General features: G+C 43.9%; 1 protein-coding gene and 1 pseudogene across 1 annotated transcript; both read right to left on the bottom strand.

Annotated features, from left to right (window-relative positions):
* Positions 1 to 8,416: 8,416 nt before the first annotated feature.
* On the bottom strand, positions 8,417 to 52,221 carry LOC137522174 (sulfotransferase 2B1-like; annotated as a pseudogene).
* A 27,704-nt stretch (positions 52,222 to 79,925) lies between these two features.
* LOC137521617 (sulfotransferase 2B1-like) lies at positions 79,926 to 136,880 on the bottom strand. The gene is made up of 7 exons (XM_068241097.1): positions 136,796 to 136,880; positions 107,984 to 108,125; positions 104,189 to 104,397; positions 95,555 to 95,681; positions 90,388 to 90,482; positions 86,628 to 86,808; positions 79,926 to 80,085 (listed from the first exon to the last, which is right to left on the bottom strand). Exons 2-7 carry the CDS (start codon positions 108,117 to 108,119, stop codon positions 79,970 to 79,972), a joined length of 864 nt encoding a protein of 287 aa, XP_068097198.1. The 5' UTR covers positions 108,120 to 108,125; positions 136,796 to 136,880; the 3' UTR covers positions 79,926 to 79,969.
* Between the last annotated feature and the right edge of the window lie 7,299 nt (positions 136,881 to 144,179).

Here is a 144,179-nt window from a genome sequence, read left to right as displayed (position 1 = left end):
TTTGATAAAGGGTTACTTTTTTGATCTAGGCGACTTCTCTTCTCAGTGACAATGCCTCCAGCTGCGCTGAAGGTCCTTTTTGACAGGATGCTTGAGGCAGGGCAAGACAGAAGTTGGATGGCAAATTGTGCCAGCTTTGGCCACAGGTCAAGCCTGCGCACCCAGTAGTCCAGGGGTTCACCGCTGCTCATAGTGTCTACATCCACACTTAAAGCCAGGTAGTCGGCTACCTGCTGGTCGAGGCGTTGGTGGAGGGTGCATTCGGAAGGGCTACGGCAAGGCATTGGACTAAAGAATGTCCGCATGTCCGACATCACCATGAGATTGCTGGAGCGTACTGTCCTTGCCTGCATGGACATGGCAGAAGGATTACTGGCAGTGGTACCTTTATTCCATTGTGCTATGACATCACCCTTAAACGCACTGTAAAGCATACTTGCCAGCTTGTTCTTCAAGTCCTGCATCCTTTCTGCCTTCAGGTGATTTGGTAACATCTCCACCACTTTGTGCTTATACCGAGGGTCTAGTAGCGTGGCCACCCAGTACAGGTCATTCCCCATGAGTTTTTTTATACGGGGGTCCCTCGACAGGCTGGACAGCATGAAAGACGCCATCTGCACAAACTTGGATGCAGACGTACTATCCATCTCCTCTTGCTCTTCCTCAGTGATGTCAGGTAAGTTCTCCTCCTCCCTCCAGTCACAAAGAATACCATGGGAAAAGTTGAGCAGCACAAGTCCCCTGCGATGCCTGCTGCAGTTGTACTTCCGCCTCCTCCTCAAAAAAACCCCCACATTCCTCATCATCTGACTCCTCTTCCCCACACGACTCTTCCTCCTCCTCCCCCCTCTGTGCTGCCGCAGATGTTGAGGAAACACCTGGTTCTGCTGAGAATTGATCCCACAACTCTTCCTCCTGTTCCTGTTCACGCTCCTCCACAGCTTGATCCACCATTCTACGCACGGCACGCTCCAGGAAGAAAGCATATGGGATCAAGTCGCTGATGGCGCCTTCACTGCGACTCATCATGTTTGTCACCTCCTCAAATGGCCGCATGAGCCTGCAGGCATTTCGCATGAGTGTCCAGTACTTCGGCCAGAACATCCCCATCTCCCCAGAGCATGTCCTTCTACTGTAGTTGTAGAGATACTGGTTGATGGCTTTCTCCTGTTGTAGCAGGCTGTTAAACATCAGGAGTGTTAAATTCCAGCGAGTCAGGCTATTTCAAATCAAGCTCCTCACAGGCAAGTTGTTTCTCCGCTGAATATCGGCCAAGCATGCCATGGCCATGTAAGACCGCCTGAAATGCCCACACACCTTCCTGAACTGCTTCAGGAGGTCCTGTAAGCCTGGGTACTTACACACAAATCTCTGAATTATTAGATTCAGCATATGTGCCATGCAGGGTACATGTGTCAACTTTCCCAAATTCAAAGCCAAAATGAGATTGCTGCCGTTGTCACACACAATGTTGCCGATCTCCAGTTGGTGCAGGGTCAGCCACTGATCCATCTGTTTGTTAAGAGTAGCCAGGAGTGCTGCTCCAGTGTGACTCTCGGCTTTGAGGCAAGACATGTCTAAGATGGCGTGACAGTGTCGTACCTGGCATGCAGCATAGGCCCTTGGGAGCTGGGGCTGTGTAGCTGGAGAGGAGATCGCAGCACCAGTAGAGTAGAACTGCCACTCAGCCGAGGAGGAGGAGGACGACAGCAAAGTGGATGTAGCAGGAGGTGTAGGAGGAGAAGGAGAGGAGGCCTGCCTGCAAGCCGTGGATGTGTCACAACTAGGTCCGCTGCACAGCAACGTACTCCCTGCTTGCCAGCGGTCACCAGGCTGACCCAATGGGTATGTGTAAGTAATGTACTTGCCCTGACCAGGCTTGGCAGACCAGGCATCCGTGGTCAGATGGACCCTTGACCCAACGCTGTGTGCACTGCCAAAGATGACACCACTTGCCTTTCAACTTCATGGTACAGTTTGGGTATCGCCTTTTTTGAGAAATAATTGTGGCCTGGTATCTTCCACTGTGGTGTCCCAATGGCCACAAATTTTTGGAAGGCCTCAGAGTTTACCAGCTGGTATGGTAACAGCTGGCGAGCTAACAGTTTCGCCAAGCCAGCTGTCAGACGCCAGGCAAGGGGGTGACTGGCTTCTTCCACTCAAAGATTTCCATCATGGACACCTGGCTGCTGCTGTGGGCAGAGGAGCAGGAACCGTTAAAGGTGAGAGGCGGAGTGGAGGAGGGTGGCTGTGAAGGTGCAAGGGAGAAAGCGGCTGAAGATGATGCACCTGAAGGAGGAAGAGGAGAAGGAGGGTGGCTTTGCTTTTGTGTGCTGCTTTTCCTCAGGTGGTCTTCTCATTGCAGTTTGTGCCTTTTCTCCATGTGCCTTTGTAAGGCAGTTGTCCCTACGCGGGTGTTGGCCTTTCCATGGCTCAATTTTTGGTGGCAGAGAGTACAGATGGCATTGCTCATTGCTGAGGAAGACACACTAAAAATTTCCAAACCGCTGAGCCCCCCTGGGGTGATGGAAATAGGGTGGCCTCAGCAGCTGACATTAAAGGGCATGTTGGCTGGCTGTCCATAGGTGGCGATACATGGCGCCGGACACTGCCACCAGCTGTTTCTGATGACGAGCTCCCCCTGCTTCTTTCAGGAACTCGTCTCCTCCTACTCCTCTCTGACTTCCCCTCTGAACTGTCCCCTTGGTCATCTTGTCTATTAGGATCCCACGTGGCATCCATGGCAATATCATCATCATCATCATAATCAATCTCCCCAGCTTTGCTTGTATCATACACCTCCAAAACTGCACCAACAGCATGTACTTCATCATCCTCCTCCTCCTTACGTCCATAGTGTCGCCTAACTTAGACATATGAGGTGGTGTAACTTGCTTAGCGCCTTCATCTTGTAACAATAATGGCTGTGAATCAGTGAATTCCCCACCAAATAACTCCTGCAAGTGTCAAATGTAGCGGATGTTGTGCTTGGAGTAGCGCTGGTGGCTGAGGAAGATGAGGTGTTCTGTGTTAAATATTCAACCACGTCCTGACAATCTTGGGAGTTGATGGGGCATGCCTTCTTCTGAGCACTGTCCTTTGGTCCAGGGCCGCACAAAATCACGTCAGCATGACCTCAAACAGACCTGCTGGGTGGCCTGCCTCTGCCTGTTTTATCCATATCGGGGGTGGGGGGCGGAGTAAAAGGTATGCACTGCCACTGACTTGACTAATACATTGTACAGCCAAACAGGTGCAGTGAAAGGTATGCAGTGTCTGGTATTACAATACAATGTGCAGCTGTCACACAGGTGCAGTTAACAGGTATGCACGGACTGGTATATAAAACAGCGTGCGGTCACACAGGTACCGTGAACAGGTATGCAGTGACTGGAATTACAAATGTGCAGCTGTCACACACACACAAAGGTACCATGAACAGGTATGCAGTGACTGGTATCCTACTAATATAATAAATGGGAAAGTTCGGATGTTTGGATGTTTGGATGTTTAGATGTTTGGATGTTTGGATGTTTGTTACTCGATCACGCAAAAATGGCTGAACGGATTTGAATGAAATTTGGCACACACATAGTACATTACCTGGAATAAAGTATAGGATACTTTTTTTTCCCCATAACCAAAAAGGGGGCGGAGACAAATACAAATTTCACTGGAAAATGTAAACTGCAGCCATTCTTACACTGTTAATGGTAGGGTTCTCAAACTTTGCACAGCTGGTTACTGGGTGACTGGGATTAATATTCAGAAAGGTGGGTGGAGTCTATAAAAGCCAATCAAAATTAACCTATTGATTTTCAAGGGGAATATTTACATTTTTGACATTGCACTGTTAATGGCACAAGCCTCAAACCTGGTACAGTTAATCATTGGGTGACTAGGGTTCAATTTCAGAAAGGGGGTGGAGCCACAAACATCCAATTAGATTTGTTGCATTCCAATGCAAACTATTGATGCCAAACACTGCAAAGCTCACAAACTTGGTAATTGAGTAATTGATTCATTGTGTGTGAGGGTTAGAAAAGTGGGCACAGCCAACACCAGCCAAATACATAAGCGGGCAACGTCGGGTCATAAGTGGTCGGAGACAAATACAAATTTTACTGGGAAAATGTAAACAGCAGCCATTCTTACACTGTTAATGGTAGAGTTCTCAAACTTTGCACAGTTGGTTACTGGGTGACTGGGGTTAATATTCAGAAAAGTGGGTGGAGCCTACAAAAGGCAATAAAAAATTACCTATTGATTTTTCAGGGGAATATTTCATTGCTACCATTCTTGCACTGTTAATGGCACAAGCCTCAAACCGGGTACAGTTGATCATTGGGTGACTGGGGTTTAAATTTATAAAAGGGGGTGGAGCCACAAACAGCCAATATGATTTGTTTCATTTTAATGCAGGTTATTGATGCCAAAGACCGCAAAGCTCACAAACTTGGTCATTGAGTAATTGATTAATTGTGTGTTAGGGTTAGGAAAAGTGGGCGCAGCCAGCACCTGCAAAATACATAATCGGGCAATGCCGGGTCATCAGTAGGTGGAGACAAATGCAAATTTCACTGAGAAAATGTAAACTGCAGCAATTCTTACACTTTTAATGTTAGGGTTCTCAAACTTTGCACAATTGGTCACTGGTTAACTGGGATTAATATTCAGAGAAGTGGGTGGAGCCTACAAAAGCCAATCAAAATTCACGTATTGATTTTCAAGGGGAATATGTAATTGCTACCATTCTTGCACTGTTAATGGCACAAGTCTTAAACCTGGTACAGTTGGTCATTGGGTGACTGGGTTTCAAATTCAGACAAAGTGGTGGAGCCACAAACAGCCAATCAGATTTGTTTAATCTCAATGTAAATTATTGATGCCAAAGACCGAAAGGTCACAAACTTGGTTATTGAGTAATTGTGTGTTAGGGTTAGAAATAGTAGGCGGAGCCAACACCAGCCAAATACATACCTGAACAATGTTAGGAAATAAGTGGGTGGAGAAAAATACAAATTTCATTGCGCAAATGTAAACTGCAGCCATTCTTACACTGTTAATGGTAGGGTTCTCAAACTTTGCACAGTTGGTCACTGGGTGACTGGGATTAATATTCAGAAAAGTGGGTGGAGCCTATAAAAGCCAATCAAAATCCACCTATTGATTTTTAAGGGGAATATTTAATTGCTGCCATTCTTGCACTGTTAATCACCTGTACCTGGTACAGTTGGCCATTGGGTGATTGAGGTTCAAATTCAGAAAAGGGGTGGAGCCACATCCAATCAGATTAATTTTATTTCATTGCAAATTATTGATGCCAAAGACCGCAAAGCTCACATACTTGGTCATTAAGTAATTGTGTGTTAGGGTTAGGAAAAGTGGGCAGAGCCAACACTAGCCAAATACATACCCGGGCAACGCCGGGCGTCCAGCTAGTAAATAAAATAAAATACACTAAAATAAACAGTATCTGGATAGGTGTAGTCATAATAAATATCCAAAAGTAACATGACCAATACAAATGAGGAGAGGGGAAATAAATGGTGTTGTAAAAATGACAATAAAATATAATAAACAGTAAACTCATGACAGAATTAAATGACAAGCATAAAATTGAGCAAGGTAAATTTGATAAAATTAAATAAAAATAATACAAGAATAAAAAAAGAGGATTAGATAAAATGCTTATTGAGATGGTTGTTTTAATAGATTTTGTTTCCAGCAGTTCATTTAGACCACCTGGAACCAGTGTTTTGAGTGCCTGAATCCTGTACAGCTCATCTTTGTTTAATTTTTCGAAAGCGTCCGGTAGGGTGGAATTGATTTTTTTCAATGAAGGGGATATGGAGTGAATTTGGATTACTGTTATGGGTGGTGTGAAACTGACACACTGTGCAAGGGGTATTTTTTCAGGATATTATGTTTGTGCTGGCCAATTCTGCTCTGTGCCAGCTGAGTAGCGCATCCAACAAATTGTAGATTGCATAGACATGATATTAGGTACATAATGAATCTTGAAGTGCAGGAAATATGTTCTTTGATTGAATAATTGATATGAGTGAGAGAAGATAAAAAGGAGGTGGTATGGTTTACAAATGTGCAGGCCAAACACCTTGGTTTGAGGCATGGGTGTGAGCCTGGTTGGGGGCATTGGGCTGTGGGATTGCTGGGTATCACAGGGTTACATAGCCTACTGGGTGCCAGGATATTGCGTAGATTAGGTGCTCATCTGAAGGTAAGGGAGGGAACCAGGGGCAGTAATGTGTGGAGATAGAAGTCTTGTAGCAGGATTTCCCATCTTTCTTTAAGAATTTTTCATATTTTCTTGTGTTGGGCGCTGTATCTGGTGATGAAATGAGGGGGAGGGTTGGGGGCTGTGTGGGGATCTGGTGAAGGAGTGTGGTGTGTAGTGGTAATTTTTACTTTTCTATTAACATCTTTTATCAGTTTTTTTGGGTATTTGCGGTCTAAAAATTTTTGTATCAGGGTTGCTGCTTGGGTATTGTAATCCTGTATGTCAGTTTGTTGATGGTACAGCCGCTATGAACTATAGCAGTGAATTAGCCACTATTCCAATGGTACAATCGCTAGATAGAATTATTGAACCCAATTTTTTAAAGTGGACCTGAACTCTTGCACAGAACGGGAAAGAAAAACTGAGCAATGCGCCCTGTATGTATTTAGAGAGTTTAGCCTGTTTAATTTCCCCTCATTTGTGTCTAATACCAAGTTGTAATTTGATCTCTCCCCTGTGTCACATGACTGCCATGGCAGAGATGGCATATAAGCTCATTTGAAAGCACAGGATGTTAACAATATGTCTGCTTCCATGAAAGCAGGAAGTAAAAAAACTGCAGATTTATTGAAGGATTTGTATCAGCTGTAGCAAAGAAATGTTTTTCTTTAAAGAGAACCAGAGATGAAGCACCCTCATGTATTTTATTACATTTATCAGTGGGAACATGACAGTAAACACCTACCCTGCTTTTAGTTTCATTGTTATATGCTTAATTAGTCTATTAGCAACTGTGATAAGAATCCACCGACTATTCAGTCGAGGATTGACCTGGAATCATTATAGCTGAGTCACTCTTCTGTGGAGTCCTTTCAAGCCCAAGCCTGCCCCCTTCTGGCTTAGATCTTCTGCTTTGCATACTGAGAGCTGTGATGACTGGGAGGGGCTGCTCTGCTGAGAGAGAAGCTCTATGGCTGTAATATGATCCCTGTGTGCTCTGTGTGCACTAGATTCTCATAGGAATGAAACTGCAGTTATAATCAGTGACACTTCCTACAGGCAGATCATACCAAAATGAAAGCACATAGATGAAAGGCTGCATAAGCCTAGATAGCAGCATAGTCTCATATAGCCTAGACAGCACATCCAGAACAACTCATATAACCCGGAAGGAGAAGGGATATGAGCCGGCGGCCATATTTGATTTTTACTGGAGCAATAATGGATAAAAAACACTAAAAAAGGCACACCAGAGCGGCAAAATTATCAGGTAGAGCATTTATTCTTTACAAGCTATCAACTGATATGTTTATTTTGTGTGAAACGTTCATCTCTGGTTCCCTTTAAAGGTTTTTATGCTGTTGCGTATCTTTTAGAGCAGAGAGGACGTCCTAAGTTCAGGCCCACTTTAACAATATGTCTGCTTCCACAAATCAGGAAGTAGAAACAGTGTAGATTTATTGCAGGATTTGTATCAACTGTAACAAAGATGTTTTTTGGTTATTATACTGTTGCATATCTTTTAGAGCAGACAGGAAGTTCTGAGTTTGCTGCTACAGCTAAAGCAAATACACTTTTGTGATGCATCAAAAGGGAAATAAAAACTCGGGATGCTAACATAGTACTGCCCTTGTTAACTCTCTAGTAAGGCCGCATCTGGAGTATGGAATTCAGTTCTGGGCACTGTATTACAGGAACGATATTGCAGTTTTATGCTGGGAATACACAATGAGATTTTTTAGCAGATTTACTGTCCGATCGGCTAGTGAAGGCTAGTGTTGTACCTTATTTATTGGTTGAACTTGATGGATGTATGTCTTTTTTTTCAACTCAAATAACTATGTAACTATGTAAGGAACACAGAAATTCTTCTGGAATGAAATGTTTTATTATGGTAGTTTTTACAACATAACAGCTTTTTGTTCTTCAAAAGTTTGCAGTAATTGCTGTACATGTAGCCTGCCTCTGTTTTAGGCACAGTCTTTTCCACATACGATCAACCTTTTTCTAGTTCCTTTTAAAGAGCTGAGAGGTGTGTATGAGTTTAGGTAAACTTTAAGACTACGATAATAAAAATTTTTAAAAAAATCAATTTCTTTTTGTAGCTAGTAATTTTGCAGGTGAGCAAAAAAAGTGGCTTATGCATGTTTGTTGTGACATTTATAGTAATGTGAATCACTTTTGTTCCCATTAAAAAGGCAAGTTGAGGTCTTTCATTCTCTCTTGATAAATCTTGTCAAAGTATTCACTCTGGGCCACAGTAAAATGGTTCTTCCAGTCTCCAGAGACTCCTGTAAAAAAAAAGCAGAACATTATATGACCGAGCAGAAAACATAAATAACCCTAAAACTGTGGGCAGAATGGTGGCATAGTGGTTAGCGCTCTCGCCTTGCAGTGCTGGGTCCCCGGTTCAAATTCCAGCCAGGTCAACATCTGCAAGGAGTTTGCATGTTCTCCCCATGTCTGTGTGGGTTTCCTCCAGGAACTCCAGTTTCCTCCCACATCCCAAAATCATACAGATAACTAAATTGGACCTAGACTATGATACGTGCACTACATGATACATACATAGACATATAACTATATTTTGAGACACAGTTAGTGAAAATATGTGAAAATATGTGCAAACATATACAAATAAGTACATTTTTCCCAGAGTAAAATGAGCCATAAGTTACTTTTCTCCTATGTTGCTGTCACTTACAGTAGGCAGTAGAAATCTGACAGAAGTGACAGGTTTTGGACTAGTCCATCTCTTCATAGGGCATTCTCAGCAAGGCTTTTATTCTTTTTAAAGATATTCCCTAAGGCTGCTTACACACCAAGACGTTACAGGCGCACGTTAGTGCGCCTGTAACGCTCCCCCAACGCACAGCAATGTAACACAAGTGGGCTGTTCACACAGCCCACGTTGCGTTACATGTAACGCTGCACGTTCTGTGCAAAGTGCAGCATGCTACGGCGTTGGAGCGGCTATAGCCGCGTTAGACTGTTTGCACATGCGCAGTGGGGGGCGGAGAGGAGGCGGGGAGAGCCAGCTACAGTAGCCGCGCACATGGCTACTTAATATTCACTGCACTGGCGGGCGCTGATTGGCCGGCGGGACCACGTGATGCGGAGTGTCTCGCTCCGCATCACGTGGTCCCGCTGGCCAATCAGCGCCACTCTGGGAGACATTATAGGACTCGAGCTGCCTAACGCGGCTCACTCTACCGTCGGCTCTTGCAGCACCATACGTTGTGTTAGGTGCACGTTATGCGACCTTAACGTGCCACCTAATGCAACGTCTTGGTGTGCAAAAAGCCTAAAAAGGATTTAAACAATGATGCTGGCCAGCTTACCTGCTCGCTACACAGTTTTTGGGCAGTTGGACAGAGCAATTGCCATTCACTAAGTGCTTTTGAAAATAAATATATCCCTGAAAATCCCCTATAAAGAGATGGACTAGTCCAAAACCTGTCACTTCTGTCAGATTTCTACTACCTACTGTAAGTGACAGCAACACAGGAGAAAAGTAATTTATGGCTCATTTTACTCTGAAAAAAAAAATCACTTCTTATTTGTATAGGTTTGCACATATTTTAAAGTTTACAGTTTTTCGCTGAGGTGCCCCTTTAAATAAATAAATAAAGCTCACTAGATTTTAAAGACCTTGATTTATCTTCCCATTGTTTTAATGCATACAACAGTAATTTTGCAGTGCACAAGTATTGTATGTGGCTGACTGGGTCCTGTAGTCCCTTTTCCTGATGAGCTGTCAATGTCGGACCTTCTTTTTGGTCACTGTCTAGACTCTTTCCTCTATCTAATCACTCCCCACATGAGGTAGTTAGAAGGAAGAAAGTGAAAGAGAGCACCAGCCAGTGTTTCTGTGAGCACAGATCCTACCACTCACCTTTTCCTCTCCCTGCTAAGAGTTACTCTTTGTGGTCAGCACAGCAGCAGCACACATCAGCAGTTTTTTCTGTTCCTATCTAGTGTGTCAAAAGTATTTACCGGTAACTTTTTCCAGATCCTACTCAGTGTCTGTAGAAAGGGGTTAAATAAAAGAGCAGTGAAAAATGTTTTTTAATTCAAACAGGATGGTGAGAGGTATACATTTATTTTATAAACACACTAGGGAGGGTCACATACTGAGCAGGGAGGAACTGGGTAGGAAGGTGATGAGAATGCTGAGTTGCAGTGCTGGCCACAAAAAGTTAAACAGTAGCGGGAGGAAATAGATGTGGTCAGGTGATGGCTGATAAGCTGCTTGGTGAGAGCTGTTGCTCACTAGCTAGGTGCACCTCCTTGACAGCAACTGCTTTTTTTTTTTAATGGAAGCCTGGGTCATGTTCCAGAGGCTATTTCACTTGAATATCTGCATCAAAGTTGAAAATTGCATGAAAAGGGTGTAGTTCCCTATTCATTCTTAACAAAATCTGAGAGGGTGACCTATGGCTTTAAAGTGTTTACATTTATTGATTTATACAGTATGGTTATCTACATTCTACATCTATCTATCTATCTATAGATATGGCCCGAACGGTTCGCATTCGAACGCAAAAACGCAAACATTGGTGGTTCGCGTTCGCGGTGAACCGTGAACTATATGCGAGTTCGACCCGCCCCCTATACTACATCATTAGGGTCAACTTTGACCATCTACATCACAGTTAGCAGACACAGGGTAGTTAATCAGGCTACACTCCCTCCTGGAGCCCCCCTCCCCTTATAAAAGGCAGACAGCATTGGCCATTTCCCTCACTCCTCTGACTGCAGTAATTAGAGAAGGGAGAGGAACCTGCTGTAGACATAGGGAAAGCTTAGTTAGGCTCTTGTTAGGCTTGTTAGCTTGCTCCTGCTGATACTTATTGCTAAAAATAACCCCTTAACAGCTCTTTTGAGAGCTAATGTTGTTCTTGTGATCTATTTTTTTTGTGTGTGTGTCCCACTGACACTTTCATATACAGCCCTGTCAGTCAGTCGCAGCTGGCCCTTGGCCCCTTGCTAATTCCTACTGTGCCACTGCCAGGCCCAGCACATTCAGTGCCTACCTTTTCAGTGCACGTGTGAGACAGCTGCACATTTGTAATACCAATCACTGCATACCTGTTCATGTTTACTGCACCTGTGTGACAGAACGAAGCACGCAGTGTTATATACCAGTCACTGCACCTGTTCACGGTACCTGTGTTTGTGACAGCTGCACATTTGTAATACCAATCACTGCATACCTGTTCATGTTTACTGCACCTGTGTGACAGAAGCACGCAGTGTTATATACCAGTCACTGCACCTGTTCACGGTACCTGTGTGTGTGACAGCTGCACATTGTATTGATACTAGTCACTGATTACCTGTTCAGTGCACCTACGTGACAGCACGCAGTGTTATATTATATACCAGTCACTGCATACCTGTTTACGGTACCTGTGTGTGTGACAGCTGCACATTTGTAATACTAGTCACTGCATACCTGTTCACGGTACCTGTGTGTGTGACAGCTGCACATTTGTAATACCAGTCACTGCATACCTGTTCACTGCACCCGTGTGACCGCACACTGTTTTATATGCCAGTCCGTGCATACCTGTTAACTGCATCTGTGTAACCGCATATTGTTGTACCAGCAGTCACTGCAACCTGTTCACTGCACCTGTGTAAATGCACATTGTTGTACCAGCAGTCACTGCAACCTTTTCACTACACCTGTGTAACCGCACATTGTATTAGTTAAGTCAGTGCATACCTTTCACTTAATCCCCCCCAATATGGACAAAACGAGAGGCAGAGCCAGAGGCAGGCCACCTGGCAGGTCTGTTTGAGGTCGCGCTGTCGTGATTTCGTGTGGCCCTCGACCAAAGTACAGTGTTCAGAAGAAGGCACGTGCCATCAACCCCCAATATTGTCAGGATGTAGTTGACTAACACAGAACACCTCATCTTCCTCAGCTTCCGCATGGAAGCGTGAAATATCTTCACTCTTCAGCCTCCTGCTCTGACTCTGGCACCCCACTTAACATTCTGTCAGCAGCCATCACCAAAGTGCCCAGGGCTCAGCAGTGTGGACATTTTTTTGTGTGTCTGCCTCAGATGAGAGCAATGCCATCTGTACTCTCTGCCACCCAAAATTGAGCCGTGGAAAGACCAATACCCGCGTAGGGACAACTACCTTACAAAGGCACATGATTACAAAACACAAACTGCAATGGGATGACCACCTGAGGAGAAGCAGCACACAAAAGCAAAGCCACACACTGCAGTGTAAGATACCATCACGCAATTATTTCTCAAAAATGGCGATACCCAAACTGTACCGTGATGTTGAAAGGCAAGTGGTGTCATCTCTGGCACACAGCGTTGGGTCAAGGGTCCATCTGACCACGGATGCCTGATCTGCAAACCACACAGCATCTCTGCCTGCAGGCCGCTTGACTGCCTTCTCCGCCACCACCAACAGGGTCCAGGACTCCAGGCGGATTCCTGAATTTTTAAGGCCGCTGCTAGCAGCGGCCGCTATAATATTTTTTCTGGTGCGTGTACATGCCTGCCTAATTTTTCTGGCTGTACTGCGGCTGCAACAACAAAACAAAAGGCATGTACATGTGTCAATTTCCCGTCGTGATCGGTACCTTGCCGCGGTGAAGGGGCTTGCGTATCACAATGAAGCAATGACCGGCTAAATTAGTGTGTTGGGGTTGAGGGGCACACTTGACCCAAGAAGATAAATAATAAGGTCGTTGCTTCATCGTGGACAGACCAAATTCGATCAGCTGGACACTCAGTCACTGTTGTTCTTTCATTCAGCTACCTCAGCCCAACCATGTGGGCTTGAAAACCGCCATCACCTGCACTCTGGCCATGGTGCGCACCAGTCCAGCACGGCCAACACTACACAAACAGCTGTGTGCTGTGCGTTACACAGTGAGTTTGGTCTGTCAGTGTGAAGCAGTACACTAATTACACTCCCTGATAGATGTATACACATGTAAGATGTTTTAAAGCACTTTAGGCTTCCAATTTAGCGTGTAATGTGATTGCTGCCCTTAAAACGCTGCTGTGCGTCAAATCCAGATTTGTCCCCGGGACTTTTGGCGTCCATCCCACTCCGCCATGCCCCCCTCCAGTTGTTAGACCCCTTGAAACATCTTTTCCATCACTTTTGTGGCCAGCATAAATGTTTCTAGTTTTCAAAGTTCGCCTCCCCATTGAAGTCTATTACGGTTCGCGAAGGTTCGCACGAACTGAACTTTTGTGAAAGTTATCATTTGAGGTTCACGAACCTAAAATTGGAGGTTCGAGCCATCTCTATCTATCTATCTATCTATCTATCTATCTATCTATCTATCTATCTATCTATCTATCTATCTATCTACCTATCTATCTTTTTTTTTAAACCATGTCTGATAAATTCATTAATAAAAGCTGAGCTTGAACTACAGCTTTAAAGCAAACCTGACAGCAGTCATTGTTTCAGTGGTGCTCTAATAATTTCTGTGATCACGGAATAGCCATGATTCACGAGCACTTTTTCACTATTCGACTTCCGAATCCGTGATTGATTCTGGATCACAGAAATCGGCCACGGAAATTCCGTGATTACAAATATTCGGAATGCGGTTACGGCCTTGATTGTAGTGGAAATCCGTGATTAGGTCGTGATTGGGCGGAAATGGGCAGAATTGCCACCCCAGGGCCAATCAGAGGCCCCCAGACAGGCCCTAGCAACCAATCATAGGAGGGGGGGCTCTGCCCTCCCCTCCTGTATATAAAGTGGGGGCCATTTCCAGAGCTCTGTCCTTGCTAGACTCTGTGGCACTGAGAGGATTATCTCCAGGCCATATTGTACATCAGCAAGGGGTGATATTTTATGTTCTATTTGACTGTATTCAGTATTTTTTTTTTCTTTTCTGAAAAATCAATAAAAGCTCCCTGTTATATTCTGTCTGTCCCCAGGCCCACACACACGTATTGACTGTAAAAAGCAGCACACTTTCTCCACTTCTAAATTTTGTGCATAGTATACAACATGTCTGGCAGGGGTAGTGGGTGTGGCAGGAGAGGGAGTGCCATTGGCCTCAATTCACTAAGCTTATTTCCAGTCTTTAATAATGTTTCTAGAGTTATCACCATGGTGATAAGGCATGTAGTATTGTAACTCCTCTGATATGCTTGAACTGTAAACAACTCTTACGGACACCAATCAAGTTCTTTTGATAAATATTTGTATTAAATAGTAAGAATAAAGTTCAGTAACAAAGCACATGAATTAACTTATTTTTCAGTAAAGACAAATTCCTCTCTATCTAACTAAATGTTGCTGGTAACACCTTACTGAGCACTTCTCCGCACTATACAGTCTCAGTGCCTTGCTAAAGTTCATCTAAGTGCTCTATTTTAGATATATCTTGAAGTGGTTAGATCAAAGCAGATGTATTCATTTTTCTTCACTTTAACTCAAAAGACAACTCTCATCACTCCATCCTTTCTGGACTAAAGTCTCTGTTTTCTTGTAGTCGATCAAAAATTGTAATCCACAACAAGACAGTATCAAACCAAAAGAACTCCATGTAAACAATTGTTTCTATTAATTCTCTCACAGATTCACATGGCCTGATGTCAGCCGTTCAATGAATTTACTTTTCAGATAGACGATCTTTGAAATTCTTTATAACTTTCTCTCGGCTTGAATTAGGAACAGTTCATACACAATTTGTCAGACATATTTCACAGGCCTTCTTGTGTAAATCTGCTATTGTTTCTTTCAGTGACAGGTTTATATTTTTCTGTATGCTCCATTCTCATATATGCTGTATTGCTGTACACAGTCCATCATCTCTCCATTCTCATATATGCTGTATTGCTGTATACAGTCCATCATCTCTCCATTCTCATATATGCTGTATTGCTGTACATAACACAGTCCATCATCTCTCCATTGCTGTACACAGTCCATCATCTCTTCAGCTTTGCTATCTGTCTCTCCGTCTCTTTTTCCAGGCTCCTGTCAGCTCTATCACTGTGTGATCTCCAGGATTCTCTCTGCTTTCCTTACTGCTTTACTTTTCTTTCTGCCTGTTTATCTCTTTTCCTGTCAGCTGCCACTGCTTCCATCTTCTGTCCGCCTCTCACACAGTGCCTCATACCTCACAGCTTCAGCATCTTAACAGCCATAAAAAAACTGTGACACCACAGCTCTAGCCGCCTCAGACTGGTTTCTTCCACTCCCACTCTGCACTGAGCATGCTCAAAAACAAACTGAGTCATCCACAGGCTCTCCGTGTCCTCCCCCTGGGGGCGGGTTCTCTTCCCTTCACAGCTCTGGTTCTGCATCTTCTGCAGCTAGTGACCATTTTGGATCCTGGCTGTCCACTCTCTCTTGCCAGCAGCATTTTCCAGGCTGCAGCTTCTGGCCAGGCACAATTGCCTGTGTGTGTCTGAGCAGGGACACACACACAGGCTACAGTATTCAGGAAACATTTTACTTCAGGCAAACCTAAAGTTAACTCTTCTGTCTTTAAGTTAAGGTGGGATCTCTAAAGATAACTCTTCATCTTTAAAATAACTCCAGAATTCTAAAGTTAAAGACAGGTTGCATGTGAAAATAACTACAGAGGAGGTAACTTATCTACAGAGTAGATAACTTAACTACAGAGGAGGTAACTTAAGGAATGAAGAGATAAGATAACTCTCTGACTGTGTGGTGTCAAGTTTTCTCTTGCCTTATTATCTCCAGCATGATCTTAGTGAATTGAGGCCATTGTCTCCGCCACTTCTGGGATTGGTCCATGGCCAGGGAGAGGGCGCCCAGCTGTAGGGGGTGCAGCAGAGAGGCGTCCATCAGCAGCACAGTCTGTGCCGAGTCAGCCGACACTGGTGTTGCCATTTTCAGCACCTTGGGTCGCCGTGTGGTCATTCAGGAGATTCACAGGCATTGATGGACATGATGACGGAGGAGCAGACTATCATTACTTTATCCCAGACCTCCTCTGTGAGCAGCACTCCAAGCAGCAGCAGCCCCACGCTTGCTGTGGCATCCACCCATGGATGGGAGCCATGGATGCATGTAATTTTTTGGGCAGCATTATCATGCTGTGGTACCACCAGTGAGGTGGTCGTTATGTGCTTTAGTCCTCATCCTGCTGACGCTGATGTTCTATTTCACTACTACAGTTTGTGTTCCCACCTCCAGCGGCCACGGACAACTCTGCTGCCATGTTATTGCTATTGCTGCAAGGGAAAATAAAAACATTTACAAAAACCCCTCTGGGTGTTTTTGTGGTGTCGGCCACTTATCCTCCTCCAGTGGTACCATCACCGCCAGGTGCCATTGGGACTCACCTTCACCTCTGTGATAGCTTAATGTGTATTTCCCTGTTTAAAACCCACTTATTACCAATTAATAGCTGCATTTAAAGTGTTGATTTAACTTTAAAATCCATTTTCTCAAAAACTAAAAGTTCTTTTTGGATTTTTTTTGTTTAAGTTGTAGCCCCTTATCACCTTTATAATCCATGCAATTTGGGGGATTGTAGCATGGGGGCCTTGCTATTAGCTAAAACGCTTTTGTATTTCTGTGATTGCCTCACTCACAGAAAAAAATCCGGGTCAAATTTGTGAGTCCGTTTCAAATCCAGAAATGAATCACATAATTTCCGGATTTTTTTCAATCACTGCCAAATAGTTGAATCCGTGATTGTGGGGTATCCGAGCATTACTGCATTGTTGTGAGGAAAACGTGTTAGTTCCTGCAGTTATTATTATTATTATTATTATTATTATTATTTAGTATTTATATAGCACGGTACAGAGTGTATTGTTTTGTCACTTAACTATTCCTCAAAAGGGCTCACAATCTAATCTCTACCATAGTCATAGTCTATGACTCTATGTATGTATTATATAGTGTATGTATCGTAGTTTAGGGCCAGTTTTAGGGGGAAGCCTGACTGTATGCCTGGTAGTGCAGATAACCCTCCTCCCCCCCTTCCCTATGCCCTGTAGATATAGCTGCTGGTACCTCTAAAACATACATGGTTATATACCTTTACGCATAAATGAGCCTTTTGTTTGATCCAGGATCTCAGTTGGTATTTGAGACCAGTTGGACATCTTATTGTCCTTCATGGAACTGAATGTTGAATGATGTACAACTGAGTCAATCTGAGCATCAGTCAAATCCTTTCCTAAGAACTCACAGAGCCTGACCACACTTCCGCGATGATCCTGAAAAATAATAAAAAAGATTGTTGCAGAGGAACCCAAAAAGATTAGGAGATCATTGCAGACTGTATTTAAAAATACTGTAGATGGAGATTTCCAGTGGCCAGGATGAAGGATGACTCTCCTATCCATCATACGAGAGCCCAATAAAAATATTTCAGAAATTAAAGACTGGAGGTTTGGTGGCATTGTTGGTGGGGCCAGTGGTGCTGATGATATCAATAAGTAAACAATTCAAGTGCAAAGAGATGACAAGGAACATAGGCTTACTTGAGTCAATCATTTTTCAAGGTAATATTTGGGGGTCGGCTTATACTGGAGTATATATGGTAGATATTTTTAGCAATTAAAAAAAAAAAAAGTCAAAATGAGAAATTTTCTACTCCACGTCCGAGGCTTTTCTACTCCATGCCCTAGGCTAAGTTTTAGGCCCGGTTCACATTAGCGGTTGTTTGCCAAACGGACCGGATGACCTGACCGGATCCGGACCGGATCCGGATCGGAACCGTACGGTTCTGATCCGGATCCGATCCGGATCCGGTCAGGTTGCATCAGGTGGTAATCAGGATGCGATCCGGATCCGTTTGGCAAAGTAACGTAAAAAAAAAAAAAAATGTTGGGGTCTGGGAGGTCAGCAGAAGGGGGACCTGTGGAATCAGGCCCTCTGCTGTTTAGCACTCACCTCCAGAGCAGGGACAAGGTCCTCCAGCACCCAAGGCTGAGACACCAAAGTGCGCCCCCCATCCCTCCCACCCCAGCCGTCACACACTGATTGCTATTAGACTAAGAGGCACCACCACAGGGCCCACAACCTCCCCAACACCTTAATATCTAGTTATCTGGCGTACAGTCACTGCCAAGTATCCTCTTTTCTTATTTCTTTCTGCTTCATACACAATTAGGAATGACAGCTGAATGAATTGTGCGTCCTCTCCTACACTGCGCCCTGAGGCTGGAGCCTCTCCAGCCTATGCCTCGGCCCGGCCCTGCTCACCTCCACCTCCGACATGCTGCCAACATCCTGCCAACACCTCCAGCTCGTGCTGCTCCACTCCAAAATGCTTGCCCATGTGTCCCCAGCCAATATCGCCGCAAAAATCCGCATAGGAAGTGGGGTAGAACATCCGGATTTCTCAGCCAGTGTGTTGTGCGGCCTCCGGTTCCCATTTGTTTGTATTGGCCGGATGGTGCAGTCCGGCTCCGCCCCGGATACGGCTGCCGGAGGGGCCGGATGAAAAAATAGCGCATGTTGGAACGGAGGCCGGAGTCCGGATCCGGCCCGGATCCGGTCCGGCTCCGGTTCTGCAGAACGGACCCATGTGAACGGACGCATAGGCTTTAATTGCTATGCCGTGCGTCCGTTCCGTCCGTTCTGCAGGCGGTGCGGCTCCGGCACGGCGATTCCGGAGGGCCACCGCAAGTGTGAACCGGGCCTTAGAGCTATGAGTTTTCCATGTTTGAGAAAGGGTTCACATATGAGATCATATTTTTATACAGTGTATGTCTACCTTAGTCCAGATTTTTAGTGCTACTTTTTGAAATTTAAAATCAGAGTCATCTTATATATTTGTAGTACTACTTTATGGTAAGGACTGAAACTCTTTTGTCTCTGGTTCCAAAACCTTTCCAAAAGCCCACCTGGTAAATTCCAACAAGAGCATTCAAACACTAATCTACAGTATTTATCTGAGCAGAAAGGACAAGCTGGCCATCCTTAGGAAGTAAACTGGAATCTGTAACCTCTTTACTTGTTTATGCAACTTTTGTATGAATCTAGTGGGATGATGAAACTTTTCTCTTTTTCATAAATCTTTAGTTGGTGCATCTATATTACATTGTTGATTATAATATAATAAAATTCACCGATTATAGGAAGTAGAAAGAGTTATTTTTTCTGTTAACTTTTTTATTTATTTTTTGACCCAGTTGTCTTTTGTTTTTCGTTGTTTCTTCTTTTGTTTTTCATCTATTCTAGCTGGAATCTTTCTGTTCTGTCAGACTCCAACTGTTTCTGATTTTAAGGGCTTGATTCAGAAAAGTGTGCTAAGTGTTAGCACGCCAGTGAAAAGCCACTTTGCATGTGCTAACATGCTTTGCACGTGCTAAGTAGTTAGCACATGCAAACTACTTAGCACCGTAGTTAGCACATGTAAACTACTAAGCACCGTAGTTAGCACATGTAAACTACTAAGCACCGTAGTTAGCACATGTAAACTACTTAGCACCCTAGTTTTTTTTTTTAAATCAGTGTTTATTCAACAAAGAAAAGGAACATATGACAGAATATGCAGTGTAGCAGTTGGCCTCGTAACTTTTCCAACAGTAGCTTCAGCATCAATTATCACTGTGGAAGATGAGAGGTATTGTTAACAATAATATAATGATCATCACATAATATATAGAGCTCAGATTGAATTTAAATTTCCAAATATTCTATCTTTTACAAGATCATAATTAGCAAGACCAGGGATATCTAACCATTGAGCTTAGCACCCTAGTTAGCATGGTGCTAAGTAGTAGTTTGCATGTCCTAACTACGGTGCTAAGTAGTTTGCATGTGCTAACTACGGTGCTAAGTTTGCATGTGCTAACTACGGTGCTAAGTAGTTTGTATGTGCTAACTACTTAGCACCCTAGTTTGCACGCCCAAAGCCTTTAGGCGTGCTAACTGAGTTAGCACCGTTTACTGAATCGAGCCCTAAGCCTTAAAACTATACATTTTTTTTTAATATAAGGTGTTTTAGCTTCATCTTTGTCTTTTTAACCAAATAACAGTTTCTAGAGATGTATTATATATTTTTTTTTTCTTTTTTTCCATTTACTAGACATCTGATAGCATTCTTTTCAATTTTGTATCCTTTTAGATGTAACTGCCCTAATAATAAGATATCAGGATACACATTATTGCTTCCCCCTGAGTAATTTCAGTGGTTCCTAAATGTGGATTAAGCTCTGAATTCTTTATTAGTTGGTCTGGTTTCTTGTTTTATTTTTATTTTTATTTAATGAATAAGTTATATAGCTTCCATTTTCTAACATTAAGTTGGACAGGATTGGATGTCAGTCCCATTTTTCTGGAATATAGCCGGAGATTAAACAGCTAACATGAGTAATTCTGGCCAAAGTCTGTTGTTGCAGAAATAAGAAGTTGATATAAGAGAATGATTCACAGACTCTAATAAAAACTATAATTCTTGTGGAGAAATCTTATGCTAATGCAGATGAACTGCCGAGGTTGAATGAAACCATGTCTTGGTAACGTGGTTTAGTTTGAATTATTTTCCATGCCTAAAAAATTATAGCTGGTTGCATAATGAAATGTAATGGTCATTCTTAAATTAAATCAAGATTATATTAATAAAGGTGGAAATCAACCTGATGGCTAGAAAATGCAGGTATTTTTGCTAAAATAATATTACTATTTAGATTGGCATATTTCAAAAAGTGACAGTGTATTGAAAAAATATCACTATTTTTTTGCCTGATCAAAATTTTATTTGATCAATCAATTAAAATCTATAATGGCAATATTTATATAAGGCAAATTTTAATTGATCAATCAAATAAAAGTGAATGGCTTGATCTCTACTTTGGAAACCTCCAGGCAGTGTTCACCACATTGAAAAACATCAGAACCCCATTGAGTGAGTACACTGTACAATAGAGAACAGTATTATTTATTACAAAGACACTATTTGCCAGTTTGTAACAGTTCAACACTGTGAGAAATACAGTGTACTCCCAGTTAACCACTTTAAAGTGGACCTAAACTCTTGCACAGGACAGAAGGAAAACATAAAGAAATGCACCCTGTGTGTATTTAGAGAGTTTAGCCTGTCTAATTATTTCTCATCTGTGATTATGGCCTCGATTCATAAAGCATTACCGCATGTGGTAATGTTGAAAACAGCTGACTTTAACGAAAGCTTAGGAAAATGTCAAATCATAAAAGCTGTTACTGCATGAAAAGCTGAAATTCCCGAGTAGTGAGGTAAATTACCGCCTTATGCGGTGATTATCTCAACACATGTCACTAAATGTCAATTCATAAAGATTAGAGCAGGTGTTATTCTCTGTGCCATTACCGTCTGCTTTGAAGAGGTGATAAGAGAGCAATAACAGCAAAGTTAATGGTCCCCATATCTCCCAGGCAGCAGTGGCGAGGGCGGAACAAACAAGGCTTCCCGGAATTCCCCAGGCTGTGTTTTTTTACCCCTTGGGTACCTGTTTTCAGATATATTTCACATCAGAAAGCCTGCATGTGTAACATTTCTTGAAGTTCTTCTAAGCTGTGGCAATTGAATAGATTGTTTAGAAAGACTACCGGTAATATATTCAGCACAGATTCAGGGCAAACAGAGGCAGTATAACAAAAAATGCACATCTAAAGGGAAGTTGGGGATGCCTCTTTTATTGTAATGCTGTCTCTGCACGGAGAAATGTAACAACTCAAGCAGCTTCTTACATTACCGCCAGCTTAGTTCAGGAAATTCCAGCATTTTGTATCGCAACTCTAAAGATTTTTATGAAGTACCACACAAAAGTCTAAAATACTGAATGCGGTATTTTCCCGACAAGATTTTTTTTCTGCACAGCCTTTTATGAATTGACCCGTTACCATAATTTGTAATTTGATCCCTGAGCTGTGTGAGCTGACTGCCATTGCAGAGTGCTATTAGGTAAACACAGGATGTTAACCCTATGTCTGTTCCCATGAAAGCAGGAAGTAGACACATTGCAGATTTATTACAGGATTTGTATGAGCTGCAAAGACTAGCAGCACCAGATCTAATTTATCACACACAATCTACTAACAGGGTACTTGGCCACTGGTCCCGGATATATGTGATTGTTGTTACCAGTTTTATATTTGTTTTATTCGATTTTATGCATTCAAGAACATTAAAGCGGTTTAAACAGGAGTTTATTTGCTTTGTTTATTGGATGGATTTTTATGGACTGCACAAGTTGAATAATACACGTGGCCTGATGACAGTCTTGACAACAATAAAGAAGCGATTGTGAGTTTGTGACCTCTGTCCTGACACCGGCTACCTGAAATCGAGAAAGGGTACTGTGACTTGAGCGATTGTTGCAACCTTATAATTCTGGGAAACATTTGGAAGGTGACATATTGCAGACATTTTACTGAGTTCGTGTATGGAGGTGGCCACAGACATCCGTGGCATTCTTCATTGAGAAACTGGCCACTAAGTGCCCTCCCATTAAACTTGCTGCTGCACATATAGACTCAAGTTTTTAACAACAATTTACATGTAAAGCCCACTGACAGAAATTCCATTTTGGTTTTCTTTAGTTTAGGGAACATATCCCTGGAGGTCAGCTTGAGAGAGACAGACGGATTGTCTCTGACCCCGAACTGTGTTGATGACATGAGGAATACGTTTCGATGGAGGGGGTACCCTGAACACATCAAATCTGGCTTTTCCGCAGGTTTCTGAGTTCAAGTATCCCCCCATGCTGTCTTTTAAGAGGTCCCCAATGGTTAGGGACAAGGTACAGGCCAGATCCCCCTTGTTGTTGTTGCTACAACGCAGTATGGTTGGCACCTTTCTGTGTTTAGGTTGCCATTTATGCAGCCGTATTTTGAAAGGTGAGACGGTAACGCACCCATCTAATTGTATTGATTACTGCATACATAGGTTTTATACCTATGATTCTTATATGTAGTCTATTTATTAAAATGCCCATGTGGGCTGGTATATGTAGCTGAAACTACACACTGGTTGCATGGATCTCCTCACATAAATCAGCCATAAGGGCCAGGAACATGGAACAATCGGTATCTGCCCATTTTCGACACACCGTGTCGAGTTCAAGTAATTGATGGGGTCCCTATCCAATTTAAGGGTGGAGATAGAAAGAAGGAACTCTTAAGACGTGAGACAAGCTGCATCAGACAATTGGGTCACCCTGAGAAGGGGTGGGCTGAACAGGGATTATGACTTGTCTTTCTGCATTTAATTCTCCCTGGCATGCACATTGGTTTGATGCAGCTTGGCTGCTCTGTTTGTGTGGGGTGTAGGTAGCTACTGTATGTCCAGATGTGTGTGTTACCCTAACGGTGTACACTGGGGGCTTCTGTTATTGAATGTTTGACTGTTCTATATTGCTAGATGTCCTATCACCAGCACCAATATGGAGCAAGATTTATATCTCTTCTAATATTTTTTGAGAGTTTTGACCTTTTTTCTGTAGTTCTGCTTTAATTATTACTGTTCTTACCCAATTGTGATATTACAGTATACCAACATGCTGGACCTGTGTTTAATTATGCGGTGGTAGGCTTTGGCATTGTACTTTGGTTGTCCCCTAAGGATTGGGACTAGGTCTGTGCTTCGGCTCCCCGCTTATCTTATTTAAGAGTCCATGCTCTGTCTCTTAGCAACAGGGCGCTTTTCCATGTATGCTTGAGATAAGCACTGTTACATCAGAAGGGGTTCTTCCACCTTTCCATACCATGCAGTAGCTAGATGCCAGGTTTCATTGCAATAGGACGCTTTGCGAGCCTTGGCGTCATGACATCAGATGCTTTGTCTGTTTCCTCTGTGGGCAGCGGCTTGCTTGGACGGTGCTCCTGCATTCCCTGCGTTTCAGTGGGGGGAAGAAATGTGGAGTGATGACATGACGGCATAATAGTCAGCCTCTCTTGCGGCGGTTCTTGGTGTGCATAGGACGCTTGGATTGGATACTTTGTGGTTCTCTTCTCTTGTCTTCTTCTGGTTTCTGTTACTGATAGGTGGGTTTTGTCATGACTTTTTTTAAACAGTGGGAAAAAAAGTCATGTGTATTGCATTCCTGTTTCCCATCAGGTCCTCTAATTATTCCTTGCCCCATGATTGGTTGTTGGTGGTTACCATGATTGTAATCAACAAATTACGATTTTGCTAAATTACGGATACATTTTCGCAATTACGCTCATACATAGTTACAATTTGTAAATACAATTGATTTCGTGTAGTCATTCGTAATTTTGCATACAATTTTGTGAAATTTTGCGTAATTTCTTGCCGACTTTAGCAGTGAAGAGCAAAGCCCCCATACATGCTATTGACACCAAAATTGTTACATATGTTAAGGAGAATTGTGGGTACTAGTCAAAAAAGAATTTTGCAAAAAGACCTTAATGTTTTTGAGAAACTTGATTTTAAATATGCAAGTAAAAAAATGTTTTTTAAATTTAGAAAAATTACATTTTTAAAATCGAGTTTCTCAAAAACTACAAGGTCTTTTTGAAAAATTATTTTTGTGACTTATACCTACTATTTTGCTTAACATGTCTCATGGAAAATTATGCAAAATTTTGAAATACTACTATTACATAGAAAATTAATTACGATTTTCTCTGAAATTTCGCATTACGATTAAGATCTGTAATTGCAAATTTTGATGCGAAATTTCGACCCACCACTGGTTACCATTGTTGTAATGGTTCTGATTGGTCCGTATGAGCTTATTGAGAGAGTATATAAAGGACTTTGGTGTTTGTTACTTTTGAAGCAGCCTACACAGCTTGAAGAAGGTATACATGTACACACTTCCGAAACAGCGTCTGTCGCAGTTCTAGACTACCTCTCTTTGCTGCTGATTTCTGCCTTCTAAAATAAGTATACAGAACTTGAAACCTGGTACTAATTAAAGTGTATAACATCAACATGTCATTTTACTTTTTGAAAATGTTTACTTGTTCCCACTATGACCTTATTCCCCCCCCCCCCCCCCAACCATTCTGGTTTAGGCAAACATTTACTCACAATTTAAATGAAAAATCATTTATGACTGTGAAACATGCAAAATTTATGACTGGATTATGCAAAGTCAATTCAATTTTGAAATCGTAATTACGTGTAATTGCAATTGCTACATTTTAAACAAAATTAGCAACTGCCTGCACAGTCCAGGACTGGCAGAGCACTCCTGCACACTGGCTAGTCACGCTTAGGGCTAGTTTACATTCCAAAGGCAAATCGCTAACCGTGATTATGCATCCTGATTTTGCCATGAGTTGCGTTGTGATTCCCGTTCAACAGAACAAGAATTTACATAGCGATCGCCCCAAAAAGTGCTGCATGCAGCACATTTGCGATTTATGCAAATGGCAAATGCTGCAGTGAGTATGATCCCATTGGGATACATTAGCAACAGTGCTTTGCTGATCGCCAGTGATCAGCAAAGCACTGAAAAGCACTCAAGTGAGAACCAGCCCTTACACGCTTTGCCAATGCTGTCCTGTTGGTCAGAAAAGCAGGAGGCAAGTCGCCACCATCTTGTGGCGGTTTCACAGTATTGTAGCCTAAGCCACCAGTGTTGCACCTGAGAATGCTCTTGGATAATTTTTATTGACTGATTTTCCAATCTTCCATGAATCCTTGGTTTTTAACCCGACAATTAGTTTGACTAAAGTGCTATTTGATTTGCTGTAAGGGAGATTCGCACTTGCTTTTAGGGGAGGGGTACACTTGTTATGGGGAACAAGGTTTTAGATATTCTGGCCACACGTGAATATACTGCCCACACTTGTTAAAGGGGGGGGGGGTGATCTGGTCACTTGTTAAAGCAGTATTGTCACCATAAAAATCAAATTTCAACAGCAACTGGTCTGAGTGTATAAAGTGATAAAGATGCTATTCCTGCATTCAAAACTTTTTCTGCTGTTATGGTTTGGAGTTATCACATACTTTAGGAGCACTTGCCCTAGTGCCAAACAGTGCCAAAAAGTTGAATGCTGGGAGTTCTTTTTATCTATAATATATTCCTCCTCTTCCATTTATTTCCCTGCCTAGCTGATCACTTCTGTTTACAAGCAAGGCTGAGGTGACTCAGTGATTGGATGTGGAAATAAAAAAAAGACTCTGAGAGGAGGGCAGCTAATGAATACACAATGAGCAAGAGAAGGGAGGGGAGGGGGGAGGGGAAATGAGTCAGGGAGGATAGGATGTCAGCATTAGCTTGGCAAGATGGCCACTGCCTAGAATAGGATTTTCTGCTTTTCCTTTGTAAAATTCACAGGAATCATTAAGTGGATAGCACAATACATCTGTTATGTAGGTAGAAGTAGTATTTATCTACTTATATATGTGTTTTTTATTTCTAGGTTAGCATGGGTGTCACTTGTTCTTTAAGGGATTAGGAGAATGGTGACTTCACTTGTTATGGAGGGATAGTGGTGGCTATACTTGTTATTAGGATAATGAATGGTAGCTACACCTGATAGGAAGAGTGAGTAGGAGAGGGAGTTCTGGTTATATTTGTTGTAAGATGGAAAGATGGTTAGGTTGGCTGCATTTGTTTTATGACCCCAGGGGTCACCACAGAAAGGGACAGGGCCTTCAAAATGTTTAGATAGCCACTGGATTTGTACTTATGCCCCTGACTGTGCCTTATGTATAATTGTGATCTGCTAATCAGCAAATAAATGAAATAATCACAGAGAAGTCTGAGCTCATATATGAGGTAGAACATATCCTAGATTACAGGTTTCTCTGAAGTAAACTTAACAGACATAAATCCAAACTACTTGCTGAGGAAAAGGTAGCACTGTATCATGGGAGCTGCCTGCTAGTATGCTTCTGAGGTTATGTTTAAAAAGACGCTTAATGTACTTTTCAAGGGTCTGAGCAAACATGTCCCTGCTGATTTCTTATGCTCTGGCCCTCAATGTTCTGGTTTCTCACCAACTAATTACTCTCTGCTCCTGATTGACAGTCATTTCTGTCTGATCACAAAAGGCGTATCTGGTAAAAAAGCATCAGTTGTGGCTAACACTGAAATCCACCCCAAGGTGGAGGCAAGGGGAAGGAAGGCATGAGTGGCACTATCCAGAAAAATGTAAGGTGTTGTCTACAACATGGACTGTAAGCATTAAATATGGCAATAGGTCAGCCTGTACATATTCCTCAACTAATTATAAAGCGTCCCCCAGTAAAAATAAAACAAAACAGGGAGCAGAATGTCCCCAGATAAAAACTAGAATATGTAAGGAGAACACCAGAAATGCTATGGAGTAGTGCCCCCCCCCCCCCCCAAGTACGAGGCGCCCATGTCACATACCACACCTGCACCCCTGTAGATACGCCTCTACTGATCACTGACTACATCCATCTCCTGCCTGTCCCAAGCTGTGCCTTACGGTCTGGCCTTTTGATTCAGCTCTCTGTCTATTAGCGGTAGTACTAAGCTGTCAGATTTAGAAAAGTTGATTTTAGCTCCACTCTGTCCCTCAAAATGTGCTATTTTTAACAGCTTGATGCAGCACTAAGCTATGCAGCCCTTGCAAATCAATCATCACCTTTATGATTATTAATGGATTAATGTGATAAATCTGTCCAGAAATAAAATCCTCTGAGATCTATTTATTGTTCAGTGAGAGATTCATGCTCTTTTCACATTTGAAACATTACATTGTGGTACAATTGTTTGCACCGCAATGGTCCTGAAAGATTGCACCACACATTACCGCTGCGTGCATCATACAGGGAGGCATACTTTACAATGAGAGTATGCCTCACTTCCCAGCGAAATGCGTATGATGCACAGATAATCTTGCAACGTCACAAAAGGACCAGCCACACCACAATCAATGCCTCTGCGATGGAATACAGTGTTTTTGTGCAATGCAACCGAATGAAGACCCTCAGAGTAGCAGCAAGAATGGACTGATTAGAAGAGGTTATGAATGGTCCCATCTATTGCCTTGCCGTTTCATACCTTTTGAAGCTCCTCATATGTTATAAAGAAAACTCTGCTGTCGCCTTTCATTTGCATCCAGCCTTTGATATGGTCAAACCAAGAGCTAAACATAGCTGAAAGAGAAGTTACAGTACACTTTACATAATGCAATATTTGATGCCAAATCAACTCTAAATTGTTATTTGAACAGTAATGCAGTTATAATGTATTACTTATTACGAACCCTCCCATTCATTAACATAGTAAAGAAAGTTGCCCATGAATGGAAAAATCACGTACTCCTTAAAGATTTCAATGTTACAATTTTATTTGACATATCGCTGGTACAAAAAAAAAAAAAAAACTTAAAATTTTTTTTAAAACCACTAAAAATTCTCCTATTTCTGAATGTAATCAGACAACCTGCTGCCAGATAGCATAATGTAATAAATATAATGTCATAGTAATCAGTAGCAAAAAAAAAGGGTTTTCTTTCTAAAAATGAGTGCAAAATATGTAATGCATCATATGCATGAATCCTAGAAAAATATCAAACTTGTGACCAAAACTAATCAGAATACAAAACACAGTCCAATACAAATGCACCCTTTCCACTCGTATGTCCCGCAAAGCGGGACATCGCGAATTCCGCGTTGCACTCGTATGTCCCGCTATGGACATCTCAGCAGTGGCGGTTTGCAGAGCATTGGGACCGCCGCAAACCGCCGATCTGTGTGCGCCGGTTTGTGGGCATGTAATACTACATGCCCACACACATAGTGTCCCCCACCCCCATACCTGATCTCCCCCATCAGCCCCAGAAGGAAGTGACATTTAGATTTAAATGTCACTTCCGTTTCTTTCCTGTGTTTGTTTTTTTTTATAAATAAAAAATAGCTGATGATTCATTTTTGCAGATTCCATTCTGCAAAAAAAAAAAGAAAAATAATTGCAGATTAAATTTTATTTTTTCTTGCAGATTGCCTGCAAAGTTAAGAGAATGAATGGCATCCTACAGGATGGACTGGGGGAGGGTGTAAATAGTAGCCAGTATTTTATTGCTAATCTGCCCAATCGAAATACCAACAATTGCATTGTGTGTAGGGACAGTAAGACGCCGGGTGGCGGGCATAAAACTACCTATCATTGAGAAACTTGCTCACGCAGGCCCGGATTACACCCAGGAAACTGTTTTCAATTTACCTTGGCCTTCTCCTCTGCTACCAGCCAATAGAAGATGCCAAACTGTCCAAATAAGGTATCAAATTAAAGGTTATAATGTGTTCTTTAAAATAAGATACACCATGTTACTGTGTTATGTTCCATGTTAAAATAGGAGAGAGTGTAAGAGGGAGAGCGCATTTCCTTAAAAAAAAAAAAACTCCAAGCAGAAACGACTTCCTTTAGGAAAGAACTCCGAGTGGAAAGGGTGCTTCAGAATCATATCAAAGTGCATTATTCACTATGTAGGAAAAAAGATGGTTTGTAAGTATACCAATGTGCAAATGTTAAGAAATGAGGTAGGTGCTTACCTATAGCTCTCTGGGTCTGCAGAAGTAGGGAATCTGCCTTATGTGCTCGCAGCTCATGCTGCTTCATTGGAGGCTAAGGTGTAGGACGCCAGAGTGTGTCCTTATAGGGCAGGGCAGGGCAAGTACACCTGTTTGCCTGATCATCTGTGTGTGGCCATGCACTGGACGGCGATACATAAAGCGCTGACGTGAGAGCTCAACAACCGCATCACTAATGAATAGGAAGTGCGGAGGAGCGGGGCACATCCATTCCCTGTTAATGTGAGAGATCAGGTGAACAGATGGCAGTTGGAGTGTAATCTATAAGTTGAAGAGAAATCGAGAGCCCAATATGGTGTAGTATGTCAAAATAGATTGGATAAATGAAACAGTGAGATGGTACTACTCACAAACACGGGTTACCACCTAGGTAACCACTCATTAGGCAGGTGAGGAGATTAGACCTGTCCTCACTCAGGATTAAGAAGTCGCTCTCTGTAGATAGGAAGAAAGGGGGTAGATCACCCCTCCACCTGGGGTGGACTCAAATATACTGGTAGGTGAACAGAGGCATCAGAAGGATAAAAGTACATACAATTTTTAAAAAATTGCTGGGAGGAAGTGGTGGACTCGCCTCCGTTAAAGCAGACACCAAGGACTGTAAATATATAGATATACACATTTATTTAAAAATCCCCCAAAGATGCAACGCGTTTCGCGGGCACAGCCCACTTCTTCAGGCAATAAGCAGGGGATAAATAACAGCAATCCAGTTATAGCAAGCAGAGCACCTCTGTGAAGAGGTGCTCTGCTTGCTATATATTTACAGTCCTTGGTGTCTGCTTTAACGGAGGCGAGTCCACCACTTCCTCCCAGCAATTTTTTAAAAATGTTATGTACTTTTATCCTTCTGGCGCCTCTGTTCACCTACCTGTAATCTATAAAGACCCCTATAAGCAATAGCTTGGGAAAAGGACACAGAAAAGAATAAGTGACAATATAAAGAAAACTAGCTGATGACCTGGCATTGCCCAGGCATGTATTTGGCTGGTGTAACCCTAACACACAAACACTCAATAATCAAGTTTGTGAGCTTTGGGGTCTTTGGCATCAATAATTTGTATATTCCCATAGAAATTAAACAAATCAGATTGTCTGTTTGTGCCTCCGCCCCTCTCCAGCATTTGAACCATAGTCAACCAATGACCAACTGTAGCAGATTTGAGGCATCTGCTATTAACAGTGTAAAAATTGCAGCAATTTAAATATTCCCCTTGAAAATCAACAGGTGAATTTTGATTGGCTATTATAGGCTCCACCCTCTTCCCTGAATCTTAATCTCAGTCACCCAGTGAAAATTTGGGCAATGTTTGAGAACCCTGCCATTAACAGTGTAAGAAGGGCTGCAGGTTATATTTTCCCAATTAACCATTTCTGCCGGCCGGACGTGAAGCTCACGTCCGGGCGGCTGCTTTGCTGCGGTGCCACGCTTCGTGCCCCCGTGGTGTCTCCGGTAGCCCTGGGATCAGTGAACGAGAACATGGTTCCCGATCACCGATCCGTGTCCTCTGCAGAAAAAACGAAGTGCTCTTACAAGAGGCTTCAGTCTTTCTGCTCGTAAGAATTTCTGCATCCCCCTTGTGCTTCCGGTTAGCGAGAAGCACAAGGAAGGAGAAAAAAAAACTCAAGGTGGCCATCTTGAGGCCAAATAGTAAAACTACATCTACATATTTTTACATTACAATTTACACATATAATAAGGTTAAAAATTAACTGTTTACTTCCCACACCAAAATATTACCCAAATAAATATTTGTATGGAAAAAAAAAATTACAATAAAAAAAAAAAAAAAAGAAAGACATAAATAGTTACCTAATGGTCTGAATTTTTGAAATATGCATTTGAAGGGGGTATTCTACGAACATTTTTTAAATTATAAGCTTATAAATAGTGATGGACGCAAAACGGAAAAAAATGCACCTTTATTTCCAAATAAAATATTGGCACCATACATTGTGATAGGGACAAAATTTAAATGGTGTCATAACCGAGACAAACGGGCAAATAAAATACATAGGTTTTAATTATGGTAGCGTGGATTATTTTAAAGCTATAATGGCCGAAAACTGAGAAATAATAAATTTTTTACATTTTTTTTCTTATTAATCCTGTTAAAATGCATTTATAAAAAAATAATTGTTAGCAAAATGTACCACCCAAAGAAAGCCTAATTAGTGGTGGGAAAAACAAGATATAGATCAATAAAGTGTGATAAGTAGTGATAAAGTTATTAGCGAATGAATGGGAGGTGAAAATTTCTCTGATGCATAAGGTGCAAAATCCCTGCGGGCTGAAATGGTTAAATTTGTTTTTAGCTCCGCCCACTTTTTTAACCTTGACACACACAGTCACTCAATGACCAAGTTTGTGAGTTTTGGGGTCCTTGGCATCAATAATTTGTATTTTCCTGGTGAAACGAAACAAGTCTGATTGGCGGGCGGTTTTTGGCTTTGCCCCCTTTTGCTGAATTGGAACCCCAGTGACCCAATGACAAACTGTGCCAGGTTTGAGACTTGTGCCATTAACAGTGCAAAAATAGTAGCAATTTTAATATTTCCCTTGAAAATCAATAGGTGTATTATGATTGGCTTTGTTAGGCTCCATCCACTCTTCTGAATATTAATCCCATTCACCCAGTAACCAACTGTGAAAAGTTTGAGAACCCTGGCATTAACAGTGAAGAAGGGCTGCAGTTTACATTTTCCCAGGGAAATCTATTTTTCACTCCACCCAGTTTTTGTAACTTTGGCACACAGTCACTCAATGACCAAGTTTTTGAGCTTTTCGGGTCCCTGGCATAAAAATGGTGTGAATGGAAGCAGTTTATCCAGCAAAGAAATCTGATTGGCTTTTTGTGGCTCCACCCCTTTAGTGACTTTGAACCCCAGTCACTTGATGACTGACTGTAGCAGGTTTGAGGCCTCTGCCATTAACAGTGTAAGAATGGAAGCAATTTCAATATTCCCTTGAAAATCAATAGGTGAATTTTAATTGACTGTTGTAGGCTCCACTTACTTTTCTGAATATTAACGACCGCCTAACGCTGATAGGCAGCGGCAGGTAGTAAGTGAATTTGCATGGAAACGGCTGCTCGTTCGAGCGGCCGTTCCATGTCAGTTCACGGAGGTTGTCTCCGTGAACAGCCTGCGAGCCTCCGATCGTGGCTTGCAGGCTAAATGTAAACATGCGGGGAAGAAATCCCCGGTGTTTACGTCGCACGGCACTGCTGCGCCGTAAAGGAGATCGGCGATCCCCGGTCTCTGATTGGCTGGGGATCACCAGCATCTGATAGGCTGAAGCCCATCAGAGGCGGTACAGGACGGATCACCGTCCTGTGCCGCCCACAGGGAGAGGGAGGGAAGGAGAGGGGGGCCGAAAATCGCTGCAGAGGAGAGCTTTGAGGAGCCACCCCCTCCCCCCCGCTAGGCCACACAGAGCGGCGGCGATCAGTAGGACATCCCCCTAGTGGGGAAAAATGGGGGGGAAGTCTGATCGCCCTGCCTCAATCCTGATCTGTGCTGTGGGCTGAAGAGCCCACGCAGCACAGATCAGCCAAAAATAGCCTGGTCCTTAAGTGGTTAATCCCAGTCACTAAGTGAACAACTGTGTCAAGTTTGAGAACCCTGCCATTAACAGTGTAAGAAAGGCTGAGCTTATATTTTCCCATGTAAAAAGTTAGTTGTTTTTGGCTCCGCCCACTATTTCTAACCTTGACATATAAGGTTTTTTTTTAAAAAGCTCATCACTTACAAAAATCGCTAAGCATTTGCAATTTCGCTAAGTGCACACAGCTTCCTTACAAAGCACTGTTAAGGTGCAGAGCTCTCCTGATGCAGTCACTGGGATTGTCCATCCCATTAGGTTTTTATTACTGGTATTGAGTCATAGGAAAGTCTGAGCAATTTTGCAGGTCTTTCACACTTTGGCCATTGTTGCATCCTGACCCAGAAGCAATGTCAGCAGAATAGGGTGCAGTGGTGGTGTTTCAGTTATGGCGCAATAATCTTCCCCTTCATTCTCCTCAGCGGCTGCTCATTCTCCACTTCCTGGTTCTTCTGCACATCCCGTGATTACATGCAAGATGCAGAAGACAGGATTGTAGAGAACGAGTGGCCACCAAGAAGAATGAAGGGGCAGGTCATTGTAGCGTGGAGCTAGTGAAACTGAAACACCACCACTGCACCCTATTCTGCTGACAAGGAGGGGGAGATCACTGGCATCACTAAGGGCTTGCTACTTTCCCCAACAGAGCTACCTATACATGGCTACCTGTACTAGGGGCACTTATAAATGGCTACTTTTACTGGAGGCACCTATACCCATCTTCCTATATTAGGGGGTGCCTATACCTGGCTTCCTATACTGGGGGAACCTATAACTGGCTTCCTATACTGGGGGCACATATACCTGGCTTCTTATACTGGGGGCACCTATACTTAGCTTCCTATACTGGGGGTACCTATACCTGAGTTCCTATACTGTGAATACCTATACATGGCTTCCGATACTGGGAGCATGTATACCTGGTTACCTATACTGGGGTCACCTATACCTGGCTTTCTATATAGGGGCTCAGCTTTTATGTTACTAGCAGATGTGTTTTTACTCCTATCTGTATAGCCTGAGGAAGCAGGTTTAACCTGTGAAACGCGTTGCACTTTATTTTGGGGTTCCCAATAAAAGTTTTTTGACTGAAAATCTACAGTCCTGGGTTCTGCTTGGAGGAGGTAAGTCCACCACTGCCTCCTCTATTACCAAATTGGTTTTTAAGCTAATTTAGTCCCTTTCATCCTTTTGGCACCTGTTATCTTATTTCTCTATAGGGAGCACCTATACCTGACTTTCTATACAGGGGACACCTATAACTGGCTACCTATACTGGGGGCACCAATACTTGGCTACCTATACGGTGGCACCTACACCTGGCTTCCTATACCTATACCTGGCTACCTATACTGGGGCACCTATACCTGGCTTCCTATAGAGGGGACACCTATAACTGCTTCCTATACTAGGGCACCTATACCTGGCTTCCTATACTGGGGGCGCCTATACCTTTCTACCTTTACTGGGGGCACCTATACCTGTCTACAGTCCTATACTGGGGCAGCTATACCTGGTTACCTACACTAGGGGCACCTATGCTTGGCCATCTATACTGGGGGCACCTAAACCTGGCGTTCTATACAGTGAAGACCTATACCTGGCTTGCTAACTGTGCAATCATTCTAAATCAGGAGAGGGGGTGGGAGGAAGGTGTAAGTTCAGGCAACAGTCTACAACCAGACTTGCATATAGGACTAATGTCCCACAGTGAAATGCACTATAGATTAAATGTTTCCTGTGTCACCGTCACTTACGTTATGTAGCAAAAATCTGACAAGTTTTGGACCGGTCCATTTCCCTATGGGGGACTTCAAAAGCATTTACTAAACACAAATTGCTCAGTCAAAATGCCAAAGTAGCATGCAAATGATTAGCAAGGCTAGCTAACATCTTTATATTGATCCTTTCCAGTTAGTGCTTTTGTAAGCAATTAAGGAAATATGGAAATCCCATTAAATGAAATGGATTACTTCAAAACCAGCCATTTGTACTACTTACTGGAAGTGGCAGCAACATATGGAAATGGACTTAGAATTAGAAGGTGGCTCTGCACTATTGCTGGGCAAATCCAGAGTCTCAGCTCACGTAAAGTATAAGTCTGTGACCATGACCGGATTTGAGGCAAGGCCACAAATGGCACTGGGAAGCAAGGGGTGAGCAACAGGCTGGCACACTAAGGCGGTCACAAACCTAGTCCAGAGCGGCCATAGTCCACTAAGGCAGTCACAAACCTAATCCACAGCAGCCCTGCTTCCATAGAGGCGAGCAGTGGACTACTGATCCTGTGCTCCCCCCATCCTCTGCTGTGCTCCCTCCAAGCACAGCACAGAAAGAAAGGGCCTGGAGCTGGAGGTCAGCGTAGTGTGGAAGGCCCCCACATGATAGGTAGCCGGCCCTAAGAACTGAGGGGTTAAGGTTTGGGGTGGGAGTGTTATAATTTAAGTATGCCTCAGTTATTTGGACTGAGTTTTAGGTAAAAGGCTTGTTCGCATAGTATACCTTTAAATAGAGGTTTTCGTGATGCAGGCAGAAGCATCTCAGTGTCTGCTTGAAGCAGATGATACAAGCAGATACTGAGAAGATGTTCCTAGTCCAAGGTCTTAGGCCTACACTGCCCCAGACAAATGGATTACGGGGCCTCTGTGGCGCCGAGCTCGCTGATATAATAGATGCTGTGACTCCTACTGTATTTTGCCTGAGGAATCGGGATGTATGGCCCGTGAAACGCGTTGCATTGTTTTTTGGAGTTCCGAATAAATTGTTGACTGTCTGAATCGCAGTCCTTGCCTGTGTCTGTTTGGAGGGGGTAAGACCACCGCTGCCTCCTCTGTTTAACCAGTTGGTTTTTTAAGTTCATTTAATTACCTTTTATTCTTTTGGCGCCTCTGTATCTTGTACACCACATTCACTAAGACCAGACTCACCAGATACTACTATCTACTAAGTCTTATATGAACATTATATGATCTGAATCTCTGGATTTGCCCAGCAGTTGTGCAGCACTGCACCACCTTCTAATGCTTGTTTGTGTGCTTCATTATAAGAAGGAAGTGATCGAACTTTGATTGCACTGTGTGTGGCCTGACCTAGTCTAAAAGCGTAACTGTGCAGCACTAACCTTCTAATTCCATTATATTCACATATGATATTAGCCCCACTAAGAAATTATGTGAAGTCCCTTTTTGTTTTCCAGTACAGGAAGAGTTAAAAAAAATCTTTAGTTGTTATCTATGCTAAAGAGCTTCTCTGAGCTTGTCAAAACTTTGGTCAAAGTCAGTTTTGTTTTCTAAAGAGCTTAAAGATGAGCTGTCAGCCATACTATCTCAGAAAAAACACACATATATAATTTGATAAATACTTGCTCTACTTACATAACATATGAATTGCACTTTCCACATTTTGAATCTTGTGATTTTTCTACAGTAAAAAAAAGAGAAAATCCTTCTGAGCATTTTAACTGTGGCTATTTTGAAGCCAATCCTGATGTAATTTCCTCCCTCACTCTCCTCTGTCTGATTGTGTAGGCATTGCCCGCCCTCCACCATAGAAAGTGCATTGTCTCAGCATGAGAAATATTGGCCAATCAGAGAGGAACAGAGGTGTGGGAGGGGAAAACAGAGGCTTCAACCAATCAGTCTGCATTAGTTAAGTCTAACGGGGAAAGTAGAGAAGCAAAAAAGGACAACCCAGCATGCCCTGCAACTTCCTTTGTGTGGCAGATGTACCAAATAAGAGTCAGGTAAACTGGGGAATGATCATTTATCAATAAGAAAAGTAATAGTGATTTTAAGTTTTGAAATGCCTGGTTAGCATCCTTATTACTTGTTTACCAGATATGCCTGACAGTTACATTTTAAACAGTCAAGAAACAGTGAGATACAGCTTGAAAGTTTTATTGCAGGGAAGTTCAAAGGGTCATTACTTCTGCTTGTTTTAAGGCTTAACCTCCCTGGCAGTGCATTTCTGTCTGGAATTATGAGTCAAAAGCGGTACATTGTTTTTCAAGAATTGTAGGCCTCCAATTCTTAAGTCATGATTCACCAAAATATGAAAGAATAGAATAAAGCCTGGTAGACATTCTGCATGTAAATAAAAGACTAGAACACAAATTTGTTGAATTAAATTTATGAATAAACTTAAAAAATTGTGAAACTGTACAAATAAGGCAGGCTGAGAGTAGTTAAAATCCAGGCAGACGTAGGAGCAGGCGGTAGGCAGAGAGTAGTCAAAATCCAGGCAGATGTCGGTACAGGCGGCAGTCAGAGAGTAGTTAAAATCCAGGAAAATGTCGGTGCAGGTGGCAGGCAGAGAGTAGTCAAAATCCAGGCAGATGTTGGTACAGGTGGCAGGCAGAGAGTAGTCAAAATCCAGGAAGATGTCGGTGCAGGCAGCAGGCAGAGAGTAGTCAAAATCCAGGCAGATGTTGGTACAGGCGGTAGGCAGAGAGTAGTGTAAATCCAGGCAGATTTCGGTGCAGGCAGCAGGCAGAGAGTAGTCAAAATCCAGGCAGACATCAGTGCAGGTGGCAGGCAGAGAGTAGTCAAAATCCAGGAAGATGTTTGTACAGGCGGCAGGCAGAGAATAGTTAAAATCCAGGTAGACGTCGGAGCAGGCGGCAGGCAGAGAGTAGTCAAAATGCAAACAGTCAGGTGACACAGAGAAGAGATCAAATTACAACTTGTGATTAGAGAAATATGAGGAGGAATTAGACATGTATACATCGATATAGATGAGTATACATGTATGTATAAATGCATTTACATGTATATACATGTATACATATGTATATACATATGTATATGCATATACACATAGATAGCCTGTCTGATCCCCCATATAGATCAACGCTGCACAGGACAGACATACCTTTAGATTTTCCATCTGCCCTGTGCATCATAGGTCCACGTAAAAAAATTGTCTCCACCCCCTGCCTCCGGTGACGTCACGCCGCTCATCCGCTCAGATTGGCCGCTGGGTCCCCGAAAGAAAAGTGGGGATATAGAGGGTGGACAGCTGGGGGGAGATGCCTGGGTCCCGCTGTGCAGCGCGATCTCGTGCGGGACCCAGAAATGCTGCACATGTCACTGCCGCTCCTCCACTCAAATTGACCGCTGGGTCCCCGGAAGAAAAGTGGGGATATAGAGGGTGGACAGCTGGGGGGAGATGCCTGGGTCCCGCTGTGCAGCGCGATCTCGTGCGGGACCCAGAAATGCTGCACATGTCACTGCCGCTCCTCCACTCAAATTGACCGCTGGGTCCCCGAAAGAAAAGTGGGGATATAGAGGGTGGACAGCTGGGGGGAGATGCCTGGGTCCCGCTGTGCAGCGCGATCTCGTGCGGGACCCAGAAATGCTGCACATGTCACTGCCGCTCCTCCACTCAAATTGACCGCTGGGTCCCCGGAAGAATAGTGGGGACATGGGGATCCCGGCGGCCAAAAATTACTGCAGGTAGCCGGGGGAAAGAAGCCTGGGTCCCACTGTTCGGCGTGATTGCGCGCGGGGCCCAGGAAAGCTACGCACGCAGCTGTTTTTCACAGCCTGACCTGAGCACGGGCTTACCGTCCGCTCCTAGCACACAAAGCAGAGCCCGTGCTCAGGTCGGGATTACCACCCGGAAGGTTAAAAGACAGAGGCCTATATGCAATTCACTTTTTCTTCTAAGTTTTCTCCTAGGGGATACATTTTCATTTTATCTTTAAAATAACTTGTCAGCATTTTGTAATTAAAAAAGTACCAAAAGTAGTAGAAAAAGTACTATTAAAATGTTTTTGTGTATTTTCTTGCTTGCTGGGGGTTTAAAAGGCATTTTATTGACAAGATGTGAAAATATCAACTTGGAGAAAACTAAGGAGAAAAAGTGAATTGCATATGGCCCAGAGTGTGGATTCTAAAGTGCAACTGAGACAGTCTGATACAAAAGTTATATATAAAGCTATTTCATTGAAAACAAATATATGAGACACTTTTCTTTGCTACGAATGTTCTAATTATTATACCTACTACACATACAATTCATTATCTCATAAGTTTATTTTCGCTTCAGGTTCACTTTAAGTTAGAAGGAGATGTTTTGCATCTCATATTAATCTTATCTATTAACTTACTGTTCCCCTCCAAAAAGTCTTCTATGGCTTTTTGAACATTGTTATTTTCTTGGAGGAGGAAAAGAATCTTGGAGAAGTGGTACAAAGACACAATTATATCTTTGGGGTTCCGCATAGTGTAGACGATCTGCAGAGCAAATTACAAATAAAATATCAGGATAAAAGAAGGCGATATATTTTTCACACAGCTATGGCTTAGATCACAGTAATATATTTGAGAATAGTATTATTATGCCTTCGTACAATGCTGGAATCCTCTGCAGTATTTTACAGAGACCATAGAATGTCACTAACAAAAGAGCTCACAATCGAATCCCTACCTTTAATTGCCTATTAATTGCCTATTAATGGTACAATTTTGTGTCCAATCTGAAACGACTGATCGGCCGTAGACTTATACCTTTAATGGGCACCTTAACTGCTTTACGACCGCTTCACGCCAATTGGCGTGGACGCGGTGGCAGCCCAAGGACCGCTCAACTCCAATTGGCATGAAGTCATGGGGCCGGGTCTTGCAGGAGATCGCGCACACTGATGCGCGCGCCTCTCCGCTTAAATGACAGAGCTCTGCTCTATCATCAGTCTCCCAGCAGAGATCGCCACTAGGAGACTGTAAGATGGCAAAACCGCCATCTATTTACAATGTACCAAAGGAAACAAAAACAAAAAACGCACACCTTAGTGTGTGGATCAGCTGGTGCAGGATCCCAAGGCAGTGAAAATCCAGTATGAGGCCCAGTGCACACCAAAAACCTCTAGCAGATCTGCAAAACGCTAGAGGTTTTTGAAGCAGATTTCAGAGCGATTCTAGGCATGTTTGGAGAGGTTTTCTAAACATGCCTAGCGTTTTTTGGAGCGGTTTTGTGTAGCAGATTACAAATATTGTTAAAGTAAAGCTGTTACTGAACAGCTTCTGTAACAGAACTGCTCTGGTGCACCAGCCCTCCAAAAAATTATGCAGCAATTGTGTTTTAGGTTAAATATAGGTGGTATCAGCACAGCAGCAGTGGCCTGTGGCACCCTGGCGGTGGGACCAGCAAAGGCAGCAGGAGCAGGTCAATGCAGCAGCAGCAGGTGTAACGTCTGCCAGGAGCATCCCGGACATAGCACTTGGCACTTGTGCCAAGTGCCAAGGGCCATGTACTAAGTGCCACGTGCTGAGTGACAGTCAGACAGCAGAGGAGAGGACACTAACTGTCACATTGGCACTGCTCAACAGCACAGCAGTTCTGTAGTAAGCTGACACAGTACTACTACTACTCTAACAACTACTAGCACTGACTGCAGTACTACAGTACTAACTACACAATAACACAGTAATCCTATTCCCTAATCCCTAACCTAACCTATACTGTAGCTAGCTAAGGCTAGCTGGCCAGCAGGCAGCAGCTGGCCTGGTCTGTGCAAAACACACACACAGACACATAGCAGCTGCCTGCAGCAGCCCTGCAGCACACACTCTGACTGTCACACAATGAAATCAAGCTAATTAACAATATAACAATAGTGAAGTGATAGTGAAGGGGTTAATCACTGAACAGCTTTAGGTTTATCACTGTGTACAGCACTTGCTAGGCCAGCAGCACTGGAGCATGTCTCTCAGTGAGCATTCACAAGCAAGGACGATATTTCTCATCATGGTAGCCCTCCTTATTATACAGGGGGGTCTGGCCAGGGTTCCCTTCTGTGATTGGGTGCCAGGGCTTAGGCTGGGAGCCCTCTGATTGGCTCAATGAGGTCAGGTGGGGCTGGCCAGGGTTCCCTTCTGTGATTGGTTGCTAGGGCTTCTGCTGGGAGCCCCTGGGAGCCCTCTGATTGGCTTAATGACATCAGGGACGTCATCTCCTATCTCAACAGTCGGATTTCTGCGGATATCCGGATTGCCTGCCAACTATCTGCAGATAGCTATCCGAATTTGGGCCCAGGTATCCGGAATCCGAATCCGGGTGGATAGCTGAAAAAGTTTGGATTATCTGGGTAACCCAGATATCCGAAATCTTGCAGAACAGCACTGGTCATTGCTGCTAATCTTGCACTGTTATTGACACAAGCCTTAAACCTGGTACAGTTGGTCATTGGGTGACTGGGGTTCAAATTTAGAAAAGTGAGTGGAGCCACAGCCAATCATATTTGTTTCATTTCAATGCAAATTATTGATGCCAAAGACTGCAAACCTTACAAACTTCATCATTGAGTAATTGAGTATTAGGGTTAGAAAAGTGGGCGGAGCAACACCAACCAAATACATACCTGGGCAACGCCGGGCCATCAGCTAGTATCTTATATAAAAGTAACAGTATTTCCAACAAACCAAATGTACCGTATTATCCAAGCACTGAGGTTCACAGTTAAAGGAATACTATCAAACTTCATCAATTTCTGGCAGTAGCATAAATCAAAATTCCATCAACAGTCTGATTGAACACAGCATATCTTTTTGATGTGCAGTGTCTTATTTTATTGATTTTACCTTATAGATTGTGTCCCCTGAGAAACTGATGGCGACGGGGAATGGGGCAGCTCATTATATGAGAGGGGATTCCTATATGACAGTGTAGCAGTGCCTATCCTACTTTCCCCACATCATAGGGCATTATTCAGCGCATGGCCCGCCGAAGTAGCCTGCTATGAGGAGCGAGAGACAAGACAACCGCTCTCGCTCCTACTCTGCCCAGCCAATTATCCGCCCCAGGAGGCTTCCGTGTGTCGTGCTTGGGCTGCCGCCGTCGCATCATCATTCCTGTTTGCTACGCAATGGCAAACACAGTAGCTGGAGGAGGGCGCGTCATGAGCCTTCCTCCCCTTCCGCTCCTGCTTCCAATGCTTTCAGGAGCAATAACTCCCCAATAGAAGACACAGATATGTCAGTTTAAAAAAAAACTTTAATCGACTACTCCACGGTGCAACACGTTTTACAGATCCAATTCTGCTTCATCAGGTAATTAAGGAGTAACTACTGTAGATAATTTGCTCTGTTACTGTTTTTGGTGCCTCTGTTTACGTTTTCTGTGTTTATCATACTTGTAGGATTCCGCTTGCCTTTTACTTATTATACTTACTTTTGCTTTAGATTTTGAGAAGGATTTTGGAAACAAATGACATGGTAGATGGGAAGAAATGATCCTTGGACGAGTGAGTTTGTCCATTTGATCCTTAAATGCAACAGTTTCAAACCATGGTGATCGCTCATAAATTGGCACAGTATGACTTTTTGCGGGATCCCCATCATTTTTAATTAAATTCAACATCTCTATCATCCAATTGGTGCCTGGGGAAAAACACAGTTTCTATTGGGGTTAACAAATAATGGGGCAAAGCCTATAGCACTCAAACTGTTTCAATGTGTTGTTTTCAGAACAATGAAAAACTATTTTTGTCTGGACATTATGGGTATTCTAGTTTAAAGGCTGCCTTATGGAAGAGGTGCAGAAACTTAAAGAGGAACTGTAACCAAGGATTGAACTTCATCCCAATCAGTAGCTGATAATGCCTTTCCCTCGAGAAATCTTTACTTTTTCTCAAATGGATAATCAGGGGGCTCTGTATGGCTCATATTGTGGTGAAATTCCTCCCACAGTGTGATGTCAGCACCTAGGTACTGACATCACACTGTGAGTGCCTTGTTGCATTGTGGGAAATAACAGCCGTTTCCAACTGCCAAAAAAAGCAGCATCTCCTTCCAGATACATCACCTGCCAGCATTAAAAATGTTGCTATGTGATACATTTCAGAATGTAAATCAGGGAAAGTAAATATTTTACAATGTGCAAATACAGTGGGATGCAAAAGTTTGGGCAACCTTGTTAGTTGTCATGATTTTCCTGTATAAATTGTAGGTTGTTACGATAAAAAATGTCAGTTAGATATATCGTATAGGAGACACACACAGTGATATTTGAGCAGTGAAATTGATTTTATTGGATTTACAGAAAGTGCGCAATAATTGTTTAAACAAAATTAGGCAGGTTCATAAATGTAGGCATCACAAAAAAGAAATTAAATCAATACTTAGTAGATACTCCTTTTGCAGAAATTACAGCCTCTAAACGCTTCCTGTAGGTTCCAACGAGAGTCTGAATTCCGGTTGAAGGTATTTTGGACCATTCCTCTTTACAAAACATCTCTAGTTCATTCAGGTTTGATGGCTTCTGAGCATGGACAGCTCTCTTTAACTCACACCACAGATTTTCAATTATGTTCAGGTCTGGGGACAGAGATGGTCATTCCAAAACGTTGTACTTGTTCCTCTGCATGAATGTCTTAGTAGATTTTGAGCAGTGTTTAGGGTCGTTGTCTTGTTGAAAGATCCAGCCCCAGCGCAGCTTCAGCTTTGTCACTAATTTCTGGACATTGGTCTCCCGAATCTGCACATACTGAGTGGAATCCATGCGTCCCTCAACTTTAACAAGATTCCCAGTCCCTGCACTGGCCACACAGCCCCACAGCATGATGGAACCACCACCATATTTGACTGTAGGTAGCAGGCGTTTTTCTTGGAATGCTGTGTTGTTTTTCCTCCATGCATAACACCCCTTGTTATGCCCAAATAACTCATTTTTAGTGTCATCAGTCCACAGCACCTTATTCCAAAATGAAGCTGGCTTGTCCAAATGTGCTTTAGCGTACCTCAAGTGGCTCTGTTTATGCTGTGGGCTTCCTCTGCATCACTCTCCCATACAGCATCTCTTTGTGTAAAGTTCGTCGAATGGTTGAACGATACACAGACTCCATCTGCAGCAAAATGATGTTGTAGGTCTTTGGCGCTGGTCTGTGGGTTGACTCTGGCTGTTCTGACCATTCGTCGCTTCTGTTTATCCAAGATTTTTCTTGGTCTGTCACTTCGAGCCTTAACTTGAACTGAGCCTGTGGTCTTCCATTTCCTCAATATGTTCCTAACTGTGGAAACAGACAGCTGGAATCTCAGAGACAGCTTTCTGTTACCTACCCCTAAACCATGATGGTGAACAATCTTTGTTCATTTGAGAGTTGTTTTGAGACCCCCTGTGACGATGGGTGTCTGCACACAGAGAGTGTCTGATTATTGGTGATCTGCAGTATCACCAACAATACAGACGTATACCTGATTATTAATGATCTGCAGAATCACCAATAATACAAGTATGACTAACCTCTGGACACCTAACAAGTGTAAGTGTTTGGGTGCAACAGTCACTTAAATAGTTTGACCAGACCTCACCAGAGGGCTGGTGAGGTACTATCAGTACACTAACGTGCACTAGCGTAAGTTCCAGCAGGCTGGAGAGTACAGTAAGAAAGAGGCTGAGTCTCCCGGGGAGCAGGTGATTCAGATACTACTGCAGGCACAAGGACACCCGTGCGGTGGGTGACCCAGACTGAACAGTAGCCAAGGAGATACAATACAAGTGTAATGACAGATGCTCTAATAGAGCAGGTAATTGGGGCTGTACTACAGCTTAACAAAACGGTTCCACCAAAGGAGCTGGTGTAACCAGTACCTCACCAGTGGCGAGGGCCCACCGGCGAGCAGAGTGGTCAGGCAGGCAAGGCTCGGCAACAGTGAGGCAAGTATATACAAAATCGTGAGACAAGAGAGTACTCAGTAATTAGGCAGAGGCTCAGCAACAGGAAGGTACGTATCGGTATAGAATCGTGAGACAAGAGAGTAATCAGTATTCAGGCAGAGGTTCAGCAACAGGAAGGTACGTATCAGTATAGAATCGTGAGGCAAGAGAGTAATCGGTAATCAGGCAGAGGTTCAGCAACAGGAAGACAGATGGGCAGAAGTACAAGATCAAAAGACAGATACAAAGTCAGAGTGCTAGCCAGAGTCATATACAGTAGATCAATACAATAGTAATATCCTAGTCTGGGTGTGACGTCCTTGGTATCAACACCCCGGATCTAGTCTAAACACAATAACAACAACAAGAGTAATATTCCTAACTTGGTGTGAAATCCATAGCATCAACACCAGGGAAGCTATCTAAGGTCTGCGCGCTAACACGCAAGTATTCACGACAACAGACAAAGTGGTAATGCAGGCTGGAGGCTTATGAAGCAGAGGAGACCTCACTGGCACAACCCCTCTCATCAGCCAATCCTGGGCGCCGTGGGTCTCCCCTGATGTCAGCCGACCAGCAGGTCAGCTGACGGGCTTCCTCCCTGCATAAAGTTCTCATCTATGCGCGCGTCCGCGCTATGGCAGCCCCCTGCCCGGGAGAACGTTCTGTCCTCGGCGTCCTGCACGCCGAACGGACGGATGGCCGCATGGAGGCAGCTGCGGCGGCGGTGCTGTTCGCCGCAGCTGCCTCGGATATTACATCCCCATGTTGCTACTCTTCATAGAAAATTAAAAGAGGAGGGAAACTTACAATTGACCCCCTTAACCTCCCTAGCGTTCTGGATGAGCTGAGCTCATCCAGAGACGCTAAACGGCACCGCTCAGGCCCTGGTGGGACGATTTTCATACATTTTTTTTCAAACACGCAGCTAGCACTTTGTTAGCTGCGTGTTTGCTCCGATTGCCGTCGCTTGCCGCCGATCCGCCGCTACTCGACGCGAAAAGAGGGCCCCCCCCCGCAGACCCCATGCGCAGCCTGGCCAATCGCCGCCAGGCTGTGCTTTGGGGTGGATAGGGAGTCCCTGTGACGTCATGACGTTGGTGACGTCGACGACGTCACTCCGTTCGTCGCCATGCGACGGGGGAAGGCCTAAAGGAAATCCTGTTCAAGCTAGGCTAGCTACCTGATAAAAAAAAATGGCAAAAAAAACCCTCCCGGGAATCAGAATGCCCAGCAGGTTAAATACTCTTTCTCATAATTGGATTTACCTGTGTATGTAGGTCAGGGGTCACTGAGCTTACCATTAAGCCAAATTGAGTTCCAATAATTGGTTCTAAAGGTTTTGGAATCAATAAAATAACAGTGCCCACATTTATGCACCTGCCTAATTTTATTTAAACAATTATTGTGCACTTTCTGTAAATCCAATAAACATAATTTTACTTCTCAAATATCACTTTGTGTGTCTCATATATCAGTGTTTCTCAACAGTTTATTGGTATGTACCCCTTCTAAAACCCAGTACTCACCAAGTACCCCCTAGCATAGTAAACATTATTGCAAGTACCCCTTGACAATATATATTTAAATCGTAGTACATGATAATTGGTTCTAAAGAATTTCCAAGCATTTATTATTGCTTTTAATTATCTAAAATACTAATTTTGTATTGTTTATATAAGATTTATCATTTTTAAAAACTCTAAATTTGTTATTCTTGGTTGAGTATATCAAGCCCGAGTACCCCCTGGAACCATCAGAAGTACCGCCTGGGGTACGGGTACCACACGTTGAGAACCTAGGTCCTATATGATATATTTAACTGACATTTTTTATCATAACAACCAATGATTTATACAGGAAAATTATGACAATTAACAAGGTTGCCCAAACTTTCGCATCCCACTGTACTTATTAAATCTTTTATAAATAATAATTGCAAAAATTAAGCCCATTTTTCCATTACGTTATTTTTACTGCAGTTCCCCTTTAAATCCATGCTTTCTTAATCATTCTTAGTGGGAAGTTGCATTCACTGATAAAGATGATTACTGGAGGTTTTTCAAGCTACACGTTTGAGAAGCAGTCTGCAGTATAGCCTCCACCTGTGGACAAATCATAGTACTTGTTGCCTCTACACTTTTAAAAGTTCCTACCTCCTTACACATGGGTGCTATTTGGCCAAGGTGAATCAAACGGCCACTTGGGGCCTCATTCACAGAAGTGGCCTCTCATGCTGCCAGGGCCACCCTCTCTGAGACTTGTACGGCTAAACAGAGTGGAGAGTGGTGCAGTGACCATGGAGTACACTTCAGATGCAGAAGTGAGATCATTGCTCATTTCCTGCATTTGAAGTGTGTTGCACGGTTACTGTGCACTGCTCTCCTCTCTATTGGTTGCCACTGATCTGCAGGTCTGTGAGTATTGGACCCTTCTCCAGCGCACCCCCTGCCGAAATTAGAGCAGTGGGCACGGAACACGGACGCACCTCTTCCTATTCCTGGCTACCTATACTGGGGGTACCTATACCTTGCTGCCTATACTGGGGGTACCTATAACTGGCTACCTATTCTGGGGCACCTATACCAAGCTACCTATACTGTGGGCAACTATGCCTGGCTACCTATACTGAGGGCACCTATACTGGCTACCTATACTGGGGGCACCTATATTTGGGGCACCTATACCTGGCTACCTATATTGGGGGTACCTATACTGGGGGAAGCTATACCAGGCTACTTATATTTAGTGCACCTATACCAGGCTACTTATACTGGGGGCCCCTTTACCAGGCTACCTTTATTGGGGGCACCTATACCTGGCTACCTATATTGGGGGTACCTATAATGGGGCCACCTACCTGGCTACTTATACTTGTGGCTACTATACCTGGCTACCAATACTGGGGGCACCTATACCAGGCTACCTATACTGGGGGCACCTATACCTGGCTACCTTTACTGGGGGCACCTATACCGGACTACCCATACTGAGGGCCCCTATACCAGGCTACCTGTATTGGGGCACCTATACCAGACTGCCTATACTAGAGGCAACTATACCACCTGGCTACCTATAGTGGAGGCACCTATTCCTGACTACCTATACTGGGTGCACTTATACTGGGGGCACTACTTGGCCTGCCTTTCCAATTTCTGTTTTACATAAGCAATGTCTTTTTTAACTGGAAGTTCAACATGGGTACACTCTAAATGCATATAAAATTGGCCTTGGAACATTTAGGTACATGAGAGAAGGCAAGAGAGGACATTTGTTAGCAGCATTATTGTCCCATGGACATGCTGTGCGCAGAAAGATAAAATGAGCAAGAGTTGGAGTGAAGGAGTGGAAGTAGAACATGGCATGGGAGCTCAGTGGAGTTTTTCCAAGAGTGAAACCTTTAAAAAAAAAAAGAAAATCATGGGTGAACAACAACTTATTTAGGATTACCTGATTTGGGGAAGGTGACATTGTAGACATCATCATCAAACACTTCAAATTCATTTTCTATAAAATTGACACTATCTTCTGTATAAATATTTTTGGGAAATCGGACACCTTTGTGCACGAAATGATCAAATGACATGTTTGCCTGCAAACGCAATGAAGAAGTGAGAAGAAGATAATGATTAGTTATAAACTGTTAGCACATAGCAGCATTCAAGTAAATAGGTGTCTAGAGATGGTCAATTTTTCCTGCATCATTTAATGGAGAGAATGTGATAATTTTTATCTTGTTATCAGTCTGGCATGTTACAGCCAGTGATAGTGACTCTCTTCTGCTTCATGTTTCAGTGTGTACTGGAGTCAAACGTATGACATCATTCCCTTGATGCTCTTAATGCTCTTAAGACCATGGAGATGATAATAAACTTTAGGAGATCTCACCAACCCCCAGCACCTCCACCTAACCATAAATGGATCTACAGTAACCCAAGTAGAGTCATTCAAGTTTCTTGGGTCCACAACCTCAAACAACCTAAAATGGGACAATGATACTGTTACTATCATCAAGAATGTACCACCTACTGCAGATGAACAAATTTAGCCTATCACAAAAATTGATGGCGCAGTTCTACACTGCAATCATCAAATCCATCATAATATTATCTATGATTGTCCTTTGTGTGTTGCCAAGGATGCAGCTAGTTTAGGTGCATTCAACCTTACTGTTTGCCGGTGCCAGGTCTCAAACTGGACTTTCTTCAACGGTTTCAGGTAACTCCAAAACAGAAAAAAGAGACGGCACTCCACTGGCTGCAATTCAAATTGCTATATTCAAGGATCTAGACATTACATGTTACGGATAAACTCCTTCTTCAGACGGGAAGTCTCTGCAGGACCAAGATATCTGATAAAGGAGTTTATCCGTAACATGTAAAGTCTAGATCCTTGAATATAGCAATTTGAATTGCAGCCAGTGTGGAGTGCCGTCTCTTTTTTCTGTTTTATCGTCTATGACTATCTAGTTCGGCTCCTGCTCATCCGAACAGCAGAAAGCATAATTGGCTGCAGCTTACATTCCCTGCAGGATCTTTATGCTAGCAGGTGCAGAAAGAGAGCAACCAAGATTGCCTCGGACCCCTCTCACTCCATCTTTCAGCTTATGCCTTCAAGAGTATGATTCCGGTCAGTCACAACTAAAACCTCTAGACACAGGAACAGCTTCTTCCCTCAAGCGGTAGCCATGCTTAATGCAGAACCATGGTAGATCTTATCTTAGCTTGTTATCTTTTCTTCTTCCCCTCCGACACTCCTGCTCCTTGCTGATTGGCTGAGAGCAGTTCAGTGTGACACAAGGCTCAGAATGGAAATAGAAGATAAATCACCTCTCCCTTCTGCAGAAGCTGCTGAAATTGAATCTATTTTCTGCTTACATGTGTTTACAAAGCTAATTAGATCTGACAATGCAGTTCTGCATACACCATTTCAGGCAGAGGAGTAAGGGAGGAAATAACATCAGGATAGGCTTCAGTCAAAGGCAGAAAACATGGAAAATGCCGGGAACAGTTTTCTGCTTATTTACTACTAGCTGGATGCCCGGTATGTATTTGGCTAGTGTTGGCTCTGCCCACTTTTCCTAACCCTAACACACAATTACTTAATGACCAAGTATGTGAGCTTTGCGGTCTTTGGCATCAATAATTTGCAATGAAATAAAATTAATCTGATTGGATGTGGCTGCACCCCTTTTCTGAATTTGAACCTCAATCACCCAATGGCCAACTGTACCAGGTACAGGTGATTAACAGTGCAAGAATGGCAGCAATTAAATATTTCCCTTAAAAATCAATAGGTGGATTTTGATTGGCTTTTATAGGCTCCACCCACTTTTCTGAATATTAATCCCAGTCACCCAGTGACCAACTGTGCAAAGATTGAGAACCCTACCATTAACAGTGTAAGAATGAATGCAGTTTACATTTGCGCAATGAAATTTGTATTTTTCTCCACCCACTTATTTCCTAACATTGTTCAGGTATGTACTTGGCTGGTGTTGGCTCCGCCTACTATTTCTAACCCTAACACATAATTGCTCAATAACCAAGTTTGTGAGCTTTGCGGTTTTTGGCATTAATAATTTGCATTGAGATTAAACAAATCTGATTGGCTATTTGTGGCTCCACCCCTTTGTCTGAATTTAACCTCAGTCACCCAATGACCAACTGTACCAGGTTTAAGGCTTGTGCTATTAACAGTGCAAGAATGGTAGCAATTACATATTCCCTCTTGAAAATCAATAGGTGAATTTTGATTGGCTTTTGTAGGCTCTGAATATTAATCCCAGTCACCCAGTGACCAATTGTGCAAAGTTTGAGAACCCTACCATTAAAAGTGTAAGAATTGCTGCAGTTTACATTTTCTCAGTGAAATTTGCATTTGTCTCCGCCTACTGATGACCCGGCATTGCCCGATTATGTATTTTGCAGGTGCTGGCTGCGCCCACTTTTCCTAACCCTAACACACAATTAATCAATTACTCAATGACCAAGTTTGTGAGCTTTGCTGTCTTTGGCATCAATAACCTGCATTAAAATGAAACAAATCATATTGGCTGTTTGTGGCTCCACCCCCTTTTATAAATTTAAACCCCAGTCACCCAATGATCAACTGTACCAGGTTTGAGGCTTGTGCCATTAACAGTGCAAGAATGGCAGCAATGAAATATTCCCCTGAAAAATCAATAGGTAATTTTTGATTGCCTTTTGTAGGCTCCACCCACTTTTCTGATTATTAACCCCAGTCACCCAGTAACCAACTGTGCAAAGTTTGAGAACCCTACTATTAACAGTGTAAGAATGGCTGCTGTCTACATTTTCCCAGTAAAATTGTATTTGTCTCTGCCCACTTATGACCCCGTGTTTCCCGCTTATGTATTTGGCTGGTGTTGGCAGTGCCCGTTTTTCTAACCCTAACGCACAATTAATCAATTACTCAATTACCAAGTTTGTGAGCTTTGCGGTGTTTGGCATCAATAATTTGCATTGGAATATAACAAATCTAATTGGCTGTTTGTGGCTCCACCCCCGTTCTGAAATTGAACCCTAGTCACCCAATGATCAACTGTACCAGGTTTGAGGCTTGTGCCATTAACAGTGCAAGAATGGCAGCAATGTAAATATTCCCCTTGAAAATCAATAGGTTAATTTTGATTGGCTTTTATAGACTCCACCCACCTTTCTGAATATTAATCCCAGTCACCCAGTGACCAACTGTGCAAAGTTTGAGAACCCTGCCATTAACAGTGTAAGAATGGCTGCAGTTTACATTTTCAAGTGAAATTTGTATTTGTCTCCGCCCCCTTTTTGGTTATGGGAATAAAAAGTATCCTATACTTTATTCCAGGTAATGTACTATGTGTGTGCCAAATTTCATTCAAATCCGTTCAGCCATTTTTGCGTGATCGAGTAACAAACATCCAAACATCCAAATAACCAAACATCCAAACATCCAAACATCCGAACTTTCCCATTTATTATATTAGTAGGATATAGAATTCACAGAAATCAAAATGTGGACAGTACAATACATACCGTCTTTCCCCTAAAATAATACATCCTCCGAAAATAAGACCTATCTGCAGGGACTGCTGGCGCTGGGGAAATTGGGGTAATGCTCACTGCTCGACCCCCTCCCCCCTCCCCACCCCCGATTGCCCTCTCCACCCGCTCCCCGCTGCGTCATGGAGCTGATTTACCTCCTGGCCCCCCTCCTCCAGAGAGTCAGATCCCCCTTGCGGGCTGCTGCTAACACTGTGCATCATTCAGTTCTCAGATCAGCGGTGAAGGCAGCTTCGGTAAAGTTATGCAGTAACAGCGCCACCTTCTACAGGAAGTAAACAGAGATCACTTCCTGTATACCGGCTCTGTTACTGCACAACTTGAGCTGCATTCGCCGCTGATCTGAGACCTGAATACTTCATAGCATTAGCCACAGCTGCAGCCCACAGGGGGGATCTGACTTTCTGGAGGATGTGGGTCAGGAGTAGAGCAGGTAAATCAGCTGCAGCAGCAGCGGGGGGAGCAGGAGGGAGAGGCTACTCTTAAAATCTACACTTTTTATACTAGGGGGTAAGGCTATATACTGGGGTGAAGGGTCTGAGTATATACTTGGGGGCGGGGGGATGGGGCAGATCTGACTGAATACTATGCGGATAAGGCTATACACTGGGGTGGGGGGTCTGGGTATATACTGGGGGGACAGATCTGGCTATATACTGGATATGTACTAAAGGGGGGTCTGGCAACCCCCACAAAATATAAGACCTCCCCGAAAATAAGCCCTAGCACATATTTTGAAGGAAAAAATAATATAAGACAGTGTCTTCTTTTTGGGGAAACACGGTATGTTATGTAAGTAGAACAAGTATTTATCTATTTATACATGCAAGGTTATTTTCTGGGATAGTATGACTGACCCTCATGCTTTAAAATGTGTGTATCGGTAGTTATAAAAATCTTGTTCATTTTTTTTCATTAACTTTTCCACATCGGGTCCTGCAGGAAGGCATTTCGCAGCCTGTACTAATCAAAACTACCTGACATTTTCTGCTGTACTCCACAGTCATTGATCAAAGTGTGATTGGGCAGGGTGGTATATTTCATATTTTATATCAAATTGACTGTTTGAATTGATTGAATCATACTGTTTTGAGCAGGATAAAGCTTCTAGTATAGCAATTTGTGCTTTATTTCAGTAGAGTAGCTTAGAAATCTGAACAGAATTTTGCTCACTGAATTATATACAGTGGTGAACGAAAATGCCTATATTTGTTTCGTATGAATTTTCGCAAACAATTAAATTGGACTTTCAACCAAAAATGCCATCGAAAATCATTTGGTAATAAGTTTGTGTTTTTTCACGTTTCACGAATGTTTGCGCCAAGTGAAACCTTTTTTTTTTTTTTTTTTGCTTTTTCGTTGTAAAAAGAACTATTTTTTTAACGTTTTCGAAAAATTTTGTCATGTTGACAAAATACTATATTTATTTTTATAAAAATTTTCTCAAAATAGAAAATGTAATTTTCTATGCAAAAATGATTTTCTAGTAACACTGACATATATACAGGAAAGAACTAAGTCCAATGGCTGAATAGGGTGCTATGTGAGCCATCATGCTGAAATGATCCTCATTGATATTCATCAGAATAGAACAGCGTTTTTGCTTTGCAAGTTTGTTGCAATGGACTCTGAAATGCAGTACTGTTTACATTGACCTGTCACCTAAGATAATCTACTATAAACTACCTTCACCCTTACATAATATTGACTAATCTTGTTTATGGTTGTAGATCACTTTGCCTTATTCAGCAAGGCAGAGAGCAATTTGTTTAATTTTATCTATCTATCCATTTCTCTTAAAGCAGCAGGGACAGCCATATTATCCCAGGAAAAAAAAACACACACACATATATAAGTAGATAAATACTTGTTCTACTTACATAATCTATGTATTTTACTGTCCACATTTTGATTTCAGTGAATTTGTTATGATAAATAAAGAGAAACTTGTTGCAAGCATTTTTACCTTCCCATCCTTCCCATCTTTACTGCCTCTGACTGAAGCCAATCCTGATGTAATTTCCTCCCTTACTCTTTTTTTTCTCCTAAAAAACTGCACTGTCATATCAAGCTTGCTCTGTAAACACATGTGAGGATAGTATAGATCACATTTCAGCAGCTTCTGCAGAGGGGTGAGGTGTATTCCACTTCTCAGCCTCATGTCACACTGAACTGCCCTCAGCCATTCAGTGAGGAGCAGGAATGTGGGAGGAGAGATAACAAGCGTCTCTCTCCCCGACATTGTACCAGAAATTAGCTAGGCTGACTGATATAAGATTCATTACAGCAGAAACATTTATGATTATATTGGAATGCTTGCAATGCAGAGTCAAGATGGAGACTACATAATAAACAGAGAGCAGTGGGTAAATGGAATTTGATTTTGTGGCTGACAATCCCACTGTAAGTAATTCTGAGCATATACCTCTGGTAAGGGTATGTATAATGGAAGGGGTATATGTCTACTTGTAATTCATATTTTTCTCTGGTCTCATTCCCTTTTCTTTGTTTGTGCTATGGAGGTGGGGTGTCATGCGGCCAAAGTCCCTAACCTTTTACAACCACACTTCTGGCCTCCCTCTTGCCCCATATGTCTAGCTGCATTTGTGCCATTGAGTATTGCTGAAGTGTTTGGTGCTGCCGCCCAATATGGGTCATATGATAGTATGCTGGTTGAGCCCCATGGTGGATAAGAATTGGATTAGCAGTAATGTTGCCTTACTATATAATACATTTCACTGTAAGATTTTTTTTAACATTCTCTAGGGATGAGCAAAATAATCACTGGCAGGTTGTCAAACTCTTGACCGGTCAACTAATCAGTTTCACAAACTTGCTTTGAAGTCATTGGGGCCGATACATGCTGTCTTCACCACATTTGCTAGCTATGTTATGGAGAATGGTGAGAAAAAGTGAAAATAAATGTTTACAAAAAGACCTTGTAGTTTCTTAGAAACTCAGTTTTGAAGTTACGATAGGAAAAATGTTTTTTAAAAGATAGATGATGGTGATAATGATGTTATCCATTCAGTTCTATCCGACTCTTGGTGATTCTATGGGTTAGCTCTCTCCATGCTGTCCGATCTTGTACCATTTCCGCCAGTTGCCTTAAGCTCAATCCCATGTCATCTTTGATGGTGTCAAGCCAACGTGTGTGTTCTCTGGCGGCCTTATTGCCTTTTGCCACTGATCAGTCGTAGGATTAGGTCTTTCTCTAAGGAATTTGATTGCATTACTGGATTATTAGGAATCTGACGCAAAAATTAAAAACAAACAAACAGATACTTACCTAAGGAGAGGCAAGGCTCTGGGTCCTATAGAGCCTTCCCATTCCTCTCCTCATTCCCGTGCTGGTTCCACCGTTAGCAATCTCCGACCCACTCCAACTGCTCTCTTCCGCTCCAGGTGGGATTCAGATGTCTTTGGGAGCACTTGGGTTTCCAAAAACAGGTCGCTCCATACTACGCACTCGCAAGCAAATTCTCTCGCGCGTACACAGTACGGAGCCGCCCAGCACTCCAGCTCCCAAAGACTTCCGAAGCCTCTTATGGCAGGAGATTAAAACGGAGGAACCTGCGGGGGAATGAGAGCATGTGGAGAGGAATGGGAAGTCTCTACAGGACCAAGAGCCTTCCCTCTCCTTAGGTAAGTATCTGTTTTTTTGTATCTGCAATTTTCACTTCGGATTCACTTTAACTCTGTACCCCTCCAACAGGCACATATTTGCTTCTTTCATGTCTTGAATAATTCTATTTGCCACACCGCAACTAGAAAACAAATATGCAAGAAAGGAGTTCCGTCCATGCAGAAGAATGATTCAGCAGCTTTCATTAGCAGGTCACTCTACTCTGTCTCACGGCTTACTGTTACAAGGTTTTGGCACTGATCCTGAAGCTCTAATGGAATAGAAGCTATAGAAAACAATGCATCTGTTTACAGCTTAGTAATACCCAATACAAGAGAGGATTAGGATAATTATTACGTATAAGGCATTCAATACTGCATGTTGAAGAATTGTGGTACTGAGAAAGATTGTAGACGGTTATGTCATTAAACATAGTGATGAAAAGAGAGAAAAAAATCACGGTTAAACAATCTCCCAGTACATGGCAGCCAAATGGAATGGAAAGCAATGCAATGCACAAAAGCCACACTAAGCTAAGTTTCATCGGAAAAAAAGGTGTAAGATTCAAAATGTGGAAAGAAGCTAATCCGTTTTAAAGGGTAGAGAAAAATGAGTGGGACCTGGAAACTCAGTACCACGAAGAAAATAAAGCCTCTCTATTTTGTCTAAGGTCAGTAAAGACCAATGTTTCCTTTTGTTAACTCCTTTAGCGGTATGATTCTTTACAGATTTTTAGCTTCTAAAAATGGGACAATGTTTTTTTTTTCTGGAAAGAATACTGCTAAGTAGCAGAGCCCCCCACCCCATCACCTGCTATGCCTGGCTACCTATACTGGGACACCTGCTATGCCTGGCTATCTATACTGGGGCTCCAGTGCCTGGCTACCTATACTGGGGCTTCTATGCCTGACTACCTCCACTAGGCCACCTATGCCTGGCTACCTACACTAGGGTACCTATCCCTGGCTACCTATACTGGGGAACCTGCTATGCCTAGCTACTTATACTGGGGCTCCTATTCCTGGCTACCTATACCGGGGAACCTGCTATGCCTAGCTACCTATTCTAGGGCTCCTGTGCTTGGCTACCGATACTAGGGCACCTATGCCTGGATATCCTGTACAGGGGGCAGCTATGTATTGCTATCTATACTGGAGACACCTATTCTTGGCTACTTATATTGGGGACACATACTTGGCTAACCTATACTGGGGGCACCTATGCCTGGCTACCAGAGTTCAGAGTTAGAGAACCATGCATGTGCTAGGCTTACAAGCCGGCCGGCGTGTTGACGTGTAGCAGTGGTGTGATGACGTGTAACGTGCGTGGCGGGGACTCGTAGTTGTGACTTCAGGCGGAAGTTGCCAATAAACTGAGCCACCAGCAGGACCGGGAGAGGAGCCAGGAGGAGGCCAGGGGACCTCCCGGCCTACGGTGGTCTGGAGGAAGCCCCAGGTAAGTACCAATTCTATTTTTTTGTACCTGCTCAGTATCCCTTTAAGGTGTTGAAGTAGTGGGCTATCGTAGCTGGGCCCATTATGGTATGGGAGTGTGGATCTTGAAGTCCTTAACAGTGAGGAAGCTACGATATGGCAGAAAAGGTTAAGGTGACCACTCTAGTTGTAAGTATAATAGTGGGTTATGATGGCTCCACTATGTTTATGACTTCAGGGGTCACCACATGAGGGGCATAATGTATGGGAGGGTTTCATCAAAGATCCATTGGGGCCCCATCATTTAGAGTTATCCTTTTGTGTGAAGTCTTTTGAAGCTTCACATGCAGATATGCCAGTTGTTCCTCTATTAAACGTACAGTATTTGTGAACTGGCAAGGCTGAATCATCTATCTGTGGAGCAACCTTATATAGAGGACTCCTCTCCAAAAGAAATAATGTAATGTCAAGAATGACCACGTATTGACAAATGTACCACCTAGCATAGTTGGGACTATTCTAGGAAACAGAGAGAGAGAAAAGAAAAAAAAACACACATTATGGACTTGGGGAAGCCCGTGAAGATAATTGAAAAAATGAACGATGCTGATATCTATTGATGTTTTCTGAGCCCTTTTGAACTGTTTTTCACAATTCTAACAGTCATTGAACTTGGCTTTGAAGTTCTTTGAGTGTTTGAAGTTCCTGGTCTGGAAGATCTGCGATACCTTGAAGACAGCTGGTTCCCACCACTGTAACTGGTTTGGCTTCACCTGTTCCTTGATTTGGAATGAGACAATTATCCATGCAGGATCTTATCTCCGCTGAGGCGCCAGGTGCTATCTGGACATACTGCTGTTGTGTGCTCCTTCCTGTAATTGCCTGATGAAGCGGATTTGACCTGCGAAACGCGTTGCGACCTTATTTGGAGTATACCAATAAATGTCCCTTTTGTGAATACACAGTTGTTGTGTCTGCTTGTGGGAGGTGAGTCCACCACTGCCTCCTAAGCAATAATTTTAAAACTTTTAAATATTGTTTTTATCCTTTTGGCGCCTCTGTTCTCTACCATAATACTGATTGTATCCACCTTTGGTGGAGGGGGATACCCCTTCTTGTTTTTCAAGCCTACAGAGAGCGACTTCTTATTCCTGAGTGAGGACAGGCTAATCTCCTCACCTGCCTATACAGTGGTTGCCTGGAGGTAACCCTGGTTTGTGAGTATACAATTCATACTCTTTCTAATTATCCAATTACCTTGACATACTACACCATATCGGGCTCTCGGTTCTTCTCTTCTTCTTATCTCCATAAAGTCACATATGGAGATTTTATCTCCATATAGTCACAGAGGATAGGTAATATTTTAGTGTGTGGATAGCATATGTAAAGGTGGCCATACACTGGTCGATGTGCCATTAGATCGACCAGCTGACAGATCCCTATCTGATCGAATTTGATCAGATAGGGATCGTATGGCTGCCTTTACTGCAAACAGATTGTGAATCGATTTCAGCCTGAAACCGATCACAATCTGTTCAGCTGCTCCTGCCGCCTGTCCCCCCCCCCCCGTATACATTACCTGAGGCTGGCTCCCGGGCGTCTTCTCCGCACTGCACCGCACCGCTGTTCTTGCTCCATCCCGGCGCTTCCTGTGTTACTCCGTGACCAGGAAGTTCAAATAGAGCGCCCTCTATTTCAACTTCCTGGTCACCGGAGTGACACAGGAAGTATAAGCGTACACTGGGACATGCGGAAATGCGGTGCAGCGAGGAGAAGAGGACCCCGGAGCCAGCTTCAGGTAATGTATACATGCTCGGATCGGGCCCGAATCGTACGCCGCAAGTGACGCGCTCCTACCGCCGGGCGATCGAGGGTAATTTCCCGCACGGCGCGATCGACGGACCGATCCGATTTCGGGAGGGATTTGGATCGGCGGGTGCGTTTAGCGCAAGCGATTGGCAGCAGATTCGATCCCAGGATCGGTTCTGCTGTCGAAACGGCAGTGAATCAAGCCAGTGTATGGCCTGCTTAAGGTTTACTGGTCTTCATAGCGAATTACGCAAGTAGTATAATTTGCGTTATACCTGCAATGCCTACATTGCTTGTATATGAAGCAACGCAGGTGCTGCATGTATAACTCAAGTTATGCTATTTGCATAACTGGCTACATATATTGAGTGAAGATTTTCAAAACTATACTGTGCTGTCTGTGCTGTCTGTTCATGTAAAATGTACCAATCCTTTGTGAACATCAGTGATGAGCAAAAATGCTAATATTCTTTTCGCATTCATTTTCGCAAAAATAATGTTACATTTGATTTTCGAATGAAAATTCCATTAAAAATTAGTTTTGATAATTTTCATGTTTTTCACAAATTTTTGTGGTAAAAAAATATTGGCTTTCTGCCTTTTTACGAGAAAATATTGATTTTTCATGTATTTGAAAAAACGAGAATAAGCAAAACCACAGGCTATTTTCAAAAAATGTTTTCTCAAAATCAAAAATAGCCCTATAAATTCATTTTTCAGTACACTGAACGCAAAAAAGTATTTAAGATAAGTTGTTCCTGATTAACTTAACTTGGTTTCAAACTAAAAATACATCTGCACTAAGAGATATTAAACATAAAATAATATTTTTTTCAAAAAACGTAATATTCTTCTCACTTTATTTACAGTATTTACTCATGTTTTGCTCTTTAGGTGTTGAAAATATATGAACAAATTAATAAAGAAGATACAGTAAGTTGAGTAAAAAAAAAAATTTACACAACATCTCTGCTCTGAGAACCTCATCAATGCCATTCACAAACTTGTGTACATTGTATGCCCATTTATGGATGTTGTTTTACTATTTCCAGCTATAAACAGTCAGCTACAGCAATGTGACAGAAACACTAGGTAAGACTTACTTGCAGCAGCTCCAGAAAAGCTTCTTTGCCAGAATGTGTTTCTGTGCTGTATGTAGTTTTTTCCCCTAGTGTCTTATCTAGGGTCCCAGCAGAACTCCCCTCTGTCAATTATCTATCAGGTATTATGTACTATGTAGTTCTGTACCTCCCCTTTTTTCACCTATTGAGCTTTCCACCCACAGCTGATGGTACAGAGGTGAATCAAAGCAGCGCTGTACATAGTATATTGTCTTGTCACTTAACTGTCCCTCAGAGGGGCTGACAATCTAATCCCTGCCATAGTCCTGTGTCTATGTATGTACTGTGTAGTGTGTGCATCCTAGTCTAGGGCCAATTTAGGGGGAAACCAATTAACTTATCTGTATGTTTTTGGGATGTGGGAGGAAACCGGAGTGCCTGGAGGAAACTCACACAGACATAGGGAGAACATACAAACACAGTTTATTTCATACCAAAACCATATAAATTACTGAGATGCTTGGTCAGTTTGGGCACAGCATAAATCAGCTGCATAAGGGCTCATTCAGTCAGTGAGTTGAAATGCATGAAAATACATGAATAAAAACTCATGAATGGGTTTGTAAATTGTTGCGCATTTGCATGCATTTCTATGAGTTTTAACTCCCAGCGAGTTGAAATGCATTGCACAGCAACTCACTGTTGTAGTCTGAATGATAAAATGAAAGTCTATGGACATTCATGGTCCTTTGTAAAATGCACACTATACTGCAACTCACATAGGGCTTGATCCACGAGAGCATGATAACTGCTATCACGGCAGTTATCACGCGATCTGCCGCGCGCATAAAAGATTAGGTCGTGTAATAAATGAACATTTGCACATGATCGTGATCGATAAACGAACGTGAAACACGTGCGTGATTGCGTGCAAACATTCCTTTATCCTGCGGATTAATCCTTTATGCGGGCAAACCTTTGCGAGTGGCAGATCGCATGATAACTGACTGATAGCAGTTATCACGCTTTTGTGAATCAAGCCCCTAGAATGAGCCCTAACTGCTTTCCCCCCCCCCCCCCCTTAAAATGAACCAGTACTGATAAAAAGGGCTACCACTGCATTTAAAGAGAAACTCCGACCAAGAATTGAACTTTATCCCAATCAGTAGCTGATACCCCCTTTTACATGAGAAATCTATTCATTTTCACAAACGGATCATCAGGGGGTGCTGTATGACTGATATTGTGGTGAAACCCCTCCCACAAGAAGCTTTGAGTACCGAGGTACTCCTGGCAGTTTCCTGTCTGTGAACCCTGTTACATTGTGGGAAATAGCTGTTTACAGCTGTTTCCAACTGTTATAACAGCAAGCAGCAGCTACATTACTTGCCAGCAGTAAAAATGTCACCATGTAATAAATGTCAGAATAAAAATCAGGGATTTAAAATATTTTACAATGGGCAAACACTGACTAAATCATTTATTCATAATTATTGTAAAAATGAAGCACTTTTTTTTATTAGTAGAAATAATAATAAGTGCGGCTCTCTACACCTGTCAGCATTAGATACCAAATCTAAAATCCAATAAAGTGCAAGCAAGTCCCAATACTAAAAATTGGCACAAATGTCCGTGCACTGATGTCCGTGCACTGATGTCCTAAAAAGAAGTGCACTTATTATTACTTCTACTATTATATAGGGTGGTCATACCCACCCAGGTGTGCTGCGACCCATGTGTCAGCTACTGTTATTAATTCTTTATAATATTTTCAGGCGAATTAATACATGTTCTAATCCTAGTGGGATAGATTTTAAGAGGAGCGCGCATACCATATTGGTCATTTGGTTCACTTTTTTTTATTACATTATTCTCACTGGAGTTCCTCTTTAATCTCCATGCTCCCATCCATTGACTGACTAAGCATTAAAGGGGAACTTCAGCCTAAACAAACATACTGTCATTAAGTTACATTAGTTATGTTAATTAGAATAGATAGGTAATATAATTTTTTTACCCACCCTGTTTTAAAAGAACAGGCAAATGTTTGTGATTCATGGGGGCTGCCATCTTTGTCATGGGGGCAGCCATCTTTTTGGTTGAAAGCAGGTGACAAGGAGCAGGAAACACAGTTCCAAATGTCCTGTGTCCTGATAACCCCTCCTAGCTGCACACGCTAGGCTTTAAATGTCAAATTCAAAATGTAAAAAAAGAAAAATTTGCACCAAAACAGCAGAACGAGAGCAACAGCATCAGAAATCCCATCATGCTTTGCACAGCATCAGGGGAAAAAAGCCTGGGCAGTTTTCTTCTATGCAGCTAAAAATGAGGCTTGGATAAGAGAAACAAAGTTCTGATGCTGTGAAACTGTTAAAGAAACACCAGGCCTTTTCAGTGCTGCTGAGTCGATTTTTAGTCCGGACGTTCACTTTAACTTGTACTCATACTGTGTTGCGTGATCTGGTTTTTCTTGTATTCCTGTATTGTCATATTACTGTATGTCACCCCTAAATATTGTCTGTAACCTAAACTAATGTCCAGCGCTGGGTAATATGTTGGCGCATTATAAATACAATAAATAAATAAAGATAATTAAATAAATACAATGTCAGCAATTAGCAAGCCAGTGAGTTGCAACAAACACACAGTAGGTGAAGACAGCAGCCCTAACTTGCATTTAGTATGAGTGAATCTCTCTTGCTTTAGAGATACTGATCCATGTACCCATACCTCCCAACTTTTTGAGATGAGAAAGAGGGACACTTTGAGACACGCCCCTGCCACACTTCTAACCACACCCCTCACCATGCATATCGCAAACAATTCAGAACCAAGAGATGTAGTTTTATTATTCAAACCACAATAGTCCTTTCCATCATCATTAGTTTTTTGTTATTCTAAAATTTTAAAAAAATAAATATATCAATTTAATTGATGGTATTAAAGTTTAAAGTCAAACACATACTTATATTAACACAGATCAGTACATACGTCTTGAAAGAGATGAGGAAGAAAGAGGGACAGAGGTACTGGGTTCCCAAGAGGGACTGTCCCTCCAAAAGAGGGACAGTTGGGATCTATGATGTACCTGAGGGGAAGGCTGCGTCACTTTGGAGTGGAGACATCATTTCTTTCTGGATTTAGATTTTGTATTAAAAATCACAATAAACATACACAGAAGTGAAAATAGAACACTGGACAGATAGATCAGCTAATATTCTCATACTGCTCATCATGTTGTGAGTTTTGAACCACAGTCTCTTGAAGGGCAAGGCCAATAAAGAGCCAGGCTTGGGCCACGCTTTTCAGTAGGCCCAGTTCTCCACCCTATGATTTGAGGCTATCCCTCTTCTAGTCATCTACAGCTCTCCCCTTTGCAGAGATTGGTGTTGGAGCATGCTGGGCATCCATAGTAACCAGTGCCTCTGAGCTGTACTGGACCACCTAAAAAAGGAGGGAGCAGCTAAACCCAACCTTTCAACATGAATATCACAAGGTATCGCTTACCGGAATATATTAAAAATACAAAATGTATTAGTCCCAACTGCACGTATGCCTAATACAACTTTTTTTCAATGCAACCTTGTTTTTACAGGGAACGCATTGCAACGTCCCAGTGTGAACCTAGCCTAAGGGCCCATTTCCACAGTACATTGCGATATGCACTAGCTGTGATGCAAGAACGCATCCAAAACCCTCTTGCCATGGCATGCATAGCTATTGGTATTTGATTGGGTGACACTATTGTTTTGCTGCATGCCATCTATTTTTTTTTTTTGCTGCATGCAAATCGGATGGCAGTATTGATTTAATAGGCTGCATTTCCCTGTCCAAATTCAAATGTAGGAGATTCAGTATATCACCCCTAGTGGAAACACGGCCTTACTGTTTGTGATGACCATCTTCTTCTGTCGATTCTTTATAGTTGTCACCTCCATACATTTCTCCTCAATCTCCAGATACCATCCCTCCTGGGAGTACATCTCATGTGGGCTCCGGGCAGTTCGGCGCAAGGCGTTCAGAATGACAGCTCTCCCTGCTGACTCTAAACTCCCCGGCGCCATTAAATACTATTCCTCCTCCAAATTGTTGAAACACGGAGGGAGATGGAATTCGGGGTCTGGCAACCACCAGAGCCGGAATTACCGTTACGCGGAGCACGCAGCATAGCATTGCTGCTATGACGGCGCTCAGCGCCGCACACCAAAATGAGCTGTTTCTCCCTCCTGGAACCTTTGCTCCCCCCATGAGACTGTTTTGTCATTCAGCCTGGTCACCTCATCTCATGCCCACATCCAGGACTTCTCACAAGCATCACCTCTCCTTTAGAATTCTCTTCCACAGCCTTTCCATCATGTTACAAGCCTGGAAATCTCTGAATGTTCTCCAAGTTTATAATTTGTTATAACCAGCATTGGAGGTTTACTGCCTCATCTGCTAATGCCTTTGTCTCCTCCGCATTCCCCCATACTATAGAGACTATATGTTCTCAAGGGCAGGGACCGCCCAAGGTTTTTCAGTTTCTGTTGCACTGCATTAAACGACCATGTATGTATATTGGTAATGTGTCAAACCACACATCAGCTATGTATATAAGTGTAACTGTGTTGCTGGATGTCCTGAATGATTGTGTTGTGTTTTGAACGTCTCATGTATCTATGCAACATTTCACTCAAATGAATGCAATGAACAAACCCGAGAACCTCAAGAAATGTGCTTAGCAAATATCACCTGTCCAAAAATATTTTCTATAATCACATACTAATGGAAACCGCAGGCAAAAACTCAGTATAATGTGCATAGAAATCATTTAGTACAACCTCCTTAGGGAGTGGGGAAGTGTGCAAAAAAGGAAAACTCATAGTACATGAGGACAGGAAAGTTCATTCGCTCAGATGATAAAGTAAAGTCAAATGTAGTGTTCAAAGTTCGGGCTAGTATGATAAGGGATACTCCACATATATGTTAATTGTGCTGACGGCAGGATATGTCCTGATGTGTACTGCGAGTAATCAGATGATAATATTGGCGTGATATTTAGTCAACAGTTGTTGATGTAAAAAAGAAAATAATAATAATAATATACAGTATATATACAGTATATATATACAGTGGTGTGAAAAACTATTTGCCCCCTTCCTGATTTCTTATTCTTTTGCATGTTTGTCACACTTAAATGTTTCTGCTCATCAAAAACCATTAACTATTAGTCAAAGATACCATAAGATGGTTTTTATTATTTAGTGAGGAAAAAAAACTCAAAACCTACATGGCCCTGTGTGAAAAAGTGATTGCCCCCCTTGTTAAAAAATAACTTAACTGTGGTTTATCACACCTGAGTTCAATTTCTGTAGTCACCCCCAGGCCTGATTACTGCCACACCTGTTTCAATCTAGAAATCACTTAAATAGGAGCTATCTGACACAGCGAAGTAGACCAAAAGCACCTCAAAAGCTAGACATCATGCCGAGATCCAAAGAAATTCAGGAACAAATGAGAATAAAAGTACTGTAATTGAGATCTATCAGTCTGGTAAAGGTTATAAAGCCATTTCTAAAGCCTTGGGACTCCAGCAAACCACAGTGAGAGACATTATCCACAAATGGCAAAAACATGGAACAGTGATGAACCTTCCCAGGACTGGCTGGCCGACCAAAATTACCCCAAGAGCGCAGAAAAAACTCATCCGAGAGGCCATAAAAGACCCCAAGACAACATCTAAAGAACTGCAGGCCTCACTTGCCTCAATTAAGGTCTGTGTTCACAACTCCACCATAAGAAAGAGACTGGGCAAAAACGGCCTGCATGGCAGATATCCAAGGCGCAAACCACTTTTAAGCAAAAAGAACATTAAGGCTCGTCTCAATTTTGCTTAAAAAAACCATCTCAATGATTGCCAAGACTTGTGGGAAAATACCTTGTGGACCGCCGAGACAAAAGTTGAACTTTTTGGAAGGTGCGTGTCCTGTTAAATCTGGCGTAGAAGTAACACAGCATTTCAGCAAAAGAACATCATACCAACAGTAAAATATGGTGGTGGTAGTGTGATGGTCTGGGGTTGTTTTGCTGCTTCAGGGCCTGGAAGGCTTGCTGTGATAGATGGAACCATGAATTCTACTGTCTATCAAAAAATCCTGAAGGAGAACGTCCGGCCATCTGTTCGTCAACTCAAGCTGAAGCGATCTTGGGTGCTGCAGCAGGACAATGACCCAAAAGACACCAGCAAATCCACCTCTGAATGGCTGAAGAAAAACAAAATGAAGACTTTGGAGTGGCCTAGTCAAAGACCTGACCTGAATCCTATTGAGATGTTGTGGCATGACCTTAAAAAGGTGGTTCATGCTAGAAAACCCTCAAATAATGCTGAATTACAACAATTCTGCAAAGATGAGTGGGCCAAATTTCCTCCAGAGCGCTGTAAAAGACTTGTTGCAAGTTATCGCAAATGCTTGATTGCAGTTATTGCTGCTAAGGGTGGCCCAACCAGTTATTAGGTTCAGGGGGCAATTTCTTTTTCACACAGGGCCATGTAGGTTTTGAGGTTTTTTTCTCACTAAATAATAAAAACCATCATTTAAAACTGCATTTTGTGTTCAATTATGGTATCTTTAACTAATGATTAACGGTTTTTGATGAGCAGAAACATTTAAGTGTGACAAACATGCAAAAGAATAAGAAATCAGGAAGGGGGCAAATGGTTTTTCACACCAATATATATATATATATATATATATATATATATATATATATATATATATATATATATATATATATATATATATATATATATATATATATATATATATATTAGGGGTTTTTAAGGGAAATCCAAATTGATTAGATAGTACCTGGTTTAAATGGGTAAGTATTGAGTCAAATCATTTGATAACCAATATAATCATTGATTTTTATTACAACATATTAAAACACACACAAATGCACTTTTGTTTTTTAACAAACCGTCACAAAGTATATAAGTTTACAAATTTTACAGCAGTAACAAAATCACCCAATATGCATGACTTCACATCAGAATAAAGTCCCCATATTACCGCCTAGACCTTACATGGTCTGCCGGATACACTTTTTTTTTTAACAATTCAATTTTATTTTAGTTTAACACATAACAAGTACAAACAAGTACAACATGTGCTGTAAAAAAGGGTAATACAAAAGAGTTGTCACTAATACAGCATCTAGTTAATAAGCTATTCTGATAACAACGTATTGGTCATAAACCGTAAACAGTAAATTGTAGGAAATACATCATATGTAGAGGACCGCATATATAAAGAGAGCATTGACCAGTATCGGCAATAGAGCTAGTTATTACATACATTCTTGCGTCAACACTTGTATCTTGAGCTATATCAGTGACCGGAAGGGAGAGTAGTTAGAAAGAAATAAAGAAGAGGAAGAAGAGAGGAAGACAGAGAAGAAGAAGAAAAGCAAAATGTTGGAAGTCCAGAGTCTCCAGTGCAAGCCTCCATGTGCTAAAATCTCTTTAAAGTAGGGTTAAAATGCCTATTTATTAAGCGTAAAGAGAAGTGAAGTTATTCAAATTAGTCATCCGGGCCAGATGGAAGAGCCCTTAAAATTATCATACCAGGGGGCCCAAATGTTCTCAAATCTTTGAGGGCAGTTTCGACTTCTATAAGTCAGACGATACAAGGGCATGATGGGGGTTTATCAGATTTCCAAGTGTGGAGGATTTCTTTGCGGGCATAAAAACATAGTATTCTGATTAAATATTGGGGGTGTTTACCAGGCGGAGAATCGTCTAGCAGTCCTAATAAAAATGCACTGGGTGAGAGTATCAAGTGTGTTTGAAGAATTTCATTAATTAGAGTATTGATATTGGACCAAAATCCACAGAAGATGTGGATACACTTTTGAGGGACATTAATACTTCAGCCTTCAGTGTTGTTTCACCTTATGCATCCGAGCAACTTTCACCTCCCATTCATTCGCCAATAACTTTATAACTACTTATAACAATGAATTGATCTATATCTTGTTTTTTTCCGCCACCAATTAGGCCTTTTTTGGTTGGTACATTTTGCTAAGGATTATTTTTTTCTAAATGCATTTTAACGGGAATATTAAGAAAAAAATTGAAAAAAATAATTATGTCTCAGTTTTCGGTCATAATCGCTTTAAAATAATACATGCCACCATAATTAAAACCCACATATTTTATTTGCCCATCTGACCTGGTTATTACACCATTTAATTTATGTCCCTAGAACAATGTATGGTGGCAATATTTTATTTCTAAATAAAGGTGCATTTTTTAAATAATAGTTACAAAATAATAGTAATATACTCTCTTGAAAAGCATATTAAAAAATTTCAGACTCTTAGGTAACTATTTATGTTGTTGTTTTTTTTCTTTTTAATTGTAATTTTTTTTTACTTAAAATTTTTATTTGGGTTTTTGTTGGAGTGGGAAGGTAAACAGTTAATTTTAAATGTAATTGATTGTATATATATATATATATATATATATATATATATATATATTTTAAATGTATGTAGATGTAGTTTTAGCATTAGGCCACAAGATAGCCTCAGAAATGTTTTTGTTTTTTTATTCTGTAAGCTAGTGCTCTCGCTTACTGGAACTGAAGGGAGGACGTGGAACTTAGAAAGAATGCGGCTTTTCATAAAAGCCTTCGGTCTTTCATATGGGGACTTAGATCAATGAATGAGAACTGTGTTCCCATTCATTGATCCTCGGGCTAACAGAAGGCGGCGGGAGCGCGCGGGGCCAGTGGCAGTTAGTGCTGCCTATCTGGACGAGTATATCCGTCCAGATAGGCTGAAGGGGTTGACTGTCCGTATTAATCTCATATCATACTTCAATACTGTTTAATGCCTGCCGAGACAATTATCATTTTTTTTCAATGCTTCCCAGTTATATAGGATGGTCAGATATAAGATTGTTACAACAAAGGGTCCTCTGCAGGATGCAAACTTCATGCAGACACATGAGAGCATATGTCTGCTGCAGGTGGAAGTAGTTTTGTATTAAACTACCTTTAGGCATCCAGGCATATGTACGCAAAAACTCAGGATACCTATAGATGTCCACGGCAGTACAAGGTTTAAGGAAATATAACATAAAAAATTCCCAGCTGTTTGCTGGCAATCAGTGCAGCGATCTGTGAATTGCCTTTTGCAGACACTGTTTTATGCAATTTACGCAAATTTTTATGCAAATATATGCAGCACGAAAATGGACCAATTAAGTAGCACCCTGGTTTAAATTGATCAATTTCCAGCTGCATATATTTGCATAAAAATGCACATATATTTGCATGAACCTGGGAATATTTACATCTCATTGATCATCTCTAATGCACACCATATATTATTTCCTAAATTTTGATAGGGGCTTTCTTTCCAATGAGGGAACACTGCCATCTAGTGCTTCAGTAATGCATTATCCTCAAAGTGTTTCCCGGTGATCAAGCACTCTGTTGGCTTACAATCATGTCCTCATTGTATACTCTCAGCAGGATTACATCACACTAGGAACTGATAACAGCAGATGCATCAGAGCAAATCCAGCCCAAGCATTCAGAACACTAATGTTGACCGTACACTGGTCGATTTGCCATCAGATTCAACCAACAGCTAGATCCCTCTCTGATCGAATCTGATCAGAGAGGGATCGTATGGCTACCTTTACTGCAAACAGATTGTGAATCGATTTCAGCCTGAAACCAATCACAATCTGTGGAGCTGACCCCCCCCCCCCATACATTACCTGCTCCGGCCGGCGCGAGTCCCCTGGTCTCTGCTGTTTTCTTCTCCGCTCCGGATCGTTCCTGCAGCTACTGAACCAGGGGAGGACTGGGACCTTTTGGCCTGGAAGGACAACACAAACTAGAGGCCCGTTTCACGGCATTCCCAGCCCAAAGCCATATCTTTCTTGTGTACAAATCTTCAAATTGTGATGACTAACAGCCCCAGACACACACGCACGCACGCACGCACACACACACACACACCCCCCCTGATGCCTAACCCCATTTCTCCGCACAATCTACCTGTCTGTGTCTGATGCCTAACCTTAAAGGAGTTATCAGGCTTTTTTTTTTTAATTGAAATTAAGTGCTACTTACCCAGGGCTCGTCCAGCCCCAAGCTCCCAGCATGTCCCTCGCCGCAGCTCTGCAGTCAGCTGTTCACTGCCGCTGCCTCCCAGCCCCCGGCGATGACGTCAGGCCGACTGCGCCTGTGCGAGCGGCGCTGTCAATCACCGCCACATGGACCAGAGCGTACTGTGCAGACGCAGAACTACTGCGCCTGCGCAGTACACTCCGGTCCACGTGGCGGTGATTGACAGTGCTGCTCGCACAGGCGCAGTACAGGCCGACATCCAGGTCGGACTGGTGCCATCGCCGGGGACTGGGAGGCAACGGCAGCGAATGGCTGACTGCAGAGCTGCGGCGAGGGACATGCTGGGAGCGTGGGGCTGGAGGAAACCCCGGGTAAGTAGCACTTATTTCATTAAAAATGCCTGATAACTCCTTTAAAACAACCCCCCCCCCCCCACACACACACACACAAACCTACCTACCTGGTGATGCCTAACCCCACTCCTGCCCGCCCACCATACAAACTACTTGTCTGACACCTACCCCCCCCCCCTTTCCAACTACCTGTTTGACAGTGCCTAACTGCCTGCCTCCCCCCTCCCCTGCCGCCAATCACACCACAAGAAGAAAAAACGTTCCCCCTCAGGCCAGGGTCAGAATGGGGATGATTATCACACAAAAAAAAACTCAGAGGGCACTGGCCTGGGCAGAGAATTGAATTTGACAGCAGTAGCAGGCAGGCAGCAAAGTGTGAGTAACTCAGTGACAAGAAGGGAGAAGACGTACAGAAACAAAATTTATAAAAACCACCTTCTCCTCTGGCGACCTGGACCCGACCTCCTCTATCCTCCTGTCTCCTCAGTCCTACACCTCCTCCTCCTCCACAGCAGCAAGCAGCTATAGGTGGCATTTCCGACTCCCAGCCCCCCCGAGTGTCCGACTCCTCCAGCCAGGACAGCCAGCCACTCGTAGCCGCAAGCTCCAAGCCCCCAGCACAGAAAGCTGAAGAGTGAGACAGCTCACTCCGACGACACCTCAGGCACAGCAGCACAGGGGAGGACTGTGTCTGACTCCTCCAGCCAATCCAGCCACCCACTCGTAGCCACAGCTCCAGGCCCCCAGCCCCCCCAGCACAGAAAGCTGAAGAGTGAGACAGCTCACTCCGATGACACCGCAGGCACAGCAGCACGTTGCGGGCGGCAATAGCTCCAGGCAGAGTCAAGCAGGGTCAACCCACCGGGCCGGAGAGGACCTAAGCTATTTGTTTTCTTGTGCCGCTCACATCCGCCGCAGCCACACACAAGGGCACACCACGGCCGGCTGCCTCAGCCCCTTCTCTGATTGGATACTTCAACTTGCCGGGAAATATCGCGCGAGGTTGCGATCCCCACAGCGAACCTGTCACCTGTGGTATGTCTGCGGCTGCTGCGTATAGCAGCAGCTGGCCCTGATTACTTAAGATTCGGGCGGCCCGGGGGGCAATTGCCCCCCGTCCCCCTGGGCCAGTCCTCCCCTGTACTGAACTTCCTGTCCAGGGAAAATTTAAACAGTAGAGGGTGCTCTACTGTTCAAACTTCCTGCCGGGACAGGAAGTTCTGTGTAGCTGCAGGAACGGTCCGGGGCAGAGAAGAAGACAGCAGAGACCAGGGGACTCGCGCCGGCCGGAGCAGGTAATGTATACCCACTGTATTGCGTCGGTCGTCGGGCATTCGAAAGCGCTATTGGCTCACTCCCGACCTGCGGGCGATCGAGGAAAATCTTCCGCACGGACGGTTCAACGGGAATCGATGGGAACGATTGATTTCGGACAAAAATCGATCGTTCTGTCAGCGGTGTGCGCGGCGATTTCACAGCCTATTCGATTACTGTGATCGGATCGGCTGTATATCGGCGGGAAAATCGTTAGGTGTATGGGCCCCTTAACAACAGAGACCAGAACAGAGAAGAAGAACAAAAGGAAAGATATGTTATATTGAAAGCACTATAACTTTGAGGCATTGTACGGGAAAGCCGAAAACCAGATCCAGTATAATGTAATGGAGGGTACTACTCCTGGGTAAACAACAACTTTCACTATACTGCATGTGCTGTTTACTGTCAAATTCCCTCTTTCTCATTTGTTCAAGTTCGGTGTGGTCTGTATGGTTTTATGTCCACTTTAAAACTAGCAGAATAAAGACCAAACCAAAATTTTCCCGTAAACACTAGTTGTTCACATTTGTAAATGTAATTTTGCCTTCTTAAAGCAAAACCCAAGCTGGAACTTTTTAACAAAAAAAAAAATTAAAACAAAACATATTGCCTGATCTGGGGGACTAGCTGGATCAGGTAGCCTCAACTACTGCCTTTCTCCACCACTCCTGTGGCCAAGAATTCAGTGCTTTCTATCTCAGTGACCACAGGGTCATGAAGCTACAGCTCTGGCTCTGTTTGTCTCTGATGGAGCTGACTGGTCTGTACATGCAGATAGGCAGGCATCCAGTATAACAAGTTAGAACACTTTACTGTAGAAAAATATGTACACGTAAATCATACACCACCATCAGGAAATGCAGCTTACTTAGAACAGAGAGGAACACAGAGATCGAATAAAGGAAAGAACAATGCCATAGAGATCATCATCACATTTACATCTTGTGGTTGTTTTACTACACTGCAGTTTAAAGCGGATCCGAGATGAAAAACTAACTATAACAAGTAACTTTGTCTATATATCTTATCTAAAGTTTGGATAGTTTACACAACAAATCTAGCTGCAAGCAGCTTCAATAGAATATGATTATTTCTTCCTGTAAAACATGTTGTTTGTAAACATTACACACAGGCAAGCATATCTGCATCTTCAGCACTCAGCCTGTGAAAAGAACCTGATCCCTCCTCCTTCCTCCCCTCTGCCTCTGAAATTTCTGGCTAGTAATACCTCCCCCTCCTCTTGCCCAGACTGAGCTCCCATGAGCCCTTGCTACTGTCTGAAAATGCCAAGGCTCTCTGAAAAGCTGTGGGCGAGGCTTGTTTTGTTTATAGGGAATTAGAGTATTAAAACAAAAACAAAAAAGTATTTGGCTTGAGGAATGTCCTATAAACAATAGGAAAGGAACACAATTATGCAATGAGTAAAATTCCTCTCGGATCCACTTTAACTAATAATGTTATTACTATCGACAGTCTTATCACAGAGCACAGAGCGCAGAGGGGCGGTGTTATGAAGATCTGGACGTGGAGGCTGTTGACCGCCCCACTGTGTTTTATGGACCACCCAAGCGCAGAGTCTAAGTGACCACGGGTCTTCACCCACAACCCCTTGAGGGGGAAGCAGGACCACAACCCCTTGAGGGGGAAGTGGGAACTTCGCTGCCTAGTGCCCACCAGGTTGCGCTTAGGTAAATCCCACAGTGGGTTGGAGAACAGATGAGACTGCAGTGCGTCAGATACAGGAGCTGAAGGCAGCAACGTAGTCGGGGTCACAAGCCGAGGTCGGGGCAGGCGGATATCAATCGTAGACGAGGTCACAAGCAGAGGTCAGGGCAGGCTGAAGACAGGCGTAATCGATAAACAAGCTGAGGTCAGGACAGGCGGCGATAATCGTAAGTCAGGAATAGGCTAAGGTCGGCAACAGGTAAATTATAAATCAATACAAGGCTCCAGCGTCTACTGGCACCAAGCTGATCAGAAGAAACAGCACTGGGCCTCTCCAGCAGCTTGCTTAAATACAACATTCAAAATTGGCGCCGAATGACGCGCCTCGCGCATGCGCCCGCGTGCGTGCGCGCACGTGCGCACGCATGCGCGCTGACGCGGACGCCAGTACGCGTGTGCGCGGCGCAACGGCTCCTAGGAACACGCCCAGCTATCATAAAAGACAATGCGCGATCGCGCGCGCGTAGGAATGCGCGCACGTGACCGCCGGTGACAGGTATTGTAACATTGCCCCTCCCCCACGGGCAACCTCCGGGTGCCCTTTGGAGCCGGTTTACACGGAAATTTACAGTGAAAATTCTTAATTAGCCTAGGAGCATGAATCCCAGTAGCAGGTTCCCAAGAATTCTCCTCCACCCCATAACCCTTCCATTTTACTAAATAAAACAATCGGCCAGATCTTATCTTGGAGTCTAAAATGGCTTCGACCTCAAACTCCTCACAACCATCCACCAGGACCGGAGGCGGAGGAGGAGACTGAGGATTGGAACAGGAACCCTGAAAATGCAATTTTAAGCAAGACACATGAAAGACAGGATGAACCTTCAAAGTATCAGGTAACACAAGTTCAATAGCCACAGGATTAACAACTCTTTTAACTGGATAAGGCCCAATAAATCTAGGTCCAAGCTTTCTTGATGGGACCCGCAGTTTCAAATTACAAGTCGATAACCAAACAAGATCTCCTGGTTTAAACGAAGGAGATTCCCTCCTGGATTTGTCAGCAATCCTTTTTGTTCTAACCTGAGTCTGAGACAGAACATTAGAAACATTTTTGATATTATCCTTTAAAAATAACAATCTATCCTGTAGAGAAGGAACAGACGATTCAGGAAACACATTGGGTAGAGAAACGGGGTGAAACCCATAATTAGCAAAAAATGGTGATTGCTTGGTAGCAGAATGAGTAGAATTATTATATGCAAATTCAGCAGTAGACAGCAGGGATGACCAGTTTTCTTGTGAGGCAGAAGTAAAACACCTAAGGTACTGTTCTAGAGTCTGGTTGGTTCTCTCCGTCTGGCCATTAGACTGGGGATGATAGCCAGAGGAGAGAGACACATGAATATCCAGACATCTGCATAATTCTTTCCACAAGTTTGACGTAAATTGCACCCCTCTATCTGAAACAATATCATCTGGTACCCCATGTAATCTAATAATTTCCTTAATAAACGCCTCAGCCGTTTCTAATGCGGTAGGAGTGCCCTTCATCGGAATAAAATGGCCCATCTTGGTCAAACGATCTACCACCACCAGAATGGAGTTAAACCCCTGAGAGGAAGGTAGCTCTACAATGAAATCTAGTGATATCATACCCCAGGGGCGGGAAGGGATGGGTAAGGGTTTGAGCAGACCCCAAGGTTTCTCCCTAGAAGACTTAGAACGGGCACAGACAGGACAGGATAACACATACTGTTTACAATCCTGAAACATATTAGGCCACCAAAAATTTCTTAATAGATCGGTCTTAGTAATGCCAAAATGGCCAGAAAGTAAATTGTCATGACAGTGGCCCAGCACAGTAATCTTAGCCTGGTCAGGTACAAAAATGTTATCCTTATGCAAAAAAAACCCTTCCTTACGGGCAAGACCTAGTTTTCTGCAAGGCTCAATACTGCTAGAGGCTTCTTTGATGGTATTTATCAGATCAGACTGTAGTAACAAGAAGCAATTGGAGGGGAGAATAGTTTCAGGTTTGCTTTGCATAGTCTCTTCCGAAAACATTCTGGATAATGCATCAGCTTTAATATTTCTGGAGCCTGGCTGGTAAGTTATATGTAGGTCAAATCTGGAAAAGAACAGAGCCCATCGAGCTTGTCGTGGTTTGAGGCGTTTGGCAGAACGAAGATATTCTAAATTCTTGTGATCGGTCAGAACTAGAACAGGATTATTGGCCCCTTCCAACAAATAACGCCACTCCTCCAGAGCTGCTTTAATGGACAGCAACTCCCGATCAGCTACGTCATAGTTCTTCTCAGCCGGTAACAATTTGCGAGAAAAAAAAGCAACAGGATGTAATATAGCTTTAGGATCATTACGTTGAGACAGGATTGCCCCAATAGCATTTTCAGAGGCATCCACTTCTAACACGAAAGGCAAGGCAGGATCAGGATGAGTCAGAACTGGAGCAGAGATGAATTTGTCTTTCAGTTTTGCAAAGGCTTCTTGAGCTTCTAGGTTCCAACAGAATGGTAAGTTGACTTTGGTAAGTTGAGTCAGTGGAGATACAATAGCAGAGAAGTCTTTAATGAATCTTCGATAGAAGTTTGCAAACCCTATGAACCTCTGAACTCCTTTACGGTCGATGGGAGCTGGCCAGTCCAAGATGGCGGATACTTTCTTAGGATCCATAGCCACCCCCTCCGCGGAGATGACAAGTCCCAGGAAGTGAACTGATGTTTGTTCAAAAACACATTTTTCTGGTTTGGCATAGAGACCATGGGTGCGTAGGCGAGTCAAGACACGTTTAACAAGTTGTCTATGCTCGGAAATGTCTTGAGAGAATATAAGGATGTCATCAAGATAAACAACAATATATTGGTCGATAATGTCTCTGAAAATATCATTAATGAAGTGTTGGAAAGTGGCAGGAGCATTACAGAGTCCAAACGGCATTACAAGATATTCAAAATGACCGTATCTGGGTCGAAAGGCAGTCTTCCACTCGTCTCCCTCTCGGATGCGGATCAGATTGTATGCTCCTCGAAGGTCTAACTTAGAAAAGATTCGAGCAGAACGGAGGCGTTGGAAAATCTCAGGAAACAGTGGCAGAGGATAACGATTCTTGACAGTTATTTTATTGAGTTCTCTATAGTCTATGCAAGGACGGAGGGTGTGGTCTTTCTTTTCTACAAAAAATATACCGGCACCAGCAGGCGAGGTGGAGTGACGGATGAACCCTTTTTGGAGATTTTCATCAATGTATGCTTTCAACGTGGCTTGCTCAGGCTCAGTTAGCGGGTAGATTCGACCAAACGGGATCTTAGCTCCGGAAAGAGGATCAACAGGACAGTCATAAATTCTGTGCGGGGGTAATACATCAGCTCCCCTCTTATCAAAAACATCGGCAAAGTCTCTATAAACTTCAGGAACAAACTCCAAAATCTCTTGTTTCAAACACATCACAGCAGAGGAAGGAGATAAACAAGCCTGCAAACAGTAGCGAGAGTGGAAGGAAATCTTGCCGGAGAGCCAGTCGATCATAGGATTGTGGGCTTGTAACCATGGCATACCCAGAATAACCGGATATAACGGAGAAGTGATCAAATCGAAGATGATATATTCAGAATGGGAGGAGGATGTAGTGATCAAGGTAGGTAAAGTCTCTTGTGTTATAGGCCCATCTTTGATCTTTGAACCATCTGCCAAGCAGATGTTTAATGACTTGGTTTTAGTTCTTAGAGGAAGTTGTAATTGGTGAGCCAAGGTGGAATCGATAAAACAACTACAAGCTCCAGAATCAACTATTGCGTCAACTTCTAATGTTCTTCTTGGCGCCTGCAAAGACAGAGTAAGAGATACATAAGACCCAGAAGCAGGCAAAGGACACTCTAGAACAAGGGATGGAGACTGTTCCTCACCTATGGGCCTGACAGGGCAGTTGCGGAGAAAATGACCAGAGGCCCCACAGTAAAGGCAGAGATTAGCTTGGCGTCTTCGTTGACGTTCTTCATTAGAAAGAGCAGGAAGCGCCAGACCTATCTGCATAGGCTCAGGTTCATCAGCCGAAGCTGCAGTGGGAGTAGAGACTTCTGGAGACAGAGGACTGGATGTCAGATACGAGCTATTTGGCCCCCACATGGGTCGAAGACCCCCAGCCCTCTCGGCTCTGCGTTCCCGTAGGCGCCTGTCGATCTGGATAACCAGAGATACCAGTTCGTTAAGGGTAGCTGGAATGCCGACTCGAGCTAGTTCATCTTTCAGTAGTCCTGATAAACCGAGGCGGAATTGATGTTTAAGTGCAGCCTCGTTCCAGTCGGTGTCAACACTGTACCTTCGAAAGTCCGCTACATAATCCTCGACTGGTCTTTTCCCTTGTGTAAGATTACATAGAGCAGATTCAGCGGAAGCAGCTTGGCGGGGGTCATCATAAACCTCAGCTAGAGCTTTGAACAAGGAGTCTGTACTGGCCAGGTGAGGGCTTTGTAGTTCTCTCAGACGAAGGGCCCAGGCCTGTGGTTCATCTTGAAGTAGTGAGATGATAGTGCCCACCCTAATTGTTTCATCAGAGAAGCTCCGTGGCTTGAGGGAAAAGTACAATAAGCAAGCACTGCGGAACTGGCGGAACTTGCTGCGATCCCCAGAGAATCTGTCAGGTAGCGGAATCTTTGGTTCAGGAACAACGGTAACGGGATGCAGAACAGGTTGTACTGGAGGACTAGCTTGTACTCGACTGGTAGTTATAGCTTGTACTTGAGTCTCGAGACGTGCATAACCTTGTTGAGCCTCACGGACAGAAAGAGAGAGTTCGGACACCAAACGACAGAGATCCTCCATGGTGGTATTAGCAGGAGCCCCTCCTGTGGACATCTTTATGGCTGTTTCTTGCTGTTATGAAGATCTGGACGTGGAGGCTGTTGACCGCCCCACTGTGTTTTATGGACCACCCAAGCGCAGAGTCTAAGTGACCACGGGTCTTCACCCACAACCCCTTGAGGGGGAAGCAGGACCACAACCCCTTGAGGGGGAAGTGGGAACTTCGCTGCCTAGTGCCCACCAGGTTGCGCTTAGGTAAATCCCACAGTGGGTTGGAGAACAGATGAGACTGCAGTGCGTCAGATACAGGAGCTGAAGGCAGCAACGTAGTCGGGGTCACAAGCCGAGGTCGGGGCAGGCGGATATCAATCGTAGATGAGGTCACAAGCAGAGGTCAGGGCAGGCTGAAGACAGGCGTAATCGATAAACAAGCTGAGGTCAGGACAGGCGGCGATAATCGTAAGTCAGGAACAGGCTAAGGTCGGCAACAGGTAAATTATAAATCAATACAAGGCTCCAGCGTCTACTGGCACCAAGCTGATCAGAAGAAACAGCACTGGGCCTCTCCAGCAGCTTGCTTAAATACAACATTCAAAATTGGCGCCGAATGACGCGCCTCGCGCATGCGCCCGCGTGCGTGTGCGCACGTGCGCACGCATGCACGCTGACGCGGACGCCAGTACGCGTGTGCGCGGCGCAACGGCTCCTAGGAACACGCCCAGCTATCATAAAAGACAATGCGCGATCGCGCGCGCGCGTAGGAATGCGCGCACGTGACCGCCGGTGACAGGTATTGTAACAGGCGGGGAATGGGTGAAGATGGACTTAAGAGGGGGTGTTTTTGCAGGAGTGTCTCTCCCTCAAGGAATGCCCCTCCCCAGTTAGATGCTTGTCATCTTTTTCTGGGGGTCACAGTACGGCGCATGGGTAGCTGAGAGTGGTGCAGAGGGGACACAGAGGCATGGCATAGAGCAGGGGACATGCTTCTGTGTCCCATCTGACCCCCTTGCCCGCCTCAGCTCAGGTACACTTTAAAACAGCAGGTATTTGGGATAATTCACCTTTAAGTGGGCAACTGATGTTTCCCATGATGTATTACTCTTTAATGTGAAAATCATCTCTTTATGCCCCTGAAAGCAAGGCAAGGTCAGCAATGGGATTTGCAGAGCCCACCAAGAAATTGTGACGTGCTTCTGTTCACTCCCCTCAGACAGGAATAGTAATAAATGTAGAAAGAGGGCAAGTTACATGCAACATTTCAAGAGAAGCCTCCTCTCTTTTACAAGCCTAATCAGCCATCTATCTGAACCCCTTGAAACTCAACATGTAACTTGCCTGTCTTGTTACTCTACCGGAAAAAAACAAGCTTGAGGCCTCTTGCACACTACATGCGATTCCGATTTTTAATTGGTAATGCATGCTGCGTTTTTTCTGCGGTTTTCTATTTGTTTTGATAGCATCCCGGGAAAATCGAAAACGCAAATTGAAATCGCAAATCGGATTTGCAGTGCGCAGGGGGCCTGAAATTGATTTGGACAATGGTGTTGGGTCTTCCTGAAAGCCAGGCTGCACATCCAGAACCACTGCTGTATAGTAAGCCTATAGCTAATAATGTATCCAGCTAATAATTTATCCATGAGCTGCCTGTGTATTCCTCACATATCTAGTAATAATGAAGCAAAAACAGGGAAATCTTGTCTCATCTCTGTTTATTGCAATATTTATACTTATATGAATCACTCTTCTTCACAGTAAAAAGACATGTTGAGGTCTTTCATTTTCTCTCGATAAACTTTGTCAAAATATTCACTCTGAGCCACAGTAAAATGGTTCTTCCAGTCTCCAGAAACTCCTGTAAAAAACAAAGTAATAAAATGACAAACAGAACACATAAACATCTTAGTATTATTATTTCCCGGAGGAAACCCTTGCAGATATGAGGAGAACATACAAACTCTGTGCAGATGAGGTAGTGCCATTGCTGGGATTAGAAGTGGTGGTCGATCAATCAGGAAAATCAAATTATGTATGGGCACCTTTACTTCAAGTCAAAAAGGTGGGCAAAGACTGCTGTTGAGTCATTGAAGGGGAAAAAGGATGGGTTTAGGAATATAGCAATAGAGTTGTCGCGAACCTCCGATTTTGGGTTCCCGAACCTCCAACACGAACTTTTGAACCACCATAGACTTCAATGGACAGGCGAACCTTCAAAACTACAAACATTAATTGTGGCCACTAAAGTGATGGAAAAGATGTTTCAAGGTGTCTAACACCTGGAGGGGGGCAATGGTGGAGTGGGATACACGCCAAAAGTCCTGGGGAAAAATCCGGATTTGACGCACAGCCGGGTTTAAGGGCAGTAATCACATTTTATTGCTAAATTGCAGGCCTAAAGTGCTTTAAAACATCTTGCATGTGTATACATCAATCAAGTAGTGTAATTAGTGTACTGCTTCACACTGACAGACTAAACTCACTGTGTAACGCAACGCAAACAACAACGAGAGTGCAGACGATGGCGGTTTTTAAGTCCATATGGTTGGGCTGAGGTAGCTGAATGACAGAACAACAGTGACTGAGTGTCCAGCTGATCGAATTTGGTCTGTCCACAATGAAGCAACGACCTTATTATCTATCTTCTTGGGTCTGGTGTGCCCCCCAACCCCAACACACTCATTTAGCCAGTCATTGCTTCATTGTCATATGCAAGCCCCTTCACCGTGGTAAGGTAATGATCACGAAGGGGAATTGACACATGTACTGTACATGCCTTTTGTTTTGTTCTTGCAGCCGCAGCGCAGCCAGAAAAATTAGGCAGGCATGTACATGCTAGCAGCGGCCTTAAAAATTCAGGAATCCACCCGGAGTCCTGGACCCTGTTGGTAGTGGCGGAGAAGGCAATCACACGGCGTGCAGGCAGAGATGCTGTGTTTGGGCACTGACTTCGGGTAGACAGTAGCCCTCCGGTATCCATGCCTCATTCATTTTGATAAAGGTGAGGTATTGAACACTTTTGTGACCTGGCGACTTCTCTTCTCACTGACAATGCCTCCAGCCAGGGTCGGACTGCGCCACAGTAGTACAGTTTTTTCCTTCGGTGGGCCCGCCTCCTGGTCTCTGGTGGGCCCCCCTCCTTTTCTGACAGAGCTCCAATTGCTGCCTGCAGCACAAAATTCTCTTCTTGGTGCTGTAATTACTCATGCTGAGAGCAGTGGCGTAGCTAAGGAGCTGTAGGCTTCAATGCAAATTTTACAATGGGGCCCCCCAAGCACTCTATACATAACAATTGATACGATGCACCAAAACCTGCCAATGGCAACTACAGTGTCAGAGGTGCAAGAAGGGGATGGGAAATAGCTTGTTAATGATTACCACTGTTCAAAGTATCTATAGAAGTGATTATTATGAGCACAGGACCAACAGAGAGGTAATACTGTAGTTGAGGGAGGGCCCTTCGGGGCCCCTTTGGCCCAAGGACACCTCTGCGGTTGCAACCTCTGCGGTCGCAACCTCTGCAAAGTAGGACATTACTTTATATTGAAGGAGGGGACTCTATACAAAGTTTTGCTGGGCAGCAGTGTCTCTGAATTACAATGCTGCTAAGATCATGTACATTTGTCCCTGTCCATAATACATCATGACCACGCCCACCTTCCGGTGCATGACCACGCCCCTTTTTTCACTGCAATCATGGGACGTGTGGGCCCCAGGTTGAAATTTCTTTGGTGGGTCCCCAGTGTCCCAGTCCGACCCTGCAAGCTGCGCTGAAGGTCCTTTCTGACTGGACGCTTGAGACAGGGCAAGACAGAAGTTGGATGGCAAATTTTGACAGCTCTGGCCACAGGTCAAGCCTACGCACCCAGTAGTCCAGGGGTTCATCGCTGCTCAGAGTGTCTACAGCCACACTTAAGGCCAGGTAGTCAGCTACCTGCTGGTCGAGGCGTTGGTGGAGAGTGGATCCGGAATGGCTAAGGCGAGGCGTTGGACTAAATAATGTCCGCATGTCCAACATCATCATGAGATCGCTGGAGAATCCTGTCCTTGCCTGCGTGGACATGGGAGGAGGAGGAAGATTACTGGCACTGGCACCTTTATTCCGTTGTGCTGTGACATCACCCTTAAACGCACTGTAAAGCATAGTTGCCAGCTTGTTCTGCAAGTGCTGCATCCTTTCTGCCTTCTGGTGATTTGGAAAGTTGGAAACATCTCTGCCACTTTGTGCTTATACCGAGGGTCTAGTAGTGTTGCCACCCAGTAATGGTCATTCCCCTTAAGTTTTTTTATCTGGGGGTCCCTCAACAGGCTGGACAGCATGAAAGCCGCCATCTGCACGAAGTCGGATGACGCTGTACTAGCCATCTCGTCTTGCTCTTCCTCAGTGATGTCAGGTAAGTTCTCCTCCTCCCCCCAGCCACGAACAACACCACAGGAAAGGTGAGCAGCACAAGCCCCCTGCGATGCCTGCTGCGGTTGTTCTTCCGCCTCCTCCTCAAAAAAACCACCTTCCTCATCTGACTCCTCTTCCCCAGATGACTCCTCCTCCTCTGTGATGCTGCAGGTGTTGATGATGCCGCAGGTGATGTTTCCAAAAACTCTTCCTCCTCCTCCTGTTCCTGGTCACGCTCCTCTACAGCTTGATCCACCACTCTATTCTATTCTCCAGCAAGGAATCTCTTGTAACTCCTCCCACCTCAATCTTCATCGTGATTACATTCCTATTATGGAAACTACTAGGGTAGATAGTTTCCATAATAGGAATGTAATCAAAGCAATCCCTAAAGGTCAATTCCTAAGAGCCAGGAGGATTGCATCCACCGAGGAAGGTTACCAGGCTGCAGCAGAAAGACAAGTTAGCAAGTATACTTCCAAAGGGTATGATCGCGAAATGCTTGATAAGATAAAGATTGAGGTGGGAGGAGTTACAAGAGATTCCTTGCTGGAGAATATACCTAGACAGGATTAGTGTTGGGCGAACACCTGGATGTTCGGGTTCGGGAAAGTTCGCCGAACATGGCCGCAATGTTCGGCATGTTCGGGCCGAACCCCGAACTCCCCGAACATCCCGCTTTTGGGGGCCCCATGGGGTCGCAGGCATAAGGGGGGAGCATGCCCCGATCGCGGGGGGGGGGGTCTGAAATTCCCCCCACCCCCTCTGCTAGCGCTCCCCCCTCTGCCCGCTTCCCCATACAAAAGTTTCAGGAAGTACCGGTCCGGTGGTAGTGGGTGGCTGGCAGTGGGCGGCACTGTGAAGTGAGTGACTGAGGAGGAGGAGTCCGGAGAGTGACGCGTTGAGGGAGGCCGGGCAGCGGGCGGTTCAGCAGTAGTACGGTACTACTGCTGAACCGCCCGCTGCCCGGCCTCCCTCAACGCGTCACTCTCCGGACTCCTCCTCCTCAGTCACTCACTTCACAGTGCCGCCCACTGCCAGCCACCCACTACCACCGGACCGGTACTTCCTGAAACTTTTGTATGGGGAAGCGGGCAGAGGGGGGAGCGCTAGCGGAGGGGGTGGGGGGAATTTCCGACCCCCTCCCGCGATCAGGGCATGCTCCCCCCTTATGCCTGCGACCCCATAGGGGGGCAGTATTCGGCCGAACAGGGCCCTGTTCGGCCGAACAGGGGCCCTGTTCGGCCCTGTTTGGCGGCCAATTAGTAGTTCGGGGCGAACCCGAACTTAAAAGGCCGGAACTCGAACATCACCCGAACAGGGTGATGTTCTGCAGAACCCGAACAGTGGCGAACACTGTTCGCCCAACACTAGACAGGATCGGGTGGCTGGCCGTATGCCATTTGTACAGACATACTGTAAGCAGTTGGGTTTGGTAAGACAGGTGGTGAATCGGTATTGGCCAGTTTTGCAGCAAGATCCTGTGTATGGTGAAATTTTTAAAGAACCTCCATTGTTCTCATTTAAAAAGGGTAGAACAGTCAGAAATTTGATCAGCAAGGTGGACCTATCACAAAGATGTGTTGAGATGAGTAAACTCACAAGGAAAAGAGGGACGTTTCTGTGCATGAACTGCAATTGTTGCAACGCAATTATCAAGGGCGAGTACGTGTGCCCTCCGCATACTGGTAAAAAAATTGGGATAAAATCCATGTACACTTGTGACAGCACTTTTATAGTTTATGCACTGATGTGTCCCTGTGGGCTCCTATATATTGGCAAAGCTGCCAGAGATGTCAGAACAAGAGTGCAGGAACACAGGGGCTCGATCCATGGATTCAAGCCAGCCGTACTGAGCAGTCATACTCCGGTGGGCAAACATTTTTTGCCCGGGGACATGGAGTGTCAAAGCTTAAATGGATGGTCTTGGATCATGTGCCACCACCTAGAAAGGGAGGAGATAGGGACAGGTTGCTGTTGCAAAAAGAGGCATGATGGATGAGAAAATTGGATTCCATCGCACCTAGAGGTTTGAACGACATGTTCAGTATGAAATGCTTCTTGTAATTAATGCCCTGTTGTATTTTCTCTTCCACGTCGTGATGACTTGTCATCGCTTTGGTGGGTGGTGGAGAGAGGGAACATTCACATCCCTGGGGCAGTGAGTCTATGCAAAGATGGCTTAACCTCCCCGGCGTTCTATTGAGATCGCCAGGGAGGCTGCGGGAGGGTTTTTTTTTAATTAAAAAAAAACTATTTCATGCAGCCAACTGAAAGTTGGCTGCATGAAAGCCCACTAGAGGGCGCTCCGGAGGCGTTCTTCCGATCGCCTCCGGCGCCCAGAATAAACAAGGAAGGCCGCAATGAGCGGCCTTCCTTGTTTTGCTTAGATCGTCGCCATAGCGACGAGCGGAGTGACGTCATGGACGTCAGTCGACGTCCTGACGTCAGCCGCCTCCGATCCAGCCCTTAGCGCTGGCCGGAACTTTTTGTTCCGGCTACGCTGGGCTCAGGCGGCTGGGGGGACCCTCTTTCGCCGCTGCTCGCGGCGGATCGCCGCAAAGCGGCGGCGATCAGGCAGCACATGCAGCTGGCAAAGTGCCGGCTGCGTGTGCTGCTTTTTATTTGAAGAAAATCGGCCCAGCAGGGCCTGAGCGGCATCCTCCAGCGGTGATGGACGAGCTGAGCTCGTCCATACCGCTCAGGAGGTTAATGTCTGCTATATGTATTGATGCAGAATGTTTGCTTACACTTATGTATCTCAGGTGTTTTATTGGGTAGACACTTGAGGTGTAGTGCCCATCAAGATTGGACTATGGACTTACCCTGAAAGGGTTAATCTGGACAATTGATGTCATTTTGGTCAGCTGACCAAAGGGGGCGGGTCCTCCATGAAGGGTGTGGATGCACTGCTGTTGTGTTGTGTTTTCACGTGGTTGCATGTACACTTGAGAAAGGGGTTCGCCCCAAAACATGTCATGTTTGCTACCTGAATTATAAGCGCAAGTTTATTCGCTATTGGAGTGCCTCCTTCATTATTCATCTTTGGTATGACTGTAGTGGAGTGGTGACCCACGGAGGGATCCAGCACCGGCGTTCCAGGTGAAGTGACCTGGTAAAGGGCTTTACTCAGCATTCCTACCTTTTGACTATAGACTAGAGAGCAAGATTGCTCAGAGTGACCACAGCTCTAAGCTTCCGATAACCGCCACAATAAATGAGACACAATGGTTGCTCAGTGCGACCGCAGTGTTGACCATCTGATGTCCACCTCACTGAGTAATTAAGGCAGGGTGTGAGATGAGGAGGAGACTTTTCTATAAACATCGCACAATGAGAGCAGGCATGCAAATGCCCACACAGCTAAATGGTAATCACTCAATCCTGTGCTAGTCTGATTGAAGACTACAGGCTGACTGCAAATGGAAGCATTCTCATTACAAGTGCATGCAATATTATGCAGCAATATGCATGTAGGGAATTCAGAGCTGTCTGGCTGCGGTTCAACTGCAGCAAGCCATGACAGCATCCTGAGCTACTCTGAACTGCAGAGCAATTGCAGATAGCAATGACACTCATTGCAAATGCAATCAAAACCAAATAACCGAACGCATGCAGAGAAATCAGAAATGCCTGGTTGCAGTTCCACTGCAACCAACAGAATATGCTACAGAAGACATAAGGCCTGAGTGTCCACTAAATGGGTTGATACTACAATTAATACTCAAACACTTTGGTCACATAATAAAAAGAACGGATTCTTTGGAGAAATCCTTGTTGCTTGGAAAAATTAAAGAGCAAAAGAAGAAGTGGAGGACAAAGGCTAAGATGAATAGACAGAATATGCGAAGCTATGAACATGCCTATGCAACAGCTGAAAGAAGCAGTGATTGACAGATTCATCTTGTGTGCAAAAGTACATATGGTTACAAAGAGTCGGCGTCGACGAAATCAATGAAATTTGTAAAGATCGAAACAGACATACTTGTAAACTCCTGTATATATACCTTTACGCAGAAAGGAGCCTTTTGTATGATCCAGTATATCAGATGACATTTGAGACCAGTTGGACATCTTATTTTCTTTCATAGAACTGAATGATGAATGTTTTACAACTGAGTCAATCTGAGCATCAGTCAAATCCTTTCCTAGAAACTTACAGAGTCTGATCACACTTCCATGATGATCCTGGAAAAAAAAAGATTTAACATCACCATAAGTACTGTACATTTTGTACAAGATATTATTAGGAGGTAATGAAAATGCAATTTTTTTATGGCAAACTTTATCATAATTAGTCTTGTATATCATGGCATATACAGTAGTGGGCAGAATTATTTTTTAAGCCTTAGTAATTAGGTCACAAGCATTTGCAACCCCACCCCTTCCTCATTCTAGTGAGTAGCAAGCATAGCTTAAAGTTTAGGGGAAAATAGTTTGTGCTTTAGTAGTTAATGTCCCTACTGCAGGAGCTTCATATCTTTAGGAAACTCAGGCCAGCCTAGATTTATTGATAACACTATAACAAAAACATTCTCACTGTGGGTGCTGCTCTTCAGTGCAGCTACATGATCACTCATTTACTAGCAGGTGGCATCTAATCTCAGTCACCCTCATCATTGTCCTTCTTACGCAGGTCAGTAAGTTGCAGTGGAATTGCCAAAGGTGGTGCATCTAGAGAAGGGCCCTCCATCTGACCCTCACCTTGAAAGCCACTTGGGCAAAATGCTCTCCAGAGATACCACTGCTGATTCCTCTGATTCCCTCCATAGGCTGATAGTAGAGCAGGAAAAGAAATTGGGGGCTTATTTTATACTTCACACTCTCCATTCCTCCTTGGCACCCCTCAAGATCTGCCCCATATTTTTATCATCTTCCTGGATCAGGAAGTGGGGCTTCTGCTCCCATGCACCACCTCATCCAATGCTGGTCTTGGAGCAACTATTCCAGACCTTTCCTGCAGACATGCAAAAAAGGGCCTGCTCTCTGCAAATCTAATCAAGCTTAGCAGCATTCCTGCTTCTGCAGCTCTCTCTATTTTGCAAAATGATGAAAAACATAATGTTTTTCAATCATTGGCTATGCAAAATGTCTTCTTTTTTTCTGTTTCACTGTCTAGCGTATATATTTTAATCCTAATAATTTATTGAACTCTCTTATGCTGTAATATCTTCTCTACAAACAGTGGGGGACTGATTCCCTTGGTGGTCAGTTATCTCTGACTAAAAATTAATTGAGAAGTTATGTTTTATGGGACATATTGCCAATCAGATTTTATGAGAAATCCGAATTATATTAAACCACTGCCCTGCTACAATAGTACTGCCTGATGCAAGACAAAACTATGTAGCTGTGCGCTTTCAAAGAGCCAAACCACATCTATAAGAAGATCAGCAGATGATTGTGACAATAGCCTGAAAAAAAAAAAAAAAAGCAGCCAACTTCGTGAGTTTCTCCACTATACATGCATCCTCAGATACATAATTATGTCCCTTATATGTGACATCGGGGCCAGATTTACAGCTCAGGAACCTATAGGCACATACGTTCTGGTGCCCTATACTCTGCCCCTAATACAGGCCACACCCCTCACATCCCACCCATTTTCTTATTAAATAAAACCACACAAGGTTATGTAGACATTACCAAAAACAAGTGGCGAATACCTACAATGAGCAGATATAGCTAATCACATGTAGAGTTTATCAAACATAAGCTGATATTACCTACAACAAGCAGATAATACAAATCCCAAGTATGTTATATTAATAAAGATTGTGATAAATAGTTTCTAATCAGCAGCTAATAATATCAGGTATTACTGTGATCAAATCTGCTGAAGATTGCTTCCCCAACATGCTGCCTGATCATAGTTTTAATTTATTTCCCACATTACCAATTGGGCAGGACATTTCTTGGTTAGTTGATCAGGGGCGGGGCGAGTCGGTATTTGTGCAAGGGTACATGCTGCCAGTGATAATTCCTCCAACCTTATAATGGACTCCTCAGGGCTCTAGGCAGGGTTTTACTGCAGCGGAGTGCTCTTACTCACCTCTCCAGCCAGTGCTCTCTCTCCTCTCTGCTGCATCATCTCCCTGTGCCCGTAGTGACCACAATAACCAGTGGTGTACATGAATGTGTACATGCCAAGCTGGGTTACTACAGGCACTGGAAGATGATGCAGCAGAAAGGAGAGAGCGCTGGCTGGAGAGGCGAGTAAGTGGACTCTGATGAGTTATAACTTTGCATAATACCCAGGGGAGTCCAGCAGTAGGAGGGGGACACCTGGGAGAGTTTCCTTAATTGATTATTAATAGATTTCATGCTGAAAGTTTTAAAAATCAATGGGCACCACATGGCAGTGGTAGATCACTCTCTGATGTTGATCAGAGAGGGATCTATCTTTCGAGAGAAATGTCTCATAGTGTATGGGCGCCTTTAGGTTGTCTATGCCCCTCCCCCACACACATACCAGTTATGTAGCCATGGTGTTGTCACATGGTGCTTGGATGGGAAAATACTAGAGAGCTGCAGCTGAACATCAGATGCAGGGGACTTTCACATGCTGAAACACAGAGCACCCTCCTACCTATGATTTGCCGTAGACGCTACTGGATACATCAGTGAGCTGATGTGTGTACCACTTAGCATACCACAGGGCTTGTTGAAGTGACACTACCTCACGAGGGGTGGAGAAGAGTGGCCCTGACAGCATCTTACTGCTGAATGCACAGGTGGCCAAACTTCCTGAAGACCGTGCACTAGGTGACAGGGAAAACTGGGGGTGGAGTCATGGAAGATTATGGGCAGAGTTACGCTGGACATGGGTGGCTACTAGGACCGGGTGAAGAATTATGGTGGACCACAGATCCTCCACAGGCCCCCAGGCTGTACTGCTTTGAAGGGGCTTTGAACTCAGTGGCTGCCGAGGTGCCAGCTCTGTCATATCTCTTCCGCAGTGCGTCCCTGGCACCCTCTCATTGGCTTTACTGTGATGGCATGTACCAACACTGCTGTTACCAAGGAGATAATGCTGAAGCCGATAAGAGGATGTTGGGTGCACACTGCAGAAGAGATAAGAAAGCGCTGGCACGTTAAGAGCCGGTGAGTATCCTCTAATATGCTCTGCTCACATTCTACAGAGAGAGGGAGGTAGAAAAGGGGGGACAGTTTGGGTGGCCAGTAAGCAATCCTTTACACACGGGCCACCTGTATGCCTACCCCTACAGTGCCTACAGGTAAATCGGGCCCTGCGTGATATGTACAATATTTTTCAGACTGTAAGATGCACTTTTTCTCCCCCAAAAGTGTGTGTGTGTGTGTGTGTGGGGGGGGGGGGGGGGGTCAGTGCCTCTCATAGTCCAAATACATATTCAGACCTGTTCCGCCTCCTCTGTCCACCTTCCTCTATGAGGAAGGGGGGCACCGGAAAGGGACAAAGGACACAGGAAGCCAGAGAACAGAGGGACAGAGAACAAGGGACAAAGGAAGGGGGAAAGAGGACACAGGAGGTACAAGTAAGGCACAAGGGGGACATAATAATTGGGGGGGGGGGGGGGGGAGAGTCCATTAGATGCCTCTGCACCATGGGCGCACCAGGTTTAGTATATTTTTCTTTCTCAATTAGTTTTTGACTAGGTGCGTCTTAAAATCTGGAGTGTCTTATAGCCTGAAAAACATGGTAGTTGTCTAGTAAGGCATTTAGAGATGCAGCTAGAAAAGATTCGGATAGATTATAGTCCCATATGTTTCCTTGCTGTTTCATACCTTTTGCAGCTCCTCATATGTGATAAAGAAAAATCTGCTGTCGCCTTTCATTTGCATCCATCCTTTGATATGGTCAAACCATAAGCCATACAGAGCTGAAAGAGAAGTTACAGTATGCTTTAACTATGGAAATGATGGACAATAAAGCACTCCTAAATTGTCCATTTATCAATAATGCAGTTCTAAGCAATTACAGATGATGTTTTCCAAATACCTTCCACTCCCAATTGTTTGCAAACAACTCACCAATAAATAACAGTCTGGACATGTACAACTTCCTTTTATACAGTAGCACTGCTAAACAAGGTGCAGAGCTCTCAGCTCAGCAGTCATTGGTACTTGCCTCCATCCCATTAGGTTTGTACTACTGGTATTGGGGTTAGAAAAGTCAGAGAAGGTTAGGTTTGAGAGGGCTATAGGACAGTGCTAGGTTAAGGTTATGCTCATGTCATAGTAAGGATTAGACAAAAGAAGAAACAGGTTATGTTAAAGTGGACCCAAATTAAAAATACAAGATTTCAGAAATAAAATCTATTTTCTAAATTATAATAATAAATAGCAGCCTTTTTTCAGCTGCATGATGACAAATATAAAATATTTTACAGCTATTGGAGAAACCCCTCCCTTCCTTTCATATTGCCAGGACAGAATCCGGCAAACTGGTGGAGTAGATGGTGTCCAGCAAAGGGGGAATTGCTAATGGCTGCCACCTGTATAACCCTAGTTATGCAAAGAGGAGGGTGAAAAGCATGCACTGAAATGCTCATAGGTTTGAAGGAGTGTTTATTTATATTTGTATGTGTCAGAGTGGTGCAACTAAATATTTTGATTTAAAAAAATGTTTGGTTTGGGTCCGCTTTAAGAATAGATCAAGATGTAAAAAAGTAAAAAGTGGTAGTAAAAAACATAAAATGTATGTTAACCAATGTAGCAATAGATATATACAGTTAGGTCTATAAATATTTGGAGAAACACCTTTTTTACCACAACAAAAAATGCAACAACTCAGATGCAGATGAAGTGCAGACTTCCAGCTTTAATTCAGTTGGGTGAACAAAACAATTGCATAAAATTGTGAGGCAACTAAAGCATTTTTTTTTACACAATCCCTTCATTTCAGGGGTTCAAAAGAAATTGGACAAATTAAATAACTGGAAATGGCAATGACAGCCTGAAGTCTTGAACTCGAGACCCGATGCTGGGTTTCCTCCTTTTGAATGCTCTTCCAGTCCTTTACTGCAGCGGCTTTCAGACATTAACCCATTTGCGTTCCGTCGTTTTCACTTGAGAAATGTTCACCTCCCATTCATTAGCCTATAACTTTATCACTACTTATCACAATGAACTGATCTATATCTTGTTTTTTCCGCCACCAATTAGGCTTTCTTTGGGGGGGGGGGGGGTACATTTTGCTAAGAGCCACTTTACTGTAAATGCATTTTAACAGGAAGAATAAGAAAAAAACGGAAAAAATCATTATTTCTCAGTTTTCAGCCATTATAGTTTTAAAATAATACATGCCTCCATAATTAAAACTCATGTATTGTATTTGCCCATATGTCCCGGTTATTACACCGTTAAAATTATGTCCCTATCACAATGTATGGCGACAATATTTTATTTGGAAATAAAGGTGCATTTTTTCCGTTTTGCATCTATCACTATTTACAAGTTTAAAATAAAAAAAATATAGAAATATTTCATCTTTACATTGATATTTAAAAAGTTTAGACCCTTAGGTAAATATTTACATCTTTTTTTTTTTTATTGTAATGGGTTTTTTTTTTTTATATTAAACATTTTATTTGGGTATTTTTGGGAGGGTGGGATGTAAAGTATAGTTTTATAATGTAATTGTGTGTTATTTTTAATTTTTTTTTAATTTTAGTTGTAGTTTTACTTTTTGGCCACAAGATGGCGGCCATGAGTTTGTTTACATGACGTCACTCTAAGCGTAACACACGCTTACAGTGACTCATCGGGGAGGGAACGGCCAGAAAAAGCACAGCTTCCGAGAGAAGCTGTCGCTTTTTCAGCGGGGGAGAGGAATCAGTGATCGGGCACCATAGCCCGATACATTGATTCCGTGGCTACCGAATCCGCGGCCGGGAGTGCGCGTGCACGCGCGCGATCGTCCTCGGGAGCGCGCAGTAGCGCGCATGGTTCCTGGACGTAGTTTCTACGTCCAGGAACCAAAATAGGTTAACTTGGATATTGAAACTACTCACAGATTTTTATCAACATTTCAAGGACGTTACTTAACTCAAATGGTAACTGAACTAAACAGGTTAGATGCTATACTCGATTTGATAATTTCAAATAGACCAGCTATTGTAGAAAATATGCAAGTCTGAGAAATAGTTATTGCACTGTAGTAACATTTGACCTGGTATTTAACATAACTGTGAGCAAGGGGATAACTAAAATGATTAATTTTAGAATAGCGAACTACAGTTCAGAGACTCACTAGATCTTGTAGACTGTGATAGCAAATCATAGGGCAAGGACACTTAGGCTCTTTTTACATTTAAGACATTATGCTGTTGTGCGATTGTTCTGCAATCACACTGTAAAGGGCACAAAAGGTCGCACCGCACGTTACCACTGCGACGCGACAATATTTTACAGTAATAGTACGCCTCACTTCCGGGTGAAACCCGCATGGCGCACAGATACTCTTGCATTATCACAACAGGACCCATTGCAATGCAATCAATGTGATAGCCCCATAGGATTTTTGTGCGACACTACAGAACGCAGTATGTGTGAAAGGACCCTGAAAGTTAACAACAAAGTTTCAATCAGATTTTGAGAACAAAATTTCTAGACATAAAATGGGCTAATTTGAATAAATTATAATATTTTGGAAGCAGCTTCCAGTTTTACAAGTCTGATCACCTTTTTACAGCGTTCATTACATTTCTTATATTCCTTTAATGCAAATACAGTTCCCTCATGCTTAAGGGCTACATATGCATTCTGTTTCCCCTATAGCATGTCCAAAAATAATATCAATGCGCATTGCAGGGGCAGAACGCTCCTGGCGACGGGAGCGTGACAGGGGAGCATGCGTGGCCAGACTGCGCCTGTGCAAACTGGCCAACTTACCGGGGCCAATTAAGGACAAATGGAGAGGTGGCGGAGGACATCGAGGGAGTTAACAGGCCGGAGGGGGCAGGAGGAAGCCCCAGGTATGTATACATTTTCTCTCCTGCCCCATCTCAGGTACACTTTAAGGAAAAATAATTTGATTGTGTTTTGCCTCATCTTTTTTTATTCTGTCCGGACAAGTGCCCCAGTACCAACAGAAAAATCATTGCCACAACAGAATTCTGCCCCTCCATGGTTTACTGTAGGTATAGTGCTCTTTGGTTTGAGACTTTTATTTGATTTCAGACAGATTTATCACTTAATAAGTTGACATATCTGGCAGAAATAGTTTGATTTTAGTTTCTTTTGACCATAACACTTTTTTCTTTAATCTTTAAAACTCAAGACTTAATGTGGCCTTTTTAAAGAGACTCTGAAGCGAGAATAAATCTCACTTCAGAGCTCATAGTTAGCAGGGGCATGTGTGCCCCTGCTAAACCGCCGCTATCCCGCGGCTAAACGGGGTCCCTTCACCCCCAAACCCGCCCCCGCATACCTTGGTCGCAAACTTGGTCGTGATTTATTTCTTACTGGAAGCAGGGCTAACGGCTGCAGCCCTGCTTCCAGTCGCGTCTATCAGCGGCGCATCGCCGCCTCTCCCCCGCCCCTCTCAGTGAAGGAAGACTGAGAGGGGCGGGGGAGAGGCGGAGATACGCGCTGACAGACGCGCGTGGGGCAGGGCTGCGGCGGTTATCCCTGCCTCTATGCGGAAGAGGGGATGCACTGCACGGAGGGGGATTTGGGGGTGAAGGGACCCCCGTTTAGTGGCGCGATAGCGATGTTTTAGCAGGGGCACACATGCCCCTGCTATCTATGAGGTCTGAAGCGAGATTTATTCTCGCTTCAGATTCTCTTTAAGGAGTTTACTTTTTCTTGTGCTCCTTCATAAAAGCCACCATGGAGCATTTGTGAATACCTGGAACTACTTCCAAACTACCATACGCCTTTTGGAAGCCTCTCTGACCAGTTTTCTCCTCACTCTTCTATCCAGTTTGAATTGGTGGTCTGACCTAGGAAGTGTCCTAGTTTTACTGAAAACGTCCCACTTCTTAATTATTATTGCGCTCCTAGCAATTAAAAAAAAAAAGATGTTTTTAATCTCCCAAATTGTGATTATCCACAGCTTTAATTCTGAGATCTTTTCATACTGTCTTACCATTCATAGTTTATTATTTGCATTTGGTTTTACTACCACGCACTGGAATGCTCCAGGAATAGCTATTTTTATGCTGAACTAATTAAAATTATTACAATTCATCACAGGCGCATGTCAACTAGTGTACCTGTGTAGATGTGCAACATTAAATCTGATTACAAAATACCAAGGGAAGTCGGCACAAATCTGTAAATCTTTTATTACTGGACTTATCTAGAATAAAACTCCATCACATCTCAAACTGACACGTTTCGGACAACTCTAGTCCTTAAAGATAGCTATAATTAAGAAGGACTAGATTTGTCCGAAACATGTCAGCTTGAGATGTGATGGAGTTTTATTCTGGATATGTCCAGTAATAAAATAAAATTTACAGATAAGTGCGGACCTCCTTTTGTATTTTATATCATTAGGTGGGCTTTGCTGATTATCTCAGGCTGCAAATGCAAAAAGAATATTTAGAAGGGGGATAATTCATTTCTGTATGAAACCCAAACTGGGTATCTACAATATTTGTATAGCACAGATATCTTCAGAGGTATGACAAGAGGCACCAAAATAAAACAGGCAACACCCTCCAGAGCAGGTATTGTTGTGGTCACACGTGTTATGGTTTAGAGGATCTTGGTGACCACAGTGGTTATATAAACAAAGGCCATGGGGGTCACCATGGGAAGAGGGGTAAAGAGGTGTGAACATTGAGAAGCCCCATCAACGTTTTGCTGCAGGGGACCATGATTTTTAGTAACACTCCTGAATTTTTTAAAAAAATCAATATTAGTTAACGTAATAATTACACTTTAACATTAGGGGGGGGGGGGGGAGACTTTTTGCAGTATCTATATTTTTTGACAAACTCACCCTTTCCTTCCAAAAAGTCATCTATGAATTTCTGAAAATCGTTGTTTGCCGTGAAGAGGCAAAGAATCTTGCTGAAGTGGAACAAAGATACGATTATGTCTTTAGGATTTCGTATGGTGTAGACAATCTGTACAGCATCAAAGATAACCAAAGATAACATTTTGGTTAAAACAGGATCATATACATTTTTCATATACTGTATATACTCGAGTATAAGCCTAATTTTTGGGCCAAAAAAAGTGGCCCAAAAGTGGGGGTCTCGGCTTATACTCGAGTCACTACTTTTTGAGTAACCCCCACAATGCCCCCCACTATATGCACAGTGGGGCATCATCTGAGGGAAACCACACACTTGACATTTCCATGGAAGGTCCCAGCTAATCTCATCTCGAGTTGTAGCCTTGGAAGGCATACAGGGACAGTGTCTACTGAGTGGTGAGAATCCTTGCATTCCTATATCAAGTTTTAGATACATGCAGAGCCGGGACAAGGTCCTCCAGCACCCAAGGCTGAGACACCAAAGTGCGCCCCTCCATCCCTCCACCCCAGCCGTCACACACATCCCTCCACCCCAGCCGTCACACACTGATTGCTATTAGATTAAGACGCACCCCAGGGCCCCCAACACCTTAATCTCTAGTTATCTGGCTTGTAGTCACTTCCATGTATCTCCTTTTCTTATTTCTTTCTGCTTCAAACACAATTAGGAATGACAGCTGAATGAATTGTGTGCCCCCTCCTACTCTGCGCCCTGAGGCTGGAGCCTCCCCAGCCTATGCCTCGGCCCGGCCCTGGATACATGACTTTGTGACTCTGCATTCCTTGCTTTATCTTTATGCCATCTTAAACTTTGCAACAGGAGTTATTTGCAGGGCCGGCGTTACCATAGAGGCAAAGGAGGCAATTGCCCCAGGGCCCCAGAGCCTGTAGGGGCCCCCAGTGGCTACAAGAGGAAAAAAAAAAATCAAAACGACCTTATACTTTTTGAGAAAATCGATTTTAACGTTTCAAAGGAAAAAAAATACACATTTAAAAACCCGCAGACTTTAACGGTTAATAGCAAATCCACCTTAAATGCTAGAAACTCTAAATGTGCAGGATATGTTAAGGAGATCATTGGGAATAAGAGGAAAAAACTATTTTTCTAAAAGACCTTATCATTTTTGAGAAAATCGATTTTAAAGTTTTGAAGGAAAACAGTATACTTTTAAATGCGGTAAATGTCACTTTTAGTAGCAAACCTAACGGTAGTTTAATTTTACATGTATCAAAAGAAAGAGCAATACATTTCCTGACGGGGTTTCCAGGGGGTCCATACGCAGCCGCAGTGCTTTGACCAGGGATCGCTGGCAATTTTTCCTATTTTCCCAATTTTTTTATTTGTTTAAAGTGTGGCAATTTTTTTTTATTATGTGGGGTCCCCCCTCCTGAAACTTTGTAACCCCCTGTCCCCCATGCAGGCTGGGATAGCCAGAATGTCGAGCTCCGACCGATTGGGGCTTCACACTCTGACTATACCAGCTGCAAAAAAGGTCCCTTAATGCCGATTTTTGTTCCGGGGTATCTGTTGGGGGCCCCCCCGGTTTATTCTGCCCTGGGGCCCCATTGTTGCTTAAACCAGCCCTGGTTATTTGCTTGTCCATCTCCATTGTAGGCCTATGTTCTGGCTTATTTTTGCAATCTGCTGAATTTATGCTGCTTTTCTAATATATGGCTGTGAGTGATGTTGTGGCTTTTACCACCCCCGGCTTATACTTGGGTCAAAAAAATTTCCCCCAGCTTTTTTAAGGTAAACGTTGGGGGGGAGGGGCTTATACTCGAGTATATACAGTACTTATGCTGTGTCTTTGATAGCAGTTGTAACGAATGGGGAATTATCTCCGTGGTCAGCGCTCAACTTGTGCGCTGACACTGCGGAAACCCTCCACAAATGTTTAGAAAAGGAGAACCCAGCGTTGGTGCAATGCACCTGTAGAGAGGAATTCCCACCGGCAGATGGAGCTGTGGAGTGCAGGGAAATAAACCCTCTGCACTGCCACAGATGTCAGCTGGAAATTGTACGAGGTGAAACAATACAGGGCAAGATAGCCCCTAGAGAGAGAGAGAGTGAGCACAGAGACAGAATGAATGTATGTCCACCAATCTATTCGCCACCCGGCGACGGTGAACACACAACAATGAAGACCAAGTGGGAACGCAATCGCAAGAATGGCGATTGCTAATAGCGACACAAGACTGAGTAAAAGACAGAGAATAGGAAGAATAAAGACAGAACCGATAACAAACTGCAATCCAACACAAAGGAGCAGACAGGACTAACTACACGCGATCACCACACGTTAAGCGCAATAGTGACAAAGCGCGTGCACGGCACAGTCAACGCACTATAAGCGCAACAGCGACAAAGCATACCAACCCTGACTAACCAATGAAACACGAAAACAAACAGAGAACGCGTTCTTTCCAGAGAAGACGGACAGAAGGAGTAACCAGTAGCAACCGCAGCTCTGGCTACACTCCTAGACAGAGTACAGAAGGAACCACCGCCTCTACCGCTAGGGCGGATGCGATCCAGACAAGACAGACAGATGGAGCAACCAGTAGCAACCGCTGCTCTGGCTTACACTCCTGAGACAGAATATGGAGAGATCCACCACCTCTAACGCTAGGGCGAATGCGATCCAAACAGACAGAGCGATTCCCTGTCAGCCGCCGCTGGCGACAGAACAAACGCAACAGAAAGACAGAACTAGGCAATACAGATAATAACAACCTGAATTCTGCAGCAGGGAATTCTGGGAGGAAATGGTATTTATACTGCAAGCCTTCAAAGGAAGCCGCTAAGCAATTTGCATGACAAGTGGATGCAAATCCCTCAACTGAACAGCAACTCTGAACGTTGCAGAGTGAAGACTGGTCTCCTTTCTAGGGACCTGCAGCATTCAGACCTGAAAACTGGTCAAAAAGCTGCCTGCCTGTGCAAGTCTTACAGCGCCCCCTGATGGTCTGTTTGTGAAAAGCATTATATTTCTCATGTAAAAGGGGGTATCAGCTACTGATTGGGATAAAGTTCAATTCTAGGTTGGAGTTTCTCTTTAATATACTGAATAATTCTGCCCATTATAGGATCCACATATGCTTTTGCTTGAGGTAATAAAACCTGAGACTGAGAAGTCTCTCTGGATTTATCACATTCAAGTGTGTTCCACATTTCAGACTTTACAGAAATAACTTCTTTATTTGTAGTTGCTATGGGCAACAGATTTTTCAGCTGGGAAGATTTTCTAGGCACAGGATGAACAATTTCATTGTCAACATCTATAGGAAGTGTTTCACTCAGGTGTTTGCGTCTTTTAGACTTTCTCTTTTTAGCAGCTTTGACTGGCTCCTGTTTAAAAGAGCTGTCAATGCATTCCTCCTGCACAGGCTTTGTAACTGATGCTGTAACAGGAACATGTATGGGTTCATAAGGCAGAGGACAATCAAAGACCTTATGCAGATTGCATTGTCTATGAACTTTTCCCATAGCCCGATCAAAAAGGGATCTCCTCAAACAATTACTGGGAAAAGAGAATCTGATGTCCATAGACAAGGGAATCTTAGATTGCACAAGGTCAAACTTCACACACTCAGAGATTTCACATTTAGTGGCTTTAGGTACTGAGACATTAAACTGATTGTCAATGCCATCCTTTGTAAACTGCATAGTTCTGTATGCAGTAGATCAGATGGAATAAGTGATTGATTACCAGGTACACACCCCTCAAGGATAGGTGGAAAGGAAGGCAGTTTAAACCAGTGAGAGAAAATCAATGTAAGAAACTGATAAGGATTATCATTCCAGGAATTGCTTTTCAAATTCTCATAAGCCCACAAAAACAGATATCCTTGTAATAGACTATAAGCTATTTGGAGGGCCCATGTCGACGAATCAGTGATTTGAAATGTAGGATTAAGAAAAAAATCTTACACATTCTGAAAGGAAATCCTCTTAAAGAGAACCCGAGGTGGGTTTGAAGAATATTATCTGCATACAGAGGCTGGATCTGCCTATACATCTCAGCCTCTGTTGCTATCCCAAACCCCCCTAAGGTCCCCCTGCACTCTGCAATCCCTCATAAATCACAGCCACGCTGCTGACAAACAGCTTGTCAGAGCTGGCTGTGTTTATCTCTATAGTGTCAGTCTGCTGCTCTCCCCGCCTCCTGCAGAACTCTAGTCCCCGCCTGCATCCCTTCCCTCCCTGCTGATTGGAGGGAAGGGGCGGGGGCAGGGACCGGAGCTATGCAGGAGGCGGGGGAGCAGCTGAGACTGACACTACAGATGTAAACACAGCCTCACAGCACGGCTGTGATTTATGAGGGATTGCAGAGTGCAGGGGGACCTTAGTGGGGTTTGGGATAGCAACAGAGGCTGGGCTGTATAGGCAGATCCAGCCTCTGTATACAGATAACATTCTTTAAACACACCTCGGGTTCTCTTTAAAGGTACAAGAACCATATTCGACAAAATCGTACAAATCGGAAATTCCCTCTACACTGGGAATTTCGGTTTGGCTGGTCATACTGTAACGAATCGAGAATTATCTCCGTGGTCAGCGCACAACTTGTGCGCTGACACTGCGGAAACCCTCCACAAACGTTTAGAAAAGGAGAACCCAGCTTTGGTGCAATGCACCAGTAGAGAGGAATTCCCACCGGCAGATGGAGCTGTGGAATGCAGAGGAATAAACCCTCTGCACTGCCACAGATGCCAGATGGAAATTGTACGAGGTGAAACAATACAGAGCAAGATAGCCCCTAGAGAGAGAAAGTGAGCACAGAGACAGAATGAATGTATGTCCACCAATCTAGTCGCCAGTCAGCGACGGTGAACACACAACAGCGAAGACCAAGTGGGAACGCAATCGCAAGAATGGCGATTGCTAATAGCGACACAAGACTGAGTAAAGACAGAGCATAGGAAGAATAAAGACAGAACCGATAACAAACTGCAATCCAACACAAAGGAGCAGACAGGACTAACTACACGCGATCTCCGCACGTTAAGCGCAATAGTGACAAAGCGCGTGCACGTCACCGCACGATAAGCGCAACAGCGACAAAGCGTACCAACCCTGACTAACCAATGAAACACGAAAACAAATAGAGAACGCGAACGCTTGCTAAACGGTTACCTCACCGAGACGACAGCAAGCGTTCTTTCCAGAGAAGACGGACAGAAGGAGTAACCAGTAGCAACCGCAGCTCTGGCTACACTCCTAGACAGAGTACAGAAGGAACCACCGCCTGTACCGCTAGGGCGGATGCGATCCAGACAAGACAGACAGATGGAGCAACCAGTAGCAACCGCTGCTCTGGCTTACACTCCTGAGACAGAATATGGAGAGATCCACCGCCTCTAACGCTAGGGTGAATGCGATCCAAACAGACAGAGCGATTCCCTGTCAGCCGCGGCTGGCGACAGAACAACCGCAACAGAAAGACAGAACTAGGCAATACAGATAATAACAACCTGACTGCTAGAAGGAATGCTAGTGCACTCCCAAGGATAACTACTCTAAGATAATATTAGCAAACCATTAGCAGAGGGCTGAGACTCCAGGTAAGTCTAGCAGGACCAAACCTTTACGACCAGCAGGGAATTCTAGGAGGAAATGGTATTTATACTGCAAGCCTTCAAAGGACCAGCTAAGCAATTTGCATGACAAGTGGATGCAAATCCCTCAACAGAACAGCAACTCTGAAAGTTGCAGAGTGAAGACAGGTCTCCTTTCCAGGGACCTGCAGCATTTAGACCTGAAAACTGGTCAAAAAGCTGCCTGCCTGTGCAGACAGCAGAGCAGATCATTACAGCAGTATTATTATGGATGTATTATAATGCTGACATCTTCTGCAGTGATTTGAAGAGTACATAGCCACTAACAGTGGAGCTCACAATCTTATTCATATTTTAGGGGACACCAATTATTTTTTCAATACATTTTTGGAAGGAAGCTTAGAAAGGCTATTATAAACTAACTTCTTAGTGCACAGCAATGTAGAATGCAGGAGAAACAGATGTTAATTAGCATCATGGCTATGGCTGATACACACCAAGTATAACAAATTAGTTTATTTACAATTTCCTTTTACAGACTCAGGATGTAAGAAAATGTTTGTTATTAGAACACACTGCCACACTGTGACTATAGTTGGTAATGTATTTTAGACTGTTGCTGCTAAATACACATTCCAACACCCCCACTCAACAACTACTTATATCAATCCCATTTGAAACAGAAAATCAATAAACTTGTCACTGGATAGTGGGTTTGTCATAGCATCCACTACCATCTCAGTATCAAAGTATGTTATTTCAATCACTCTTACCACTCTTTTGTTTGCAGTCTCTATGATGTGGTCTACTCATGCATCTGCAGAAAGGAGACATGGCTGCTGCAATGTCTGGATGTGTAGTGGTTGAAATGTAGAAAAAGTGTCCCCACTGCTTGCCTGTACTGCTCACTGGATGGACTAAGACCCCTATGCAATTACCTATTTCTACTGAGTTTTCTCCCAGGTGATTACTTTAAACTTGGGAATAAAATGCCTTTTAAGCCACCAGAAAGCAAGAAAATACTAAAAAATAATTTTGATGGTAACTTTTCACTTACTTTTCAGTGCTTTTTCAGTTGAAAAGTGTGGGAAAGTTATTTTAACCTCCTTGCCGGTTATCCCGAACTCAGTTCGGGGTAACCTGCGCAGGAGGATTTCTCAGGCCCCGCTGGGCCGATTTGCATAATTTTTTTTTTCCTACACGCAGCTAGCACTTTGCTAGCTGCGTGTAGTACGCGATCGCCGCCGCTCGCAGCCGATTCACGCGTACCCGCCGCGCCGAACCGCCCCCCCGCCCCAGACCCCTGCGCAGCCTGGCCAATCAGTGCCAGGCAGCGCTAAGGGGCGGATCGGGATTCCCTCTGACGTCACGACGTCCATGATGCCGGTGACGTCATCCCGCCCGGTCGCCATGGCGACCGGGGAAGCCCTGCAGGAAATCCCGTTCTCAACGGGATTTCCTGCATACTCTGATCGCCGAAGGCGATCGGAGTGGGTGGGGGGATGCCGCCGCTCAGCGGCTATCATGTAGCGAGCCCTGGGCTCGCTACATGATTTAAAAAAAAATTTTTTTTTTAAAGTGCGGCACTGCCTTCTTGCCGGATTTTTTAGAACGGCAAGGAGGTTAAATAAAAGATGAAAAATTATCTACTTGGCGAAAAAAAAAATGATAGCATATAGGCCTAAATCTTCTTCACCTCCCAATTTAGGTGAAACATTTGCTATAGGTGTGCTTGCACCTTTTGACTCATGTTGAAATACTGTAGAATAAAGTTTTTTTTTTTAACTTTTGGCTTAAAGTGGACCTGTGCTGTGTAGATCAAACATTCTGCTGGAATTATTTTTATGCTTTTGTTGATGTTCTTACTGAAGTGACTGGTTGTTCAGAAGTATGTAAGTCAATTACATCTTCAGTTTGGTGTAAACTGTTTACACCTATTTCTATCTCTGCTTCACTATGCTGTTGCTCTGGAAACTCTGGTGTGGATTTCTCTACAGACTGAACTTGTGTTTGTGTTAGTTTTTCAAGCTTTAAATACACTGATCTTTCATCAATAATGGCACTTCTGCTTTTTGTTTCCTTGTTTGTGTCTGGATGTAGAATTCTGTACCCTTTCTGAGATTCACTTTAGCTGACTAGAACTAGGAGAACTCATGGAGAAGCATGTGATCAGTCTGATCAGCTGATAGATTTGTAAGGTCCTGATTTGCTGTTATGACTTCCTGGTTTAACACATGATCAGGACCAGCAAATCAGAACCTTACAAATCTATCAGCTGATCAAACTGATCACATGCTTCTCCATGAGTTCTCCTAAGCAGGGCCATCCCTAACTAGAACACCTTCTTTGGCACTAGCATCCCACTTGCTACCTATACTGCAGTGGGCTACAATACGTGTTTCTCTAGGCAACTTGCTACACTGTCAGCAGTAGTAGCTTAAAAAAACCTTGCCATGTAGTGCCTGTGCACAGCAACATGCAGTAGGTTAGTGCCTTGGTTTTATGAGCAATACCAGCCACATGCAAAGCTCAGGCTTTCTGGCAGCAAAGTGAGCATTGAGTACGTTAGTTTACTAATTATAGTGGGAGGTTGGAGGTGCCCCAATAAAAAATAAAACATCTAAAAACAGTTTAAAGTGGTAAGAGAAGGCTTAATTAATGATGTAAACACACCATAATGTTTGAATCCTGAAGAATTGAGAAAATACCCACGAAATGCATTGTCACAATAAATTGAGATAGTTTTTTTCACATCACCAAATGAAGACAGGCTTTATTCACCAGCACTTCCACTGTTGTCGTTCCTGCAACCCTTGTTTATGAGTTCCTCTCCTTTTATGTTCACCTATCATAATCCAGTACATACTACACTATGCAGGGCTCCTAGTTTTTTTTATTTTCTGGGTAAGTACAACGCCTCCTTTGGATCCCTCCTTGTTATGCCTTGAATGGACATGGGTATTGAATTTCAAATCCCAGATTGCTTATGCTGTAGTACATGTAGAATTCAGATCACCTTTTATATACAACACTTACTTTTGCTTTAGACGATAAAAAAGATTTAGCAAACAACTGATATGGCAGATGGGAAGAAATGATCCTGGGATGAGTGAGACTCCTCATTTGATCCCTAAAGGTAAGAACTTCAAGCCATGGTGATCGATCATAGATTGGCACAGTTTGGCATATTGTGGCATCTCCATCATGTTTAATTAAATTCAGTATCTCTATCATCCAGTTGGTACCTAAGGAAAGTATCAACAAAATTAGTTATAAAAAAGGGTTTCTACCAGGCATGGTCGGAAGAGCCAATTTCCGATTCCGCGGTAATTCCGCATACCGCCACTACCGAAATTCCGCTTCCGCTACATTCCGGTGGAATTCCGCTACATTCCGCGGAATTCCGCGGTATTCCGCCACGTGCCCTTTCCGTATTTTTAAACGGACTTCCGTAATTTTTAAACGGATTTCCGTAAATTTAGGAGGAAACACTCAATCGCTCATTTGAAATATCTATTGTTAAGAAAGTTGATTTGTATTTTGTAAATTTGGATAAAAAAAATGTTGAAACCGTTATTTTAGCGCAGTAACTCTCCGCTGATTATGATTGGTCAACTCATTCCACATCTCCTGATTGGTCAATTCATTCCGATTCCGATTTTGCCGGAATTCCGAATTCCGGATTGCAAATTCCGAATTCCGGATTGCAAATTCCGAATTCCGCGGAACCATGCGGAAACCCCAATTCCGGCGGAATTTCGGAATTTTAGCTTCCGCGGAATTCGGAAGCCCATGCCTGGTTTCTACTGAAAGTGATGTGGCATAACCAATAGCACCGAATCTGTTTTTATTATTTTGTACTAAAACCAATGAATTTCCATTTGGCTGCTATGCGAGTTTCAGTTTAGAACGGATTTCATACTGCCTTACTGCCTTACTAATGAGACGTACTTATTTAAATCCATGCTTTCTTAATTATTTACGGTCAGAACAGCAAGCCCCAACAAAGCATCTATAAGGGCCCGTTTCCACTACTTAGTGATGCGAATGCGGCTCTCTAGCCGCATCGCATCACTTCCGCAGCCGGCCTCATCACTTCTGCATCTCCCGATGCAGAAGTGTATTGGAGGAGATGGGACGCAGCTGCGGGCGGATGCAGCTGTGCGAGAATCTGCAGCATGCTGCAGATTCTCGGATCGCTCCGCACCGCTCCACACAACATGCATGCAGTGGAAACTCTTCCATTGCTGTGCATGTGTTTCAGGACACCTAGCGGAAACGGGCCCTAAAAGTGCCTCTGGGACTCCATATTAGGTCTTTAACAGACCAATGGGAGTCCTCCTCTAAGGGAGAGCTCCCGCCGGTCTGTCAAAGGACCAAAGCGAAACCCCAGGGGCACTTTTAAAGATGCTTTGCCAGGGCTTTCTGTATTTAGTATAAGTGCCTGTGGTGCGAGTGGGGATGGATGCACAGAGATCTACAGGCCCCTTTCACATTGGAATGTTGTGTTACCCTGTTTTTACCACAGGGTAAACCTACACCAATGAAAGTCTGTGGGGCATTTTCATACCGATGCGATGGGAACATTTTCGCTGCACGGTCGATGCTGGCGCAACAGTAAATTGGTGTTTAACTTGCACAGTGATGTGCGGCGACCGGACGCAGGAGTTCTTTTTATTTTTTCACGTTGCGGTGTGTGTGCACGGAAGCGTATTTTAGCAATACACTGTCTGCGAAAAGCTTAAATGGAGATTTTGAACACTGCCGCAGTATTCTCCACAGTCTTTTTATGGCGGTTGCACTGAAACCGCAGGTCGGCAGTGTGAAACTGGCCTCAATCGACAGAATGGAAGGATACTGGACTGGGACATTTCTGAGGATATTGGTATGGTAACATTAATTAAAAGTAAGTGTTTATGGATAATTAAGAATAATAACCTACTTTTCTCATTGTTGCATTTATATTTTTTAACTGTGGAAATGGGTAAGGGATACTTCAGTAGCCAATACCTATTTTACCTGTGGAGGCTGACATCTGGGGGCCCCCTAGTTAAAAGCAACCCTCAGATTCCACAATGAAACCCCCCGCCCCCAGGGGTACCTTTCCACCTCCTCCTGGGCACCATGGACAAGAGCCCCTTGTCAATGGTAGGCTCTGGGGGAAGGGTGGGGGCTTTTACTTAATCTTTTACCTGTACCAGCTATTCCCCTTAACACACCAAGCAGTTGATTCGCAAAGGGTATTTATTTTTCACCTTATCTGCAAAGAGTGATGATGTAGGACACAGGTGTCGAACTCCAGGCCTGTAGGGCCAGATCCATGCCAGTGTTTTGGATGGACTGAGAAAGAGAGGACTGTGTTCTACCTGATGGACTGCACCTTTACTGATTCAGACATCAATTAGTTTGAGCTGTGTTAAAAATGTGTGAGGACCTCGGCCCTCGCAGGACCGGTTTGACATCCCTGATGTAGGAGATAAGCAAATAAGGAGAGATAATCCATGAGATAAATAGATAAGGAGCTAAAAGATGATTTAAGTCAGTTAAGGAGAGCTAAACCACGAATTAAGTCAGTTAAAGAGACACTGAAGCGAAAAAAAAATTATGATATTATGATTTGTATGTGTAGTACAGCTAAGAAATAAAACATTAAGATCAGATACATCAGTCTAATTGTTTCCAGTACAGGAAGAGTTAAGAAACTCCAGTTGTTATCTCTATGCAAACAAGCCATTAAGCTTTCCGACTAAGTTAGTCATGGTCTCCGCCCCGGCATGCTTTACTTCTTCCTGCCCGGCAGGAAGTTTAAACAGTAGAGCGCCCTCTACTGTTTAAACTTCCTGCCGGGCCGGAGGAACTGAAGCATGCCGGAGACCAGCGCGGACACGGAGCAGCGGTGACCGGGCGTAGACGTGCCGGCGGAGCAGGTAATGTATGCGGCTCTGTTGCGTCGGTCGTCGGGTACTCGAACGCCGCTAGCGACGCGCTCCCTACCCGCGGGCGATCGACGCTAATTTTCCGCACGGAGCGATCGACGGGATCGGACGAAAAGGATCGAAATTCGGCGTGTAGCGCGAACGATTGGCAGCAGATTCGATCCCAGTGATCGAATCTGCTGTCGAAACCGCTGAGCTCGGGATAACCGGCAAGGAGGTTAAGTCAGTTAATAAGGAGAGCTCAATCGTGAGTTAAGTTAGATAAGGCGAGCTAAACCATGAGTTAAGTCAGTTAAGGAGAGCTAAATCTTGAGTTAAGTCATTTAAGGAGAAATACATTTTGAGTTAATTCGTAAGGTGAGATCATTTAACAGAAAACCTTTGTGAATCAGGCCCCTAGACATTTTGGTGATGATAACATGTATAAGGGCTTTTCTATCAACCACTAAAGTTGACAGCAACGATTTCAATGTAAATTTCGATATTAGAAGTAATTGCGAGATTACAAATCCTAATTACAGTTACGAGAAAAATGTATTATAAATTTGATCAAAATTTCACATTACAATTTTACATAGTAATTGCAAATTTCAATGCAAAATTATCATTATGCAACATTTGCATAGCTCATCACTATCCACCATTACGCCACTATGCTACCCAATGTGCCATGAACACGCTGTGTGCAGAAGGATAAATGGACTGAGGGACATAGGAGCAGCATTGCAATCTGTCCAATTTTCTTTTTTTGTTGCTATCACTATATCATTACCAAGGATGTACATTGACCACAGAATGCAATTGTCTTTAGCCATGGTCCACTATTCCAGGAAAGAGACCTAAAAAAAGCAGAATGTATGAATAAGTAAGTAAAAGAACAACTGATCTGGATTACCTGATTTGGGGTAGGTGACATTGTAGACATCATCATCAAAGACTTCAAATTCATTTTCTGCAAAATTTAGAGTTTCATCTGAATGAGCCTTTGTGGCAAATCGGACACCTTTGTACATAAAATGTTCAAATGACATGATTACCTGCAAACACAATAAAGAAGTGAGAAGAAGGTAATCATATATGATATACTTTCGACAATCTTTAGCAGTGCTTGTATCAGTCAGGTTAAGGTACCTCCACACCACTTAAATTTCCATGTATGTGGCATCTTGCAAGAAACAGATGCCACAAAATGGTCAATTTGTCCTGAATAATTTCTGTTAGGGAATTCATAGACAGCATGTGATCATTTTCATCATGTGATAGAAGGGAGTTCTAAGGGGAGAGAGGTTTCTTTCCCCTGTCCTGAGAGACTGACAACAAATGGGCATGGAGAGAAAAAAACTTTCTGCTCTTTGCAAAATTGTTCTAATGACTGCATCTACTCTGCCACTGATAAGGAGTCATACAAAGTTTTGCAGACAAAGATTTGTTGAAAGTCCCTATTCAGTGTGTGCAGCAGGATCTTGTGTACAGAGATACTCGACCCCAGGGGCGTAACAATAGACCCTGCAAGGGATGCAGCTGCAGGGGGGGCCCAGAAGCCACCGGGGGCCCTGTCCTGAGAGACTGATAAGGAAGGGCAAAGAGAGAAAAAAACTTTCTGCTCTCTGCAAAATTGTTCTAATGACTGCTTCTGCTCGAGGGTACAAGTGACCCACGCAATAGCTTGGGGCCTCACCCTCTGCAGAGACCTGTGCTCTGCTGCCCTGCCCTGTGTTGTGTTGTTCAAAAAGGTCCGCGCTCACAAACATAGGCTACAGAATAAAAAAGTCTCACGTCCCTTATTCAAATCCTCAGCGGATAATCCGAGGTGGATGATCCAAGGTGAAGTTTGGGTCAGACCATGTACTTTAATTCATATGAGCCATGAATTCACGTGACATGCAAGAAAAATACAAAAACACATATAGTGCATGACTGCTGGATTGATACAAATTCCAACACCTCTCCGCAGTGCTCCTCCTTCACCTCACACTACACCTCTGTGCTGGGACACCCCCCCCCTAAGTGCCCGCACTCACCCGAATGCCCTCCAAAATATCCGGAGGTTGGAATTACAGCTTTTGGGGGTTTGGAACCATCAATACTCCAAACAGTCCGCTCCTACTTCCTAATAACCACTTGTCCCTCAGTGTCACTGAGTTAGTGTCAGGGGCTCTGATGAGTCAGTTCCTGACGAAATGCATTGAGAAAACACGGAAGTGTTTGGAGCAGCGTTCAGCGAGCATCTGAGACGGCGGCAGTCGGGACAGTCACCCGGGGACCATCCTTGTACTTGAAACGCTTGTCTGAAGTCACTGCTGGTGAGTGCATTACCCCCTTTTTATTTATTAAAAATCTGACGTTTTTACACTATGTCAGTTTGTTCTTAAGTTTTAGTGACACTGAGGAACAAGTGGTTATTAGGAAGTAGGAGCGGACTGTTTGGAGTATTGATGGTTCCAAACCCCCAAAAGCTGTAATTCCAACCTCCGGATATTTTGGAGGGCATTCGGGTGAGTGCGGGCACTTAGGGGGGGTGTCCCAGCACAGAGGTGTAGTGTGAGGTGAAGGAGGAGCACTGCGGAGAGGTGTTGGAATTTGTATCAATCCAGCAGTCATGCACTATATGTGTTTTTGTATTTTTCTTGCATGTCACGTGAATTCATGGCTCATATGAATTAAAGTGGATGGTCTGACCCAAACTTCACCTTGGATCATCCACCTCGGATTATCCGCTGAGGATTTGAATAAGGGACGTGAGACTTTTTTATTCTGTAGCCTATGTTTGTGAGCGCGGACCTTTTTGAACAATCTGGTGGATATATTGTTTTACACAGCAATAGTGGAACGCGAACCACGCATGCAATCAAGTGTTTGATCCTAAGCGCATAAGTATTTTTTTGAAATCTGCCCTGTGTTGTGCCAGATGCTCCCCTCCTGTCCTGTAGCGTTTCAGTGATCGGAAACTCACTGGAACCTTTCCTGGATCCAGCACCAAATTGCACTGTTCTCCTCTGGGGCTTACAGTGGGATGTAAAAGTTTGGGCAACCTTGTTAATCGTCATGATTTTCCTGTATAAATCATTGGTTGTTACGATAAAAAATGGCAGTTAAATATATCATAGAGGAGACACACACAGTGATATTTGAGAAGTGAAATGAAGTTTATTTGATTTACAGAAAGTGCACAATATTTGTTTACATAAAATTAAGCAGGTGCATAAATTTGGGCACGGTTGTCATTTTATTGATTCCAAAACCTTTAGAACTAATTATTGCAACTCAAATTGGCTTGGTAAGCTCAGTGACCCCTGACCTACATAAACAGGTGAATCCAATAATGAGAAAGAGTATTTAAGAGGGTAAATTGTAAGTTTCCCCCCTCTTTTAATTTTCTCTGAAGAGTAGCAACATGGGGGTCTCAAAACAACTCTCATATGACCTGAAGATTGTTCACCATCATGGTTTAGGGGAAGGATACATAAAGCGGTCTCAGAGATTTCAGCTGTTCTATTCCACAGTTAGAAACATATTGAGGAAATGTAAGACCACAGGTTCAGTTCAAGTTAAGGCTCAAAGTGGCAGACAAGAAAAATCTCGGATAGCCAGAAGAGAAGAATGGTGAGAACAGTCAGAGTCAACCCACAGACTAGTACCAAAGACCTACAACATCATCTTGCTGCAGATGGAGTCACTGTGCATCATTCAACCATTCGGCGCACTTTACACAAGGAGATGCTGTATGCGAGAGTGATGCAGAGGAAGCCTTTTCTCCTCCCACAGCACAAACAGAGCCGCTTGAGGTATGCTAAAGCACATTTGGACAAGCCAGCTTTATTTTGGAATAAGGTGCTGTGGAGTGATGAAACTAAAAGGGAGTTAACAAGGGGAGGAAAAAGAACACAGCATTCCAAGAAAAACACCTGCAACCTACAGTAAAATATGGTGGTGGTTCCATCATGCTGTAGTGCTGTGTGTCCAGTGCAGGGACTGGGAAATCTTGTCAAAGTTGTAATTTCTGCAAAAGGAGGATCTACTAAATATTGATTTCATTTCTTTTTTGTGGTGCCCAAATGTATGCACCTGCCTAATTTTGTTTATACAATTATTGCACACTTTCTGTAAATCCAATTAACTTCATTTCACTTCTCAAATATCACTGTGTGTGTCTCATATACAATATATTAAACTGACATTTTTTATCGTAACAACCAACGATTTATACAGGAAAATCATGACGATTCAAAAGATTGCCCAAACTTTTGCATCCCACTGTAGCATCTGGTTACCTTGGCTTCCGGCTGGAACCATGGTAACCAGATGCTAAGCGGCAGAGTAGAGGATAGCAGTGTATCCTGGAAATGTGAGTTTCTAGTTGCTGCAGCTCAGGACATGAGGGGGCCGCAGAGAAGCTATACTAGGTGGGCAGGAGGGAGGCCTTCTCACTATCTTGGGGCGTAACCTCTGACTACCTATACTGGTCTGGGGGGGGGGGGGGGGTTGGAGGACGGGGAGAGTGGAGGACATATGACTACCTATACTGGGCTAGGGACATCTGACCACCTGTACCGGGCTCGGGGAAGGAAGGTGGGTGGGACATATAAATACCTATACTGGACTGAAGGAGGGTGGAATGGAGGACATATTACTATCTATACTGGGCTGGGAGTGGGGGGTGGAAGACATGACTACCTATATGGGCTGGGGGGGGGGCACCTGACTGCCTATACTGGGTTGGGGGGGAAGAGGACATCTGACTACCTATACTGGGCTGGGGGGAGAACAGCATGCTAACTGCACCGGGCTGTGGCACATACATGAACCAAAAGAAACACGATGACCAGAAAAATTATATACAGGTATTTCTCTAGCCACTTTATTAGCAGGCATGGTCGGAATAGCTGATTTCCGTTTCCGGCACAATTCCGCATTCCGACATATAGAAATTCCGTTACCGTTCCATTCCGACGGTATACTGGGGCATTTCCGCGGAATTCCAATTTATACGGAATTCCGTCGGAAAAATTTTAATCTCTCTCAATCATCCATCCATCCCATGCAGTAGGGAATTGCAGATTTTCAAAACAGCTTATATACCATAGCTGGGATTTGAACCCAGGACCTAGTGTGTAGTAGGTATCTGTCTTACCCTCTAGACCATGACCCACACTACATGCTAAAGCTGGCGGTAGCATAAACCATACTTCCATTATGATCAATTCGATAGAAAAAGTAGCATGATTAAGGATTTGTACTTTTTGAAAAGCATGCTTATATACCATAGCTGGGATTTGAACCCAGGACCTAGTGTGTAGTAGGTATCTGTCTTACCCTCTAGACCATGACCCACACTACATACTAAAGCTGGCGGTAGCATAAACCATACTTCTATTATGATCAATTCGATAGAAAAAGTAGCATGATTAAGGATTTGTACTTTTTGAAAAGCATGCTTATATACCATAGCTGGGATTTGAACCCAGAACCTAGTGTGTAGTAGGTATCTGTCTTACCCTCTAGACCATGACCCACACTACATGCTAAAGCTGGCGGTAGCATAAACCATACTTCCATTATGATCAATTCGATAGAAAAAGTAGCATGATTAAGGATTTGTACTTTTTGAAAAGCATGCTTATATACCATAGCTGGGATTTGAACCCAGGACCTAGTGTGTAGTAGGTATCTGTCTTACCCTCTAGACCATGACCCACACTACATGCTAAAGCTGGCGGTAGCATAAACCATACTTCCATTATGATCAATTCGATAGAAAAAGTAGCATGATTAAGGATTTGTACTTTTTGAAAAGCATGCTTATATACCATAGCTGGGATTTGAACCCAGAACCTAGTGTGTAGTAGGTATCTGTCTTACCCTCTAGACCATGACCCACACTACATGCTAAAGCTGGCGATAGCATAAACCATACTTCCATTATGATCAATTCGATAGAAAAAGTAGCATGATTAAGGATTTGTACTTTTTGAAAAGCATGCTTATATACCATAGCTGGGATTTGAACCCAGGACCTAGTGTGTAGTAGGTATCTGTCTTACCCTCTAGACCATGAACCACACTGCATGGTAGTAGGTATCTGTCTTACCCACTAGTAAGGCTGAGGCTGGAGAGGCTGCAGCCTCAGGGCGCAGTGTAGGAGGGGGTGCACAATTCATTCAGCTGTCATTCCCAATTGTGTTTGAAGCAGAAAGAAATAAGAAAAGGTGATACATGGCAGCGACAGCAAGCCAGATAAGTAGAGATTAAGGTGTTGGGGGTGGAGGGGGGGGCCTGGGGCACCTCTTAGTGTAATAGCAATCAGTGTGTGACAGCTGGGGTGGGAGGGATGGGGGGGCGCACTTTGCTGTCTCAGCCTTGGGTGCTGAAGGACCTTGTCCCACCTCTGACCACACTACATGCTAAAGCCTGGCCCTGAGTGTGGTTGATGGTCTAGAGCAGTGGTCCTCAAACTAAGGCCCGCGGGCCGAATGTGGCCCCCTAAGGCTTTCTTACCGGCCCCCCACACAGAAAATGTATTGCTTATAAATGCAGTCAGCTACATCTTTAAATATTGGTGGTCCACATATGGAATAGCAGTGCAGCACCCCCCATCCACATGGAAGCCAGAAAGCAGAAATTTTGCTGGTTTCCAATCAAATTCCACATCAGGTGACACTGCTGTCCAATTGGCTTGCAGATTGTCACCTGGGTATGCTTCACTGTCTGGTCCGCAAAGACTTCTACATCATTTTATGTTTACTCCGGCCCACCAGCGGTCTGAAGTATGTTGACCCGGCCCTCAACCCAAAACGTTTGGTGACCCCTGGTCTAGAGGGTAAGACAGATACCTACTACACACTAGGTCCTGGGTTCAAATCCCAGCTATGGTATATAAGCATGCTTTTCAAAAAGTACAAATCCTTAATCATGCTACTTTTTCTATCGAATTGATCATAATGGAAGTATGGTTTATGCTACCGCCAGCTTTAGCATGTAGTGTGGGTCATGGTCTAGAGGGTAAGACAGATACCTACTACACACTAGGTCCTGGGTTCAAATCCCAGCTATGGTATATAAGCATGCTTTTCAAAAAGTACAAATCCTTAATCATGCTACTTTTTCTATCGAATTGATCATAATGGAAGTATGGTTTATGCTACCGCCAGCTTTAGCATGTAGTGTGGGTCATGGTCTAGAGGGTAAGACAGATACCTACTACACACTAGGTCCTGGGTTCAAATCCCAGCTATGGTATATAAGCATGCTTTTCAAAAAGTACAAATCCTTAATCATGCTACTTTTTCTATCGAATTGATCATAATGGAAGTATGGTTTATGCTACCGCCAGCTTTAGCATGTAGTGTGGGTCATGGTCTAGAGGGTAAGACAGATACCTACTACACACTAGGTTCTGGGTTCAAATCCCAGCTATGGTATATAAGCATGCTTTTCAAAAAGTACAAATCCTTAATCATGCTACTTTTTCTATCGAATTGATCATAATGGAAGTATGGTTTATGCTACCGCCAGCTTTAGCATGTAGTGTGGGTCATGGTCTAGAGGGTAAGACAGATACCTACTACACACTAGGTCCTGGGTGCAAATCCCAGCTATGGTATATAAGCATGCTTTTCAAAAAGTACAAATCCTTAATCATGCTACTTTTTCTATCGAATTGATCATAATGGAAGTATGGTTTATGCTACCGCCAGCTTTAGCATGTAGTGTGGGTCATGGTCTAGAGGGTAAGACAGATACCTACTACACACTAGGTTCTGGGTTCAAATCCCAGCTATGGTATATAAGCATGCTTTTCAAAAAGTACAAATCCTTAATCATGCTACTTTTTCTATCGAATTGATCATAATGGAAGTATGGTTTATGCTACCGCCAGCTTTAGCACGTAGTGTGGGTCATGGTCTAGAGGGTAAGACAGATACCTACTACACACTAGGTCCTGGGTTCAAATCCCAGCTATGGTATATAAGCATGCTTTTCAAAAAGTACAAATCCTTAATCATGCTACTTTTTCTATCGAATTGATCATAATGGAAGTATGGTTTATGCTACCGCCAGCTTTAGCATGTAGTGTGGGTCATGGTCTAGAGGGTAAGACAGATACCTACTACACACTAGGTTCTGGGTTCAAATCCCAGCTATGGTATATAAGCATGCTTTTCAAAAAGTACAAATCCTTAATCATGCTAATTTTTCTATCGAATTGATCATAATGGAAGTATGGTTTATGCTACCGCCAGCTTTAGCATGTAGTGTGGGTCATGGTCTAGAGGGTAAGACAGATACCTACTACACACTAGGTCCTGGGTTCAAATCCCAGCTATGGTATATAAGCTGTTTTGAAAATCTACAATTCCCTACTGCATGAGAGATTGAGAGAGAGATTTTTTGTGTTATTCCGGAAAATTCTGTTGGAATTATAAAATTTCCGCGGAATTCCGTTTGAGAGGTATAGGAATTCCGATTTGACTACCGGAATCGGAATTAACCTAATTCCGGCCAGAATCACGGAATTCATAATTCCGCGGAATTTTCCGAGCATCCCTATTTATTAGGTACATCTTGCTGCTAGTACTGAGTATGACCTTTTTTGCCATCAGAACTGCCTTAATTCTTCATGGCATTCCTCAGAGATGTTTGGTTTATATTGACATGATAGCATCATGCAGTTGGCTCCGCCCACATCATGTCATGGACAAGCTTATTTTTTGGCCCAGCGCACCTCATGCGCCACTTACTTCAGGGAGTGCCACTGCCTGGAGTGCTATTGGTCCTGGGGGGCGCCATGCCCCTGATTAAGCTCCGCCTCTGAATTAAGCTCACCGCCAAACTAAGCCATGCCTCTAAACAAAGCCATGCCCTCATGGGTGTTTTTGCCTTCTTCTGTCCCCCTTTGTGCTTTCTGCTGTCCCCTTGTGCCTCCTTCTGTCCCCAGCGCCACCTCTGTCCCCTGTGTGTCCTTCTGTCTCCTTGTGCCTCTTGTCTCCCTTTGTGCCTCCTTCTGTCTCCTTGTGCCACCTTGACTCCCCCTGTGCATTTAGAGATGGATTAAGGTGAAATGGTGCCTTAGGCAAGCAACGAATTTGGGCCCACCCTTGATGGCTACCTAGCTTTTTTGGCAATATTTGTTGGGGATAGCATAAACTAGGCTCCTAGTCTCTCTCCAGGCAATAGGCTCCTTCCTAAGTTGCCTTGTGGATGATCCAGCTCAGTGTGCGTCCCTCTGTGTCTCCCTCTGTCATCCTTCTGTCCCCTTTTGTGCCTCTCTCTGTCACCTTGTCCCACTATCTTTTCCCGTCCCCCTCCTGTGCTCCCCAGACCAGTGTGTAAAGGTAGAGTATAGTGCAACAGAAGCTGTGCTCTAACCTCCCCTCTGGAGTCCAATGTTTATGCGACCATTCTGTCCCTCTAGAGCTGGCACCTCACTTTCCTAGGTGTAGCGTGTAATCACGCTGCATGCAGTAGGAGATGCTGGGCACTAGGGCAAGTGGTGAGCAGACAGGCGGGATCACAGCACTGGACTCCATTGGAGAGGTGAGAGCACAGCTTCTGATGTTCTAAACTCTGCCTTTACACACTAAGCTGGGGTAGTACAGGAAGGGGGTGTGCAACCGAATGCAACAGGATCTGCTGGTTGTTTGTATCGCAGGGACTCCCTGTATTTTGCATCAACCCTATATGGCACATGGTGTATATTCTCTAGTGTGTGGATGTGTTTTTTTTTGGGGGGGGGAGGGGGGGTGACAGGACTTCTTGGCTGGAGTGACAAAAAGGTTAGAAACTCTGATCGTTATCTCCATCTTTGCCGTTAAGGTCTGTATTAGATAACCCATTATTTCTGCCTAGAGCGGAGAGTCCTGTTGCCATTGGAGGAGAAGCCACAAATTAGAACAGTTAATATATTTAACTGGTGACTCGAGGGTTCTTTCCTGGGGGCACCTTGGTGAAAAACATCACAAACCAGTTAGCAAAAGGTTGCATTATCTACAGCTTATACATTGCATGTCTTTGTTTCTGCAACACCAGAGTTCCCGATAGAGCTAATGAGATTTGAGTAGATATGTTCAGAGAATCCATTTACCAAGGGCTTAATTTCTTAACTTTATTCATTATTGAATGAGCCCCTTCCTTCCTTTAGGCACAACTATGACCTTAATTGGGAATCAGACCTAAAAATAGACATGCCCTTGGAAGATTCAGAGGGTGCCTGGAAGGTTATCCTGAAATCATCCCTGAATTTAGCCATTGTTGAATGTGCTTATAAGGCATTACTACGTTGGTATTGGGCACCTGCTAGACTGAGACAAATATCTGGAGCCAAGTCTGGGCTATGTTTCAGAGGATGTGGGGTCAGAGAAGATATGTTGTACACATTCTGGTCCTGTACAATTCTGACGAGGTTTTGGCCTGAATCTTCAAACTGTTGCAATCAGGAAAGCAGTCCCACAAAACCCAGCAGCTATACTCTACATTTTCCGATAGATAATCTTAATAAACATTAGAGAATGCTAGCGAATTTTGAATTTATGGCAGCTAAGCAGACTATTGCCAGGGCATGGAAGTCCCAATTCATCTTTTTGACAGGGTCAAAGACAAAAACAAAAACTTATATAGCGCTTTTCTCCTGGCAGACTCAAAGCGCCAGAGCTGCAGCCACTAGGATGCGCTCTATAGGCAGTAGCAGTGTTAGGGAGACTTGCCTAAGGTCTCCTCAGGGCCGGTCCGCCCATGAGGCGGGGTGAAACTTTTGCCTCAGGCGGCACTTCTGGGGGGGGGGGGGCGACACCCGCCCGTCCATGTGTGTGGGGGGCCGCCCGAGCTAGAGGGGATAACGGGCAGGAAGGGGGTATTGGGCCTAGCGGCGGGGAGGGGGGTCGGACCCCCCCTCCCTCGCCTGGGTCCCCCGTCCTCCGCTCCCCTCCAGCTTTAAAAAGGTCCGTGCTGTGGCTGCAGCTATTCGTAAGAGGCAACGGGCGGGGATTACTCACCTCTTCCTCGTTCCAGGCCAGCGTGCGCTCCACTGAAGTCACTTCCTGCTACGCCGCAGGAAGTGACGTCAGTGGAGCGCACGCTGGCCTGGAACGAGGAAGAGGTGAGTAATCCCCGCCCGTTGCCTCTTATGAATAGCTGCAGCCACAGCACGGACCTTTTTAAAGCTGGAGGGGAGCGGAGGACGGGGGACCCAGGCGAGGGAGGGGGGGTCCGACCCCCCTACCCGCCACTGGGCCCAATACCCCCTTCCTGCCCGCTATCCCCTCCAGCTCAGGCCGCCCCCCACAACAACGGCTTGGGGGGGGGGGGGGCGGCGGCGATTTCTTCGAAAAATGCCTCAGGCGGCAAAAAGTCTAGGGCCGGGCCTGGGTCTCCTGCTGAATAGGTGCTGGCTTACTGAACAGGCAGAGCCAAGATTCGAACCCTGGTCTCCCATGTCAGAGGCAGAGCCCTTAACCATTGCACTATCCTGCCACTTCAGGAGCAGGTGTCCACGAACACCGTTCCGTTAAGGTGGACAAGATGTGGGATCCATGGCGCAGGATGGTGGCAACTAGGTTGGGTGGAGGGTGGGTCTATCCCGGGGGTTTTAGCTGACTTCTTGATCTTCTGAACTTTTTGCACCTTCTCTTCCATTCTTTGTTCTTTCCCTGATTTATTTGACAGCCAATCCTAGAGGTTGTCATAAGACCGCCTTATGCACAGAGAAAATAACCATGACATTTGATCATTAAATCAGTGGTATTATTATTTCTGTGTGTTTGGGACACTGATGTAGTAGGTTGTGTCCTTAAAGGGACTCCAAACAGTGCAGAAACTATGGAAAGATGCATATCATTTTAAAGCTCTCTCAGCTTTAGCAGAATGGAGCTGCTGACTTTAGGAAAAAGTCGCCCTGTGTAATACAATATAACTATGGAAACATGGATATCATTTTAAAGCTCTACTTCTCCTCTTTCTGACGACACCTAAATCGTCGCCCTACGCCTTTTAGTTTTCTCTATTTTCGTGATCGAAATCGTGGCCACGGCAATTTCGATCGCGAAAATAGCGAAAACTAAAAGGCGCAGGGCGGCGGTTTATGTATCATTGGAAAGAGGAGAATGAGAGCTTTAAAATGATATGCATCTTTCCATAGTTTCTGCACTGCTCGGAGTCCCTTTAACACACTGCTGTGATATTACGCTGCGCCAGCAACAAAGTTGTAAACGTCTTTCTTATCTGTTAAAACCAATAAAATCCTTGAATTCGAAAGGACAGATGTATTTGGTTCCCTGCTTCTCTGAAAACGGGACATTTGGGAGCTATGTGGGAGCATGTTAATTACGTGTCTCTTCTGGATACATCCATAGTACGTCAGTATGCGCAGCCTCTTATTAAGCTATAGTGTGGGCTGAAACAACAGAACTGAAATATAATAAGCTTCCATTCGGACAAGCAGACAACTGTGCACTCAAGTGACTTTCACATGGAAAATCCTGCTTTCCGTTGTCAATATTTGTTCCAGATTGTGCAACTCACTGGTTTATAGAGTTTTCAGATTTCATCAATAACAAATTGTGAAAGAAATGTTTTCATTCAATGATTTAAACCCTACTGCAGTGGCTAACGTGAGTTTTGAACTGTACTGAAATTCTAGTGAGATAACAGGTTTATTTGATGAAGGAAATATACTGTATGTGTGCATAATATATAGTATATCAGCATAGTTTAGAATTCAGAGGAAGCTATATTGAGTAACCACATAACAAATAGCAACACAGAAGTTTCAGAAAACAATTTCTGCATATTTTAAACGTGACATTTTACGATAATATACTTTTCCTCTCGTGGAGTCCTCTTAAAGGAGAAGTCCTTGAGAATTGGACTCAGCATACAAAAGGAGTGATATAAATAACCTATACCCTTTAAAAAATGTTGACCTTCATTAGTTATTAGTTCTACAAGTTGTAAACACTCTCGTAGCTAATTGACTGTTTAACCTACTAACAGGGATCAGTAAATAAGCAGAGACGTAGATTATGTTGTAATGTAGCTTTACTTTTAGATATAATACAATGGGGCTGATGCAATTCACATGTACAAGCTATTTATCACCTGGACATTGCACAAGGATTACAGACAAATCCTATTGCCGGTTGCACTTATGTGATTGGCCGATTGTTAGGGAGCTTTATGCAATATCTTGGGCAATGGGGAGTAAGGTTTTGTGCTGTGGTGCTGACTGTCCTTCAGAACCACAGCACTGCTTCCTCTCTCCTCCAGGAGATGTGCACACATGCATTGTTAGAGCCTGCACTTACCGCGGAACATCTGCCACCCCCCAACAGAAGCCCCGGGGGTAGCTTCAGATATGCTTTGCGCTTCCATCCCTGGGACCTTTATGCACCTATGCAATACGCTCCCAGCCGCAGAAACAAGACTGAGGAGCACGCCTGGCGGGGGCCGCACATACACGAAAAAGCACAACTCAGCCAGGCGTTTGGGCTTAATTGCCAGGGACTGGAGCCACCTATAGAATCAATTGATCGATGGCTGAAATCGACCGGTGTATGGGCCCCGCTATTCAGTCAGAGCTCAGTCACACATCTGACCTGCACGCTTTTTCAAGGTCTATGGGTAAAGGGGCCCATACACTGGTTGACTTCAGCCATCGATCAATTGATCGATTATATGGAATTGATCGATCAGAAATCGATTCTATCAAATCTATCGATTCATTTGCAGCCGATTTCGATCAATTTGGATCAATTTGATCTATCTGACAGTATGGAAAATCTAGATCGATCTGCTTCTGGCAGCTGATTGATGGCCCATAGAGTTGCATTGGATCTAATGGCCCAATAATGCATTTAGATCGATTTCCAATAGATTTTTTTCTGAAATCTATTGGAAATCTGTTCCTAGTGTGTGGCACACATGAAATAGATTCCTATCAGATTCGACTTGACAGGCATCTGACAGAAATCTATCTGATGGTTGAATCTGCTGAAAATCTATAAGTGTATTGCCACCTTAAGGGTATTAGAGGCAGAGGCTCAGCAAGACAGCCAGGCATGGGAATTATCTCAATCCATTTAAACTCACTCCATGCCACACAGTGATCAGTGGCAGAAGTACAATTGAAGGTAAAGGGAGCCATATCGACTTGTTCATTTGGCACTTTTATTGGCCTGATAAAGCGGGCTTGGACCCGCGAAATGCGTTGCCTGTGCTAAATAAAAATCTTTTGTCATATACAAGGATTTCGTTATTGAGGTAAGCCACCTCATATTATTTCCTCGATTTTAAGCTGTTTTTAGATGCTTTTATTTCAACCAGGGCGCCTCTTTACCTTCAATTGTGCATAGCTATACCCCCAAACAATCTGTGTTTGAGGGGTGGTGACAGACCACCTGTGGGTGCCCCACAGTGGACACCTGTCCCTACTTTTTCAAGGAGAGCGACCACATCCAGGTCCCGGCTGGGACTACCCCGAGTGGAGTCGGGTTTATGGTCTCCACCTGCTTCCTACGGTTGGTTGCCCTTGCAACCTCCTTTTGTGAGTAGTAATTTATTGAAATTCCTTTTTTCAATTGCATACTAATATACTACACTATTGGGCTCCCGTATTTGTCTCCTATATTTTTTTTTTCCTGCAAGGTGCTGAGACACCCCCACTACACTACAGTGGCAGAAGTGTTGTTTTCATAAATAGATAAAAATGCGTGATAAGCAAAATAAAAGCACTGTTCAAAGATGACTGACATCACTAAGGGATTAGGCCCGGTCTACACTGCACAGATGAACAACTGATGCATGGAAAAAGTAACCCATGTAACGGATCACTAATGGAGGAGGGTGAATGGACCCTATTAATTCACATAGGATCTGTTGACATCCGTTAGGATCCAGTCCGCTTAGTTCTGCTAAACGGACTGTCTTTAATGCCAATGTGAACCGGGCCTTATCTGAAGATTTCCTGGAGTTTGCTTGTAAGATTTTTTGCTAGTTCCTAGCAGGGGTGTAACAATAGACCCTGCAAGGGATGCAGCCGCTGGGGGGTCCAGAAGCTTCAGGGGGCCCCATGGGGGGGAAGAAGTTCTGTTTCCCTGTCCTGAGAGACTGACAACTAAGGGCACAGAGAAAAAAAACTGCATCTGCTCAGCCACTGAGCCATATAAAGTTTTGCAGACAAAGATTTGTAGACAGTCTCTATTCAGTGTGTGCAGCAGGGTCTTGTGTACAGCAATACTCTACCCCCAGCCTTTCTACCCCTCCCCAAGTGCTGTGTACTGTAGTGGTGCCGGAGGAGTGTGCAGAGCCATTTCTGCTCCATCAGAGGACAGAGTGAGTGTAATAAGAAGCTGGGACTGGGAGCACACTTGTCGATCAGTTTTCTATGTGCGGTTTCCTGTATGCGGTTTCTGCACACCGTGTGCGTCTGTATGTGAGAAAACATGCATGTTTTATCACAGAAGCAAATGTGTGCAGTGCTTCACTGCTGTCTGTTTTATCTGCATGGGGAAAACACATTCAAGCGTGCAATAGCAAGTTGAATAACATTTGTTCTCAGTTTACCTGTGCAGAAAGGAAGGACCCCAACCAAAGTTTTGCAGGGGGCCCAGTGATTTCTAGCTACGCCCGTGGTTCCTAGAATGCTTTCTTCATGCTGAACCCTGGACTCTGATAAATTCCCTTTGTAGGTAGACTTTGGATCTTATGTCTTTGTACACATATCACATAAGATAAGCATTACTAAATTATTCATTTTTTCCCCTTCAAAAGTATTTAACTGCAAATGTGTTTATTATAAGCGGCCAGGCCAGATTTATTATTTTGCTTTCCCTGGGCCAACGTATAATTACTGCCTATGTCTCCATTGTAGAGATTTACCATAATTCCTGTCCTCGGTCAACCTGTCTGTACAACAAGAAGTACCTGAACACTTATCAAGTGGGCCACAGACAGCAATAAACAGAAAGTCACAGATGTTCAAACATTCTTCACTCCACTGAAATAGTATAGTATTATTGTTTTCGGCGTCTCTTTGAAAATATTCCACTTTATTTCCTGTTCTTTGGAGTGCTGTTTTGGCACAGAGGCAACTAGGGGTGTGGTCTTGTGGGCAGTTCCATGAAGGATTGTGGGAGTGGCCAGTGCAGAGGATGTGGCTGTGGGGCAATATCCAAATAGCCATACACTTGGAGGAAAATGAATGTGGTTCACATTAAGGTGTTGACCTCCTTAGGTGAGCTTTAAAGGGGGTGTATAGGGTGCTGGATGCAGAGATGGATTAAGATGTAATGGGGCCCTATGATAGATAATTTACCGATTTTTTCATACAATCTTACCATTTCTATGTATTATAAGGGAACTGCCTAAATTATCCTTTCAGTATATTCACTTAATTTACCCTTAGGCTACTTTCACACCAAGACGTTGCGCTTTAGGGGACGTTAAGGTCGCATAACGTGCCCCTAACGCAACACGTGGTGGTGTTGAAGTTGGACGTGAAATTGAGCCACGTTATGCGGCTCTGAAAGCAGCCCCTGCAGGATAGTGATGGGAAGTCCGGATCTTTTTAAGGATTCGGATCATTCATAGTTACATAGTTATTTTGGTTGAAAAAAGACATACGTCCATCGAGTTCAACCAGTACAAAGTACAACACCAGCCTGCTCCCTCACATACCCCTGTTGATCCAGAGGAAGGCGAAAAAACCCTTACAAGGCATGGTCCAATTAGCCCCAAAAGGGAAAAATTCCTTCCCGACTCCAGATGGCAATCAGATAAAATCCCTGGACTAACATCATTAGGCATTACCTAGTAATTGTAGCCATGGATGTCTTTCAATGCAAGGAAAGCATCTAAGCCCCCTTTAAATGCAGGTATAGAGTTTGCCATAACGACTTCCTGTGGCAATGCATTCCACATCTTAAAGGGACTCCGAGCTCACCCAAAAAAAGAAAGTTGTACTCACCAGGGGCTTTCTCCAGCCCAGTGCTGGTCGGGAGGTCCCACGCCGGCGTCCTGGCTCCTCTCCTTCTCCCCGCGGCTGACGTCACACGCAGGCCGCCTCGCGTCATCACGGCGGCCGGCGTGAAAGTACTGCGCATGCGCGATTAAAGCGCGCATGCGCAGTACTTTCACGCCGGCCGCTGTGATGACGCGAGGCGGCCGGCGTGTGACGTCAGCCGTGTCATACGCGGAAGGAGCAGCCCGACACTCTACCGAGTGTCGCCCGGGCTGCGGCCTGTCAGCCATTCCAGAGCGGGGAGAAGGAGAGGAGCCAGGACGCCGGCGTGGGACCTCCCGACCAGCACTGGGCTGGAGAAAGCCCCTGGTGAGTACAACTTTCTTTTTTTGGGTGAGCTCGGAGTCCCTTTAATCACTCTTACTGTAAAGAACCCTTTCCTAAATAAATGGCTAAAACCTTTTTCCTTCATGCGCAGATCATGTCCTCTAGTCCTTTGAGAAAGCCTAGGGACAAAAAGCTCATGCCGTCTTGTCACTAGCTCCCACACGCTCCACCTTCTCCTTGTTGCCTGGCCCACCCCTTTCCCTACCAGCAGTTGTTGACTGTGTGCGTGTGGTGCCGCCTCTAACTCTGCCCCCCCCCCCACGTTTGGAGGCAGACTCTCCTGGCCGGCACCGGATGCCTGGGAGGAGACTGACTGTGCCCCCTTGCTGAGCAGAGCCCCCCCTTGGCCGTGTGTGTGCATTCCCCTCCCTCAAAACAAGTGGTTACAGCCGGCATACTGTCATAGCGCAGGCAGCCTAAGGTAAACCCGCTGCATCCTAGGCTAAAAATAAATGTTTTCAAAGAAATGGACCTGAACTCTTGTACAGGACAGAAGGAAAACAGAGATTTTCTGATGAAATATTGTTGCATTACTATTATTTTCTGGTGAAAGATTGCCGCATCACAAATATTTTATGGTGAAACATTGCTGACTGTACTGCTCGGCAAGCACACAATTCAGCCTTCCATTTGAAAGAGGCCCAAGTGGTTCCTTGCTGTGTATATATGTACAGTATTTGTTTTGTTGTATTGAACGCTTTTACTACTGCTCAGTGGTGCAGTCTAATTACCCTTTTCCCCATGGAGTTATCCCTTCTCATATCTCCCAACTGTGCCTCTTTTGGAGGGATAGTACCTTTTTGGCAACTCAATCCCCCTATCCCTCTTTCTTTTTCATTTATTCCCTCTTTCAGGACTGATGTACAAATCTGTGTGAATATATGGATTTTTCTACAGAGAAATTTTGTTTAACTGACTTTAAACTTTATTCCCATCAATTAAATGTATATATTTCTTATTTTTAAATGTTAAAATGAAGAAAAACTAATGATGATAGAAAGGACCAGTGTGGTTTGAATAATAAAACTACATATTTTGGTTCTGAATTCTTTGTGAATGATATGCATGGTGAGGGGTGTGGTTAGAGGTGTGGCATGGGTGTGTCTTGAAGTGTCCCTCTTTCTTATCTCAAAAGTTGGGAGGCATGCTTTTTTGATATTGTAATGATTTGTTCACATGGGCGCACTGATCTTTCCACATAACGTGAGTGTTAAAAGCAATGAAGCATAACTTCTATGTACAGTATGCATTGCACCACATGCGTAATGTGCGCTGTGACTCTTACCCCTCCATTGTATTGCATTCCTGTTTTTTACAGGGTACGCTATGAATGCAGCCTCACTGTCACTACTGTGTCTTAAGATAGAGTGGCCATATTTTTTTGGGTTCAACCTGGGACTGGGACGGGGGCGGCCGAAAAATGGTGGGGCGCGCCGCGCTAAAAAAATGGGTGTGGCCACGACATTGTATGGGCGGAGCTAACATAATGATGTAACAGCGAGGCATGAGAAAGCAGTGTTTACGCCATGATGTGGTCAGACGAGGTTTCGCATCATGGGTGTGCAGAAACTGTTTGATGCTATTTAATAGTATACCGTAACCACAAAGCAGCAAACATAGCCATCTATGACCATTAAATAATAAATGCAGTAACAGTTACCCCGGACACCAGAAAATAAAAGCAAAGTGGGCAACATGTCAGTATAAAATAAAACGCAATGTGGGCAACATGTCAGTATAAAATAAAACGCAATGCGGGCAACATGTCAGTACAAAATAAACGCAATGCGGGCAAACATGTCAGTACAAAGTAAACGCAATGCGGGCAACATGTCAGTACAAAATAAACGCAACGTGGGCAACATGTCAGTATAAAATAAACGCAATGCGGGCAAACATGTCAGTACAAAATAAACGCAATGCGGGCAAACATGTCAGTACAAAATAAACGCAATGCGAGCAACATGTCAGTACAAAATAAACGCAATGCGGGCAAACATGTGGGTATAAAATAAATGCAATGCGGGCAAACATGTCAGTACAAAATAAACGCAATGCGGGCAAACATGTCAGTACAAAATAAATGCAATTAGCATCACACAGTTTCTGCACACCCATGATGCAAAGTCTCGTTTGACCACATCATGGCGTAAACACTGCTTTCTTATGCCTCGCTGTTACATCATTACGTTAGCTCCGCCCATACAATATCATGGCCACGCCCATTTTTCACCGCGGCTTTTCGCCCCCCCACACACAATGAGGCCTTAATCATTACCTGATGCCTACACACAATTAGTAATTTCCTTTCCAAATCTGATCAGCCCTTTGGAAATTTCTGATTTGGTTTCCAGTGAATCTGTTTATTAGTGCTAGGATTTTTGATGGTTACTCATAACCTCCAACTATCTGTAAGATGCGAGAAACCAGGAGCCCAATGATGTGGTATCATTGGGTGGGCTGGTATATGAGTTAATTGTATGTGTATATACTCACAAAGGTGGGTTGCAGAACCTGCAACCACTATCAGAGCTTGCGGGAAATTAAACCGTCCCCACTCGGTATCCCAGGTCTCTTGCCGCAGACTCTGGTTGATTGCTCTCCTTGAATAGTTTAGAGGCTTAAAAGATCCTTGTGACTATTTGAACCTTGAAGGTTATAATCGATGCTAAAAAAATCACACTGGTTGGGGCACCCTTAATGCATAATAATAACAACTATTTACTGAAGTATGAGGCAAGGGGGAGAACTAGGCAGAAACGCTAGCTAGTTTTTGCCGCTAATGTAGTCTATGGGCTGCAGGAAAAAATGCATATAAAAACGCATATGTGTTTTCTATGCGTGCATTTTAAAAAACCCTGGTTTTGTTGCATAATATGCAAAAATGCATCTAAAGGCTGCTTTCACAGTGGGACGTTACAGGCGCACGTTAGAGCAGCCTGTAACGCAGCTCAACTCACAGTAATGAAAAATCAATGGGCTGTTCACAGTGCTCACGTTGCGTTACAGTGTAACGCTGGACGTTCAAAGAAAGTGCAGCATGCTGTGCGTTATAGGTGGTTTTACCTGCGTTAGACTGTTTGCACATGCTCAGTAAGGGGAGAGTATTGTTCCTAGCCACATTGCTAATTAATATTCACTGCACTGTAGTGTTGTCCAGATCATGAATAATTCGGATCTTTGATACGGATCTTTTTTGTGAGTCGAATCATTCGGGTCACCACAATGAAGGATTCGGTTCACAGTGGATGTCTGGAAAAAACAGGAACTGCAGCTTCTGTGCACAAGCACAATCTTCCTGCTGCATCTCTCCTTTCCCCATTAGCACCCTCAATGTGCCCTCATTCTCCTGCATCTCTCACTCTGCTGCACCCCTGCTTCCTGCTTCCCTAATAAAATGATTCAAACATTCGGTTCAAAGATCCGGATCTTTTCAATGATGCGATTCGAATCATCCGAATCATTGAAAAGATCCGGACTTCCAAGGATAGCACCAAGAGCCTCATAACGCCGCTCAATCTGACGTCCAACTTCAACACCACCATGCGTTGCTTTAGGGGCACATTATGCAACCTTAACGTCCCCTAAAACGCAACGTCTTGGTGTGAAAGAGGCCAAAATGCACATAATGAAAGTCAATGGAAATGCAATGGTATGCGTTTTTCATGCATTTTCCATGCGTTTTTCTATGTGTTCTTGGAAAAAAATGTTTTGTGATGTATTTCCACTTCCTGTTGTCTTCCTATTAATTTGCATAAAACACAGTTGTAAAACGCATGAAAAAAGCATACAAAATGCATATCCGTTTTGTATATGCGAACTGCAAACTCATTAAAACGCATGCAAAATGGTTGAAAAACACATCTGCGATAAAAAAAACGCTAACCCAAATGCACCAAAAACGCTATAAAAACACTGCAAAAAGGCACAAAAAACGCACACAAACAAATATGCACATGACATAAACCACAGCCTTTCATGTTATGTTATGTGTGCATCTACCCTAAGGGCCCGTTTCCACAATCGCGGAAACGGCCGCGAATCCGCAGAGTTTCCCCGCAGGCAAATCGCGCGGGGAAACTCTGCCATAGGGGATAACGGCGCCGCCGGCCGAATCGCTTGCAGTAGCGATTCGGCCGGAAACCCCCACAGAATTCGCGGCGGAGGCTGCGATTCCCATAGCCGTGCATGGCACGGCTGATGGGAATCGCCTGCGATCCCGCCCACCCGCTCAGTGCCGGCGTGCGTCTACGAGACGCACGCCGCACTAGTGGAAACGAGCCCTAAGTGAGAAGTGTATGTCTTACCTTCTCAGAAGAACAAACCAAGTATAATGGAAAAAATATTAATCATGCATGTTAAGACAACATGTTTCATGGGTCTTAGTCCGCTTCCTCAGTTCAATACAAGTGCCTAAGATGTAATGATTTTGAGCACTCGGTACTGGCTCTTGATAGGCAGTGAAATGCCTCTGATGCCCCATTCACACCTCAAAGCGCAACACCGGCGATTTTTGCCAGCGTTTTGCAGGAGTGATTGTGCCGCAATTTCACGCGGAAAAATCACTGGACAGTGCAGCAATTTCTCTGCGATCGCGTTTAGTGCTTCTATAGCACTGAAACACGATCGCTGAGAAATCGCCTAAAAATGGTGCAGGCTAAGCATTTGCGTTTCACGCTTTTGGGCGATTTGTGGCGATTAGCACAAATCTCCCAAGTAAGAACGAGTCCATAGGGTCTTATTACACTAGCGCTTTCAAAAGCGCTGGCGTTTGAGCATTTTGCCGAAATTGCCGACAAAACGCTCGAGTGTGAATGGGGCCTCAAACTCTCACAACTGCTTGCTGCTGCCTGGTAACTGCTCACCGCTGCCTGGCAACTGTTTGCTGAGCATATAGTTCAACTGCCCGTGGAAAAGGCCTGTAATGAGCAGAAATTGCATCGTAATACGCAATTACGCATTGTAATCGTAATGCAAAATTACAGGGGAATAGCATAGTTAATTTCGTAGATATTTGTTACCATTAGTAACTACGCATGAATTTTCGCGTAATTTATGCGTAATTTCATGCCGACTTCAGCAGTGAATAGCAAAGCCGCCATACATGCTATTGACACCAAAATTACTACAGGTATATAGTGTTTTTTCTAACATTGCATCATTCTATAATATGTGCAGATTACACAACACTCAGCATTCAAAATGAGTCTTTCAGAGCAGTCTGTGAAGTAATGACATCTCCTCTGGCAGAGGAAAAGTAAACAGTTCAATTACAGTTGAGATAATAAAAGTCAGATAACAGCCCTCTCCACGACTAACTTAGTCGGAGAGCTTAATAGCTTTTTTGCATAGAGATAACAACTGGAGTTTCTCAACTCTTCCTGTACTGGAAACAATTAGACTGATGTATCTGATCTTAATGTTTTATTTCTTAGCTGTACTACACATACAAATCATAATATCATAATTTTTTTTTCGCTTCAGTGTCTCTTTAAAAAGAATAGTGGGTACAAGTTACAAAAAGAATTGTTCAAAAAGACCTTGTAGTTTTTGAGAAAATCAAAAACAATTTAAAAAAATGGTTTTTAAACTCATTTTTCTGGGTTTAGAAAACATTTTTCTTTGTATTTTTAAAATCGATTTTCTCAAAAACTACAAGGTCTTTTTGAAAAGTTATTTTTTTAACTTGTTCCCACTACTCTCCTTAACATATGTAGCAATTGTGTAAGCAATAGCATGTAGGGGGGCTTTGCAATTCGGCACGAAATTACATGTAATTACGAATGATTAGACAGAGTCAATTGAATTAAGAATTTGTAATTACGTATAGGTGTAATTGCGAAAAATTATGCGTAATTTGACGTAATCATAATTAGCAGATTACGATCATTACTAGAAAAGACATCTAAAACTGCGCCAATCGAATCCCAAAAAAGTGGAATATGATTGGTTAATTTTTAAGCTACATATATTTGCATTCAAAATTTGCATAATCCAGCATCAACGGTAACCATCCCTATGACTGAGCAGCTTTTATTATCAGGTTTCTCTACTCTGTCTCACGGTGTACTGTTACCTGGTACAGTACTGGTACAGTACACCATGAGACCTGTTACTGCTGGCAGTGATCCTGAATCTCAAGTGCAAATAAAAGCTATAGAAAACTATCCATATAAAGGAAAGTAAGTACAATAAGACTTAGCAAAGGATTAGGATATTTACCGTATTTAAGATATCCCATACTACAGGTCAAATAATGGCGGAATTAAGAAGAAATATAAAAGCTCATGTTAATGAAAATAAAAATAGAGAGAAAAATAAATCTCGGTTAAACAAACTCCCTGCTGTAACTCCAGAGCATATAGTATACGAGGCAGCTGAAATCTAAAGGGCCACTATCACAAATATGTTTTAGGCTAGTTACACACCAGGACATTGCGTTTAGGGGACGTTATAGGGCACATAACATGCCCCTAACGCAACGCCTGGTGCTCTCTGGTGTGGACGTCGGAGTGAGCCGCGTTGTGCAGCTCACTCTGGCGTCCGTGATGCCGTGATGCGTACATCACGTGATGCGGCATCACGTGGTCCTGCCCGGCCAATCGCCGCACAGAGCGGCCGCTCCAGGAAGTAAACACTGCACGTCACTGAGTGCAGTGAATATTAATTAGCCATGTGCCCGGCCGCTCTCCCCTCCTCCCCAACATGACTGAGCATGTGCCAGTGGCAGCGCCAGGGGGGTGCTTGGGGGTGCTCGAGTACCCCCTAGAATTGTCCAAGCACCCCCAAAGCACCCCCTGGCGTGAACTGACTTCAGGCGTCTAAAAGACGCCGAGTCAGTTCACAGCGGCAGCCCGGAGCAGCAGGCAGGGCTACGGTAAGATGGCCGCCCGAAGCCTTGCTCTGCAGACTTGGAGTCTGCAGTGCATGGCTTCGGGCGGCCATTTTCCCGTAGCCCTGCTCGCCGGGTGCTGCAGGCAGGAAGTCACGTGGAGGAAGAGGATCGTGGGAGCTGCGCGCCACAATGAGGTCGGGAGAGGAGGAGGTCGGAACAGGAGGTCTTCTGACTAGGTGAGTAAATGGGTTTTTCTTTTCTTTTTCAGGTGGTGCTGCTGATTGTGGTCAGATCTGCTGTGCATTGTGCATATTGGGGTCAGATCTGCTGAGGATTGTACATATTGGGGTCATATCTGATAAGGATTGTGCATATTGGGGTCAGATCTGCTGTGCATTGTTCATATTGGGGTCATATCTGATAACGATTGTGCATATTGGGGTCATATCTGATAACGATTGTGCATATTGGGGTCATATCTGATAACGATTGTGCATATTGGGGTCATATCTGATAACGATTGTGCATATTGGGGTCATATTTGATAACGATTGTGCATATTGGGGTCATATCTGATAAGGATTGTGCATATTGGGGTCATATCTAATAACGATTGTGCATATTGGGGTCATATCTGATAACGATTGTGCATATTGGGGTCATATCTGATAACGATTGTGCATATTGGGGTTATTGAACGTCTTTTTTGTTCAAATCTGCTCACAATATGTGTATTTTCTTGAGAAAACCTGCACAATTATGTGAATTTTCTGGGGAAAGGGTCACCAAAACTTGGGCCCTCTGTCTTTGCGGTGCACTTTTAAAGGGAACCCGAGGTGAGAATAATATTGAGGCTGCCATATTTATCTCCTTTTAAGCAATACCAGCTGCCTGCCTGCCGTGTTAGTCCTCTGCCTCTAATTCTTTCAACCATAGACCCTGAACAAGCATGCAGCAGGTCAGGGGTTTCTGACAATATTGTCAGAACTGACAAGATTAGCTGCATGCTCGTTTCTGGTGTAATTCAGTTCACTACTGCAGCCAAATAGATCAGCAGTTGCCAGGCAACTAGAATTGTTTAAAAGGAAATAAATATGGCAGCCACCATATCACTCTCACCCTGGGTTCACTTTAAATTAAAGTTAGCCCCGCCCTCATCTGGTCATGACCACGCCCACTTAGCGCGCCACAGGTTTTGACCACGCCCATTTCAGGTCGTCAGCTCCCCCGGAAATTTGTCCAGCACCTGCTTAGCACCCCCTAAAAAAAAATTCCTGGAGCCGCCACTGGCATGTGCAAACAGTCTAACGTAGAACACACAGCATGCAGCACTTTGCTGCGTTACAATGTAACGCAACGTGGGCAGTGTGAACAGCCCACTTGTGTTACATTGCAGTGCGTTGGGGGAGCGTTACAGGCTGCACTAACGTGCGCCTGTAAAGTCCCTGTGTGCAAGAAGCCTCAAGGTACAGGTACAGAAGGCATTGTTAGGGCCCTTTTACACTAGAGGCTTGATTCACTAAACCGTGATAACTCATATCATGGCCGTTTTCGCGTGCATTTTTGCGTTTGCACGCAATCACGAATTTTCACGCGCAATGAGGAATTTTCACGTGGAAATTCGTGATTGCGTGTGAAAATTCACGCAAAAATGCCCGTGATATGAGTTATCACGGTTTAGTGAATCAAGCCCTATGTACAACAACAACAAAACATTTGTAAAGCACTTTTCTCCTTTTGACCTTGATTCATTAAACTGCGCTGCTAAAGCAACCGGAATTGAGCAGCCCGAGTAAAAATGCTGGTGCGTGCAGTAGTGCTGCGTAGCGTGCGCTTCTAAATTATGCGTTCCCTTTAGGTCTCTTTCACGCCAAGACGTTGCGTTTTAGGGGACGTTAAGGTCGCATAATGTACCCCTAACGCAACGCCTGGTGGTGTTGGAGGTGGACGAATGGACGCCAGAGTGAGCCGCGTTGTGCGGCTGTTGGTGCGCCTTTTTTGTCTGATACTCTGCGGGGACCACGTAATCGGAACACTCCGCATCACGTGGTCCCACCAGCCAATCAGCGGCCGCTCCAGGAAGTAAACACTGCAGTAGTGATGGGAAGTCCGGCTCTTTTCAATGAATCAATTCATTGAAAAGAGCCGGACTTCCTATCTCTACTGTTCAGAATCGAGTCAGAGGCAGAGCAGCAGGACTGAACCTAGTAATGGGAAGTCCGGCTCTTTTCAATGAATCGATTCTGAACAGTAGCGATAGGAAGTCCGTCTCTTTTCAATGAATTGATTCAATGAATCTAGCCGAACTTCCCATCACTACACTGCAGTGCAGTGAATATTAATTAGCCATGTGGCTAACAATAGGGGCTCTCCCCTCCTCCTCTCCTGCTCAAAATAAAAAAAAAAACACACAATACTGAGCATGTGCAGTCTAACGAACGCACAGCATGCTGCACTGTTAAATAACGTCCAGCGTTACACTGTAACGCAACGTGGGCACTGTGAACAGCCCATTGATTTTTCATTACTGTGAGTTGGGCTGCATTACAGCCTGCTCTAACATGCGCCTGTAATGTCCCAATGTGAAAGCAGCCTTAAAGTACCGGCCGCTCCTAATGTGAGATGTGAGATTGCTCTTGAATGGGCAAAAATGCAGCCTGTGACGCAGCACCAGAGCTATGTGATTTTTTTTTTTTTTGCAAACGCAGGTCCTGCAGCATTTTTGAGGTGATTATGCCTCGATGTAAAGTGTAAGTAAACTGTAAAATCACTTGAACCACTTCAGGACCGGAGGTTTATACCCCCCTGGTGACCAGGCCATTTTTTTTACAATTCGGCACTTCAAAACTTTAACAATTTATTTTTCTTCTCACAACTCAATCTTTCTTTTGCTATTTTATTGCTGCTGCTAGTTTTATTTTTTATTATTTTAACGGTTAAAATAAGGCTTTTTAAAGAGCAGTTAATAGGTGGGGAAAAGCAGGGACAGATCTGGGGGGGGGGGGGGGGGGGAGCAAGCGGGTCTCTTGCCCCAGGCGCAGTTTGTTGAATTCTTAAAAAGGCAGCAAAATGTGAATGGGGAATGGCAGTTTAGGCGCCAAAACCTGACCTTTAGGCGCAACTTGGTCTAGATCCTTCCCTGGGGAAAAGCCTCTCAAACTGTTACAACTGCTTGCTGCTGCCTGGCAACTGCTGCCTGGTAACTGCTTGCTGAGCACACAGTTCAAATGCCCGTGGAAATGAGCCTTAAAGGCTCATAGACACATCACACCATAGTCTTTTGAAAATGAAAGATCACAGACAGGGGCATAACTAGGCCCCACCGGGCCCTTCTGCAGAATCGCCCCCCCCCCCCCCCCCCCCAGTCCCCATAATCATAATGCTGCAATGTTTCACCATAAAATAATCGTAATGCGGCAATGTTTCTCCATAAAATAATCATAGTGCGGCAATCTTACACTAGAAAATAATTGTAACGCAGCGAGGTTTCACCATTGTGGTGTGGCAATGTTTCACCATAAAATAATCGTAATACAGCAATGTATCACCAGAAAATAATCGTAAAGCAGCAATGTTTCACCATAAAATAATTGTGATGTGGCAATGTTTCACCAGAAAATAATCGTGATGCGGCAATGTATCACCAGAAAATAATCGTAAAGCAGCAATGTTTTACCATAAAATAATCGTGATACGGCAATGTATCACCAGAAAATAATCGTAAAGCACGAATGTTTCACTATAAAATAATAGTGATGCGGCAGTCTTTCAACAGAAAATAATCGTAAACGCAGCAATATTTCACCTTAAAATAATTATAATGCGTCAATCTTTCACCATAAAATAATTGTATTGAAACAATCTTTCACCATAAATGTTTCACCAGAAAATAATCTTAATGTGGGAAGCATTTCACCAGAAAATAATGGGCACCTGTAAAAAAAAAAAAGCATTTACTCACCTTAAGAAGACTCCTCTCCCGGTGTGTAGCTTCAAGATCACAGCGGCTACGAAACTCCCGCCGCGCTGACAGGCAGAGAGCAGGGCTACGGGAAGATGGCGCCCGAAGCCCTATACTGGAGACACAAATAGTCTTCAATGCAGGGTTTCGGATGCCATCTGCCCGTAGCCCTGCTCTGCCTGCCGGAAGACTCAGAGGTGAGCTGCAGGGAGTGAACTGGCGCGGCGTCTATTAGACGATGCAAGCCAGTTCACCATGGGGGTCTCACAATCTGGGGAACTCTCACAACTGCTCACTGCTGCCTGCTAACTGCTTGCTGAGTGCACAGTTCAACTGCCCATGGAAAAGAGGCCTTACTAATAGCTAATGTGCAAAGCATATTAACATTATCATTAAACCATTTGATTCATTTATGAAAAATTTTTCCAAAGTTATTAGGTGTTTTGTTAATATGTAGCTTAGCTTTTAGCATTGTTAAAGTCTGTTGTCAGGTTTTGCACTGGATTCTTTCCAGGTGCATCTCTTGATTGTTCAAGCATACAACCAGGGGCGTAACTAGAGGGGAGCAGTCCCTGCGATTGCAGGGGGCCCAGACCTGTGGGGGGACCCAACTACTAACCTTTCCTTCCTCCGATACAGAGGACAATACTGCAGATCAGGTGCTTTTGTGCCTAACCTTGTTATGGGTGTGAAGATCATGATGGCCACACTTGTTTTATGACCCTTGTGAGATGGGCCCCAAGTAGGGGCGTAACTACAGGGGTGCAGCCATTACGACTACAGGGGGGCCAGAGGTGTAAGGGGGCCCAAACTACTAACCTTTTCTACCTCCAGTACTCCAGAACAGGTGTTTTTGCAGCTACCCATGCTAAGGGGAGGGTTGTGAATTTTTAGGGGACCTCGTCAAAGTTTTCCTGGGGGGGCCTTAGGGGGCCCCCCGATTTGTAGTTATGCCACTGAACAGCACCATAGGCCATATGCAATTCACTTTTTCTTTTAAGTTTTCTCCTAGGAAATCATGTTTTGTCTTCTGTTCAAGGCCTCTTTCACAGTGCAACATTAAAGTCGCTTGTTAGAAAAATGTTTCAACGCAGACTAACGCACAACAATACTAAGTCTGTGCGACATTCACAGTGCACACGTTGCGTTTGTGTGTAGCGTTATTATAAAGTGCTGCATGCTGTGCGTTATACACGTTATTAGCTGCGTCTAACTGTTTGCACATGCTCAGTAATGACTTGGAAGCATACTTTTCATTGCCGGTATGCTCTACAGTATGCGACGATAACGGGGCATTTAGTTGCGTTGCGACTTTTTTGGGGTGTTGCGTTGTAATTTGCGTTGCAACCTTAACGTCGCATCAAAACGCAACTCTCCACCGTGAAATAGGCTTAAATAACTTTTCAGCACTCTGCAATTGAAAAAGTACTTAGAAGTAGACCAAAAAGCACTATCAAAAGTATTTTCTTGCTTGCTGGTGGCTTAAAAGGCATTTTATTGCTAGGGTGTGAAATATCCTCTAGGAGAAAAAGTGAATTGCATATGGCCCCATGAGAGGAAACTGGAAAAGACTTACCCGTAGCAGCTCCAGGAAAACCCTCTTCACCAAATATGTGTACCCTTGCTGTACCTTTTCACTAGTGGCTTATGCAGAATCCCAACAGTGCTGCTACTACTTTCCTCTGTTAATTATATATCAGTTATTATGAAATGAGTAATACGGTACCTCCCTCCAGCTATCCACCCAGAGCTGACAACAAAGAGAAATGTGTTCTGTTTATTTGAATTCTAACATGTTCTACTTACACCAGATACACCAGATACACCAGATAAGGGGAAAAGAAATGCAAAATCTAAATACAATCACACAGTGTATTTCATACCTACCGTAATTCATATAATTAACACAGAAGTATGGTCAGTTTAGACACATTACAAATAAGCTGTACAATTCATCCTTTAACAGATGGATTTCCATTGGTCTGTTAAGGGATAATTCATGTGCACATGCAGGACAAGATGCTTAGGACATTCCTGACTTGATATCCTTACAGAACATACACAATATAGTCTTATGACTTACGATAATAAAGGTAAATCTCAGATTAAATAATTTTGAGACATTTCTTGTCTTGCTGTTGTGGCCGAGAAGTGTAGAATTATGGGATCTGCTGTGTTCATTTTAAGAAACTGATCCACAAACCATTATACTGAAACTTTGGCAAATTGTGTTTTCTTAAAGAGGTACTGTTAACAAGGATTGAACTTCATCTAAATCAGTAGCTGATATTCCTTTTCCCATGAGAAATCTTTACCTTTTCTCAAGTAGATCATCAGGGGGCTTTGTATGGCTGATATTGTGGTGAAACTCCTCCCAGCATGATGTCAGGACCTAAAGGTTCGTATACACGTCCGATAAAGAACGTTCGTTAGGAACGATTCGTGACGTTTACACGATATTCAAATTAGACCGAAAAGATCGTTCTTAATGAACGATTGTGTACACACGTGAACGATATAAGTATAAAGTACTGAACGATGAACGATAAAAAAATGCGTGCGCAAGCGGAAGTGACGTTATGACAGGCAATAAGAACATGCGTACTACTCCACAGATAATCATTATCGGACGATCTTTGTACACACTGCAACGATTGAACGATTATCTTTCGAAAAAATCCGCCGGGTTGGATCGGCCGGATTGAACGATAACGGTCGTTATCGTCCAAAAAACGATCGTTGGAAAATTTGGAGCGCAAGATTATCGGTCCGATTGTCGTTATCGTTCGTTTTCGAACAATCGTTATCGTACGTGTGTACTCAGCTTAAGTCCTGACAGTTTGCTGTCTGTGAACCTCGTAGCATTGTGGGAAATATATATATATATATATAGTTATATATATATATATATATATATTCGTGTGTGTGTGTGTATGTATTTATGTGCCGCGATCACGCGAAAACGGCTGGGCGGAGCTACAAACAGCAAATCAGATTCCACCCATTCGTGTCAATGGAAAAAATGGAAAAAGCCATTCTCACAGTAATCAAGCCAGAGTCCCCGCACTTGGTACAGTTAGTCACTTGGTGACCTAGGTTACAAATCCAGGAAAAGTGGGTGGAGCATAAAACAGCCAATCAAATTTCAGCCATTCATTTTTAAAGGGAAAATGTAAACTGCAGCCATTCTTACATTGTTAATCGCAGGGTTTTCAAACTTGGTCACTGGGTGAATGAGGTTAAGATTCAGAAAAGTGGGTGGAGCCTACAACAACCAATCAAAATTCACCTATTGTTTTTCAAGGGTATTATTGAAACTGCTGCCATTCTTAAGCTGAGTACACACGTACGATAACGATTGTTCGAAAACGAACGACAACGACAATCGGACCGTTAATCGTGCGTTCCAAATTTTCCAACGATAGTTTTTTTGGACGATAACGACCGTTTTCGTTCAATCCGACCGATCCAACCAGACGGATTTTTTCAAAAGATAATCGTTCAATCGTTGCAGTGTGTATAATGATTGTCTGTGGAGTAGTACGCATGTTCTTATTGCCTGTCATAACGTCACTTCCGTTTGCGTACGCATTTTTTTATCGTTCGTCGTTCAGTACTTTATACTTATATCGTTCACGTGTGTACACAATCGTTCATTACGAACGATCTTTTCGGTCTAATTTGAATATCGTGTAAACGTCACGAATCGTTCGTAACTAACGATCTTTAACGATCTTTATCGGACGTGTATACGAACCTTTACACTGTTTATGGCAGAGGCTTTAAACTTGCACCAGTCAGTCATTAGGTGACTGGGGTTCTAATTCACCAAAAGGGGCGGAGCCACAAACAGCCAATCAGATTTCCTTGCTGGATAAACAGCTTCCATTCACACATTTTTGATGCCAGGAACCTAAAAGCTCACAAACTTGGTCATTGAGTGACTGTGTGTCAAGGTTACAAAAAGTGGGCGGAGCCAAAACCAAATTTCACTGGTCAAATATAAACTGCAGCCATTCTTACACTATTAATGGCAGGATTCTTAAAATTTGCACAGTTGGTCACTGGGCGACTGCGATTAATATTCAGGAAATCGGTGGCGCCTACAACAGCCAATCAAAATTCACCCATTGATTTTCATGGGGAATATTTAAATTGCTGCCATTCTTACACTGTTAATAGCAGATGCCTCAAACCTGCTACAGTTGGTCACTGGGTGACTGGGGATCAAATTCAAAAAGGAGGTGAAGCCACAAACAGCCAATCAAATTTGGGACTATACAAATTATCGATACCAAGGACCCCAAAACTCATAAACTTGATAATTGAGTGACGGTATGTCAAGGTTAGAAAAAGTGGGGAGCGCCAACAACTATGTTTTTTACATGGGAAAATATAAACTGCAACCATTCTTACACTGTTAATGGCAGGGTTCCCAAGCTTGACACAGTTGGCCACTGGGTGACTGCGATTAATATTTAGAAAGTGGGAGGAGCCAATCAAAATTCACCTATTGATTTTTCAAAGGGAATATTTACAATGCTACCATTTGTACACTGTTAATGGCAGATGCCTCAAATCTGGTACAGTCAGTCACTGGGAGACTGAGGTTTACATTCTGTAAAAGGGGCGGGCCACAAACAGCCAATCAGATTTGTTAGATTGATTTCAGCCATTCTGTCATTGACAGGGTTCTCAAACTTGATACAGTTGGTCACTGGGTGACTGGGATTAATATTCAGGAAACTGGGTGGAGTCTACAACAGCCAATCAAAATTGACCTATTGATTTTCAAGGGGAATATTTACATTGCTGCCATTCTTACACTCTTAATGGCAGATGCCACAAATCTGGTACAGTCAGTCACTGGGAGACTGGGGTTTACATTCTGTAAAGGGGGCGTGCCACAAACAGCTAATCAGATTTGTTTAATTTCAATGGAAAAATGCAACTTATTGATGTCAAAGACCCCAAAGCTCATACACTTGGTCATTGAGTGACTGTATGTCAAGGTTACAAACAGTGGGTGGAGCCAAAAACAACTAACTTTTTACATGGGAAAATATAAACTGCAGCCATTCTTACACTGTTAATGGCAGGGTTCTCAAACTTGACACAATAGGTCGCTGGGTGACTGCCTAGGATTAATATTCATAAAAGCAGTTGGAGCATACAACAGCCAATCAAAATTCACCTATTGATTTTCAAGGCAAATATTGACACTGCTGGATTCTTACACTGTTATTGGCAGAGGCCTCAAACCTGCTACAGCCAGTCATTAAAGGGGAACTTCAGCCTAAACAAACATACTGTCATTAAGTTACATTAGTTATGTTAATTAAAATAGATAGGCAATATAATCTCTTACCTAGTGTTGGGCGAACATTTAGATGTTCGGGTTCGGGCCGAACAGGCCGAACATGGCCGCGATGTTCGGGTGTTCGACCCGAACTCCGAACATAATGGAAGTCAATGGGGACCCGAACTTTTGTGCTTTGTAAAGCCTCCTTACATGCTACATACCCCAAATTTACAGGGTATGTGCACCTTGGGAGTGGGTACAAGAGGAAAAAAATTTTAAGCAAAAAGAGCTTATAGTTTTTGAGAAAATCGATTTTAAAGTTTCAAAGGGAAAACTGTCTTTTAAATGCGGGAAATGTCTGTTTTCTTTGCACAGGTAACATGCTTTTTGTCGGCATGCAGTCATAAATGTAATACATATAAGAGGTTCCAGGAAAAGGGACCGGTAACGCTAACCCAGCAGCAGCACACGTGATGGAACAGGAGGAGGGTGGCGCAGGAGGAGAAGGCCACACTTTGAGACACAACAACCCAGGCCTTGCATGAGGACAAGAAGCGTGCGGATAGCATGCTTTGTACCGCCATGCAGTCATAAATGTAATAAAGATAAGTGGTTCAATAAACAGGGACCACGCGGCAACGCTAACCCAGCAGCAGCAGACGTGATGGAACAGGAGGAGGCGCAGGAGGAGAAGGCCACGCTTTGTGAGACACAACAACCCAGGCCTTGCATGAGGACAAGAAGCGTGCGGATAGCATGCTTTGTACCGCCATGCAGTCATAAATGTAATAAAGATAAGTGGTTCAATAAACAGGGACCACGCGGCAACGCTAACCCAGCAGCAGCAGACGTGATGGAACAGGAGGAGGCGCAGGAGGAGAAGGCCACGCTTTGTGAGACACAACAACCCAGGCCTTGCATGAGGACAAGAAGCGTGCGGATAGCATGCTTTGTACCGCCATGCAGTCATAAATGTAATAAAGATAAGAGGTTCCATAAACAGGGACCGGCAACGCTAACCCAGCAGCAGCAGCAGCAGCACACGTGATGGAACAGGAGGAGGCGCAGGAGGAGAAGGCCACGCTTTGTGAGACACAACAACCCAGGCCTTGCATGAGGACAAAAAGCGTGCGGATAGCATGCTTTGTACCGCCATGCAGTCATAAATGTAATAAAGATAAGAGGTTCCATAAACAGGGACCGGCAACGCTAACCCAGCAGCAGCAGCACACGTGATGGAACAGGAGGAGGTGCAGGAGGAGAAGGCCACGCTTTGTGAGACACAACAACCCAGGCCTTGCATGAGGACAAGAAGCATGCGGATATCATGCTTTGTACCGCCATGCAGTCATAAATGTAATAAAGATAAGAGGTTCCATAAACAGGGACCGGCAACGCTAACCCAGCAGCAGCAGCAGCAGCACACGTGATGGAACAGGAGGAGGCGCAGGAGGAGAAGGCCACGCTTTGTGAGACACAACAACCCAGGCCTTGCATGAGGACAAAAAGCGTGCGGATAGCATGCTTTTTACCGCCATGCATGCAGTCATAAATGTAATAAAGATAAGAGGTTCAATAAACAGGGACCGGGCGGCAACGCTAACCCAGCAGCAGCAGCACACGTGATGGAACAGGAGCAGGCGCAGGAGGAGAAGAAGGCCATGCTTTTTGAGACACAACAACCCAGGCCTTGCATGTGGACAAAAAGCGTGCGGATATAGCAGCAATGCTTTTTGCCGCCATGCAGTCATAAATGTAATACAGATGAGAGGTTCAATAAACAGGGACCGGAAACGCTAAACCATCCCAGATGTTCATTGGTCATGTTTCTTGGTTGGGGTCCTGGAGTGTTGCGTAGTCGTTTCCAATCCAGGATTGATTCATTTTAATTTGAGTCAGACGGTCTGCATTTTCTGTGGAGAGGCGGATACGCCGATCTGTGACGATGCCTCCGACAGCACTGAAACAGCGTTCCGACATAACGCTGGCTGCCGGGCAAGCCAGCACCTCTATTGCGTACATTGCCAGTTCATGCCAGGTGTCTAGCTTCATGCCCGGTTTCAGGTCCAGCGGTGCCAGCCACAAATCCGTCTGTACCTTTATTCCCCTCCAAATTTCCTCCCCTGTGTGCTGCTTATCCCCAAGGCAGATCAGCTTCAGCAACGCTTGCTGACGCATGCCAACAGCTGTGCTGCACTGCTTCCACGATCCTACTGCTGCTGGTGCTGGGTTAGCGTTTCCGGATGAGGTACAGCTTTGAGATGCGTTGGAGGAGAAGGAGTCAGAGAGGTAGGTGCTGCTGTTGTTATCCAGTGGGAGGGACGGCGGTGCAGCTGTTTGCGGCGTGGGCAACACCCGCGCCGTAGCAGGTGAGGAATCGCTGCCAGGCTCCACAAGGTTCACCCAGTGCGCGGTAAGGGAGATGTATCGACCCTGGCCGAACGCACTCGTCCAGGTGTCAGTGGTGAGGTGAACCTTGCAGGCAACGGCATTCTTCAAGCTTCGGGTTATTTAGCTGACCACGTGCTCATGCAACTCAGGCACTGCAGAGCGCGCAAAGTGGTAGCGGCTGGGAACCACGTAACGTGGGATGGCCACTGACATCATGCCCTTGAAGCTGTTTGTCTCCACCACTCGATATGGCAGCATTTCGCAGGCCAGAACCTTGGCTATGCTGGCTGGCTGTTACTGCCACGGCCCGGGGGTCATTTGCTGGCAATTTCCTCTTGCGCTCAAACATCTCAGAGACAGACAACTCAACCGTAGGGCTGCACACCGAAGGGCTGTTGGTTGTTGTGTTTGATGAACACTGGGAGACCTCAAGAGCACTAGTACGGAAAGTGACAGTGTCAGCATCGTCTGATGTTTGTGAATGTTGTGAACCACGCAATGGCTGGGCTACTGCTGCTGCTGAGGCGGGTCTGGTGGTGAGTCTGGTGAACCCAAGGGAGGCGGTGTTGCTGGTGGTACCCTGTCCTGCCGCGTTTGCCCACAGAGTGGGATGTTTGGATAGAATGTGGCGGCTCATGCTGGTGGTGGAGAGGTTGTTAATACTTTTCCCCCTGCTCAGGCGGGTCTTGCACACCTTGCAAATCGCCATGGTAACATCCTCAGTGCAGTCTTCAAAGAAAGCCCAGACTTTGGAGCACCTGCCTTGCTGGCGATTTCTGTTTGCGCCTCTTTTGCCTCTCACTTGAACTTCCATGCTTGCGGTGCCTGAAATTGCGCGCCGCCTACCTTGTGGCACAAGGCGAACTCGTGCAGCAGTGGGTTCCTCAACAGACTCATCTGTGCTGCTGCTACGACGGCGATGTTCTCGTTCACAAACAAAATCTGGGTCTATGTCCACATTGTCCATACCCTCCTCTTCCATCTCCTCAAACTCGTCATATGTCATTGTGGGGGGCCGCCGCCGTGGAGTAGAGCTCCCCAGAACAACCTCTGCGCAGCTCACTCCAACGTCGTCTAGTTATCTGGCAGTTGTGTGCGTGGTGTCGCTGCCGGTTGTGTCAGCTTTGTGCCCACTGGCTCCTTGTAACTGGCTGAGGACTCGGACCTCGTGCGTGATGTGCTGGTGCTGCTTAACCCACTGCTGGACGCTTGAGAGGTCATCCAAGTAATTATCTGGTCCTGTTCTTTTGGATCTGTGAGGGTTGTT

This window comes from Hyperolius riggenbachi, chromosome 6 (assembly GCF_040937935.1).
Source record: "Hyperolius riggenbachi isolate aHypRig1 chromosome 6, aHypRig1.pri, whole genome shotgun sequence".
Classification (NCBI taxonomy): Eukaryota; Metazoa; Chordata; class Amphibia; order Anura; family Hyperoliidae; genus Hyperolius; species Hyperolius riggenbachi.
The sequence above is the reverse complement of the archived record's forward strand: the minus strand, read 5'-3'. Positions and strand labels throughout refer to the sequence as shown.

Coding starts and splice junctions, on each gene's coding strand:
- LOC137521617 (XM_068241097.1), bottom strand. CDS start 108,119: ATGTCATTTGAACATTTTATGTACAAAGGTGTCCGATTTGCCACAAAG. Junction 86,809..90,387: donor CATATGAGGAGCTGCAAAAG/GTATGAAACAGC, acceptor TTTTTTTTCCAG/GATCATCATGGAAGTGTGAT. Junction 80,086..86,627: donor AGGCTCCTTTCTGCGTAAAG/GTATATATACAG, acceptor TGTTTTTTACAG/GAGTTTCTGGAGACTGGAAG.